The sequence below is a fragment of the Stegodyphus dumicola genome, chromosome 11 (assembly GCF_044657685.1).
Source record: "Stegodyphus dumicola isolate Sdum_Otavi_A_Nest chromosome 11, ASM4465768v1".
Classification (NCBI taxonomy): Eukaryota; Metazoa; Arthropoda; class Arachnida; order Araneae; family Eresidae; genus Stegodyphus; species Stegodyphus dumicola.
Window position 1 is genome coordinate 160,951,596 of NC_140778.1, and position 144,179 is coordinate 161,095,774.

The 144,179-nt window shown below is 33.5% G+C and overlaps 2 protein-coding genes across 2 annotated transcripts; both read right to left on the minus strand.

Annotated features, from left to right (window-relative positions):
- Window positions 1-7,255: 7,255 nt before the first annotated feature.
- On the minus strand, window positions 7,256-81,224 carry NKAIN (Sodium/potassium-transporting ATPase subunit beta-1-interacting protein). The gene is made up of 6 exons (XM_085826185.1): window positions 80,893-81,224; window positions 71,333-71,470; window positions 60,425-60,505; window positions 45,764-45,955; window positions 35,316-35,376; window positions 7,256-23,344 (listed from the first exon to the last, which is right to left on the minus strand). The coding sequence occupies exons 1-6, from the start codon at window positions 80,944-80,946 to the stop codon at window positions 22,989-22,991; spliced, it is 882 nt and encodes a 293-aa protein (XP_085682311.1). The 5' UTR covers window positions 80,947-81,224; the 3' UTR covers window positions 7,256-22,988.
- Window positions 81,225-101,119: 19,895 nt separating this feature from the next.
- On the minus strand, window positions 101,120-106,647 carry LOC118194620 (uncharacterized). The gene has a single exon (XM_035365799.2). It carries the CDS (start codon window positions 105,387-105,389, stop codon window positions 104,052-104,054), a length of 1,338 nt encoding a protein of 445 aa, XP_035221690.1. The 5' UTR covers window positions 105,390-106,647; the 3' UTR covers window positions 101,120-104,051.
- Window positions 106,648-144,179: the final 37,532 nt, after the last annotated feature.

Genomic DNA, 144,179 nt, shown 5'->3' on the forward strand with positions numbered 1-144,179 from the left:
TGGAAATGAGTTCTAGATGTAACGCTCGTGTAGCAGCGCACGTAAACAATACGATGTATGATTTCTGAATGTCGTTTCCAGACCTGATGTAAACTGGACCTGTGAAATCCACGCCTGTAACATAGAAAGGTGGAGTTTCAACAATTCGATCTTTAGGTAACTGAGCTGTCATTTGTTTCGCTGGTTTTACTGCGTATTTCCGACAAATTAAACAGTTCCCTAAGACTTTTTTTACCAACTGACGGCCTTTAGGAATCCAAAATTTCTGTCTTAGTTTGGCTAAAGTTGCTGCAACTCCCGCATGCAGAACGTTATTATGTTCCCTTTTTACAATTAATTCAGTAAATTTGGTATCTTTAGGAAGAAGAACTGGATGCTTCTCGTCAACTGTATATTCGGTTTCTTCTAATCTTCCCTTAATTCGGAGAATTTTATTTTCATCAAGAAACGGTGCCAAGCTGAATATATCAGAGCTTGGAGAAATTGACTTGTTAGATTGAAGAGCCTTAATTTCAGGTGTGAAGAAATCCATATGGGATTTACGAACACAAAAAATTTCAGTGTCCTGAATTTCAAAGGCACTTAATGTTCCACTATTAGCAGGCAGTTTTCTTGTCTTAGCAACGAAACGTCTAACCCATGCCATAATTCTGAGATATTTCAGCACATTACTGAATTTTGTTATATCCAATAGTTGAACATCTCTTTTCACAACAACGTCATAAACAGATATCTTACCACGGAGTTCTAGTTGCTTATCGTTTCCCACGTCAAACTTCGGTTGAACTGGCCAGTCTATACGTTTGTTTTGCAACCATTCTGGTCCAAACCACCAAAGTGAACAATTTCTTAAATTAGCAACAGTAGTTCCTCGTGATATGATGTCGGAGGGGTTATCTTTCCCACGGCAATAATGCCAATTATTGCTTTCAGTTAGTTTCTGAATTTCATAAACTCTGTTTTTGATGAAAGATTTAAATCTTTCGGGAGATCCCTGAATCCAAAAATACGTTATTTGAGAATCAGTCCAGTGGAAGGGGATTACTTCGTATTTTAAAGATTTTGCTATTTTATCACTCAATCTAGCGGATAAAAGCGCACCCAAAAGCTCCAATCTAGGAAGTGTAAGGGATTTCAGAGGTGCAACTCTACTCTTGGAAGCAACAAAAACTGTTTGAAAAGTTCCATTGTTCAAAACTATTCTCAGATATACCACGCATCCATAAGCTTTCAAACTAGCATCAGAAAAGCTATGGAGTTCTATTTGTTTCACATCTGCATCTAATATTCCTTCTAAATAGTAGCGGGGAATTCTGAGGTGGTTCAGTTCCTCAATTTCTTCGTACCAGGCTTTCCATTTATAACTAAGATCAGGTGGAAGTTCATCGTCCCAATCAATTTTGGCAGACCAGATTTCCTGAATCAGACACTTTATTCTTATAGTGAAAGGGCCATAAAATCCGACAGGATCAAAAATACGGCCTGCGGTCTGCAATAGAAAACGTTTTGAGTTGATTGACGAGGAAATGAAATTTGTCAAGTGCTGAGTGTCAAAATAAAAATTATCATTATCCGTATCCCAATTAATTCCTAACACTTTGATCGGGACAACTTCAGGAGATTCTTGCATCGAAAATTCTTTGCGATGCCAAATATCTTTGAGTTCTTTGGAATTAGTATGCCACTTATGTAGTGACATGCTAACTTCATTAAAAATGTTCACAATTTCTAAACTTGTTTTCAGGGCTTGTTCTAAATTTTGTTGACCACCAATAATGTCATCAACATACAGGCAGTTCTTTAAGAGTTCTACTGTTTCAGGATATATTTCTGAATATTTTTAAGGTGATGCTTAATAGTAGCAGCGAGAAGAAAGGGACTAGATTTTACTCCAAACAAAACTCTTGTAAATCTAAAGATTTTCAAACTCTCAGTGTTATCATTAGGATCATCTTTCCAAAAGAATCGTGTAACGTCCCTGTCTTCTTCATTTAACTCTATCTGTAAGAATGCTTGTGTAATGTCCGCTGTAAAGGCTATCGAATTTTGTCTAAATTTTATCAATAAATCAAAAATATCAGGATATAGGTTCGGACCAGTATATAAACAGTCATTTAGAGAGATTGTTTTTGGTTTATGGGCTGAAGCATCATAAACTATTCTTAGTTTGCTTGTTGCTCTATCATTTCTGATGACTGCTCTATGAGGTAAATAAAATAGGGTCTTATCATTTTGATTGTCTTCTTGAACTGGTTCAATAATATGTTTTAACTCGTAATCCTTTAAAACCTCTGTGTATTGAACAAACAAAGAGTTATCAATTTTAAATTTGTTACTCAATTTCTTAAATCTTTCAAGTGCTATATCCCTATTATCTTCCATTAAATGTTTTGAATTCGGTTTCCAAGGTAATTTTACTTGGTATCTGCAGTTCTTATACCTGATATCAGATTCGAAAGATTTCATAATTTCTAAATCAACAGTTTTGTCGTTTTGAGTATCACTTTCCAAACCCAAGTTTTCTAGCTTCCAAAACTGTTGTAACTGATCTGATATCAAGTTTTCATTTACAATTACTTTCATAGTTAATAATTCACTATGATCGTTATTTACTTTACCCTGCAAACACCACCCAAATAAAGATTCTGTGGCTACTACATTTCTTGAAATTCTTTTAATTTTACCAGTAATTATAGAATAGTAGAAATCTACCCCTATGAGAATATCAATTTTGTCACTTTTTCTACAACAATCTGCTAATTGTAGATTTTGTAAAATTTTATTTTTCTTAGCAAAGTTAAAATCTGGAGGAGAGATAACAGTATTGGATATATTTTCGGTTTCAAGAAGCTCAATATATATATTAAGATTAGGATCGTTTACATTTTCTAGTTTTGCTCTAACAACATTAAAGGTTTTTTCTAACGCAGTTTTATCACCAAAGGAATAAACAGAAAGTGATTCTTTTCTAACAATCGGAAGTTCCATTTTAGTGGACACATCTTTAGTTATGAAAGATCTCATTGAGCCATTATCAAAAAGAATTCTGACATTTTCAGATTTATCATTATTTCGGATCAATGCAGAAGCCGTTTGTAATAATATTTTATTAGATCTATTTTCATCGGAATTATATGACGAAACAGCGGAAATAACGCTCGAATCCGACGTTTTCTTTTCAGGTTTTTCATTATCTTTTTTCTGATGGAATGAATAACAAATGGCTTTTGAGTGTTTATTAAAGCAGAAGGCACAGTTTATTTTTTGCTTACAATTTTGGATCCGGTGATACCGACCTAAACATAAAAAACACCGCGATTCACTTTTTAAGATGTCCTTTTTCTTTTCTACAATTAAAACTTCGCAATCCGCAGATTTATGATTTGTGTTCCCGCAGAACAGACACTGCGATTCGGATGACGCCGCTAATAACTCAACTGTAGACAGCTTGCTCGTTATGGCTGGAGAATGTTTATGTTTGAAGGGCAAATGCTTTTCCAATCGCGAATATTTTTCTCTAGAATTATAATTAACAGAAGCCGCGCGTTCTCTACTGAATACTTCGTTCCTCAAAAAGGCTAACAAACCTTTTAAATCCCAATTTTCGTCTTTAATTTTTCGGCTATAATCAAGAACGAATTCATTAGGAAGTAATTTCAAAATTAAAGGCGTTAAGAGATTTCCGTAGGTATCAGAGTCTATTTTTAATGCTTCAAGATTTCTTATCTGTACTTCGGCGTGATCTAAAAGTTTTCTTAATCCGTTTATATCATTAGGATTTCTAACAGGTGAAGTACTTAAGAGTTGTCCTAAATGCGAATTAATTAAGATGTTCTTTTGACCAAATCTGGAACGTAACAGTTCAAGAGCAGCTTCGTAATTATTTTCGATGAGAGTGAAACCAGAAATAGCTTTGGCGGCTGAGCCACCAAGAAAGCTTTTTAAGTAAATTAATTTTTCTATTTTTGATAAATTCGGATTTTTATCAATCGCATTTTCGAACTGACCTATGAATTCTAACCAATCCGAAGAATCACCATAAAATTTAGAGATCGTTAATTTTGGAAGACGAGTGAATTTGTTACTTTCGTTTTGGGATTCTGTAACGGTTTCATTAGAAATGTCTCTATTTGCATTGTCCGAATTTTCCAACTTATTCAACTTTTTCTTTCCTCTAAACTGCCACACTTGTATTTTCTCTTCATATTCCAAAGCGGATGAGATTTCAAGTTCAAATTCGTCTTCTTCGACTTTTAATTCTCGTTCTATTTCAGCGTCTAAATTGCTCAAGGATTTTGATTTTTCGTTTAACTGGTCTAAAATTTCTTCTAATACATTTACATTTATACTACTATCATCTTTATTCAGTTCGGTTTCAATTTTCTTTAATATCTTGGACACTCCTGTCCTCAATACCTTTCGTTTCGATTTCAGTTTAGCAATAAGATCTTCCATATTATATAAAAATAGAAAATACAGGCTTACCTTGGCTGTCTTCGCATAAAACGATATCCAAAATTAAAAAACACAAACTTCTAAATTGGCCAAAGGTTCTCGGCACCGATGCGCCTTATTGCGAAAGGTGGTTCTAATTCTAAATGAAGTGAAATACTTCAACAATCTACAAAAATAATCATTTTATTTACAAAGCAACTTTGATTGCATCGAAGGTTCACTGCTAACTAACTACGTCGCAAACTAAAAACTAACATTCCTTTTCAGAAGCGAAGCGCCCTCTAACGGCGATACATAAATCATTTGGGGGATTTTCCCACAAGATGTATTTGGTCGTAGCTGTGTTCTTTGGACTAATCTTCTGGCTTCCGCGTATGAGATGTTCCTCGTAACCTTTGCAGTCTGCACTTCTTTTTCCAATTTCCATTTTGAGCACAGGCGTGAAAATGCTGGGTGTTCACCCTTGCAATTTATACAAAGAGGCGCAGCGGTACAATTTTCAAAATCGTGGCCAATCTGTGAGCATCGAGCGCATGTCTGGCTGCCACGACAAGACGTCTTAGAATGGCCGAAACACTGGCATTGGAAGCATCGCATAGGGTTTGGAATATAAGGTCTTACAGGACAATTTAAGTATCCGGCCTTAATATTCTTAGTCAGATCAGGCGTGTTGAAGGTCAGGATCACGTGTTTCATATCGATCAACTTGCCTTCCTTACGCATCTTGATCCGCCTAGCACCGCAGACATTTTGGTCGGATAGCTCGGAAGCGATCTCTTCTTCAGGAACATAAAGAAGGTCGAATTCCGAGATTACACCACGACAATAATTTAGTGACTTATGTGCTGTTACAGTGACATTCGCTTGCCCAAGTTTAGTTATTTGAAGTAAAGAAGCAGACTGGGTGGCTGAGTTTGTATCAATAAGCAAGTCTCCGGAGCGGAGACGCTTTATACTTCTCGGATCACCAATACAAGAATGAATATATTTATTTATTATGAAAGGAGACATCTTCTGCAGCTCGCCAGGGTTAGAGATAACTAGGAAACGGGGACTACTATTAGGATTATTTGCATTTGCCTCTGTCTGTAATTTTTTTGCAGTAGACTTTTCAAGACTAGGTTGAGTGACTGGTTTAATAGTAGACTTTTCAGAATTCGGTTGAGTGACTGGAGTAACTTCAAAATCTTTTATAAGGTAAATATGAGAATTTGGCATATTGAAGAGAAGAAAGATTCGGGTCCAACGGTCCCGCCCACCACGGAGCCCAACAAGGGAACACAGATTCCTGTGCTTGGGCTAGCCGGACCTATACGCAAACTGAAGCCCCACAGTTGGCTTTCCCGAAAGCAGGTACTCCCGAGAGCTTGACCCCAAGCCACTGACACAAGGACTAGTGACCAGCCGATTGCCTCCCGTTTAGCTGAAGCAGAGGCCAAAGCAGTGTGTTGGGGACAGTACCTCGCCCCTCAACTACCAGGACCCTCCTTTCCAGCGACACGGGTCTCCACGCACGGCAAACACGTGGGCAGTTTTCTCGCCACTCGAGAACTAGAGACAAGGGCTGTTCCAGTTTCTTGTGACGAGCCCCAAACTCCGTAGAGAGAAACCACGAGGGAGAAGGGAAGGGAAAAAGTTCCGGCTAAGAGGAGAAGAGACGGAAAAGAGGATAGATCACTGGGGCTCCAGGATCGTGACACCCGTCTCACCAAGATGATCCCCTGAAGGGCTAGGGTACCTCGGGATTGCCACACCCGTACTCACAAAAGTGAGCCCCCTGAGGGCTCATTCCTATGGAAAGAAGGGATACAGGGTAGTGAGAGCCATCGTCGCACAGTCTCAGTGTGCAGGAACAAAGCACCCTCAAGGCATATCGTATCCCGTTGGTTGGCCAAGTTCAGCAGTCGAGCTTACAGCCAAAAGTGTCAGTGTGGGATGACCAGCAACATCGAATACAGCAGCAAATGTGGCAGCCGTGTCAGATTTGATCATCGCGAACAGGAGCATAACATTCAGCAAGATGCAGGAAAAGACAGGGTTTGTACAAGGAACATTGCAGGCAACTGTGCATGGTGAGATGGAGATGACAAATGTGTGTGCAAAGTGGGTGAACCTCGGACTATGCCTTGCTTGACAAGATGATAGACACAGACAGGGGCCAACATGTTGAATCTTCTGCCGATTTGCATACAATTGTCCGTAGGTGGCGCACCCCCGACAGACTGGTTTACCAAAGCCCTTCGGGACCTTTCAGGTGGATGGCAGAAGTGTATTGATATGGGCGACGATTATTTCTACTGATGTACTATCAGTTTTTTGTTAATAAATTGTATTCTGCTCTGTGGCAGCATTTGTGTCATTCATTTCTGTACGACCTTAATAATTCAGTTAACCTTTTTTTCTCCCTTTCTTCTATGATACAAAAGTGTATTGATGATTGTAAACTACATGCTTTACACATTTTTAGAATAGAATTATAACATAAACTCAAAATGCAATGGAGCTATAAAAAGCAATTAACCTTGTAGTTTATGCAAGAAAAAAATTATTTTCAGACAGGCTATTTTAGCTGTGTGAAGAAAAGCGAAGTTATCTGTGTTTATAAAATATTTTAAAGCAGTATCATTCAGTAAGCACATTTTTTTAATACTTATTCAGTATCTATATTTGCTTCATATGTAAATGATTCGAATAATCACTATGACAGATACCAATTTAAGAGTTACTCATAAATAAAGCTAAATATCCCATACCTTTATATTTGTTAGAATTTTCCAATATCAAATAAATAACATCGAAATGAGAATAAAATACTTTATTTTCAAAATAAAGACAAAATATCTTATACTTTTGATAAGGCGCTATGAATACCACAACAAAAAAATAATGAAATGGACAGATCATTATATCACATTTCTATACAAAAATATATTCGAAAATAATCTTTGGCAAATGTGAAGTTTCTTAGTCGATGCATGAGTACAAAATTCTGCACTATGTACATTTTAAATACACTGATAATCATCAAAGTAGCTTAAAATATAGCCTAGCTTGAGTTAAACTGGTCTTCATATTTTTTAGTTGGCACTTGGGTTTCTACAGTCAGTTTAATATTTTAGTCAAACTAGTTATAATTTAAGGGTAGAAAAGAAAAAAATACATTGAACTATACTACACAATTAACTACTGCATTAATGAAAAGGTTAAAATCCATTTTAATATTTCCTGAAATTCTTTCTCATAACCCTAACGTTATTGATTTTAAATATATGTTTGAATATTAATTAAAAAACTGGGAATTGGCAAATTTAGGGTTCCCCCAATAAAATGCATTCATCAAAATAAAATTTTCTTTTTTTTCAAAATATCTTCATTACAAGAAAAAGTTTACAGGAGAAACTTCAATGAGATGACAAATGAGAAAGCTATCGTTAAATCTAAAAGAACTGTTAATTTTGTTGTTTGACTTCTGAATTACTAACTGTTAATACATTCAATATAACACACCATATACAGTCAAAAGTCTTTAATCCGGACTCGTCGGAACTTCGGCGATTCCGGATTATAGATCGTCAGTTTAAATCTGGTAAGATGGCATGCAGAAATTATACAATTAAAAATATTAAATCGTAATTTATGAAATAAAGAGAAATTGTGATTTAAAGGGTATCAAAATTTACAAAAAAAAGCTTAATATTTATTTGTTTACTTTATTAAACATTTCCTTCAATGCGCGCATGTGTAAAGCATACATTACGCATAGTCGAAATTAGAAAATTGCAACCAGAAAACTATTTTATGCGTATTAGTGACATTTATAATGACGAGAAATTTGATTTAAATTGTATCGGAGTACATCGAGATGAAACACTACATTTAGTAAGGAATTCTAAGCCGAATAAAATAGAAACATCTTCCCTGAAGATGAGTATAGTGCTGACAGATCAACTTCCAGGTCATTGCGTGCCATGACGTCCCCCCCCCCCGTGATATTGATAAACAGATTTCGGAATGGTTAGAGAAACAAATCACCTCTCTGTCACTTTCTTCATGCCTTTATCCATCTTTTTTTGCAGCTATTCCACTTTTTGTTTAATGGACATCGAAACATGCTTTTGCTTTGTAGATCCTTTGGCAGCTCCAGAATTGGAAATTCTATTTGACATAATCGAAAGTTCAAGCTTACTTTTATAAAATTGCTCTAACAGTCTGCAAAAAAAAAATAAGCCAGATCCAATTTGAAGATTAAGGAATAACACAATGTGCAACATTAACTGAAATAGATAATTAGATAATTTTAGCTTAGCTTATACCGTCAGTTATACATTAAACGCGCATGCGCAAACGTATTATGCGCAAGCGTAAGCGCATTAATGCATTTACGCATGCACAGAAAGTTTGTAGCTTTATGATCCGGATTAAAGACTTTTGACTGTAGTAACAAAAATAAAAACAGTAAATGTTCTCTTATACAATCCTCAGCTGAAAATACATCTTTGCTTACTGAGCTGCTAATATACTTTTTAAACCCATGTCAGTTTTTTTCTGTACCACAGAAGCATCCTACAGCTAAAAACAATTATATTTCTCAGCTGCAAACTTAATTTGTTTATAAATAACACCTTGAAGGCTTCATATCAAAAGATAACAAAGGTTATAATATATCGCAGTAAACTCTTGCTCAGTGCGGATTCGATTTTGCATATGTGTGTCATCTTAATTGTTCCCATTTAATTTGTCCAACACTAGAATTTTATTCATACACGATTCAATGTTCATTCATCAACACTGAATGCTGCCTGGTCAGAAGTTATCGAAAGTTTTAAAGAAATTCTATTGTCAGAAAAATTATGCCAAAGAAATAGTACACTGCAAAAGTTATTGGCAGCAAAGAATTCTCATATATAGAAGGAGACATTAAAGAATTAATTGAGATATGACAAATGAAGACCTCGATCATTTTATAACACCACTTGGGAGTTCAAGCAGCAATAATGAAGAAGAAAATAAAGTACCTTTAACTTACAAGATGTTAAATGAATTGTTAAAAAGCCACAAGAACTGTCTGATTTTGCAATGGAGATTGATCCAAATAAAGAATTGATTTTTTTTAATGTCTTTCTTTACAAAAGACATTGCGTCATGATAGTTCAAGCATTTGAAAAAGCACTAACTTTTTTAAAAAATATTTGTATCATGTATATTTTAAGAATAAAAAATCATTTTAATTAACATTTGGTTCATTTTCTTCCCCATTTAATTATATAACAATATTTGGGTTTGTTTAAATTATACATACTTTCTTAATCTGAACACAATTTTGCTGCATGTGTAATGCTTGATGAGGGTTTACTGTAATACATATTATGACCTTTGTCAGAATTAGCTGCGCCAGTACTACAGTGGTAATATATATGATTTAAAAATGATAACTTTTTTTGAATGTGTTAAATTAGCTACATTTCTGTTTCTAATAAAAATATGCAAAGCTTGTATTTTTCATTTCTTTCAAAACGATAAAACAGGAATTTACAAAGGTATATATGGCTAAACTTCACTACATTTAAACAATAACATCTAGAACTACACTACATTACAAATATAGATATTTGAGCAACTAAGCTATTTTCAATGAGTTTTCAAAACTCTTTGATCAAGATTTTACTTATGCAAAAAACAGCATTTTCTACAAAATCACATTTACATACACATACAATTTAAGCACACTAGAGCAGAATGTATACATCTCTAGTTTATACACATAACTATGAAATAACATTGATATGAATTGTGCAGACATAAGCATAAACAAATGAAAATGTGACATCTTTGTGCAGATATTAGCATTAATAACACAAACTAAAAGGTGCCTAATAAATGTGTATGAAAAGCATCAACTTAAATTCAAACATTTCTGTCATGAAATGAAAAATATCATAACTGAACAATACAGATGAATTATTGAGAGAAGATTGCATCATTATTCTACTCTAAAGCATATATATGCTTTAGAGTAGAATAATAATATATATATATATATATATATATATATAAAGAGAGAGAATATATAAATGAAAATTATCTGCTAGGAAATGTGAAGTGAAATTTAGTTAACAAAGTGTACTATGTAAATTAAAAACTGGAATTTGTAATTAATTAAACTGGAAGTGGTAATTAAAATGCTTCATTAAAGAATTTAAACAAGAGAATCATTGTTGATTTCATAGAAAGATTCCAACTTTACTAAAGGGAATTGGAATCTTTCCTAAAAACCACTAACAATTCATGAGGATTGCTTATTGTCATTTTGCAATTCTGAACAAAATTCCTATTCCAATTTTAAACTTTATAAAATCTGAATTTAAATCTTAAGGAACTTCAGAAATGTGATATATGTATGAGAATATAATATTTTATTTAAACTGCTATCATGCATCTTGGTGAGTAATGAATAGATAAAAAATTATGTACATTTGACCCTTGAACAGTGCAAGTTTGTATCATGTGACTCCACTTATACAAGAAACTTAATAAATAAATTCAGGTTTGAAAAAATATTCTGGCAATTAGTTTAGCAAAGTCTGAAAGGTTAGCAGCAAACTGGTGATACAACGCTACTGATCACATCTAATAGGAACTATTCTTCCTGCTTCAGTTTAAATGTCTTTTTCTAAAGCTGAGGCATGACAAGATAATTTTAGTGTCTTTAAAAAAAAATTGAAACATGATCTAATTTTTTTAAACAATCAGTACTTTAAGTTGGTTCTTTTCAACTTGCATCATTGGCATTTGTATTTTACAAAGAAAACATTCACACAGACCACACAGTTCCATACGATTTCTATTTTCTGGAGGGATGACTGCTTAAGAAAATATGGCTGTTAACAATATTCAATACCAATGTTTAATTTATGATCTCAGAAATAGTATCTATTTTTAGAGGTGGCCCACCAGCGGCCGAGCGGTAAAGTTGCTGAACACTGGTAGTTCAGCCTGAGGTTCAAGTCCAGCGAACGGGCTGGCTGCATGGGCTTTTTCGTGGTTTCCCCATGTGTAATGTGTATATGAGTCAGTTTCCCTTAGAAAGTCCTCCATGAAGGCATCCCTCCCCTTAGGCAGATAGCCCTAGTGTGATTTGCCATAATTAAATAAACCAAACCATTTTTAGAGGTAGTCTCTTATTACATTTATCATCAAAATACACTGTTACTACAGTTGTTCTCAGCAGAGTTCAGTTATTAACGTTGTAGATGTGAAATGAATCTAATTGTTCTGATTATGGAAATAATGTCCATCCATTGTGCTCAGTTTTATCTTATATTCAGATGACTGTTTAATTTTTTAGGTATTTTATAAATACAAATAATACAATACTTTACTGAATAATTTGTAGTCAATTATTTTCTATCAAAATATTAACCTCCAGAAGTTAAACTTTCTTCTTTGTGTTTACATTATAAAATATTTTCAAAAGGTGGTTTATTTAAAATTCTTCAAATTTCACTATTTTCCAAATCTGAAATGTAATTCGAAGAGAAATCCACAAATTCTTTCATAAATCGGTGTTTATGGGCTTTACAGGTTCTCTAAAGCATATTTTTTAATTATGGAATGTATTTCTGATCCTACAAAAATATATTCAAAACAGCATAGAAAAGCACTATCAACTATATTTTACTGATTATTGTCAACTATTATGGGAGACATACTTTGAAGCAAAACAATACATTGAGATGTGGAGCTGCCCAGCACTATTTGGGATATCTGGTCACTAAGTTCCATTCACAGTGACATTTGTACACATCAGGAAAGAGCCATTTTTTAGAAGCAGAATTCTGTTTTGTTTAGTTTATGCTTTAAAGGACCAGGAAATGTATATCCTTTTTAATTTTATGTCACTGCTTGGTTTCTTTCCAATTCTCATTTTTCTCCATCTAATACAATATAAGACAATACTGATGCTGGTACTGTCACACAGGTAATCATACTGCAAACAAAAAATGCAAATTTTTGATAAACACAAATTTAAAAAAAAAAAAATCTGAAATGTTTCAGATTTTAAATTACGTCCAAAGGGGCGTTTTTTAACATTTTGTGTATTACCTTTCTTTATTAAATATCATGTTCCTCGCACTTAAACCATAAGATCCAGTGCAACAGCAATATCACAAAATAGTTTTAAAACGAGCATATCTTTAGAATTTCCGATACAGAGACTCACGCGCTGGAGATAAAAATGTTTTTTCTGCACAACGTTGCCATTGCTCGCTTTGAAATCCTTGAGTTTGTTAATCAAAAATTCGTCAAAGTTTTAAAAAATAGGAAATCGATCATAAAACAAATTTCAAATTTCAAATTTGGTCTTCCACATGCTCATATTCGTTGGAGGATTACGTTATTCAAAATTCGATGACTCTATGTACCGTTGTTTTATCACAATACGAGAAATATACATACATTTATGCAGATTTTTCATTATTTAATTTCTTCAAATATAATGCAGGACTCTAACATTTTGTGGCAACAGTTTGAAAAGTGAACCGACATTTATGAGTCCGACGCAAAATGCCAAAAACGAAACTAATAGTCCTTCGGGATTCAAATCGCTTTGGACTAAAAAGTTACATCTTAATGTAATTTTTCCGCTAATAATCTTCTAACAAGCATGTTTTTACTAATTTTCTTTAACATAAAAGTTTAAATTTCATATATAAAATACACAAAATGTGTTCTATTCAGATATTATCAGCAGTGTTATTATTAAGGCACTTACCAACAGATTATTAGTAGTGAAGTTTTAGGATACTGAAAAGTTACCCGCATATTTTTAAACAACATCGAGAATTAGCATCCCTAATCCTTGCATTATTCAATAGTCAACTGTACACGACTAAGCATAAAGTAACAATATTCACTGCTATAAAAAGGATGTAAATATATTTTTAACTACTGTTTGTTTGTGCATCATATTGAATTTAACACATAATGTAGTTTACTATATTTAAATAGCTCAATTAAGATTATGAAACTGGCAGCTTTTTAAAGTTGCAGTAAATGGTGCTATTTCTGATCTCTATATGAATGCACATTTGGACTACATAAAAATAGCATTTAATTAACATTAGAAATACAGAAAAATTTTAAATGGAAAAAACATGTAGCATGACATTTTGGCAATATTAATTTGCTTTAAATGAATTGCAGAAAATAAGTAGTTACAGTTAAAATAAACTGAGTAGCTAAAAATATTTATCATAAAATACACAACCACAAATCTTATCTATTCTTACATTTTAAAATAAAATATATTTCAATACAATAAATTTAAGGACATTTGATAAGCATTAATGTAACATGACAAACTCATCAAAACAATTCTACTGTAGTACATTTAACAGTATTTAATATGTGCACAGAACAATACAAAACTACCCCAGGAGCTGTTTTGCAGATATTTCAATATCTTTGATTTTTATGCAAATTAATAAACATTACAACCTGTTCAAAATGCAGTTCTATAGATTAATGCTTTAGGCCGTCTACTAAAATTTTATATAGTATAGTTTTGATACAGTTAAAATCTGTAATACACTAACAACAATTAAAAAAAAAAAAAAAAGGGTTAGGGTTCATAGCCACAATTTAGTTAAAAAAATAAGCACCTGTCTAATTACATCATACACAACTGCATAACCTTAAAAATTAGACTCATATTATTAAAATATGAGAAATGCAGTATTTATTAAGAGAGAATAAGCATTACCTCAACCATGGAAGATAATTATTATTATTTTTTTTTTTAATTTTAAATAACAGTTCAATTTACAGAACTAGTTTACAATGAGAGGGGGAAAAAAAAAAAAAAACTATGCAGAACAAAACTATATTACAAGATTTAATGATGAAATTTCAGTTCAAAATAGAGAAAATAAAAAATAACAAGGCATATTTATTGTATTCGCTTCAAACCTAATAATAAATACAATTTATTTTTCCACTTATATTGATATTTAAATAATTTAAATCTAAATTCTGAACATTTTCTAAATTTTCATTGTATATCAGTTTTCCCTTAACAGATATAGCAAGCAAAGTAATTTAAGTAAAAAAGAGGGACATTTCTGAAATCAGAAGACAGAAATTTGCTTCATGCAGTCATTCTTTAACAGTAAAAGCTTAACTAACCCGCATACTTGGAAATTGGCGAATATTCGGACAGTCGAGCGTAACTTGAAAAAGAGGAGCGGAGGGGGTAGACTGTAGCCGCTCTTTAGATTTTCCCGCTAAATAAATGCTTTTGACATTTTGATATGTGCATCATATAAAAATAAACCAACGGAACTAAAAAATATTCTGCTTAGCAAGCACAGTAAAACTCTTTTAAATGTTCATAAACAAATCTTAGACTGAACATCAAAATTAATTATCTCTGCAAAATATCGCAAACGTTATTGCGCAATACGTGCACCGTAATTCTTCCCTATGTGATATTACGCAATCGGAATCAACAGCTGCCGGTATTGCGAGAATAAAGAACTAGATAACTGGGGTGTTTTTCATTCTAATTTTTAACAGACGGCGTTAAATTTCCAGAATAGAATCATTCTTCGCTTGGGTTGGTAGACCGCAGAACATTTAGTCCTATTCAATCCAGATTGGAAAGTGGAAAAAAAAAAAAAAAAAAAAAAAAAAAAGAAGAGGTCCGTTGCTTGTTTTGCAGCGAACTATAACAGTTTCAATATTCAAGATTTTGCGGAGAAAGGAGAGACCTTCCAACCTTCGTACTGTATAATGTATTGGCCAAAAAAGTGAAATTATTTTGACTATTCGATTACTTTCCCTTTATTTAAGCCATTCTGAATATTATTCCTTAGAAAGTTAATCTGTGTTAAAACACAACCATTTTTGGAAGTTTACTATACTTCAGCAGTTCCTGCAACTATGTTATTATAAACATTCATACATATGCTCATAATATAAGCATAACGATCATAATAAACATGAATATGAACTGACCAAGCAGAACGAGAATGCAAATTTTTAAGATCTTGATAAAAATTCAAACGTGTGTAGTATTTGGGTGGGAGGAAAAGAATGCCGAATGTACTGGAATTTTCTACTGCTTTCTCAATTCTTTGACCAATAGAACGACGGGCACCGGTCTGTACTCTTTGTGCACAACAAAGGTTATGTTAATGCAGAGAAAGGGGGAAAAGCTATTTCTGGCAGTATGATTCACCATCTGACATTCCATATTAGGAAGAAAAGTTGTTTATTTAGTTTCAGCTTTGGTACGGGGAAAAATAGTGTGTTCATAAAAAAAAAAGTACTAAAAGCAAAAAATAAGCACTAAAATAAGGGCTTCAAAGAAAAAGTAAGCACCTATAAGAGCCTTTATATTTTATTTTCAAATATAAGGACTTATAAGCACTTATAAGGACCGCTATGAACCCTGTGGGTATTTATCAAAATTATTTTTTCTTCAAAAGGTTTCCAAAACACTTTTTTTGGGAAGCAATCATGCATAATATGGCTTAAATAATATATCCTCCGACTAAATATATCTTCTGACATATATAAAAAACACTGAGCATTTAACAGGTCTTCTTTAGAAAGAAAGTGGGTTTCAGAACAATTCATTTCTGGATATATGTAATTTAATATAACTTCGGAAATTCACAACAAAATACCTGACTGATTCATACACAACTGATAAATTAAACAGAACACCAAAATGTACAAATACAAAGAATAAATAAATGCATTTGGCATAAAAATATTTAAAACATGAATAAATAAATATTTTAAATTAAAGTTATAAAACTATACATAAGTATTTACAAACTTCAGGACACAGTCCAATAACAAATGCTCAGTATAAAAAGAAAATTAACTTATACCTTTTAGTAAATGTAGTGTTTATGAAATTCCATTTGAAATGGTCATCATTGTTTGTGTGAAGTCAGGTGTGGGAACTGTAAATTTAGTGCCTTCTGCCCCTCAGAAGATCAATGTCAAACTGAAGACTTTTGTTTTGCCCATTATCTCTCTCAAAACATCGACAGCCAGAAGTATTAGAAATTTAGAATAACAGGACATAAGCAAAGCATTATTAATATGCCCTTTTTTTTAATGAAAATGTAATAAATAGAGTACTACTAGAATGAATTTTCTTTAAAAAAAAATCTTTTAAAGCATATTTCCAAATATTCAGATTTTATATACTTAACCATTTAGAGTATTAGAAGTATCTTATAAGCCTTATGTAAGATCTTCATTTTAGAGCAATGAAAGATATATAATTCTTTCTCCCATGGTGAACATATTTTCAATTTCATATATGTGCCCACATTTTTGCATAAAATTTAATAAGTAAAATTTCAAGACACTAATAACTATTTTAGGTCAAAGGTTAAAATATTTCATTATCACTAATTAAATCAAACTAATGCTTACAATTTGCCATACCAAAATTGCTGTGAGAAATCCGAAACCAGGAACAAGATTTGTTAAAATAATACGAAATCCTCATATTAAATAGCTGGTTTTCTTGAATTTAACCCTAATAATGCACTGAACTGAAGTACTTAGGTAGCAGTTGGATCTGTATTACAGCCAGTAATATGAAATTAATAAAAATTTGAATCCTTTTAAAATTAACATTACTTGAAATTAAAATGCAACTGACTAAAGCAAAAAGTTATGGATTATTGACATTTACACACATTTATTCATTATTATATTTCTCATCATTCTTTGCATTTATTACTTGGATTACTACAAATAATTGCTTAAAAATAGACATTAATGTAAAATAATTAGCATGCTTTTGAAAAATTTCTTGAGATTCCCCCAAAAATTACATTTAAAAAGAAAGTTTTAAGACATATCTTAAAATGTATTTAAAAATTTACAGAATATGTTGTATTAAATAATTTAAAAGCTGTTTAATAACTAATGCAAAAATAATATTCCAAGCTAGAAAAAGTTCATTAATTTAAGTATTGCCCTTAAGGACTTTTTATTTAAAAATTCTGATAAAATCAAATTTCATTTTGCAAAATTTCTAAAAACTTTATTGTAGTACAAATGCTTTGAGAATTTAGAAAATTCTCAATACTCACATTTTGCTGCATATCAAGATGACTGAAGTATACTTCTATATCTTTTTTTTCCGGGGGGGGGGGGGCAAAATATCAATTGACAAATGCGGGAAATTTAGTTTTACAAAATATAACTAAGCATATACAGGATATGCTACGAAAACATAACCTAACTCCAATGATAACATGACAAGATGCACATCCATCTTTCTGACTCAATATGTCCAAAAACAAAATGAAGCTGGAATGCTTAGTAATCTGACAGTCAGCACACAGAAAGGAGCTACAGCTTCTAACAAAAGCATGGTGTGCTATTTTTTTTTTTGTCCCACCCTATAGTTTTGCACATTAAGATGCAACAGATATATAAAATGCATTTTCTGAATTACACTGGGGTGGGAGACTTCTATTTACAAATCAGATAACATAAAAGTATAATATACAGTAGTGCATTATTATGAAATACATTTTCAAGCTAAGTATTCTTATATGAATAAAGAATAAAATTTACAGTTCCTAAAATGGTATTTAAAAACACTTTGCTATTTACATACCTTACTATCTTCCATTCTAGTCTGAATAAGTGGCTGTATTAATTCCTTAACTACAGTTTGAGAACATATAAACTAAAGTTCAGGAACTAATGTGTATACCAGCATTTTTATTAATTTGTTCACTATGCATTACGCTAGATATTTTACGACATATAACAACCATGTTAAGATATCATAAAATACTCTGAACACTCATTTTCCCCCTTACAACTGGTCCCCGAAACTTAAAATTTATAACCTGTAAAATTGAACCTTTGGCCTTGGTATATATAAAAAAAATCAACTGCTACACATTCTGTGAGATGAGTTGACATTTAAGTTTTTATGAGGAAGAGTCAAAAATATAATTTTAATATGGCAATAACTATCAAAACAGCATGTTCATTCAATATTTTATACCCTTCAGTTTAAGGTCATGTACTACAGCTACTAACTTTAAAATGCGAAAAACTGGGAGCTTCCGGATGCTTTCATGCTATGCAGTAATACTATTTCAAAGGAAGTTCAAATTGACTTAAATTCACTTTATAACACATGAGTCAGACTGTTCAATTATTTATAATATGATTATGGCAGAAAATATATGAACATTTAGGCAATGAACTAAATTTTATATTCATTACCTAATTCCATTTTGTAATTTTCTTACACTTATATATTGAGAAAATCCAAGAACGGAAGGGAAGCTTTAGTTTATTAAAGATCTTTTGAACATAATAGAAATAGGATGAAACAATTAATGTACATACTATCGTGTGGTTAAAACCTGGTATTATACCATATATTAGTGTAACACAAAATTAAATAAACATTTAATAAACAAACTAAACCAGGGGTTCCCAAGTGCGTGCCATGAAGAGTAAGGCGCTCTTTCAGCACCTAGCAACGCACTGCTAACATCTTTCAAGGTGGCATACAGGGTGGTGAAGTGCAAGAAACCTCATACCATTGCAGAAAAACTTATTTTTGGCTGTTCTTGATACGGTTAATATTATGGTAGGAGAATCAACGGGAAAACTAATTACAAAGATATATTTATCTAACAACACTATTAGTCTAAGCCGAGGATCTCAATGACCAATTAATAGAGAAAATGAAAGGCACGTTATACAACTTGTTAAGGCTACAGACAGTAATAAAGATGCATACCTTATTTGTTAGATAAGTTTTCTAGATGATAATACAAGTATAATTGTTGAAGACTTTTTCTGTCAAAGCATCAGAAGGTGCAAAGGCTCAAAACTTATTTCAAATTCTTGAAAAGTTTATAACACAAAATAATTTTGATTGGGAAAAGTGTTTTGGTGTATGTACAGATGACACTTAATCAATGTCTGGAGGGACTGCAAGCCCTTATTTGTAGTAAAGCACTGCATGCTATGTGGACCCGTTGCATCGAAGTCGATGAGCTGCAAATTGAATTTGGTATTGGAACATATCATAGATGTAGTAAACTACATAAAAACTAGGCCGCTAAAAGCAAAACTATTAAAAAAAAATTGCATGGACATGGAAGCTGAATACACAGGCCTGCTATATTACTGCAGTTCACAATGGCTTTCACGTGGGAATGTCTTATCCTGCGCATTCGAGTTACATTAAGAAATTCACACTTTTCTGCAAGAGGAAGGACATGCAAACTCCAGATACTTTGCCAAACCAGACGTTTTACTAAAACTGGCATATCTGTATGATATACTTGACAAACTGAACGTCTTGAATCTGTCTCTACAAGGCAATAATAGGCACATCTTGAAACTATTGAAGAAGATTGCGACGTTTAGAAGAAAACTGTAGGTTGTGGATAAGAAAAGTTAATGAGGATGATGGTCAAGATTGTTTCCCTGAATTGCACAAATGCATGTCCTCTAATGACTTGTCTCTCAAAAATTGATGTCTCTTTTCATAGAACACATTTCAAAGCTCACTGAATGGTTTGCAAAATACATTGTGGAAGAAAAGACCGAGAAATATTCATGGATCCAGAACCATTTCCATGTTTAAAATTCAACAGAATTCCCTACATAAAAAGAAGGGAGTCTCAATGAACTCTCTTGCTATAACAGCCTTAAAAAAAAAATTCTCTAGTTCTGATTTGATGGAGTTTTGGATAATCATCAGAAATGAATATCCAACTCTAAGTTCAAAAGCTTTAGGGATTCTCATTCTTTTTGCAACATCATATTTATGGGGAACCGGATTTTTCAGCTGTAGCTCTAATAAAGAGCAAATGTTGTTCAAAGATCAATGGGGAACAAGAAATGAGTGTGGCAGAGTCAAGTCTTATCCTTGCTTTGAAAAACTTTGTGGAGATCAACAAGCTCACCCGTCCCACTGATTTTTTTTTCTATTTTCTTTAATAATAATAATATAATATTCTTGTGTATCAGTTCAATATATACCTATATAAGCCTCAGATTATGGTTTCCATTTCTGTGTCGGATCACTAGTATCAATATACAGTCATATTTTATGAAGCGTTGTGATTTACTATGACGCTATGCAGTAAACAGGTTATAAAGCACAAATCTTGTACAACACTTTGTTGAACACGACTAGGATGCCGTGGCAAAATACTAAACCTGTAAGTGCACCACCAACTGAAAATTTTTGGGAACCCCTGCATTAAACCATTATTATTATTTACCACTACCTTTACTAACCATTAAACCATTACTTAATAAACGATTAGTAGCATTTTCATAAAAAGTTCTACAAATGTCTACAGTAGGTTAAGCCAATTCCTATCAAATAAAATTTAATACGAAAAATTATCCTGAAAATCCTATAGGAATGGGAGAATGGAATTTTTAAAATTTATGCTTCATTAATTCAATAAATTTCATTTATTGATGGAAAACTTTTTTATGAGTAAAGGCTTAAAAATTAAAAACTGGGAATTTGGTGATCTATTTATTAGGAGCCATCACAATAAATAAATAAATAAAAATTAAAAAAAAGGGGAGTCTCCATGTTAAATTAGATAAATTGGCAGTTACAAGATGCACACTGGGAAAAAAAAAAAAAAAAAGGTGGGAGACAGTTCTATATCTCCCATTCTACTGGGATGATTGATGAAATTCAAACTGCATTTTTCATGTCTCAAAAACGTAACTTAGGATATGTATTAGATTTATATATAGCATTTTCATAATATAGGTATTTTGACAAAAAATTGGTCTTTTTCTGAAATGACATGCCAATTTTTTTTTCCATATTTCGATTCTAAGACTTAAATTACGACAAACTGCAAAGTTTTGTGAAAATCGCAGTAGTTTTTAAAAAATTAGGTCTCAAAATTTAAGCTCCTCAGTGTTAATTGAGTTTGGTATATATTTATTAATCTCTTTTTTTATTAAATGTATTTGATTCTTCCTTTCACATTTCAAAATTTAGGTTCATTCCAAATAAAATTCGTCCAGCTTTTTTACGATTCATTTTTTAAATAAATTTTATCAACTTTTTGAAAAATATTCTGAATTATAATCTGTAAAATTTTTACCATCATCTTAAAGTAGAAGTATTTCTAAGCATACCTGCAAAAAATTACAGTTTTTTATTCAAAATTTTCTAGGATATATGTGAATTTATATATATAGGCACATTTCGAAATTTAGCATATTTGTTATTAAGTGAAAATAACACCAAATGTGGTTTATGCACTTTGTTAAAATTATTTGAAATAATGAACAATGACTTTTTTCTACTCGTTTACAATTTGAAGCATTGATTACAATGAAAATAAGTTACTATAAATTAAAAAGTTTGCCAACTAAATTATTCTTGGCGCAAACTGAAAAATATGTAGCAAGATAAATTTTTTAATTTCTTTACAAATTTTGCACCAAATTTTACAAAATTTAATATTTAGGCATAATTTGAGTCACAGAATCAAAATATGGAAAAAAGTGGCGTGTCATTTCAGTTAAAGTCTGATATTGTGTGAAAATGCCTATATTAGAACAATGCTACATATAAATCTCCATATAAGTCCCGCTTTCAAAACATGAAAAGCGCAATTTGAATTTCATCAATTGGCCCAGTAGAACAGGAGATATAGAACCGTTCCCCCTTTTGTGTGTGTGTGTGTGTGTGTGTGAGTGCAGCGTACATTCAGGATGCCTTCACAAGCATGCAGGGCACTATATAAATGTTTCTATCTTCCACCCTATAAATGTTTCTGTCTGTTTGAAGAGCAGACAACCTTCATAAAGGTATGAGCACTTTTATAATGGAACACCCTCATGAAGCAGTCCCATAGGTTCCATGGACTTTGTTTGGTTAAATGCACAATATACATAATCATAAAAGGTCAAAACACATTAACCAAAGTACTGTGAAATAGTAATTCATGATGCCCATGCTTTGCTTTAGCATTTAAATAAGTGAAGCTTTCAAACAGACAAATTGAAAACAGTTCAATAATGGCCGTATTAAGAAGGCAGTCAACATCAGCAACATCAACATCAGCAGTTCAGAATAGACAGAGATAAGAGAGATAATGCATTAGTGATTAAACTGTCAAGCAGAAGAAATTTTTTTCTACAGTCAATGTATTAGTGAAACACTGACACATTATGCATTAAAAATGGTAAAGAATATGCATTAAAAGAGAATTGTTTTTCAAATCTTTGCAAGTTCAATTGTTTTTCTAAATTATTAAAATTACATTTAACTCCTCCTCATGTATATCTATATTTTAATTTCATAATTAACATTATTTTTTAAATACATATTGTACAACACCTGAAAAAATACTTATATCACAGAAAGTTGACACTTTCAATCAAAAGTGACATCTAAAGGTAGGAAAACAAGTTCTATTAAAACTGAATTCCCTGAGCAATTTAGAATATATTTTTTTTAAAAGTATCTATCAAATTACAGTATCTGTTTCATTCATGTATATAGGACTAGGTCTTCCATTGAGAAAAAGTATTGAATTAGGTCTTGAACCAGCTTCTGAAGAAGGTGGTTCAGACATTGCATATGAAGGATTCACTTGTCCTGGATAGTATGCTGAGTTGCAATTGTTCTGATTTGAAGAATTGATTAATTTTGTCACAGGATTTTGATAATAACGTCGCCTTGAGCCTCTTTTTGACCGGGTAGATCGTTGTTTCACTTTTCTTGGTGTCATCGGACGTTGGCAGGCACCGGAATTGGGATCTACAGTGGAATTGTTTTGATACTCTATACTATAAGGAAGATTTCTTATTTGTTTCACTGAACCTGAAAGTTGAAATGCTTAATTAGATAAATAAAACTAAATTATGGCATATGAAACACTCTCCCTGCCTCCCAAAGAAATCTAGCTTAAAGACATGACGAAAATTTTTAATTACAAAATAGATTGTCAGCACAAACCAGGTGTAAAAGATTAATGAGTTAACAATTTAGTACAAAGCCAGAGATCTGGACTCATTGGGACAATTCTGAATTTGGGATAAACTTAGTAAGATGATCTGCAGAAGTTATAAAATTAAAAATATGAAACAGTGATTTCTGAAATAATAAAATATTTATGACCCCCCTTTTTAACAGAATAAAAATTTATCAACCCCAAAAAAGGAAGAAGTAGAAAAAGCTTAATATTTATTTGTTTTAGTAAATGTTTCTTTCAATGTAAGGTTTTGATATGCTTTGTTTTCTTGAGCTAATACTTTCTCTATAATTCTATAGACAGACATTATTTCTTCTTGTTCAATTAAGTTTCATTGTTCAAGACTATTAATTGGGACATTGAGAATTCCCACTAAATTGTTAATACAAAGTTTTTCACTCTCAAAAACCTCTCTGTCACTTTCTTCACTACTGGTAGAGATATTTTCTGGACGTAGAAACATACTACAGATTTCACTGCCGATTGGTTGATTGATGACTGAGACATTGTCTTGCAGTGAAAAACTGTTATAATCATCTTCATTTATTACCACTTCTCAAATCTTCTTTACAAATTCAATTAATTGAAAAATTTTGCTTTTTGTTTGCGATATCTGAAAACCTCCAAATTCATGGCTATCATAATAAAGTTTAGCTAGCATCCGCTATACACCACTGGAGATGTATCCTGAGATTGGCAACTAAAGACCTGTTGTTCTGCTACATTCTGTCTATCTCTTGTTAAAGAAGTTAAGCCTGAATTATATTCTTCAACGTAAACTTAAGATGAACAGAAAATGAAGAAATGCAGTTTTTAAACTCTATAACTGCAACCAAATGAAGAAATAAGAACTACTCATTTTTCTAACACTAACAGTTTGATAGTATTTATCAAGAATGTATACCACCACAATACAAGAGAATTAATTACTAATTCATGATTACTCATTCATGAGTAACTTTAATTTTGAAGTTCTTACTTTGATATATAAAAAAAAGAGAAATGTAGTAATCATATTATGATACTAAAAATGAATTCTAATAGCATTAAGTAGAAGAAAATTTTAAAGGAAACAAAATAAATTAAATATTCTCTGACCACTAGTATTTGAGATTTCCTGCCACCATCATTAAGTCCATAAGGTTGGTGTGCGAGTTTAGTTCTTGAAGAATTCCCAGTAACCTGAGAATATACATAAGGTTTCGTAATTAAAATTTTCTTGTCCCGTATTTAATTACATTGACCCTAAATAATTATGCAATTGTCTAAGAAGGTAGTACTGGGCATTTATGAAGTGACTACTTTGGTTATATTACAAACAACAGCCTCTTCGCTTGTATTTCAAGACTTAAAGCAATTCCTCCTACTGTTATGAACACGTATAGAAAGGTATGACTGCTTTTGTAATTAATCACCTTTTGTTCAATCATACTTATAGCTTTCAAATTATACTTTAGAAGTTTCAATCCTGATTATATATTAATCAGTATGTCTCTTAAAGAGAATATATTAATTACCTTTTTCCTCTTACAGTGCTTCTTATTTTATATATTTTTTCTAGTTTTATTATATAAAATTGGCTGCTGAAATAAGGTTGACTCCTTGTTTAATTTGTTTGTGACTGAAGGTGGCATAAGATCAACTGCAGCAACTCAGATATTTAAAAACATCGTTTATGAATTATACTTACAGTTATAGGTGCTTATAAAAAGTTATCAAATAAATACATTACATAAGCAAATTACATCAAATAAGATACACATTTAAAAAATAATAATAAAAATTATTAGGTAAACCTTTCTAAACTGCCATACGCAATGCACTTTAAGGGGGGGGATTAAATCATCTGCTTAGGGCTGGAAGGTTGCAACAGTCTTAGAATTTGGAATTAGCCAACAACAATAAAAAGCAGCTATTTGAAACGTTAAACTGCTAAGATTTGTGGATAATTAATGCAGTGGTTGAGTTACAAAATAGGTCTGCCTTTGAGAAGTTTTTTAGTGCTATCAATTTTACTAGGAATAAAACATATGAAACTGCAATCATTTAAAACTTTATTCATTTGAATATTAGTAGACTGCATGATTGTAAGAACACTGAAAAATCAGATAATCTCCAAGATGAAACAATATACTGAATGTGAATGAAAATTAGATAATTGACAGAATATACCGGATAACCAGTTTACTATGTTAAACTGCTTTATAGGAATAAAAATAGGCCTACACGGCTTTTAAAATACACACACACAAGAATTACTCATTTACGCAAATAAAAATGTTTTCATTTTGCATTTTAGGAAAATATTTTAATCATATTTAGATATTAACACTTTTACATCATTAATTTTCATATTCATACAGCTGCTTTCAGTTTTAAATGGAACTTACTGATCACTAATGTATGAGTAACACATAACATGATTTATGAGCATAATGATTTAACATGTTAATTACTAATTCATGAGTAACACAAAAAATACGACAAAGTATGAAGTAGTGATTATGAACAAACATGCAATTCAACACAAGCATGCATAGAAAGTATTAAAAATTAGTGCAAATATCAAAAGTTAACTAGCACAGATAAGTTTTAAATTTGAAATGCGAGTAGGATACTTATAGGTTACACAAGCTGATCCAAAAGATGTTACCAATTATGAATTTTTGTTGGTATGTTTCACAACAGAAATTTAAAAAAATCAACTGTATAATAATAAGAAAGTAAGTTTAGTACCATTAATATTTTTTGTTAAATTTTAAATCTATTTCTACGACTCCCAACTTTAAATTGCAATAAGATATAAAAACCTTGTCATGACATGGAGAGAGACAATGGATTACTTTTAGATAAATTACACAATAGCAACAATATGCATAAGTTCCCCCCCCCCCCCAGTTTTGACCAGTAGTATCCACAGAAGAGTATCCAAAGGTCAAGCAGATCCTCTTTCTCTACTAAAAAATCTCTTAATCTCTCTACTCTTTTGATTCAGAGATTTTAAAAGCCCCAATCCTAAAAATTTTACAGTGAAAAATATACATTCCTTCAAATTTAAAAATTTAAACTTGTTCTAGCATAAACAGACATTTTCAATATTAATCACAGCCCGATTTGTGATGGTCCATGGAAGGAAGAACAAATTCTTGTGCTTACTAACTTTAATTGCTCGATACTAGACCACTAGACAAAGGGCTGGATTAACCATTAAGCAATATAAACATGTACTCAATGCATCAAGGAAAGGAGGCACCACAAAAAAAAAAAAAAAAAAAAAAAAAAAAAAAAAAAAGGTTAATAGGTATTCTGGAAAAATGAGCACAAAAAAATTTCCTATTGTCAGTTCTACCATAGAATGCATGGTGCAGCTAAACAAAACAGAGAGAGAAGGAATGATGAAAAAACTGTTGTAAACATATGTTTGGGCAGCAAAATCTTTTAAGTGCTTTGGGATTCTAAAGGTTTTAATGCAGTCCTAACTAGACAACATTATGAAGGTTCTATAAAATAACACAGAATGCACATTATATTATCAAAAGTATCTATAAACCTCTTCTAATGTAATGGATTTAGACATATTATAAAGAATGTTCACATAAATATAGAAGTATGTAAGTAACTTCTAGAACTTCACTGCAAAGCTGATCTAGCTGTATAGAGAGCATACAAGAAAAATCTGCAACTTTATACTACAGCAAATGTGTTTATGAAATTTTACTCATCTTGCATGTTCCCTGTTCAACCATAAATGACATCATTATGGAAACAGATTATTATGCAAAACTTTGACCTAGTTATCAATACTTTACAATAGACAACAGCATCAGAGTACACACACAAAAAAAGTGTTAAACAAAAACAAAATCTTATATCATCAATAAATGCAAACTGCAATAAATTCTCTGGCTAAAACAAAAACACACAACACACACAGATTTATAGCCTTGGAGCTTATTTATAGCTATATATGTCATCATAGATTTATAGCTTCTATGTGAAATGTCAATGAAAATTATATCAAGTTCAATGAGCCACTAAGTAATTGCAAGATGTATTACAGATTGATGAGCCATAGTACAATACACAACAATTTAAGGAAGAGTGGCATTGAGCTGAATGCCATGCATGGTAATAAATTGCAACAGTATGGAGCTACTTCTTATATCTAGGACTGGGTTAGATTATTTGAATGAGGAGGCGCGCCCAAGAGATATTTGTCTAGCGGAAAGAATGTCTTCATGAAGAACTTTCTAAGAGAAGCTGGTTCATATTCATGTTACACATGGGAAAACTATAAATTTAACCATTCAGCCAGCCCATTCACCTGGAACTGAACTCAGGTTAAACTCTCGGCAATAAGAAGTCTTTACTACTTGACCATTGGTGAGGTAATTAGGAGCAGGCCTTATCATGAATGAACAAAACCATACACACACATGCAAGTTTATTGGTATTTTTAATTATTCCATGTAATCAACAATGGACCTACAATTTGGAAATGTTTCACTTTTTTTCAATACAACCAAGCACACCTATATATAAAGTGCAGACTATTTACTAAAGGTTTGATGTTGACAATACTGAAAAGTTTAATGAACTACTCAAAAGTCTGAAACTTAAATGTTATAAAACAGTTTTAGTATGAATTTGAAATGATAGCTGAGAGCTAATTCCCAGTGCTCTACACTGGTAAACAAACTGACCTATGTCTTAAAAAAAAAAAAAAAAAAAAAAAAAAAATAGCAGGCAATGCCAACATAAACATTTAAAAATATGGTGGACAACTTTCCTTATAGAGTGGTAGTTATAACCAAACAAAAAATTAAGCCCGCCACCAACACAACTTTCCAATCACTATTTGCAAATCCTGTACTAAATCTAATATGCAAATAGTAACTAAGAGTATTAAATAAATAATTAAGAGTCTGCTAAATAAATGGTATATAAAACATTTAACTCAAATTTAAGATAAATAAATTTATATTCATGAACTTGAATTTGCAAAAAAATTATCTTCCATGCTTAGTGACTTACCAATTTTAAATTATCAACTGAAGATTTCCTTGATTTTTTAAAAACTTTTGATTTTACTGTGATTTATCTACATATTTTCCTCTCAACTAGGAATGCTGATTCTTAAAAAAAGAGAGAGAGAGAAAGAGAGAGAGAGATGGCCAGAATATACAAAAAGAATAAATTTTCAGTGAGGAATGGGTATCTATTTATTATTATTATTTTTTTAAAGCTGACAGTAAAATTTAATTCTCACAGCAACATTTATTCAGTATTTTTCTATAAATTCAACTCAATTCAAAATTGGCAACAAATTTTGTGATCAGTCCAAAAAGTCAGCCTCATCAAAGTGGCAATTACCTAAATCGGTTGCAGACACAATTGGGAGGCCTTTGCAGGAGAGTGGTACGTAGACAATGAGTCAAAGCCACCAATAAAATCAACTGAAATAGAGAGATTTGTGCAATTAGCTGTGTGCTATGGAAGTTGTACACATGCAAAGTTCCTGCAAAGACCTATTTTCATGCCCTCATAGCTTACAGTAGTTCTTCACAAACCATGGAGTTTATTACATTTGATTTGAGAATATGACACACTTCAATGTTAAGTACTATAAAGTTACAGCTCAATAAGTGAGTTGTAACACAGATTGCAAGAAATTGGTAAAATCATTAGTTAAAACAATCTGTGGTCTGAAAACTGTTTATAGCAGCCAGAACTTTCTGTAAATTCTTGATTTCCTATTTTTGGTAATTAAATAAAACTATTTGAGAAATACTCAACTCAATTTGTCACTTACTTCAAGCAATATGAAAAACTATTTGATTGTAAACAGTTTACAAAATTTTATGTATCTATAGTAATTTAAGGTTTTATCATAACAAGATTCTCCAACCATTTTTCGAAAAGGAGACTTTTTTTAATGGGTAATGTCATCTACTGGTACATATGAAAAACATAAAATAATAAGCAATTTATATAATAGATGAATAGCTCATGATTAATTCAAACGCACACCATGATCGACAGGTTTGTCAGCTATATACTATAATATACATTTTGAATACTCGTGTTAAAATTATGTAACTGGTAAACTGTATTGATTGAAGTTTAACAACCAATTTTTCATAACTTAACCCTTTCTTAATTTTTATACATTTTATTTAAAGCAGAGTTCAGAACAAGTACTTTTTATTAAAGTTTCATTCCTTAAAATTCCTTCTGGTGTTTTTACCAATATTAAATGTACCTACTAGTAGCAACTGAGAACTCATGTGTTAAGTATATACGAATAAATCACTTACAGATTTACTGCAGAACACAATGCCTAATGTGATCTTGGTTAATGTTATCATTTATATAGTGTTATCGAATTGAAGAAGTCCTGCCTACGTGTATATGAAAATATGAATACATCGCTTACTGCAATCAATATTTTGGTTAATATAATCAAAATATTACAGAACAAATTTTTTAAACTGAAGTAAAGTCAGTTCAAAATTGACCATAAAAACTCTCAAGTAACAGAGACATACAGCTAAAAGAAGGGCTAAGTCTTCGAACCATTTAAAATTAAGCAAAACAGCAACCTTAGTTTGACATAAATTTTGAATAACATTGTCTATTTTATGGGTGATTAGAGACAAGTCCATCTTCTAAGAAACAACAACAACAATAATAATAATAATAATTTGGGGGGGGGGCAGATTTTTTTCCCTCTTGTAAAAACATTTTCTGAAAACATCTATTCCAAGCTAAGGTTGCTTTTCTGCCTGAATAATTCTGAATTTTACATCGGAAAGCTCTGTTTCAGGGAGGGATGCTTTCCAAGTATTAACCCTTCAGCAGTTGCGAGATTAATCAATTATTTCTTCCCCAAAACATACAATATCTGTCAGCCCTAAATTTATGATGTAAGTTGTGTTTGTTTGCATTCACTGCAGTGCATAACTGGAATGTAAACCGAGTTTAATAATGACCATCAAAAGGTTACAATTCGGGGTACAGCATTTGAAAAATAATTCTCAGCAATATTATGAATAGTTCATAAATAAACTTTTCCTAGTTAATATTTGTATTAGTTAAATTTCATTGCTATTTTGAAGGATATTTTTTTCTCAATGTTTAATGTTATACAAATATGCTGCAGACAAACATGATCACACTAAGTGGTGCCTACTGTAGCAAATGTTTACTTCTTCTATCACAAAAGTCACATATCCTTGCCTACATATACATGGAAATTAATGGAAAACTATTCCATAATACAGCTAACACATTACAAATTAATTTTTTAATACAAACTTAATGAATTTAAATTCATGTCTTATAGAAAAGAGATACATGAACAAAGAACAAGTGTTATGGAAAAAGCATTTCACTTATCAGGTGGCAGAATAACATTCTGAAATCAGACTATGAATTTTAACTTTAATGAATAAGAGATTTTAAGTTTTTAATATAATGTACTTTAAATCTTGTCAAAAGAACAAGCATTATTTTGTTATGGAAATAAACAATTTGTACAACTCAATTAGAATTGCTTTTTTGGAAGGGGACTATATAAATAATTATTTAAATTATTGTAGCATATACATGTATTTTTTCTATAACACATGTTATATTTATTTATTATTTAATTTGTTTAATCTTGAATTTGTGGTTACTTTCTGTTCAGTAAATGTATTATTTTGTATAACCTTTTATTCTGACTTCAATAACAATGGAATCGTACATATAAGCTCACACAGAACCAAAAAAGATAAGAGCAGAAACCTTCTTGCTGGGACACAGCACTGTTCGGTGCTCCCTCACAAACTCTCACACACATGACATTCTAAAAATTTCCAGAAAATGAATTTTCAAAGCCCCAAAAGAATTTCCCATTTCAGAAGTAGCCTAAAGTACTTATCCTTCCCCTTAAGCAATTCTATGAACAGAAGGCTGTGAGCAGCCACCAGAAACTTCACTTATTTTGTTACAGAGCTTCTTGTTCAGTAATTACTTTTTTAGAGTTGCTCTGTGAGTGATTATGCTGATCTGCAATATTCTTTTGGTTAACAAAATTTTTGCCTTATCTGTTTTGTTCCTTGGACTATTACAGCTGTTTATCTTGTTGTAACAGCTGTTATTTGTTTCAATAAAGTTTCAAGTTTATTGTCCATTTGACCTAACTATTTAGAAATATTTCTATTAACCCACAACAAGCAATAATATATACACCTGGTTGGGAAGAACTACTGCATTTGAAGTTATGAATGAATGTGGAAAAAGAAGTTTCACAGAGAACAGACATAAGTTACATACATAGTTTTAGAATCAGTAATTAGTAAATTTAGTTGAAAGGGATTGATAAAATGAGAACACTTAGCTTGAGAAAGCACATAAAAACCTTTCACCAATTAGCACAGCATACAAAACATACTTGATAATTAATGCACATCAGCTCTCAGACTATATGTAAAATATATTACAAATTGCACCAAAATATTGATAATGCATTTTAAATCTATATCCTAAAAATCATGTATGCATATAGACATGCATAGAGAGTGCATTTCAAAAGCCTAAATTCAATATCTCTTGAATGACTAGTCACAAAACCATGCATACAAATTTAAAAAAAATAAACTTTTAGATTACAATTTAGATCATGCAATATTTCTTAGTAAAAAATACCTAAAATTTACGGTTTTATAAATTCCAAAGGAAAAAGTGCTCTTCACAGACAAATAATTAAAAAAAAAAAAATCCCGCTCATCTGATTAAAATTACCAAAGATTTTATGATTTAAAAATTTACAGACCATACGCAAATAGTGCTGAGAGTTGGTCATGAATAGTTCAAATAGAATTTCAAAAAGATGTAATTCACATGAGAAAATTATTACAGTCAAAAGTCGTTAATTCGGACACCCATAATCCGGAATGATCTATAATCCGGACCTCAAAGCTACAAACTTTTTGTGCATGTGTCGCGTTCACGAGTGCGCATAAGACCTTTACGGCTGTGAATACGTGTGTGCGCATGTGTGTATAATGCATAACGGACGGTATAAGCTAAGCTAAAATTATCTAATTCAGTTAATGTTGCAGATTGCGTTGTTCCTTAATCTTCGAATTGGATCCGGCTTATTATTTTTTGCAGACTGTAAGAGCAATTTTATAAAAGTAAGCTTGAACTTTCGATTATGTCAAATAGAATTTCCGATATATATTTACTAATATGTAAAAGATCTACAAAGCGAAAGTATTTTTCGAAATCTGAAATCTGTTTATCAATTTCACACTGCAGCGCGCAATGAATTGGAAGTTGATCTGTCAGCACTATCCTTATCTTCAGGGCAGATATTTTTATTTTATTTAGCTTATAATTCCTTACTAAATGTAGTATTTCATCTCGATGTACTCCGTCTTTGATATGATTTAAATCAAGTTCCTCGTCATTATAATTTGCTTCTGATAGTGAAGAAAGTGACCCAGAGGTTATTGAAAATGAAAATATTTTGATTGACAAATTAGCCGGTATTCACAACACAGCAATTATAGGACTTCAACAGCGGAACTTTGTAACTAAACAAGAAATTATGTCTGTTTAATAGAATTAAAGAGAAAGTATTATCACATAAAAAACGAAGCAACTTAAACAACTTACATTGAAAGAAATGTTTAATAAAGTAAACAAATAAATATTAAGCTTTCTTTTTTGTAAATTTTGATATCCTTTAGATCATAATTGTTCTTTATTTCATAAATTATGGTTTCATATTTTTAATTTTGTAATTTCTGCATGCCATCTTACCAGATTTAAACTGGTGATCTATAATCCGGAAAAATCGATAATCCGGAATCGCCGAAGTCCCGATGAGTCTGGATTAACGACTTTTGACTGTAATAATTAAGCATGTGCTTTAAGTTTCTGTTTGATGAAATTTTAAAATTAAAAAAATATATTATCTAACAAAACACTTTTTAAATGACTCCCAAAACTCATGTTTCATACAATTCTTTTCATGTAGTAAAAGCAATTCAAGTTATATACGTAATTTCGGCACCTTTTTACCTCACAGCATATTACAGAACACAATTAATTCTTTTTTCCTAAAAATTTTTGAAAGAACGATTAACAATTTACTAACCAACTTCTGTATAAAAACCTAAATTTCACCCATTTTTAAAGCTCTTGTACCACCGTAACTGTTACAATCTGAATAAATACTTGAATAACGGGCACATAAACAGCCATTCAAGAGGTTTTTAGTCAGCAAGTTTTTTTGAAAATCTTATATACAGTCAAAAGTCGTTAATCTGGACTCGTCGGGACTTCGGCGATTCCGGATTATCGATTTTTCCGGATTATAGATCATCAGTTTAAATCTCGTAAGATGGCATGCAGAAATTCTAAAATTAAAAATATGAAACCGTAATTTATGAAATAAAGAACAATTATGATCTAAAGTGTATCAAAATTTGCAAAAAGAAAAGGCTTAATATTTATTTGTTTACTTTATTAAACATTTCTTTTAATGTAAGTTGTTTAAGTTTTGCTTCGTTTCATGTGATAATACTTTCTCTTTAATTCTATTAAACAGACATAATTTCTTGTTCAGTTACAAAGTTCTGCTATTTAAGTCCTATAATGGCTGTGTCAAGAACACCGACTAATTCGTCAATCGAAATTTTTTCGTTTTCAATAACCTCTGTCACTTTTCTTCGCTATCGGAAGCGAATTATAATGACAAGGAACTTGTTTTAAATCATATCAAAGACGGAGCATATTGAGATGAAATACTACATTTGGTAAAGAATTATAAGCCAAATAAAATAAAAACATCTGCGCTGAAGATAAGGATAGTGCTGACAAATCAACTTCCAATTCATTACACGCCCGACGCAGCGTTCCCCCCGCCGAGCAGCGTGAAATTGATAAAAAGATTTCGGATTTCAAAACATACTTTCGCTTTAGATCCTTTACATATTAACAAATATATATTGGAAATTCTATTTGATATAATCGAAAGTTCAAGCTTACTTTTATAAAATTGCTCTTACAGTCTGCAAAAAATAATAAGCCGGATCCAATTCGAAGATTAAGGAACAACGCAATCATCAACATTAACTGAAATAGATAATTAGATAATTTTAGCTTATACGTCTATTATACATAAAACGCGCACGCCAAAACGTATTCTGCACTTGCGCACACTCACATGCGCAGTCGTAAAAGGTCTTACGCGCATGCGTAAACGCCTATGCGCATGTGTCAACGCGGCGCACGCGCAGAAAGTTTTTAGTTTTGATGTCCGGATTATAGATCATTCCGAATTATGGGTGTCCGAATTAACGACTTTTGACTGTATAAGTATAAAATTTTACATGCAATATTTTCCCAGCTTTTTCCTTTTTCAAAATACAGAGTTTCATGCAATATGTAAAACATTTCAACTATCAATGAATTTTAAGTAACATCCAAATTACAATCATACCCCATACTGACTGCCACATTATAAAATTATTGTTATTAACAAAATTTATGTAGTTCTTTCTCTTCCCCTTCAAAAAAAAAAAAAAAAAAAAAAAAAAAAAAAAAAAAAAGTGGTTTAAAACTCAAGTAAGCAAATTATCTAATTTTCAATAAAAAGATAAATTTCAAACTAAAGTATGTTATGCATGCTGTTAAATATTTGACTTTATGAAACTGAACACGTACACAGAAGCAATTACAAAAACAGTTATTTTGAAGACAACATTTCAAATGAAAACAAAATACCTTGCATTTGTATCTTTACAGCTAAAACTGTATACTTACATGAATCTTCATCTCTCGTAAAAGTGTAGATTGTACCACATGCTGCAGCTAATCCAATAATCTATATAAATATTAATTATATTTGTAAATTAATTTTTAAACAAACATTTAATTTTAGCAATTACTTTTCAATTTTTAAATATCAACTTTTAATACTCCATTCATACACTGGTCTGTAAAAAAAATGCAATAATATTTTTATTAATGTTAATGACAGCTGATTAAAAAAACTTTCTTTAGAGCAAGATTATATTTGCTGATTTATTTTATTTGGCAAATATATTCAGTTTGGCAGATATATTCATATATAGTTTCAGACTTTGGCATCAAGGACTAATATTTTCACTTAAATAAAGGTTTTGTTCTGGTTCATACATAGAATATTCTCTCAGAATAATCAATTTTATTTTACATGTTATATAATTGTTAGAAATATATAACATGCTTTTTATTATTTGAGCAGTAAAATATCACCAACACATAATATGCATCTTGAAAATATTGGCATTTCATTTTAAGAGTTTGTTGAACAACAAATATATTGTTTCTTGCACGGCCATTAGTATAAGAGGGAGAAAAAAGCCTTTCATGTGCTTTTGTTAGGCTTTTGATAATCTTTCACATGCTTTTGCCATCATTATAGTTTTTGGCAATTCTGATAATTTGTATTGGTTTCTTCAGAAATCTATTACTTTTCATAAATTATGAAACAACTACGATTTTAAACTCTCCATGAAAAAATTCTGTAACCTACCACCTGTTAACCATGGTCAAAACCAAAGTAACTGATAGCATTACGTTACTAAACCACATGAAAAGCAATAGTACATAAAATAAATACAAAGAAATTTTATGTGCTTACTTTTATTACATTACCAAATTATTACACTAAATTATACAACATTACCAGAAAAATGCATAGACCTAGTCCCACAGAGGACCTATCATGTCCATCCAAGGTTATCAATTGCACTCCAAGCCCAATAAAAAAGCAGTTCATGTGTTCCTATTTGGCATCTGTGATTTGAAGCTGTCCTGTTTCACACTGGCCAATAGTCATTATTTTATTACTATAATCAGATATAAAATAACACTGATAAGCATCCCTATTTTTCATTCAACAAACACTGTTCCAATGTCTCACAACACAGGCAGAAATTTATCCTGACTTTTGACAGTTTGATACTGCAATTCAGCAAGATGATTCGGCAGCACCATGGGTATTGTTCCAGTCATATTCAGTACAATATTTTGTTTAAGGTGATCCCACAGAAATGTTCTCAGCTAAGTGTGACATCCTAGTCTTTGATTAATTTCTTTCTTTCTTGGGGGGGGGGCTGGCAGGGGTGTTACGAGAATGCTGTTGAGTCACCTTGATATACAGAAAGAAAGACAATAAGGGAACCAGGTAAATCGAGCCACGATTCATTCTCATAATTAAAGGCAAATACGGGGTAGATCACCTGCCGTGAGATTACTACAAATTTCCTACCACAATCAACAAATTTAATTAATTTGTAGGGTTTGTATTTATTTTAACTAACATTTATTTTAAGTTTAAACTATCTTTCCTGTCAAGCCTTACTTTCCCCTGGAACTGCCAGAGTATGTAAATTTTTAGTAGAACGTGCAAGGATTCAAATTATCAGTGGAAGTATTCTGAGTTAAATAGAAAGGAAACAAATTCGAGGTGTGCTGTTCTTACTTCACGAGCGCGGAGGTAGTTAGCCAGAAATTGAAGAAACACGCGTTTCGGCCTGTGTGCTTGTCTCGGCCAATTGTTAATCGTTCAACGTGATATTCAAAGTTTGCTGAATTAGCAGCGGTATTGTAAAACGTGGTGAGATTAGTTACGTTTAGAGAGCCTCATAGTTAGTCTCTTGTTATTATTTCTTTTCAGGTTCTTATTTTTTATTTTAACCGCCGGGTCAGTGTAGTTTGAGAGCGTCAAGAGCACGCATTTGTAATTTCTAAAGTTGAATAAAAAGGGACTTAAACCCTTCGCAGGACTATAATTTCCAGTTTCAGCTGTCACCACTTGGTTGCGTGCAGGTTGGAGGTGCGCAACTGTACATTGGCGCCCGAACACTTGTCGAACTGAAATGGCCGAAAATCGGATGGAAGCCGCGGGACAACAACAAGAAATGGCAAGCCAATTGGAAGGATTTGGATACCTGGTCCAGACGTTGAACGCGTCAATCAAGCCAAACGTCAATTTCGACAGAAAAAATTCGGTGGCGATATTTCTAGAAAAACTTGACAATCACTTTCAGCTCTACCCTGTGCCTGAAAGACAAAAAGTTGCCATCGCCACATCTGCACTAAGAGGACAAGCTGCGCTATGGTGGAAGAATATAGGCAAATTTTTATTAGGGGAATTTGGAGGCCAGACATATACATTTGAAAATTTCAAAAAATCGTTAGTAAAGGCCTTCCCCATAGTGAAAGATCGAGCAAGGCTAGAAGCCGAACTATATAGTTTCTATCAACGGGATATAGAAGAGTTGACGGACTTTATTCTGCGAAAAACTAAGCTGACGGATATGCTGTATGGAAAGAAACCCGATGCGGAGATTATTGAAATAATCTTACCAAGATTGTTACCTGCTGTTCAAGACTACTTCAAAATTAGAAACCGAAGCACATTGCAGGAGCTCTTCGAATTGGCGGTGAAGTTTCAAAATCGCAGAATAGTGGAAAAAGCTAGAGGGGCATCGTATTCTCAAAGTACCCGAAGGCAATTTTCAAATGAGAAAACCAGAAATGCAAACTGCTCTTATGGGGAAAAGAGCTATCAAGCTAACTCAGCGAACCTCGAAGGTCAAGGCCCAAAAAGGAAATTTGAAAACAAACATCCACGTACCCAGAAGGCAGAAGTTGAAAGGAAAGCTTTAAACAAGTAGAGTTGCCTGTGAAAGCGAGGGTCCAGACCCCGGAAGTTTTAAAAAAATCCTCAAAAAGACATTTAAATACGGTCATCGTAAAGAACTCACATCTACCAATTATACAAGTCCTGGTTGGTGATGTACCAGTAGAAGCCCTCATCGATACAGGAGCAGAAGGTAATTTTATGAGTGAGACATTCTTCAAAAAGAATTTTTATAGGTTACGATTATTTAAAAACAAAAACACAGAAATTATAGCGGCACAAGGAAAAACCTATCACTGCATCGGGAAAGTATCATTAAACATACAGGTAAAAGAGGAAAGCCTCAAGGTATTAATTTTTGTGGTAAAACATCTGCAAAATCCTCTTATTTTAGGTATGGAGTTTTTAAGGGCCGCGAGGGCCAAATTGAATTTTCAGGACAGTTCTATTGTGCTGGAGATGGACCAGAGGGTGGTGGAACCTGTGGAACAACCGCAAGTTGACCTTAGCCATTTGAATGACCATGAAAGTCAAGCCATCCAGCAAGTGGTGAGTAATTTTTCTAACTTGTTTTCAGAAAAGCCTGGTAGCTCTCAAATAGTTACGCATCAGATACAGTTAACTGCCGAAAAACCTTGTAGGGCTAAACCGTATCGTTATGATAAACAAAAAGACCTAATCATCGAAGAACATATTCAGGAAATGTTAAAGAACAAAATAATAACGCCCATAAATAGTGAGTACGCGAGTCCAGTCGTACTATGTAGGAAAAAGAACGCGTTTCCTCCTTTGGATAAAAGGGTTTGGAGGTTTGCTATCGATTACAGAAAACTGAATAGTATTACTAAATTCCCAGTTAACCCTTTGCCGGTTATAGAGGAAATTATTAGAAACATTAAATCTACTAGATACATGACTACTTTGGACTTAACATCTGGCTACTATCAAATAGCTATGAAACCCGAAGACATACATAAAACCACGTTTATAACAAAATTGGGCACTTATGCATTTTTACGCATGCCCTTTGGGTTGTGTGGCGCCCCGTCAACATTCCAGAGAGCTATGGACATTGTTCTAAAGCCTGTCCTAGGAAAATCGACTTTAATCTATCTAGATGATATAATTATAACGAGTAGTACGTTGGAACAACATATTAAAGATCTAGAAGAAGTGTTTAAATTATTAAAAGAGGCCGGTCTTACAATTAACGCCTCAAAATGCAAGTTCACAACTAAAGAACTTAAATATCTGGGTTATAAAATTTCGCAAAAGGGTATAGAAACTCATTCAAAAATAAAAGCAATCAAGAATTTCCCACCGCCCAACACCGCCAAGAAACTTTCTTCTTTCCTTGGGTTATGTTCTTATTATCGGTCATTCATAAAAGATTTCTCTAATATTGTTGAACCACTGTTAGTAAGTAAAAGAAAGAAAAGTAAATTTACGTGGACAGCGGACGCAAATACCACATTTGAAAGATTAAAAGAAGCGCTCATCAATGCCCCTGTTTTGAAATTCCCGGAGGGAGACGAAAACCTGGAAATTGCAGCAGATGCGTCGGACTATGCGGTGGGCGCGGTTCTTATGCAAAATAGCCATCCTCTGGCATTTTTTAGTAAAACGTTGAATCACACACAAAGGAATTATACAGCTACAGAGAGAGAAACATTAGCCGTATTAATGGCTGTACACAAATTTCGAGTTTATTTCGGCAAAGCGCCAGTAACAGTCTTTTCGGATCATGCGGCTGTTGGTAGATTTTACTCGGGGAAAAATTTAACGCCAAGGTTAATAAGATGGGCTTTAAAACTCCAAGAATATAATCTAATAATAAAATATAAACCGGGTAAGGAAAACAATGTAGCTGACGCACTTTCTCGTATAAAACTGGACGATGAAGGTAATGAACTCAAATGCGCTATGTTGACTTCAAAAATTTTAGATTCTAGAGATACAATTATTGCTGAATTGAAAGCTGATTCAGAATTTGGAAATATCTATGCATATTTGAAAGACCCCGAAAGCTTTGAGCACACAGATATCAATGCGATAAGAAGTAGAGCAGAAAACTATGAAATAATAGATAATTTATTATTTTATACGAAAACAACAAACGAAAATTTCGAGTACAAACCAGTCATCCCAGCCTCGCTTCGATTAAGCATTTTGAAGGAATTACACGAAGCGAAAACAGCGGGTCATTTAGGGGTCAGAAGGACTTTAAAAAGGGTACGCGAGGCGGTATATTTCCCGCAATTATACAAAATAGTAACTGAGTATGTCAGGTCCTGCAATCAATGTCAGTTAATAAATGATATTAATTACAGCCCGGCCGGGTACATAAATAGCATTCGCGCTACATTTCCGAATGAAATTTTAGGCATAGATCTTCTTGGTCTTTTCCCCCAGAGCGAGTTAAATAAAAATTGTTTTCTTTTAGTAATTGTAGATCATTTTTCAAAATGGACAGAAATTGTTCCACTTAAACGTGCGTCAGCCAAAACAGTCGCAGATGCATTCTTACACAGATACATTTTAAAATAAGGTGCACCGATAAAAGTCATTAGCGATAACGGAAAACAATTCATTAGTCAAATATTTGAAAACATATGCACTGGACTTGGCATACGTCATATCAAAATGGTTCCATATAGACCACAGGCAAACATAGCAGAAAGAGTGAATATAAACATTGTAAAAATAATTCGCAGTTACGTTAGCACTGTGATGGCTGGGATGGCTACATAAATGAGTTAGCTTATGCTTTAAGAACGGCAAATCACGATACCACGGGAAAAACTACAACAGAATTATTTTTAGGCCGAAAGTTAATTACGCCTTTAGATAAATTATTCTTTGTGCAACAAAGAGAGCAAGAGTTTAAACAGAAAGGTGTGCAAAAACTTATTGATCAGGCGCTTAAAAGCTCGGATACGGCAAGAAATAAGCAAAAAATATATTATGATAAAAAACGCCCTGAAGCAGATTTTAAAGTTAGGGATAAAGTATTGAAGCGGAAATTTTCTTTATCAAGTGCCCCAGACAATTTTACGGCAAAGTTAGCTCTAAAATTTGAAGGCCCCTATGTAATTCAGGAAATCAAAGGAGTCGTATTGTACCTTAAGAACGAGAGAGGGGAAATCTGTAAAGCAAGTCCCGACCAGGTGAAAAAATACTATAATCAAAATTTTTTGATGATTTTGAAATCCTTAAAAGTTTCTTGCAGGACTCAAGCGTAAAAGAAGTAGAAGGTCCCGAAATAACGTCACCCGTTCCACCACCCAAGAAGCAGAGAACTGAAAAGAGACCTAGCCCTTCTACAACCCAGGTGACGGTACTGAAAAGAAAAAACGAAAATTTTCAGACTCCAGCATTTAAGAAAAACAAGAATGCAAAGCCACCGTGTAAAGAAACCTTGGTAAAGAGGAAAACACCACCTACAACGTATCACAGTAGAAATTATACATCAAGGAGAATGCTCCCAGGTGCTCCAGTCAGGTGCAAACAAGGCCGCCGTTCCGGAAACTAAAAAGACAGCAGAAGGAAGGAAAAGACCAGCAACAATAGAAGAAATTCAAGAAGGACTCCAGACCGGAGGACATCAAGACCAGCCGTCCAAGGGAAAAACGAAAAAGACAGCAACCCGACGATTACTACGCCAAGAGGCCAGCATGCAGAGGACGCAAAAGAAAAACTAATGTGGACAACACTCGGAGGTCAGTAAGGAGAAGATTGACGTCCATGAAACCTATCACGTGGTAACAGTTCTACCAGAAAAGAATGACGGAGTTTCAATCATCGAAAACTCAAAGATAAGTTAAAATCTTTTATAAAATTTTTCTTTTGTTCCAAAACGTTATGCGGAAATACGAAGTTCTATGTTTTGACGAAAGTCAATATGTCTCGGTTGAGACTTAGTTTTGTTTTACTTTATTTAGCTAAGGCAAAAGTATTATTTTCTTTAAGTATAAAATCTAAGAAAAAGCAGTTTCTGTTGGTCGAAAGACTAATTCTGTTATGTTAAAGCCAAAATTTGGCTGACTTCGTATTCTTGTATTAATAAAAACTTTAGTTTCAATGCCGACAGCTTGGCGAAGAATGAGTAAAGTAAAAATTTATTTTCTCTTATTCATTTTATGGTAAATTGTAAAAATCATATGTCTTAGAATTTTGTAAATATACGTAAATACTTAAATGTTATGTAGAAGTAGAATTTAGTCTAGAAGCATAAAATTTTAGATGCTAAAAGTAAATGCTCAAAAGCAATGAATTCAAAATTTAAGCATTAAACTGTAGATAAAATCATGCTTTAGAGCGAAAGCCTGCATGTCTAAAGATGAATGAGGGGGAAGTTAGAATGAATGTGTTTTGTAGGGTTCTCCACCTACACTTGAATTTTAAGAATGTTAAAGTAGCTCATCGAGTTGTAGAATGTCGAGTAAGGTGTGTCTATTTGGTCGTTGAATTCTAACAAATCATGGTGGTTAGGGGAAGTGTTGTAATACTAAAACACAAATATTCCCGTTTGACACCACACATGGTGGAGAGCCAGGGTAAAGCTAAATTAATGTTTGAATACTTGAATGAATGTGAAGTAAGCAGTAACTAAGGAAAATAAATCGTTTAAAAACAAAAATGTATTCAGTGTCAAGAAAGTGTAAATTATAATGTATTGAGAAAGATACTGATACTTATTCCTTCCAGATGCTGGAAGGAAAAGAACAAGATTGATTGCTGAAGTCCAGGAAAAGTTGCTGTAAGAAGAGAGATTTAAATAAGTATCTACAGAAATTTAGTATACCTTTTGTTACATAAGATTTTTTTGTTTAAACGAGGCTCTTAAAAGTTAGTTCAGAATTGTAGAAACTTTACAACAGGTCGTTTGTAGGACCTGCTTCCAAGTTTTCCAAATTCTGGCAGCGGCAAATGTAGGGTTTATATTTATTTTAACTAACATTTATTTTAAGTTTAAACTATCTTTCCTGTCAAGCCTTACTTTCCCCTGGAACTGCCAATGATGCCAGAGTATGTAAATTTTTAGTAGAACGTGCAAGGATTCAAATTATCAGCGGAAGTATTCTGAGTTAAATAGAAAGGAAACGAGTTCGAGGTGTGCTGTTATTACTTCACGAGCGCGGAGGTAGTTAGCCAGAAATTGAAGAACCACGTGTTTTGGCTTGTGTGCTTGTCTCGGCCAATTGTTAATTGTTCAACGTGATATTCAAAGTTTGCTGAATTGTAAAACGCGGTGAGATTAGTTACGTTTAGAGAGCCTCATAGTTAGTCTCTTGTTATTATTTCTTTTCAGGTTCTTATTTTTTATTTTAACCGCCGGGTCGGCGTAGTTTGTGAGCATCAAGAGCACGCATTTGTAATTTCTAAAGTTGAATAAAAAGGGACTTAAACCCTTCGCAGGACTCTGTCTAATTTCCAGTTTCAGCTGTCACCACTTGGTTGCGTGCAGGTTGGAGGCGTGCAACTGTACAAATTCTTGGAATATTTTTCATCAACGCACCATCAGCAGCTTTATCTGAATTATAGCATAATGAAACTGGCATCATAAGCATTGTTCTTGGTATATGAATATATTCCTCTTGCTCATTCATGACTTTAAATTCACTAATAATATCTTTATTTATACTTAAAATTTCCAATTTTCCTGAATAAGAAGTAATAATGTGATTGTTTAATGAAATCAAACTCTCTCAATATTTATTATATGCTTTAATCATATATTTACTATATAAATAACTAATTTTTATTCTCTCTTAAATGTACCATTTTTCTAGTTTTGCTTGTCGAAGAAAGCTTCACTTTATAGGGAAGAAATATATCAAGTCAACCTAGCAAAACACTAACAAGTCAAATGAAGTTAATTAAGGATGAATATTAACTTATGCTCGTTTCTTTGTTAATATTCAATGTATTTTAAAAACAGTACTTACTGCATTTTACAGCCTCAAAATTAAGTTTTGGTCTAATATTTGACTTCATAAATTAAAACATGCACTGACATGGAAAGAATATTAGGCATTGTAAACAAATATAAGCACTGACATATTTTGGAGTGTTTAAGTGTTAAAATTTTATTATGTAATAAAATAGAAGTTCGCACATATCTGATCAACCTTCCACTTATTTCTTTATCACAGAAGAAAAATATAACACTAAAAAAAGGGGGGGACTCTATTACTAGGAAATGTTCACTGAATGGGAGTGTATTGGTCTACTATAGGCATAGCCAAGCTGCAGCTATTTGACCCTTAAATGAGACTTTCATTATAATAAGAAATATATTTATTTTTGAAATACCACATAATGAAATACTTTTTCAACAATCAATAATCAGATTTTCATAATATAATGTTCTTATAACTGCATAAGAATTTCATAATATAATGTTCTTATAATCAATGCAATAAACAAAGACAAACAATAATTTCTAAGATTTACTTCATAGAAGTATTATTTTCAGAGCTCACAGGGTAGCAGAAAAATGTATATTTCAGTAGCGTGCTATATTAACGGTACATGATTAAATATTCAATCAACAAACTTCATTATACATGTGTTTGGTAGTAACTTGGAAAGGAGAAATCAAAACACGTATTATGATCTAGCTCACAAACACATTGTTTTTTATTTTATTACAGTTTTCAAAAATATGCTATTTTTATTCTCATCTTAATGGTGTGTAGCAGCGTTTTTTTTGTGCAAAAACTGTGCTATGTTAACACAAAATAGTTTTTGTATTTTGATGTCAGTTTCTTCGAAACTATCCTGTTTTTATGTCTTCCAGACGCAAATGCATATGTTAAGCACAAAGGAAGATGACTGTTTTATATTCCAAATTATTGCCTCATTTTTCACTCAAATGGAAAACTCATAACAATAAATGAATACCACTGTTACTTCTTTTAGTTTATTCTTAACAAAACCATAACCAGAATTTTTTTTCCTATCACGAAGAAAAACAGAATATCATAGCAAAGTTAATTTACATATTAGAGGGATATATTTTTCTGAATGCAAAGCAGGAGCAATAAGAATTATTTATGCATGCTTAGGAATAATCAAATTAAATAAAAATATGAAACTATTAATTTATTTGAAACTCTTCTTTCCATTTGGAAACCAATCAACTACATTAAAAACAAAAGTGAGATCTAGTTGCAGTTAATAGACAATCTAGCTGTGGCTCCTGAAATTTTGAAATTATATCTGGCAGCTCAGACTGACATAAAATTTGGCCACCCCTAAGCTACTACTACCTACCTTTTTTTAAAAAAAGGGGGGTTAATAAAAATCTCGATGAATAGAAAAACTTTTTTGGTTATATAATATGTAAAAACCAAAGAAACTTGTAAAATAACAAAGAATTGTTCAGAAAACTTTCAGAATATTTAGTTTTAAACTACAACTGAAGAAACCAATATTTTTTTAAAATTTAAATACTTCTGTCTTCATTTTTAAGTTTGCTCAAATGCTTTTTTTTTCCCGGGGGCAGGGATATCATAATCTAAGGAACTTTTGCTATAAGATAAAATTAAATAAAAATTTTAAATGCTATACTTACTGCAAGAAAACATTGTACAGATGCTTGTATAGCTTCAATATAAAAATATTCTATGACGCATCCTTCAACAGTAGTTGGAGTAGGAAACATTAAAGGATCATCATGAGAAGAATTGTATATTGGTATGCAGCCTGCTCCATTCACTAACCACCAACTACGGCTGCCAGTACCCATGTTAAGAATGTGAGTATCCTTTAGGAAGAAAAACATAATGCAAATAAAATATGTAATTTTAACCAAAGTATAAAACAAAAAACCTTTTTTATATAGAGGCAGATTACTCTTATTAAAAATTTTCTACAGCAAAAATAGTTCACATCTCTATTACATAACAAAAAACACTGGAACATAGTTAAAATACTAAATTAAATAATCAGCATCTGCTTTTTCAACTGTAACCCAAAGAGGTAAAAAAATAAAATATTCCTATTACATAACCTAAAATTTGAATCCTATACATATGAAAGAAGATGACTTGGAGTAAACTGCAATGGATTGATAACGGTTCTCTGCGTTACAACTTGGAGATTTAGTGCATAGATAGACAGATGACACTTAAAGGAGAGACTTGTAGACATGGCCAAATTGAATATAATTTTTATTGCTGGATACAAACTAATTATTGAAAACATACTTTTCATCATACATGATCATAGGTACAAAACGTACCCCGCAATTTTATACAGAGTATCACATTTTAGATAACAGTGTAGTTAGCAGCACGTCAAAACAAAGGGAGTGAAGTAGTGTCAAGATTGCAAAAAAGCTGAAGTGAAAGTGTGCAATTATCCAATATGGAAGCTCACCAAGAGAAAGTTTGAGTTTAGGTTAGAGATGTTTCAGTTCTCAAAATTTTGAAATCAGGTTCTGAATTAGCTACGACATCAGCGTTACTTAAGCCATGCGAGATGGATTGATCTAGAAATGATGCAGACCAGAAAAATTATTATGATTTTCATAATTTCTCTGTTTCCATACAATATTTTTAATCCTGCACATATGCCTATATATTTATAATAAAAAAGAGCTAAAGCAATAAAAAATAGCAGCAGGATTCTATGGAAATCATAAATGCCAGTTCAAATTAAAAGAATAAAACTTTATCTTTATGGCAATCTTCTCCCGTCAGCGATTTGTGGGAGTTTATAGAAAAAGGTATGAAATTAATCTAAACAAGTTATGAAATCAATTTTAATTTTGCCTTTGAGATGACTTTGCTACGGCATCAGATATGTTACTAAATTGGACGTTTTAATTTTGATGGTAACATTAGCACTATTTCAGATTAAAAAAATTAACTTACCATATAAACCTGCATATAAGTCGAATATTTTAAGAAATAAAATCATACCCCCATACAAGTTGAAAATTTTAAGAAATAAAATCAAATTTTGAAGTAGAGGTTGACTTATACACTGAACCTAAAGAAAGGATCCACAGAGGAGGTGGCCGCTGATTGATGACAAGTCGGTGAACTTGATTAGTAAATATATCATTCACACAGAAAAAACAAAAAATTGTTTATTTATTCTTCCTTTTTTATTTAGTAGTTCTTCCCCCCCCATTTCATTTCATCATCTGGCATCACAAACCAATTCAATCTGTACAATATCTGCGAGATGCTCTTTAGTTAATATAACCCTATAGAAATAGTAACTGTAACCATACTAAATACAGGGGTGTTTGTGAGACCCCAAAAAATCCCCTGAAACTTTTACGGACTTACTACCGACATTTTGGAGTTTCGAGAAGGGGGGAGGAGAGAAATGAAAAATTACAATTATGAAGTATTGAATGACCTTATTATAAAAGTTCAATGAATTACTTTTATTGCAAAATTAATAACAATAAATTTTCCAACATATAAACTACTACATTTTACGTAAATATTTTAAATTACCTGAATTAATCCTTTAAAAAAAATTATCTAATTTCTGCTGCTTTTTTTTATTTTCTGATGTTTGTGGGCTTGTCTTTCTTTTGTGGTGAACTTCATAATTGCAGGAAGGTTGACTTTTATTTTCTTCATTTACAGTTGAAGAAATTTCCTCGAGAACTGTACATGCAGAGGTAGAAGCAGTTTGCTTTTCTGCTAATGTAGAAGATTTTTCAGAGACTTTTATAGGTGACTCATCTAAAATACATGTTTTTAAGTCCTCTTGATATGTTTTCCAACTTCTATTCATATTCAGTAAAAGATCTTTGTGAATTGGATCAGTCATTGGATTTTTTGAGCCATATTTTTCACATGAGGTTTCTTTAGAAGCCATTAAATCATATTTAATAGTCTGCACTGCATCTAGGGAATCAATCTTAAGAGAGGTTCTATAGTCAGTGACAAGTGTATCCATTAAGTTGAATGCACTTTCCACTAATGGGCCATGGAAGCAGCAAAGGCAGGCTTTGACCAATTTAGCCAATGTAGGATACTTATAATCATTTGTGAAATCATCTTTTAAATTAAAAACTTTAGACTAATATTTATCAATTGTACACTTGACTTGATTTCCACTTTCATCAGATATGTAGAGCATTTCTTTGGTGATATCAATATCACTCTGGTATAACTTATTTCAGCTTCTACTTTTGACTTTCATTATCACTAAAAATATGGGACATAAAAGATGATAATTTTTCAAAAGCTAATATTGTACTGGTTTTACCTCTTAGCTCTGGATCTAATGCTGTAAAACTAATTAGATATGGATTTTTAAGGGGTAATTTCTGTTTCATATGCTGTGCTGTATTAGTATAAGCTTTCATCAGAGAAATTTGGAATTCTTTTGCTATTGGATGATTTTTTGATAATTTCTTCAGGAGAGTGGAAGCTTCTGCACCAGTAAATATTACTTTGCTAGGTAGATGGAATTCTGGATTTGTGACATCAACCTTTAATAAATCATTATAAGATGTGCACTCTATATTTTCTGGCTTCATAAAAAAAGAGAAAAATTTTGCCATCGATTTATAAATACTGGAATGTATTAAATGAAGCATTGGTTTTTTTTTTTTTTTTTTTTTTTTTGTTTCAAATAATTTAATATATGTGTTGAACTCTGGTAATACTGCTGAATATAATGCCATATGCAATAAAGTTTTGTTTTGCATAACAAATAACCCATTTAGTATTCTTTTTTTCCGAGAAGCAAAAATACACCCTTTCAACATTTTTTTTTTTTTTTTTCTTTTCTTTTCTTTTTTTTTTTTTTTTTGAGCTGCAGAAATATTTCTTTTATTGTATACAGTTTCAACATAAGAAAAATAATCCCCTTTATCAGTTTTATCCAAGTAGTGAAAATAAAATGCAATAAGAGCATCCCACAGATCTTTGATTCTTTCTAAAACACATAAAATGTACACCCACCTATGGTCTGGTCTCTTCAAGGGCTTAAGTTTTTTAATGGCAAGGGATTAACATATTTTGAAAAAATGTTCTCTTTTACTGCAGCTTTTCATATCAAAATAGATGTCATCAAACAAATCTTCTAAGTATCTATCAAAACATGAAGCAAATTTTTTTGCACAGTTATTAGCTGTGTGACATGTGTCACCATCAATATCTAATAAGTGGGGTGCTTTGTTTGATCGTAGTCTGGTTTCAACACCCTTTTTTTTTCCACACATGGTGTTACATGAGTCCATTAATACACTAATTAAGTTTGCCCATGGAATATTATTATCTTCAATAGTATTAACAACTGCTTTAAAAACTGCTTCTGAATTGCAAGATTCCATCATCTTTAGAGATGCAAAATGATGAACTACAACTTCACTTTGATTGTTGTCATAAAACTGCACCAATATTGCCAGTATACTTTCTTGAGCATTGCTAGTATTTTCATCCAAATTTAGAGAAAATGGAGTCTCCTTTAAAGTTTTAATGATATTTTCCTTAATAGTTTTTGCGAGCCCATATTTCATCTTATAAAATGCAGTAGTCCTGGACATTTCCAACGAGTTTAGTGCCGTCTGATCGCGGCTCAACTGTTTGTAGAGTTCAATTAAATTGGGAGCTACATTGAAAGAAAGATAATTCTCGGCGATAAACGAAGTTATTAATACCTCTTCGCGTGCTTTTCTTGTCACTATATCCAATGGCCGAGCATCAGTCTCCAGTAAGTCATCAGTATTTTTTTAATTAGCATAATTACTTAAAGTCATTGAATGTCTAATGCACTTTGAATATTTTATGTGCGTCACAGTTTTAGAATGATTTGTGAAAGCCTTGAATCCTTCCCCACCATACTTCAGCAGCGAGTTACAAAAAACACAATATGCTTGTCCAGCAACATTTATTTTCTTGCACCACGTGCCCATGTTATCCCCATTACCATCTCTCCGTTCAATCCAATTCCACCTAAATGCATTCCGGACACCTTCTTCTAAATGTATAATATCATTATTTATATCGAGAAATTTCATAATGAAATTCTCTTGCGTACATAAATTAAAAAATACTTCAATAAACGAAACGAAAAATTTACACGTGCATCAATAAATGAAACGAAAATTTTACACAGCGGAGAAAAAAAAAGTTGAGAAGCGATCAATGACAAATAGCTAATATGGCAAAAAATCCCCCTTCTCTACTTATTTGATGCCACGCCAGAAGAGATAAGACCTTTGAACCCAGAGTCACGTGATCGCGCATCTGGTCGAACGAAGTCTCTCCCTTTTTTTTCTGCCGCGCCTACTTGCCGAAAAGAATCCAGAAGAGAATGTCCGAGAACTGGGGGAATGAGTCATAACTCGCAATAAGGAAAGAACAAAAAAGAAGTTTTTTCCCCCTTTTCACGCATTATCACTGCCTTTGGAGAAAGAAAGGAAAAGTTTTCACCACACACACTGACCTTGCGTTTTCTGCTTTCAAAGCATACAAAATTACCCAGATCAAAATAAATAATTCATTATTATTCCTACTGCCTTTTGAACGACGATCCCGGAATTTCCGGCTATCGAAGTTCAAAATCCCCGGAGCACAAACACCCTTGTAAATAAGTCATTGATTACAACTTTTTTATCTTGATTGAACATGTGCTTTTTTACTTTTCCTGCTTTTTGTAATGTCTGATTTATCGGAATCTATAAAATAACATCTCTCTCCAGAGCCACACACTCCCTGCAATGAGTTGTGTAAAACAAAAGAGTGTTTTACACTGAGAAATGATGATTGAAGAATTCAAATAAAATTCTTTGAAAATTTTGTATATATTTTAAAATTTTATCATGAAAACTTTGTATATATTTTATATTGGTTTGATACAGGGAAAAAAAAATCACTAAATCATGAGTGAAATTTTATTGAGAACAACAACATGCAGTTTTATTAGCAGCAGGTGCGCCACTCATGTTGCAAATTTCCTAAATTTTTTCTCAAAAGTAAGGAGGGGTTGACTTAAATATGAGTATATCTGTTAACTTTTAGTTCCAAAAGATAATTCTAAGGGTTCATATAAAATAGAAGTCTGTAAAGTACAGTATGACTGCATACATAATATTTTACACAATTACTATAGCTTTAAATTGTTAAACAGGATGTTTTCAGATAGAGAAGTGATAACTATAATATGAAATTAAATCAGTAAATATGTATAAAATCTAGCAGTGAGTTATGTTGCTCATAACTCTTGCCTCAGGTGAGTAATTACAAGGGATGTTAAAATAGCTAAGAAAAGTCAGAAATTTCTCTTACAAAAACTAAGAATGTTAACTTTCAACTTTGAAATATACATCAAACTGTGTTAAAAATATATCTGAAATGACATAATTCACATCATTTATAATAATTTAAAAGTTATAAGCTCATAAATACAGCTGTTTTTGTCTTGATTAGTTTTACATCCGTTTATCTTTTGCACATCTCTTCTTGGTAACGATGATGCCTCTCGAAATATGTTCGACACAGGATACTGTCAAAATAATAAGCAGCAAAACTGTTTAAATATAAATTAACTAATTATTTGTTTTCTTCCACAATCATGTTGGTTTGATACATGTTTTTTATTGGATAGTTTCTATTATTTTTAAACACTTCAGCTAAATTAACAGATTAACAAACTGTATCAAATAAGAACATAATAAAATAATACTCATAATACACCACATGGTATGCACCCAAAAGCTTCAAATCCCTTATATTCCACATTCCCTGAAATGAAGATATGTTAAGCAGAGCCAGGATAAGGGTGAATAATTACAAAGGGTGATAAATTAGCTAAGAAGTATAAAACTAAGCTAAATAAAATAGCTAAGAAGTATGTCAGAAATTTCTCTTACAAAAACTAAGATTAACTTTCAACTTTGAAATATACATCAAACTGTGTTAAAATTATATTTGAAATGACATAATTCACATCAATTATAATAATTTAAAAGTTCTGCATTCATAAATACAGCTGTTTTTCTCTTTGCTTATACAGCTCATAGTTTTACATCCATTAATCTTTTGCATCTCCCTTCTTGGTAACGATGATACCTCTCGGATTATGTTTGACTCAGTAGTGCCCATACAAAAAGCAGCAAAACTGTTTAAATATAAATTAGCTAATCAATTTTTTAGTTCCGCGATCACGTTGGTTTGATACATAATTTTTATAGCACAGTTTCCATTATTTTTAAACAATTCAGCTAAATTAAGAGACAGATTAATATCATCAATTTATTTTCAAGTGCACTCAGGTTTCAAAGTAATGTACATACTTCATATATCTTCCTTTATTTTGAACTAAAACTTATTTTTTCACCATATTAAGCTTTCCAAAGCATACAAACTGAGTATGGATGAACATACATTTTCCTACATTTTCTTGCAACAGACCTAACGCATAAAACCCCACTGGAATGGCATCAGAAGACTGAATAAAAATGTTACCAAACTAAAATAAAAATGTTATTGAACTATTAAATCATTTGCCCCATTTTTTTTGAGTAAATTTTGTCAATGAATGAGACATGTGGTTCAAGATCTTGTCTTCTTGTTTCCATATGTCATCATCGGAACTGCACAGTTAGTTTATTAGTTATTTCTGAAACAGTTACACATACTGCTGGAAAGGTTAAAGGCAATATGTGTAACTGTTTCAGAAATAAATTTTTACATGTTACAAGTCTTATTCTGTTATTCATGTTACAAGTCTTACAACTAAAGTCTTAATCTTTGTCAAGACTAATGCAGACATATAAGGTATGACATGCATTCTTTTTTTTTTTAGTTGTTTTATTACTTATAATGAATGAGACAATAAAATAAATTGCTTTAAAAAAGTTTTAGTATTTTGGAAGATTTTATGACAAACATTTCTGGTTAATTCTAATATAACTGATACTAACATAAAACAACATATTTTTAAAAACTTAATTTCCTTCTGTTGATTACAAGATAACTAATATAAAAAATATAATTAAGGAAGATATGTTTCTTACTAAAGAGATTTTCAGTAATACATTTCTGGAAAGACTGAAATGTGAAAAAAGAGAAACAAGTAAACATAATGCTTTGAAACCGACAGATAGATTTTCCGCTACGGATTTAGCTCTCCTAATTTTATTTAAATGTTCAATGATATTGCTTAAAAAGTCTCTGATTTTTACATCTTATAGCCACTCCAGGATCTTGCTTGCTTCTATAGGGATGGGAGTAACTTTTCACTTTTCTTTTTCACTGAACAGAGGCTGCATAGTCTTTTCTGCATTTCTTCCTGGTCTTTTGAGAGGTGGGAAATCTTCTGCTTTTTTAGAGAATTCTGCTATCTTTTTCTGAGTATCATTTCTCGAATTTTCTACGATATTCCTCACATCCTCTGTAACTACTGACATGTTTTTTTTTTTTTTTGGCTGAATAAACAGATTGGTTTTTCTTCTTTTGTCCTTGTGCATTGGTTACTTCTATGCGGCAGTCCACATTTGCAGCATCTTTCTGGAGTTGTGCACATGTGCTGGGAGTATTTCCATTCCTGACACCTGAAACACTGCATTGGTCATTTTCTCGAACTGAACTTCTCAATAACCACATTAACACTAAACGTGTTGTTTACGTTATGAATTGCATATCCACTTTTTGTTTTCTCTAAAAAATAACCAGATTAAAAAAAATTTTCAAAAATAACCAGATTAATAATTTTTTGAAGTTACCTTTTCTATTTCTGCTAAACTGCTTGACTTTCTTGATGGGGAATTTATGTCTTTCCAATTCCTTGAAAATAACTTCTTCCGAGATTTTTCCTAATAAATTCTTCAAAATAACTCTTAACGGTTTTTCATGACTCATTAAGAACGTGTGGTGCAAGATTCCTCGTTTCTGCAACATCTCTGTAGTGGCTTGATAGTTGTCAGAAGTTTTCGTATTCACGAATATTGGGTTTGCTTTCATTTGCACTTTGAATTCCTCTTTACAAATGTTTTGGAGTTCAGCTTCGATCTTTATCCCGTCTATACTTGCTTGTTGAAAAACAATAGGAGGGGGAATTTCCTTCAAGTTTGCATTCAGAACTTCATTCTTCTTCTCTGCTTCTAATTTTTCAAAACAGTTTTTCTGAGTGACATCCATCAGCTCTGCATTCTTAGAGTGTTTTGCTGCTTTCTTGGGTGTCGGCCATGGGCCCTCTTGCTTGGACTTTTTATTTTCTTTCTCTACTTGCTTCTCTGCATTTTCCTTTGCATACCTTGCTTTGCTTTCAGCGATGTATTTTTCCCATTCCAAATTTTTATATTCTGCCATCAGCTTTGTAACGTTTTCCATTCCGATTTCCTTTACAAGATCTAGTTGCTTCTGATTACTTAGAAGATGAACATTTTCCACACTGATCGTTTCCACCCTGCTCATAGATTTGGTCGAGGTTTTCTTTCTTTTCAGGTCATTTTCCGGCAACTTTACGAAATTGTCCATCCTTAACAGTTGAGATCTTGATGGTCTAAATGATTTATCCAGGTCCGTGCTGTCTTCGTCACTCATACTAGTTGGTGCCTAAAGGACATTTTTGCGTACCCGAAGGTACTTAAATCAGAAAGTTAAGAAAATTCAAAGCAAAATCCCTAGAATTTAGCTGTCCGCCTACGTGACTGGGACAACCTCCTAACCCAATGCGTCCGTGTGTGCATTTCCCCTCTTTTTTTAAATGACCGGTCACTTTGGATTGTGTGAATTAATCTCTTTGCCTCAGGGAAAAAAGTATGTAAGCATGGCTCTGGTGTTAACGGTTATAAAAATCTCTTTCCTCTATTTTATAAGACTCCAAGCTAACTTTATGATCCAATTACATACAAGTAAATTGCATATCTAAAATTGGTATGCACAATACAAAAAGAAGCATGCCAAATTCAGTGTTAAAATTTGATAAGCTTTAATCAAAAGTTTTATATTTTTAAGATAATAAATATGCTATAAGGTCTTTCTTTTAAAGGCACAAAAATATTTTGTGCTCGTCTGCCTAAAAATATATCACTTAAACAGATTTAAAAAAATATTTTTCTCTTATTAATTATGTAATTTTAGAACAGCTGTTTTGCTAAAATGTCAACTGTTGCTTCTACTGAAAAGGGAGTGTTTCAAAGAATTTTAAATGTTCCCAATATATCCAATAATTGTACCATTTTAACTTACAGCTGCATAACATGAATAATATGAAGAGATAAACAACACAAATGATATGAATGGATAAAGAAATATTTGAAAACACATAGTAATAACTTTAAAATAGAAAAACATTACGAAGATTTCATAACAATATTTTGAACGAAAAAATATATATACAGTACAAAGTCTTTAATCCGGACGTCCATAATCCGGAATGATCTATAATCCGGACCTCAAAGCTACAAACTTACTGCGCATGTTTAATACCTTTACGCATGCGCATATGCATTTACGCAAGTGCATAATATGTTTAAGCATGTGCGTTTAATGTATAATGGACGGTATAAGCTAGGCTAAAATTATCTATTTCAGTTAATGTTGCAGATTGCGTTGTTCCTTAAACTTCTAACTGGATCCGGCTTATTATTTTTAGCAGACTGTTAGAGCAATTTTATAAAAAGTAAGCTTGAAATTTCGATTATGTCAAAAAGAATTTCCGATTCTGGAGCTGCTAAAGGATCTAGAAAGCGAAAGCATGTTTCGATGTCCATCAAACAAAAAGTGGAATTGCTGCAAAAAATGGATAAAGGCATGAAGAAAGTGACAAAGAGGTTAGTGGAAAAAAAAAAAAAAATTCGATTGACCAATTAGTTGGTATTCTTGACACAGCAATTACACGACTTGAACAGCAGAACTTTGTAACTGAACAAGAAATTATATCTGTTTATAGAACTAAAGAGAAAGTATTAGCACATAAAACGAAGCAACTTAAACAACTTACATTGAAAGAAATGTTTAATAAAGTAAACAAATAAATATTAAGCTTTTTTTTTTGTAAATTTTGATACCATAATTGCATAATTGCTCTTTATTTCATAAATTACAGTTTCATATTTTTAATTTTATAATTTTTGCATGCCATCTTACCAAATTTAAATTAATGATCTATAATCCAGAATAAACACCAATCTGGAATCACCGAAGTCCCGACGAGTCCGGATTAAGACTTTGTACTGTATATCAAATATTAAATGCATTTAGTACAGCATAACCATAAAGGCTCTCAGATTAAAATTAAAGCAATGTATTTTGATATTAAATCATATAATATAATGGAAAGAAATATGTACTTATATTATCTACTTTTTTCCCTTTAGTAGGCATATAAAGACTTAGTGTTATTTAACAAAAGCTATAAATCATGAAAACCATATGGTACAACATTTGATACTCTTCCATTATCAGGATTTTACTCATAAATAAATGTATGTATGTATGGTATGCACGTATGGATGTATGTACATACGCACACATATGCATGTGCATATGTATAAACGTGCATACATATGTGTGTGTATAAACATATACGCACAAACATATATACTCGCGTGCAATACATACATAAATTTCTGAATGTAGTCCCGATAATAGAAGAGTACCCAAGATTTTGATGTCTTTTTAACAAGGTGTTACTGAAGGGGACAGATTGGGGGGGAGGAAGCAACAGAAATTACAGTCTGATTTTTAAGGTTCTAGCTTAATGCCTGAAACAGGGTTGCTACTCAAACAGGAAAATGAAATTCTGACTTTTCCAGGTGTGTTTTAGAAAATTCCAGTCTATCCGCATAATGCCCATTGGCTGTGCTAAGAGGTAAACTAATTATAGTAACACTTGAAAACACAAAAATTTGCCAATTACATATGCCTTATATATATATATATACATTACATATGACTTATATAATCCCTAAAGCATTACTATTATAACTTTAATAGGAGTTGTTTTATTGGCTAAAGTGCAGAATCACCCATTTATTTGTTTGGCGGGTTTTACAAGAGTAAGAAGAATTGGATTTTTGTTAATTTTCTTTGACCTTTTAAGTGAAAATAGGTTGATGTGTACATGGATAAAGTCAAAGGAGTGCACAAAGCCATTTTTGTGCAATTCTGGGATGTTTTTTTAACTGAAAATAGGTTGGTGTGTACATGGATACAGAGTATGTGCAATTCTTAAAAAAACGCCAAGCAGTGGGTGATTCTGCACTTTCTCTGTTGTTTTCTCCACTGAAGATTGAGATTAGAATCTGCTCAACCTGGATTAAAAAATGCCTTTTTTTTTGCAAGCATTTTGCAGCTAAAACAAAAGAAAAATCTATTTAATGACATTTTTAATTAAATTCGGGTATTTTATATTTATTTAATAGCATGCATAAGCAAAAAATATGTGCATTAAATTTCGTGATGGTATGTCATCATACTGCTAGAATTAATTTCAGGATTATGCAGAGAAAATATATATGTATTTGATACATTGTAAACATATCAATAGCAACTTGAAATCCAATTCTGGCAGTTCCTATATTACAAATCATGGATTTGGAATGATGGTATTGATGGATACGATTTTGAAGTAGGTTTAAATGAAAAAGAATGCATGTAAAAATTACATATGGCATTTAGTATTGTAGAATCACTAACCAGATGTCATAAGTGTAGATAAAATGATACCATTTAGTAGTACGTGCAAGGCCATTGGCTGTCTGTGTACTTTCCCAAAATTGCTACTCCCGATTTTCTTTTTAAAAAAAAAGCTCAATGATTAATAAAATTTTTATTTCGTACTCACTAAGTACTTACTTATCACAAGTTGTATAAAAAGTACTTGCATATGACAAGCACTTACAATGAATTTAATAAACTTAAGGCGTGGCATCACAAGAGTTCTAACACCCGATTTTCGCTGCCCATATACTTTTACGCGCTGCACCTCTGGTAGGAACGGCCTCGAGTATGCGCATTTACCAAATGATTGAAGGTTGCCCTTAATATTGAAGCCTCAGTAATACAATTCTTGAAAAACTGAACGTTAAAAAAACTGCTTTGCAGTTTGATGCCAGAAAGCTGGTATAATATTTAAATTGGAAGAGAAACACGGCAATGTAAAATTAAAAATTAGGTAAAACAAGAACCTTATTTTGATTAAAATCTCTATTGATTTTGACAAGCATTAGTTGCAGATTCCTCTTCTTCAGAAGGAGGAGTAAAAACTGCAAAATCGGAAGACAAGACCAATCTATTATGTTGAAAGAAATGAGCAGAACAAAACAAACAATTAACAGATGGCCATCTGTCAAGAAAAATAATAATGAAATGTAAAAAACCAAGATATTAGAATAATAAAAGAATTACAAAGCATATGATACGAATTAAAATCATTAGCCAAAGAATATAAGTTTTTATGAATATGAAAAGTGTTATGGAAGTCCAATTTACCAAATGAAGAAATTCTATGAACAATTTTTCACAGAATTAATGTCAAAATTGTAATTAAATTTCCAACCGTTGTTGGTGATCCAAAATTTGTTTCCGTTGTTGGTGATCCAAAATTTGTTTATTTCCCCATTTTAAATATACGATTTGTGTTCCTTGATGAAAAATGAAAAATTGTTATATCCTTTAGTTGAGCCAGTATATTTCAAACTACACTGACAGGATATGCTACAAATTCCATAAGAATTATAGGCAGAGATGAAATCTTTATGAAGCCATGAAGCCAACAATAAATTTTCTTGATAGGTGAGAATACGACCTGAAAATTGAACTTGTGGCAAATTTTTATGAATTTACAGCTGAGAGAAGGGTGAAATGGAATAATGTCAGAGTTATTTCCAACAGCAGAATGTCTTTGACAGCAAAATGATTTATTTAAAGCTTTATCAGTACCATCAATGGGAACTCTGTAATTAATAACAGTAGTCTAGTAGTAATGACAATTCAAAAATTATAATAGTTGATAAAACTCACTTTTTTATAATGAGCAGATATATATTAAAATATAAAGTATAATTACTTGATGAAAAAAGTAAGGAAAGCCCCCCCCCAGAAGTACAGAACTAATGAATGTTATTAAATTAATGGAACAGCAGATTGTAAAGATTTCTTGGTTCCAATATTGCCTTTCTGTAGTCCCAACAATACATTGCAAGATTGACCAAAAATCCCTCATTCTGTATAGCACTGAAAAATTTAAACTTTTTTAAGAGAAAGTAACATTAGAGATCCAGAACAAAGAAAGCACTATTCTATATTGGAGAAAAAGATTACCCTTGCGATAACAGAATATTTACAATTCTATTCTAAAAATGTATGAGGTAGAATGATTCCAATTTATAGAAAATTTAATTTTAAAAAAATGCCTCAATGTTGATGGGTATTCATTTGTCAGATCATATAGTTTCCCTTGTAATGGCCTCAAATGTAAATAATTAGTTTGAAAGTAACTCATAATAATTAAAATTGCAATAACAACCTTGTATTTAGCATACATAAATTAAAAAAATCGATTTCGAGGGCAGATAAAGGTCCCTCCTCATCAGGAGAACAAAATTACTAGAAAGAGGAAAAAAAGAAGAAAAATAAAGATTGGCAAAGGAGTCTCAGAAACAGCCAGGTTATCTGATCAAACATATAACACATAGACTAAAATGCAAACAAATCAGCGAAGTCAAAAAATAGGGAGCAAGGGGCAATAGCACCTTCACACACTAAGTCTGAACCCCAATGCTTTATCTTTCTTCTTTTTTCCTCTTTCTAGTAATTTTGTTCTCTTGATGAGGACCTTTACCTGCCCTCGAAATCGATTGAGTGTTTTAATTTATGTACGCTAAATACAAGGTTGTTATTGCGATTTTAATCGTCACATTGGCGTGTTTCTCTGCTATTCTAACTCACAATATTTTAATATTTTAATTCTCATTATATTTTAATAATCATAAATGCTTACTTTGCATATTATTGTATTAGGGGTTTTGGGAACAGTTTTTATCTTTAGAATCGAATTTCTTAAAAAATAGAAGATGAGTTTTTGACTACTGAGTTGGTATATAAAATTATATTTGGTGTTGATATTGTAATCTTTTTATTTTATAGTAAGATTTTTGTTTGCATCTTATTACGTTGTATTAACTGAAGATTCCTAACATGTGTAAGTATACTCTGTATCTCAATAATTACAGAATTGCTCTTTTAGCTGATCATACAGATATACATCAAACAGAATAAACACATAAATAATAGAAATATCTACTTACTCTTGTTAAAATGCCAGCTTCAAAATATATACAAATAACAAATATGTTCCATCCTAACCAAAGAGATGTCCATATTGCATACTATAACAGAGTTTTAAGAAGAAAATCAAGTAAGAGAACTATTTTCAAATGTTAATAATTTATCACACAAACTATAAAAATCAGAGAAAAATTTAAAGAATTAATAATTTAAGAGAAATTAATGAAGAATAATATACAGGCAAGAGGAATTTAGATACAATTATTTAAATTTATATAGAACATTTACTATTACACTTTTTACTTTGTCTACAATTCACCATTTTTATACAGTCAAAAGTCGTTAATCCGGACCTCAAAGCTACAAACTTTCTGCGCATACGTCAACGCAATGCGCGTAATACCTTTACGCATGCGCATAATACATTTATGCATGCGTGTTTAATGTATAAAGAACGGTATAAGCTAAGCTAAAATTATCTAATTATTTATTTCAGTTAATGTTGCAGATTGCATTGTTCCTTAATCTTCGAATTGGAACCGGCTTATTATTTTTTGCAGACTGTTAGAGCAATTTTATAAAAGTAAGTTGGAACTTTCGATTACGTCAAATAGAATTTCCGATGCTGGATCTACAAAGGGAAAGCATGCTTTGATCTCCATCAAACAAAAAGTGAAATTGCTGCAAAAAATGCATAAAGGCTCCTTTGTTTCTCTAACCATTCCGAAGTCTGTTTATAAATTTTGCGCTGCTCTGCGCGGGGTGGGGGTGGGGGGTTGGCAGTGGTGATAAAGGCAAAGCATATTTTGCTTTCCTTAAATAAAGCTAAGACTAATCTAAATAAAATTCATGCTTTATTCCGTAAATTAAAATAAATGAACTAACACTGTAGCCTTTACAATTAAAATCATTAAGTGAAAGAAAAACTAGCATAATGCTAACTGATAATCACACAAGAGAACAAGAACATTCGCCGATACTGGCGTACATATATATAATACTCGGCCAACCCGCCGATCTTGACGTCATTGGCCAATCAGTGGCAACCCCGTTAGCTTACCGCCGATTGACCTCCGATCAAAATTTGCATGTGGAAAACTAAAGCCAACAAACGGCCCTCTTTTCCCCATGCAAATACAAAAAGAAAACTTACACAGAAGTTCATAGTTCAATTCTTTTATACGAAAACACTTATTGTCTTTAAACACTGAAAACATCTAAACAAAACTTTCCTAAATTAACAGCAGTCGCTGCTTTTGTAAATAAGTCCGCAGTATTTAATTTACTGGTGATAAATTCAAGGTCAAACACTCCATCATTTACTAGTCTTCTAACAAAGTGATATTTTACATCCATGTGCTTAGTTCGGCGATTTTCTAGAAAAATCAATGGCAGACTTGTTATCACAAAATAGTTTACACTCTCTTAAATTAAACTTTAAAATTTCATCTTGTAAGACATTTTTCGTCCACATTAATTCCTTCGCTGCTTCAGATAAGGCGATATACTCCGCTTCCATGGTTGATAAACTTACACAATTTTGTTTAAGTTTTCCAGATTACCGGTACTTCATCTAAATATAATATAAGTCCTCCCATGGACACGCGGTCATCTCTATTACTTGCATAATCAGCATCTGAATAACAATACAAATTTAGATGTTTAATCTTCGATAAGTTTAACTTATATAATTTAGTACTATTAACCAAGCAATTTCAACAATGCCTCCCAATGCCTAATTCCAGGATTCTCCTGAAATTGTGATAAGATATTCACTGCATATGTAATATCAGGCCTTGTCCTGTTAGCTACAAAAACTAAACATCCTAACAGATTTCTAAAGGGTAATGTATGCATTTTCGCAATTTCTGCACTTGTAGATGGACAATCTATTTTTGTAAGAATAGTGCCTTTAGCTATGAGAAGTGAAGTTATTGGTATCTGGAAATGTTTAAATTTTTCAAAAATTTCTTCGATATATTTTTGCTGATGTATAAAAACCCCATTCTCATTCTCTAAGAATTCAATTCCAAGTAAAGTTTTAGTTTTGCCTAATACTTTAAGATAAAAAAACTTACTTAGCTGTGAAATTACTTTATCTATACTATATTGATCTTTACTAAAAATCACAATATCATCTACATATAACAAGAGAATTACATTTGAACTCTTATAAACACAATTACACCATTGTATTTTCTTAAAATGTAGATTTTCTAAAGTACTTTCAAATTCACAAAACCATTCACGGCCGCTTTGATGTAGACCGTAAATGGCCTTGTGCAATAAACACGCTTTATTTTCCTCTTCGATAAATCCCTCTGGTTGGGTCATATATATTTTCTCATTTAGGTTTGCATATAAATATGTGTTCTTTACATCTAACTGACAATTAATCCATCCATATAAACATACCAGGATAGTGAAAAATATTCTTATGACTGCAAAATTTACTACAGGACTAAACATCATCATAATCTTCACCTCTTTTCTGCCTGAATCCCTGTGCTACAAAACGTGCTTTGTATCTAACCACTTGATTCTTTTCATTTCTTTTTAGCATACAGACCCATTTGTTTTCTATCATAGTTTTATTTTCTGGCTTTTCGACTAATTCCCAAACTTTTCTTTTCTTCATTGTGTCGATTTCTTTTGTCATTGCCTTATACCATTCTTCGGCATTTACTGATTTTCGAGCTTCTTTAAAATTTTGTGGGATAACAATTTCTACGGAATTTGCCTCTTCGGACACAGAGCTAGTCTCCTGTTCTACAAAATTAACTTTCCCCGAGTATTCGTTTTTTCCACAAAAATCGAACTTATCTTTTTCAAATTTAATATTTCTTGCCTCACAATACTTTTCAATATCATTATACGATCTAAAACAGGTCTCTGTTCCCTCTACAAAATAATATATGTCTGTACGTGTTCCATCGGGCCTTTTAACTGCTTTTCTTTGCCAGTTTAAGTCTGATACTTCTTTCGGAGTAGATTTGTCATCTGAAAACTTTATTTCTTCTCTAGAAATTTCCTATTCTTCATCTGATTCTGCTAATAGCTCAGATTCCTCTAGTCTTTAAAATTTAGGTTTTGTTTTCTGTTCCAGGATTCCATTTGCTGCATACAGTTTTTCATCGAACTTCACATTACAGGTTTCTATTAATCTGCATTCTTCTGGCAGCCATATCCTATAACCTCTAGTTTCCTTCGCATATCCTACCATGATTCCTTCTTTGTGCCTCATTTGTAATTTATTTCTAATCTGTTTTGGCACACCAACATAGGCTTTACAACCAAATATTTTAAAATAAACAATACTGGGTTTTCTATTTAGGAACATTTCATAAGGGGTTCGGTTGCTTTTATGACATACCCTGTTCCACGTATGTACGAAACTGCCAAGAGCTTCTGCCCACCATTCCTTTCCCATTTTACCATCATTAAGCATAGCTTTAACTGTGTCTAATGCCATTCGGTTAAAACGTTCACACACACGATTCTCTTCTGGGGTGTACGCGTTTGTGCGTTCAACACTAATTCCATTTTCGGCTAGGTACACTTTGAATTGCCTGTTACAGAATTCCCCACCGTTATCAGTGCGTATACTTATTAATTTTCTATTCGTCAGTCTTTCCATTTGTCTATGATAATTCTTAAAGTTGTAGAACGATTCATTTTTATTTTTCATACAATACACTGCTACTAATCTACTATAGTCATCTACAATAGCAAGAAAATATTTACTCCCACCCTTAGATGGAACTGGTAGTGGGCTATAAACATCTAAATAAACCAACTGCAATGGATTATCCGATCTCTTCGGAACAGTTTTAAAAGTTATTCTACTAGATTTAGCAATAATACACGATTCACACCTCTCTATTGGTTTTTCAATTTCTGGTAACCTTTTCACGCTTTCTTACTAGTTTTCTTAATACAATCAAAATTTACGTGGCTAAATCTCCGATGCCATAGCATTGCATCGTCTACTTTATTTAACCTTCCAATTTCTGTACCGTAATCAGCTTCCCTTTATTTGTTGCATATCTAAATGGTTTTACGTGATAAAGTCCGTCATATCGTTTAGCGTAGCATAATCTATCCCAATTATTACAGTATATCCACATCTTCCCTTTTGAAATCACAAAATGAGCACCTGCCTTTTCTAACCTTGCTCCCGATAATAAATTTCTTCTTAGATTTGGATTATATAACACATTATCTAACTCAATCCAATTTATTCGATTGCCTACTTTTACTGCAAATTTGATGGTACCCTTTCCTAGTACTTTACTTTCACAATTTCCTACACCTAAAGACATACGTATATCGTTTATTTCTTCAAAATTTGTCATTAAATTTCTATTATTACAGAAATGAGTTGTAGCTGCAGTATCTACGACCCAATTAAATTTATCTGCGTTACCTCCTTTATCTGTAGTTGTTACATAATTTTCTACTAACATTAATTCTTTATCTTTAAACTGTCTATTTTTATCGTCTATTTTAAACTTCTGATTTTTACTTACATTTTCTTTACACTGAGCGATTAAGTGCCCAAATTTATAACATCTGAAACAAGGTCCTATTCTCATATTCCCCATTTTTTTCTTAGATTTAGTTTTATTTTCAACTTTATCTTTCTCTGCATTTGAATCAATAGTATTAAACACGCTTATCTTGTTGTCTTCTAAATCGGCATTTACCTGGCAAAGTCGGCTTTCTTCCCTTACCAACTCTTCAGCAATTCTTTCCAGCGTAAAATCTTCGTTCTTCCACCTATAGATCAACTGTACAATGCCGGAGTATTCCTGGGGTAATCTCCTTATTGCCTGGAATCCTTTAAAAAGATCTGCCAAGTTGTGACCAGCTTCAGCCAACTTCTTTGCAGTCATTCTTATCCTGGTGATGAATAATCCTATTTCTTCATTTGGCGTATATCTAATACTAAAGAATTCATCCAGTAACTGAATTATCCTTGCTCTTGTTTTTGCGTTCCAATTGCTTCTGTAGAACTTCCCATGCTTCCTTACCACTTGAACATTCTTGTATCAGCGGCCTGAACTCAAGTTTTAATTCCGTAATATAATGTAGCGAAGGCTCTGTTCTCTCTCAGTGTGAACTCCTGCTTTTCATGCCTTGTTGCACTTTTATCTAATTCTTCTTCTTTGTCCTCTATGAAGCTCCAACAATTTCTATCCAGTAACAGCATTTTCATGTCGACTTTCCATTGATCCCAGTTGTCATGGTTTAACAGCTCAAAACCTTCAGGTTTTGACATCTCTAATAAATCATCTAGTAATGACATCTTCAATTAAGTGTGAGCACAACGACTTGAACAAACTTCTAAGACAGGTCAGCTTCTTTTCGTGGATAACAGCCCTCTTCACCTACATTCCTTCAATGCTGAGTTGAACTGGATGACCGATTAGCTGTTGGCGCTGGGCCCATAACCCTGTTGGCAGTGGTGATAAAGGCAAAGCATATTTTGCTTCCCTTAAATAAAGCTAAAACTAACCTAAATAAAATTCATGCTTTATTCCGTAAATTAAAAGAGCTAACACTGTAGCCTTTACATTTCAAATCATTAAGTGAAAGAAAAAACAGCATAATGCTAACTGATAATCACACAAGTGAACAAGAACATTTGCCAATACCGGCGTACATATATATAATACTCGGCCAACCCGCCGATCTTGACGTCATCGGCCAATCAGCGGCAACCACGTTAGCTTACCGCCGATTGACCTCCGATCAAAATTTGCATGTGGAAAACTAAAGTCAACAGGGGGGACGTCGCGGCGCGCAACGAACCGGAAGTTGATCTGTCAGCACTATCCTTATCTTCAGGGCAGATGTTTTTATTTTTTTGGCTTATAATGTAGTATTTCATCTCGATCCTTTGATATGATTTAAATCAAATTCCTCGTCATTATAAATATCACAAATACAAATCAAATAGTTTTCTGGTTGCAATTTTCTAATTTCGACTATGCGTAATGTATGCTTTGCGCGCGTTGAAAGAAATGTTTAATAAAGTAAACAAATAAATATTAAGCTTTTTTTTTTTTGTAAATTTTGATACCCTATAGATTATAATTGCTCTTTATTTCATAAATTATGGTTTCATATTTTTAATTTTATAATTTCTGCATGCCATATTACCAGATTTAAACTGATGATCTATAATCCAGAAAAATCAATAATCCGGAATCGCTGAAGTCCTACAAATCCAGATTAAAGACTTTTGACTGTATTATCAATTATTTTGAAATTTATTTTTAACACAGAATTTACTCAAGATAACTTCTGGCAACCAATATAAAATTAATTACTTATGTATTATCGCAACCATCTTAGCAGAAGCCACCAAATTTTCAAAAATGTGACAAACTAAAGCAAACATGTGCATAACCATTTTTCAGGCACATCTGCTTATAACTATCCTTCAGTCAAGCAGTGTCACTACTTTTGTATGTATTCTTTATGTCGTATTCCAAGTTCCAACAGTTTTTATAGACAAATTGTGATATTTTTTACCCCAAACTCAATTTTAAAATATGCAATTGTGGAATTCCCAGCAAAAGAAAGAAAAAAAAAAAAAAAAAAAGTAAAATTTTCATAAGATTGTAAGTACAAGGTAAGCAAAACTTGCAGTTTTGGATAGTCAGAAAGGAAAAGTCATAAACAAATAATAATCACCGCTAATCCTCAAAGTAACACCATTGGTCTCCAGTGCTTTTTGCCAATGAGTGGATAGCTGTGTGATGCCATGGTGATAAAACTCAGGAGTCTTGGACGCAAAGAAGTTTGTGAGGGCCTTTTCAAGGTCTGGCCATTGTTTAAGGATTTCCGACGAAGATAGTTGTCCAGGGAATGGAAAAGGTGGTAGTCTGTTGGCACAAGGTCTGGGAAGTATGGTGGATGGGGTTGTGTCTCCCAGCCCAGTTGCTGGATGGTGTTCCTGATCCCCTGAGCCACATGCAGCCTCACATTTTCATGGAGGAGAAGTACACCCTTGCGACTGAGTAATACTGGCTCTTCATGCATCAGTGCCTGATGCACACGTTCCAACTACTAAGAGTACAGGCCTGCCATGATGGTTTAACCCACTGGCAGGAGCTCATAGTGCACCATTTGCCGACTAGTTTACCAAATACACAGCAGGGTGGAGAAAAAGTTTTACAGTGTGAGGCACAGGGTCCCGTGGTAACAACTAATGTCTGGGTGAGTGCTTGATTAAATATGGATGCATTGTGGTGCTGAGTAAGCAATGACAAACAGGCAGTGAAACACTGTTGCTTCTTTGTATCAGAGAGTGAGTGGGGTACCCATTTGCTTAGCTTGTATGCCTTTCCTATGTGGTGCAAATGGAGTCTGATCGTTTCATTAGATACGCGGAAGTGTGCAACAAGCTCACCACGTGTTTGGCTACTGTCACTCTCTATGGCAGCTCTCAGGGCCTCATCGTCCAGCAGTGCTGCGTGGTTCATCACTAAGAGACATATGCCCTGACCTGAACTTTTGGAACCATTGCCTAATAGTTCGTTCGTTAACGGCATCATATCCAAAAGCCTGCCAAATTCGGTGACTTGATTCTGCTATTGACAGGCCCATTTTAAAATCATAAATACTCACGTATTAACGCCGCCGCAGCATAAGTTGCACTAGTGCAATAATAAAGAGCAATCCTGTTGTTTGCATGCATTTATCTTTTGGATTCTGTTGAAAATATGACCTATCATAACCCTTTTTCTGCATCATCTCTCATCCTTGAAATAATTATAACTTTAAAATAAGGTTTAGTTCTTATTTTAAAGGGATATAGCAATTACTTCATTTTTCACTGCCACTGTTTGTATTAAGAATGGAATTTTCCAGCCTAATCAAGATGCAAAAACGAAACTTGATGTTATGTCATCTGGAAAGTTGAGTCGTGCCGACAGCTGATTGGCTGCCGTGAGATGACGTCATGTCTACTTCAAGTTTAAGTATCTCACATCGCTTTGGCTTAGTCCTTCTGCTTCCTGTTTCATTGCTCCTTGGTGTGCTGTTCCAGTGCTCATTGGAAGATCTTATTGCGATGCATGTCATCCAGCGATAAATACCATGGTTCCAGTCCATGATGACTTTTCCTGGATTCTGCAAAGTGGCTACAATGTGAGCTATTGCCGTGGGCGGCATCCTGTTTCTATGGTTCGGCGGCGATAGATCTCAAGTTGTGGTTCCTGATGGTCAACTGCTGTGGGTGGCATCCTGTTTCCAAAGTTAAGGGACGTCAAATTCCAAGCTGTGATTTCCGGTAAGCAACTGCGGTGGGCGGCAATCTGTTCTATGGTTCGGCAGCGATAAATTCCAAGCTGTGATCTCTCGTCAGCAACTACAGTGAGTGGCTTTTGCAAGTTCAAGTGCACTCAAGGTTTAGTTTAATTTTTCAGGTGCCTTCTTGGCCAAAAAGCATGGATCTATTTATAGTGAAGTGAAATTCATATTAACTGCATAGTTTTTTGTTCTGTGATATGTTTTTTTGTGTATTGAATGCCAGTATTCAAAGATCAGATAATATATTTGCTGTATCATTAATAGTGTAATATTCTTTAAAGGAAAAACCCTTGGGGTTAACGAATAGTCAACTAAATGTAATTTTTGATAATGTTACACTCTTTAAGTTTCTGGTGTTGATTAAATTTATTTATTGTATTTTTATTTATATATATATATTGTTAATAAATTGGTTAAGTTTAAAATTTTTGTCTTCTATGTCTGCACAATATATAATCTTAGGGAGCTTCTATTGCTATTTCTGCTAAATATTTTTATAACTTTAAACTTTGCTTTTGCATCAGATTCCTTTATGCCTTGTTGTTTGCTGATTTTTTATGCCATTTTTTAGTGCTACGAAAACGCGTCTTTGGGATTTGCTAAACACAGAAGAAGATGCAATTTTATTTTTTCAGGAGCGAAATATTAAAAAAAAAAAAAAAAAAAACTGAAAATGTACCAATTTGCATGATATGAAACTTTATTTTGGTAAACGTACGTTTTGGAAATGTAATTTAAGACAGTGTGATCAGCAAGTGAGACCTGGAAAGACAACTGGTTTGAAAGAAGTAGAATTCCATTTTGTTCAGCTTTGAGATTCATATACTGCTCATGCAAGGATTTGACGTCGATTAAATTTTGTGAAAAGCAACTTGATTTATCGGATAAAACTGTTATAAATGAAACAATTACATGCAAGACACATGAATTATGTGTCTTGGATATGGAGAATAAACCAAACAAGAAGGTAGGTGGACCAGACTGCATTGTGGAAATTGATAAAAGCTTGTTTACTAAGTGTAAAAATAATTGTGGTCAAGTACTACCTGAACAGTAGGTATTTGGTGGTATATGTAGAGAATGTCACTGTTCCTAATAGAACTGGCTCTACCCCTTCTTAATAAAATTATTGAAAACATTGCAGATGGTAGCACAATTTATTCTGACAGTTGGAAAGGTTATCAAACAAATAGAATTGAAAAAGGATTTCTACATGCTAAAGTTAAACATAAATATAATTTTATTGATCCTGATACAGGGTTCATACACAAACAGTTGAGAGAATGTGGGGCAGTGCTAAATGGAGGAACAAGAGACATAGGGAAACAGCAAGACATCATTTAGAATCTTATTTAGCAGAGTTCATATGGCAACAGCATCGGGTCAAAGAATATAGAAACTGTTTTGAATCTATGTTAAAGTCTAGATCGGCCGATTTCCCACCAAATTTACTTTGATTTTAAATAAAGTGTTTTGATTTTAATTACAGTGTTTTAATTTATGATTTGTCACAAAAATTTTAGGTGTAGATTGGCGGCACTTAAAAACTGTCAAATCTGCAGCTGCAGTGGCATTAATATGTAAGTACCAAATCATATAGCAAACAACTCCGAACGAGCACCTTTGACACATCCATTTCAATCACTCGCTGTGTGAGTTATGTTTGAAGACTCCTTTTCCTTTTCTCACTAATGACCAATGCAACGCGCTTTTATACTGTTGGTCGATGACCTCACTCCCATCCTAACTACTTCACCACCAGGTTTGGGACTATTTTTATGTTGGGGTTCACTCTTCCAACGTCATATCAGAAATAGCAAAAACGTTTTTGGTTACCTTGTATTTTTCCATGAGATTTCTGAACAAAAATAATGATTGATGAAATTCATTGGTAGAAAGCTAGAAGAGCACAATTTCAAGGATGTGGCATTCCTTGTTTCTTAAAGCAATAACAGATAGCTCTGTATTATAGAGAGAACAGGAAAAAAATATATACAGAAGGATTCTGTAAAAAACGTAAGCACTTTACTTTTTTAATGCATCATGTAATAAACCTTATTTAATAATTTAAATCTGTATTTTAAATGGCCAAAGTGCTTTTTTTTATATGTTGCTAACGTTTGCCAATTTACGATAAGTATCGAGAATTTGCCAATCTTATTAAAAAATGAAGAGAAAAATCACCCCCGTCAGCAATTTGTATCTTTTCATATGTAAAAAATTGCATCAAGGTAGTTGCATTAATATATAAGTACCTAAAATTATAATTATTAATTATAATTAAAATTATTATAAGAATACTTACCATTTTTTTTAAAAAAAACGTAAACTGATTTGAAAGAACCTGGATCACATTTGCAGTAATTATAAAATTTATTATAGGTGCTTATGTGGTTATTCATGATTACATTAGACAATATTTAAAGCAAGTTATTACCAATAATGCAAATACTAAATATCAGCTGAAATGCAGATGTCAAATTTTCCTTTTAAACTGTTAATATATATTTTATTATAATTATTTAGTAACTTTCATGTTAAGATACTGATAATAAATACTTGTATATAATGAAGCTTTCAGCAAATATGCAATTTCTTATACTTACACAAGATATGTATCTTATTTTATATTGATATGCTCCAAAAATCCCTAGAATGACAATGATTATCTGAATAAAATTGACTATAATAGGAGTCCACATGTACCCCAGAAAATCCAAGATCTGTCGTTGAACAGTCGCCGCCTATGAAGGAAAGTGCATCAATTAATAACAATAAACAAAATGAAAAGAAAATATTAAAATATATTTATGAAATAAAATTGTTAATTAAATTTTGAAACAGAACATAATAGCTTATGAAATAAATTTCATATCCTAGTAGTTAAGTAAATAATGGTTAATTTTGACACACTTATGAAAGCAATGATTAAATCAAGACCAGTATAGAATAAGGATATGATATACACTAACAACATTTGAGAAGATAAGAAATATAAAAAAATTTTTAAAGAAAATATAGTAAATTTTAAATCTGCACTACAAAATGGAGTTTTATAAATCTAAGAACATTATACATCATCTGGTGTATGTCTAAAAATGTTTTGAAGACATTGTTTAAACAATCTGATGTGTAGACCACACGACTTCCTTGTAGGGAATGTTAAATTATACACATTTTTTCCTGCTTTTAATTTAAACTTATTTCTTTGAATTTCATTAGAGATATAGTTCTCATTCAATTAATTCGGTTCTCACTTCGAGAAAAGGCAAAAATACATAAAATTTCAAAATATTTTTACTGGGAAAATTGAAGAATAAGAATACAGAAAAATATAAAAATGTCAAATACAGTTAAAACAATTTTTTAAAAAAAATCTACAATTAAAATTACAGTTTCTACGCAAAAACAAGCGATTGGGCCAGCAGGCAAGAAAGCAGATTTTTTGGTGCACAAAACTAAAAGTTTCCTTTTAGTCCCATTCGGCAAAAAGACACTGAATGTGCATAAAGACTTAATTCATTATTCTGCCAAGTTTCAAATATAAACAAATATAGCTGTTATGGTTTAAAAAAATAGGCTCAACCATACTTACAACTTTTAAACTGTTGATTTTACAACTATTGCATGCAGATTAACTAAAGGCATAAAAACCTTAACCGGATGATAAGAACAACACAATTCAATCATTTTTGAAGCAAAAAATATACAATTTAACAACATATAAAAATTTTGGGAAGCGTAGACTTTAAAGTACCCCTTGTATTATGGCGAAGTTGTTGTTTGATTTATTGCCAAGTTGTTTCACTTATGGTAGCCTGAGTAGTTGAATGTTATGGAAACCCTATTGTGACGTAATCGGGTGCATGATTTTGGAAAATTTTGAATCATGGGATGTTTTATAAGCGTTTTTGTGGTGTGTGTTAAAACCGTTTAGATGGATTTGAATGCGTTTGTAGGAAGAAAGGTTCAGATGGTCACTATGTGAAGCAATCGATCAGAAAGAGTACCTGGTTTGAAAAAAGTAATTTGATTATGATTGATATTTTGATTTTTACGTGGCTCTGGGTGTACGAAGCGAACTCGAAAATCATGGTAAGTAAATATTTGCTTTTGGTAGTGCTTAAATGTATAACATGTTTTTCCTTTTTTATGTTATTTTATTGTTTGGTTTAAAATGCATTTTATTGAGATTATGTATTTTTTGTTTGCCTATATTGTAGACTTTGGTGCTCCTTTGATTTTTTATGTGAAAATATATCGATCTGTTCATGGACAAAGTAAAGGGAGTGTGCAGTGCATGTTTTTGCAATTCAGGGATTTTTTTTTAAGTGCAAATAGGTCGACGTGTACATGGATAAAGTCAAAGGAGTGCGCAATGCCATTTTTGGGCAATTCGAGGTTTTTTTTTTCAAGTGAAAATAAGTCAATGTGTACATATGGATACCGAGTTTGTGCAATTGTTTGTCTTGTTATTTTAGCTTTGTGTAGCGGCGATTTTTACGCCAAAAATCGCCGCTTCAAAAGCCAAAATAAGGAGTCAAAGCACTGCACAAAATCGGTATCCATGTACCGCCAAATTTCGCCAAGGGGTACCCTAAACTGTACTTTTACCAAAAAAGTACTCACTGAGCAGAGTAACAATGTGGGTATACATAAACAGGCTAAAGTGCAGAATCGCCCAATTATTTGTTTGGCGCTTTTTACAAGAATAAGAAGAATTGGATTTTTTTCAATTTTCTTGGACCTTTTTAAGTGAAAATAGGTCGATGTGTACATGGATAAAGTCAAGGGAGTACACAATGCCATTTTTGTGCAATTCTGGGATTTTTTTTAAGTGAAAATAGGTCCATGTGTACATGGATACCGAATATGTGCAATTCTGAAAAACACGCCAAGCAGTGAGTGATTCTGCACTTTCACCCATATACATATATACACCCACTTTCCCCAAACGTTAAGCACGGAGAGGAAAATGCTAATTTCCGGAAGCCAATCACATTTAAAGAGGATGCAATTCGCTGCAGAGGTAGATAGAAGTATGCAAATATGTTAGGTAACAGCCAATCGTGCTTTCATGTCAAGAAATATGCAAAAAAAGCAGTCTTATAAGAAGCCAGCTTTATAAACGGTTACAGAAGTTGATTGTACAATTTGTTTTCAAGACATACGCATTTCTATGATTTCCAGAAGACAAATGGAAGATTCTGAGCACTGGCATGCTGTGGGGCACATTGAAGCAGGACAGTCGATCACAGATGTTGCTCTTTTCTTCGGCGTTCATCATTCTGTAATTTCCCGTTTATGGGAACAATGCCAAACCACACACACAGTTGTCCAAAGGTGGTGTGGTGTATTTAATTATGGCAAAGCACACTAGGGCTATCTGCCTAAGGAGAGAGATGCCTTCGTGGAGGACTTTCTAAGGGAAACTGGCTCATATACACGTTACACATGGGGAAAATCATGAAAACACCCATGCAGCCCAGCCCGTTCACGGGATTCGAACCTCGGACCGAACTACCAGTGTTCAGCGACTTTACCGCTCAGCTGCTGGTGGGCCAGTCTTCCGAAGGCCCATAGCCGGTCGCCCGAGGATTACAACAACCGCAGAAGATCAATATATTGCTATTGTAGACAAGCTGAATTGCAGAGTGACCTCCACATGTGTGACATCTATGGTTACAGTGCCCATTCGTAAGGCGATATCTACAACTACTGTACGCCGAAGATTACATATGAGTGGACTGAACACCCGGGTACATCGAGTTTGTGTTCCACTATCTGTCCAATCAAGAGGGACAACGTCAATTGGAATGGGAACATGTCAATTGGAATGTGTCTGACTGGGGCAATGTCAGGTTTACTGACGAGTCAAGATTTGTTCTGGAGCCAGATGACAAGGGTATAAGGATATGGCATGAACAACGAACACGAAATCACTCCCAAAACATCACCGAACATCACGTATTCCGAGGCGGAAGCATTATGGTGTGGGCAGGGATTTCATTAGGATACCGCACCGACCAGAACATATTTAAACGGAGTTCTTCAACGGCTGTCCGGTATCGAGATGAAGTCCTAGGACCCATTGCGAGATTGTACACTGCAGCAGTTGGCCCTACATTAACCTTAATGGACGATAACGCACGACACCATAGAGCTGACATCGTCGATGACTACCTGGAGAGTGAAGGGATTGCACGTATGGCGTAGCCAGCATATTCACCCGACCTTAATCCCACTGAAAATCTTCGGGATGCTCTCGACCATGCTGTTTCTTCACATTTCCCACCTCCAGCCACTCTTATTGAGCTGGAAACTGCTCTACAAGAAGAATGGCAATTGCTTAATTCTGCGGTGGTTGACCACTTAATTGAAAGCATGGTCACAAGTTGACTTGTGTATATGCAGTGTGTATATGCAATAACACATATTTCCTTTTTTACATTATTTCATTGTGTGATTTGAAATGCAGTTTATTGAGCTTTGATTGGCTACAAATTTTGTTCAGTTTTGGTGATGAGTAACGTTGTTTTAACATTATATGACATCAGCATTCTCATGATTTTTTTAAAGTGAAAATAGATTTATGGACAAGTCAAGGGAATACACAATGCCAAGTTTGTGCAATTCCCTGATGTTTTATATGTGAAAAATATATGGATGTGTAAATGGATACCGAGTTTGTGCAATTCTTTGACTTGTTATTTCGGTTTTATTTAGCAGCCATCTTGAAATTGTGCCTTGCTGGCCTGTCACCAAAAATCGTGAAGGGGTATCCTCAAACATATTTTTACATCCCCTTCCAGGGCATATGCACTGTGGAGTTTCTCGCCAAAAATGCTTGACGAAAAATTTGTCCCCAACCAAGAGCGTGTATAAAGGTAGTTCTGAAAGTTCTTTTTGATGGTAAGATGAAAATTTTTTGCTACTTTTCCGTTTCGCTGGCGCAAATCTCGCCAAGCAGACCTAATGGCGACAACATACAGTATTGACGTAAAAAATGTTAGTTCTTAAGAATTTTTTATTTTGAAGACATAAACATTGTAATATCGTTTAATTTTTGTAAAAAGCTAATAATTAAAGACAAATTTGTTATAAAGACATTAATTTAAGAATTTAGTATTCTTTTGTGGTTCAACATCCTGATTTGCTAGTTCATATAACGCGACCCCAAGTGATCTCATCTAATTCTCTCAGTAATTATCTATATTAATTTCAAATTAAATCTTAATTTGGAATACAAGTTTAAATGCAAGAATTATTTCAATTCGTATGAATTGCTTACTCAAAAATTATGTAAAACTGCAGTGCTTTACTACGCTAGTGCATTCTTATTCGAATTGACGAATTTAACCCTTGACTTTGCCTTTTCTATATTTTCGCCTCCATGTGAGCAGGTGATTGCATCCTAATTGACTTAATTACCGCGAATGGCCTTAGGGCATAAAACTGAATTAGGCTTTAGTGTAGAATTGGGTACCCCTTCGATTGGCGACATTTTTTTAAAAATTTTGGCGATGAAACCTCACTTCTGGTTACCACGATAGTTTTAACTTTGTTTTAGCTTCCCGATTTTATTTAAATGAAAATAGATTGATGTGTACATGGACATATTTAAGGCAGTGCGCAATGCCTAGTTTGTGCAATTCTAGGATGTTTTTTTAAGTAAAAACAGATCGATGTGTACATGGACACAGATCTTGTGCAATTCTTCTACTTCTTATTTTGATTTTCTGTAGCGGCCATCTTGAAATTGTGACTTCCTGGCACCGATCATGGCGTCAAAAAAGAATCGCCAATAAACAAGGGGCACCCAATTGTAAACTTTTACCCTGAACTATCTGGTAAAAATTCTATGTAATTGTATGCCAGTATTGGAAGAAAAAAAATCAAACTGATAAGAAATGGCTGTGACTTGTTTTGAAAATTAGGCGTAAAAGGTTACCAGTGAGGATTTTCCGTTTGGCATCAGTTGTACCATTATTGGCGACTTTATTGTCTGTGCCAGCAAAACGGAAAAGTACCAAAATTTTAAAGGCTTTATCAATAACCATGGGAAGATTTCCTGTCAACAGTACCTAATTTTAAATAACTGGATTTATGACAAAGATCCTGAAGACCAAATTTTGATAGCAAAATATACATAAAGGGAAGCCATTGGCTGATCTTTGGAATATGGTAACAGGTAGTTTGGCAACATTTTGGAGGCGAGAAAGGTTACTACCTAGGACTTTGGGAATAATGTGAGAAGTACTCAGTTCCGATTACTCATTATTTTGTGTGAGGGAAATGAGAGATCATGAGATATATCATGTGACATTAATGAACGAATCACTGTTCTTTAATCGGAAAAGGGGGTATATTTGTAAAAATATCTGCTGTACTTTATAGCAGTAGTTTCATTCTATGTTCTGTGAAACAGTGTTGTTTAATATTTGGATCCCATGGCCGTATATAAAGTAAACCCGAAATTTTTATTACTTTTATGTGTAATTGAAAAGAATTGCTTAATTGCGGATAAGTACGAATGTCCAATATGTGGGAATGAAATGAGATTGTGTGAAAGGAAGGATATTACAGATAGTTTGAATGGCAGTGCAAGAAACCTGGTGAAAATGGACATTTTGCGATCCGACATGCACTCAAGATTCTGTAGAAGATTAGGTAAGTTAGTATTTTTAATTATTTGAGGATATTATTTTTATGCATTGTTCTAAATGTAAGAAGTAAATAAATTAATATGGTATTATTGGAAAATTGTTATTAGCAATGATTTAGTTTAAAGTAATCAGGATTGTAAGCTAATTTTTATTAATTTAATATATGTGCTTATTTATATTTTAAGTAGTGTTTTTTAATTTAATTATATTTTAATTTAATGATCGTGATTTTGAGAGTTATATGTTTGAAGTATTTTGGAATACGTTTGAGTAGAAGTAAATGTACATGGAAAGAATTTAAGTATTTAACACTAAGTATTTGTAATCATTTTTAATGTTTTGTTATAAATTCGTTGATGACATTTATAATAGATAATTTAGAGGTAAAAGTTTTTGGATATTTTATTTATTTTATACGTGCAAATGTCCATCCTTGGAAAGGGTATATACTTTTTCGCAATCAGGTAATTTCATATATGTCCTTTTTACCGAATTTAAAGATTCACAAAATTTTCATGCATTTTGGAGAAATTTTTTTTATTTATGAGAAAAAAAGCAGTGTACATGGATATAGTGAAGTGTGTGCGCAATGCCATTTTTGTGCAATTCTGGGATGTTTTTCTAAGTAAAAATAAGTCGACGTGTACATGGTTTAATTATATTTTTAATAAATGATAGTTATTTTGTGAATTATATGTTTGTAGCAATTTGGTATACGTTTGAGTGGAAGTAAACGTGCATGGAAATAATTTAAATATTTGACACTAAGTATTTGTAACCATTCTTAATGTTTTGTTATGAATTCGTTGGTGACGTTTATAATAGATAATTGAGAGGTAAAAGTTTTTGGATATTTTATTTATGTTATACGTAGAAATGTTCATCCTTGGATAGGATATACAGTCAAAAGTTGCTAATTCGGACACCCATAATCCAGAATGATCTATAATCCGGACCTCAAAGCTAAAAACTTTCTGCACATGCGCCGTGTTCACACATGCACACAGGCGTTTACGCATGCGCGTAAGACCTTTTACCACTGCGCATATGCGTGTGCGCAAGCGCAGAATACGTTTTCGCATGCACGTTTTATGCATAACGGACGGCATTTATCTAATTATCTATTTTAATTAATGTTGATGATTGCGTTGTTCCTTAATCTTCAAATTGGATCCGGATTATTATTTTTTGCACACTGTAAGAGCAATTTTATAAAAGTAAACTTGAACTTTCGATTATGTCAAATAGAATTTCTGATTCTGGAGCTCCCAAAGGATCGTACAAAACGAAAGTATATTTCGATGTCCATCAAACAAAAAGTGGGATTGCTGCAAAAAATGGATAAAGACATGAAGAATGTGACAGAGAGGTTAGTGAAAACGAAAAAATTTCGATCAACAAGTTAGTCGGTATTCTCGGCACAAAATTAACGGGACTGGAACAGTGGAACTTTGTAACTGAACAAGAAATTGTGTCTGTTTATAGAATTAAAGAGAAAGTATTATCACATAAAACGAAGCAACTTAAAACAACTTACATTGAACGAAATGTTTAATAAAGTAAACAAATAAATATTAAGATTTTTTTTTCTTTTTGTAAATTTTGATACCCTTTAGATTATAATTGTTCTTTATTTCATAAATTAAGGTTTCATATTTTTAATTTTAGAATTTCTGCATGCCATCTTACAAGATTTAAAACTGATGATCGATAATCCGGAATCGCCGAATTCCCGACAAGTCTGGATTAACGACTTTTGACTATATACTTTTTCGCGATCAGGTAATTTCATATATGTGCTTTTTAACAAATTTAAAGATTCACAAAATTTTCCTGCATTTTCGTGGAAATTTTTGTAATTTATGAGAAAATAGCAGTGTAGATGGATAAAGTCATGAGTGTACGCAATGCCATTTTTGTGCAATTCTGGGATGTTTTTTTAAGTAAAAATAAGTCGACGTGTACATGGTTACTGTGTATGTGCGATTTTGAAAAACGCGGCAAGGAGTTTGCGATTCTGCATCTTTTCCCAATTTTGCTGTTAATATTTGTCATGATTAAGCAGTTTTGTTCCATAAAATTTCTAGCATAAGTGTAATTCAGCTAGCAGATTGTTGGAAAAAGTGTTGAGTAAATAAAAAGAAAAGAAACATGTCTTTACTTCGTGAAGACAAAATGGCGGCGAAAAAAAAATAGGGGGTTGCTGTAGCAGAGTTGGTCGCCAAATTTTCGCCAAAAAATCACCAACTTACCATAATCCAAAGATCAACCAAGCCATTTTTTGTTTAGCAGAGTAACGTGATTTAGCATGGGAAGGAAAGCAAACAGTGCTAAAATCAAATTCATTGCAAATATTTAGAATATCAAGAAAATGAACAGAATTATCACACTAAATTTCAAAAGTGAACTGGATGGCTAGACAATTAATTTCATAACACATAAAGTCTTAGTTAAATCTTCTTTACTGCTGGCAAAAAGCATGAATGTATTATCAACATTAAAAAGCCAAAGCTATAAAAATGCAGTTTTTCAAATAATTAGACACAAAATAGTGCATGTAAACGTCAGCAAGTACCAGAATTCGGAGACTACCCATAGCTAATCCTTCAATTTGGTAATAGTAATTATTTTGGAGAACAAAAAAAGTGCGACTCAAAGACACTTCAGTTAGAGAAATAAACTCTTCAATTTCAATGTGTGAAATAAAATTCTTGAAATCTGGTTTCAAGACATTTAAATGCTTCTCATACACACAGGACATTTAAATACCCTTTACACACACACACATACACAGAGATTTAAATTGAAGGAAACCATGACTGATTACTGGGAAATAACACCTTTAAGCTGCTTAACTTTTACTTTCCTACGTTAAAGAAAGTAATACTTTTGAGAAGCAGTCTTTAAGCATTTCACATAAAATTATGAAAGTAACTTTGTAATGCAGAGTTCTCTTCCCTCTGCATTGATTGCACAGTTCAAAATCTTTCCCCACATATTTACGCACAATGCTCTTGTAGTTATCCAACAAGCCATTAAATATCACTTTATAATAAGATCTGATGATCTTTTTTCAATTTTCTACACTTCACCAATTTTTTCCATGTTTATAATTTTTTTCTTTTATTTTTCGTTGCAGTTTTATACTATTCCTCAAAGTTGCATTTCCTCTTATACTTTTATAATTTATTCATTTTATTATAATTATTATTGTTCATTTTGAAGTAATAATAATAATTTAAGTACGCTTGAGTATAAAACTGAGAATGATTAAGAATTTCTAAAATAAAATTTCAGAGGTCCGTAGTAAATATCAATTATGAATGTAAATACGAGTACACATTTATTATGAATTATACCAAAAATGTTACGCTATTCTTTGACATGTTTTATGCGATTAGAAATTTTAGTAAATTTCGAAAGTCAAAAACAAATAATATTTATAAAATACATATTCCTTACGAATTTGAAGTTCATACATAAAAACTGAAAGTACTTACTAGTTGCACAGCGCATGTTGTTAAAAGAATGCAACGGACGGGACAACACGCCATAGTGTTAAACACACATAACAGAAAAACCACACATAAAAAAACTTGACATCCGGATTATTATCGGTAATTGCATTGTTGACATAGGGTCAGTCACTGAAAAACTAAATAAACAGTAAAACTATTCAGTCATCACTTAAGAAAGGCATGTTTTACCGAGCGAGTTTGCAGGTTTATGCAGAGAGAAATAATTAATATATATTCTTTTTTACGTATTATCGTATTATCTTAATGCAAATGAACAAAAATGCGGTTTCACTCCCTCTCTCACACTCTGTCTGGCAAGCATTTTATCAAATTCCTCGCTGATGCCATTTTTTGGCAGAGGAATAACTCAGAGAGAAGTTCGAATTCCTGAAATTCCAAAGATACTGAAACATAAATTTTTGCGAAACCCCCTTTTTTTTAAATAAAAAATTTTAAAAATATGCACATATAAAGTTAAAATGCAGCGTTTAATTTCCTATATTTTTGACATCCTGATTTCAGATCTTCCTATTATATTTAGGAAAGTCTGATCATACATCATAACCCTTTAAAAGGACCAACACCCCTCTTTTTTTTTTACATTTTGAATTACATTCCCTTTTGAATAAAAGCTGTAATTATGCTTGATTACATAATAGGTAACAAATTATTGTTCCTTATTTATAATCGTAACACAGAAATCTAAGCACATATGTTTGGCTTCCAAGATGGTTTTTAAGCTTCTTTCTTATTTTTTCTCAAGTAAAATATCTTTATTATTGAGCAATATTTAAAGAATATTGCATGAAAAAGCCGTTGTCGTTGCAAGTGAGATCAGTTCTAAATTTTACAAATATATTTTTCTTTAATTTGGGGAAAAGAAAGCAATTACAAAATACAATTTTGTAAAAACGCTAGTGTCCGAAAAAATTGAAATAATAATTAGAACAATATTTGAATTCTATAAAAAATGTTAGCTAATTCAAGAGAATTAAATAAGTTTAGCTACTTTAGATAGATGAGAATTTCTATGAAACTATTTTGAATATAACAACATGTGAAAGTGTAGCATAGGAGACACTGAGAAGTCCAAATAGCTTTCTCTAAGGAAGAAACCTGAGGCGAAGGAAATGCAAGACAACCTGACTCATAATATCGGAGGCAGATTTTTGGGGTCTTGCGTAAGCTACATTCATGAGGCACCGTTCATAATTTTTTTTTTAATAGATGTCTTAAGATGTCTACGCTCTTCAAATGAAAAGCTTCCAAATGTTCAGACTCTATGAAAGAGCTTATCATATCGCAGTCGTTTCGGATATTGATTAGTTCCATCTACAAGATTCACTTTCTCTGTCAACTCTTTTTTTTAATCAAAGCTATGCAATAGATATGTTATGGCAAAACAATTTTCCACAAATTTCCCAGCCAATAAGAATGTATTTTTCGGAATTACTTCTTCGATCAAGTAATTGATCTTGGTAACTTTCTAAGAATTTGGGCTTCCACGTTTAAATAACGACCGTTATTCTGAAATTTTGTCTTTTAGAGAGTACAGTCAGTCATTTCTATCTTGAAGTATGAAGTCTCATTTTCGACATGCTCCAGGAAATAAATATTTTCTTTAAAAATGAATCAAAAATAATTTTACGAGGAGTTTTTGAATTTTTGGCGTATTATACACAACATACACTCTCATGCCCTAAAACGAAAATCATTTTTCAAAGCACTTCTTCGTTCAGAATTAAATTTGCAATGGATATTTCATATTTGGTGTGCTGTGTTTTAAAAAAACCGCGTCTAAGGGTATTCAAAATTTTGTAAACGTTATACAGTCAAAAGTCGTTAATTCGGACACCCATAATCCGGAATGATCTATAAACAGGACCTCAAAGCTACAAACTTTCTGCGCAAGCGTCGCGTTGACGCATGCGCGTAAGACTTTTACGGCTGCGAATATGCATGGGCGCATGCGCATAATACGTTTACGTATGCGCGTTTAATGCATAATGAACGGTATAAGCTAAGCTAAAATTATCTAATTCAGTCAATGTTGCAGATTGCGTTGTTCCTTAATCTTCGAATTGGATCCGGCTTATTATTTTTTGCAGACTTTTAGAGCAATTTTATAAAAGTAAGCTTGAACTTTCGATTATGTCAAATAGAATTTCCGTTATATATTTACTAATATGTAAAGGATCTTCAAAGCAAAAGTATGTTTCGAAGTCCATTAAACAAAAAGTGGAATTGCTGCAAAAAAGGCATAAAGGCATAATCCTTTGTTTATCTAACCATTCCGAAATCTGTTTATAAATTTCACGCTGTTCTGCGGCGGGGGGAGGGGGGAACGCCGCGGCGCACAATGAATTGGAAGTTGATTTGTCAGCACTATCCTTATCTTCATGGCAGATGTTTTTATTTTATTCAGCTTACTAAATGTAGTATTTCATCTCGATGTATTCCGTCTTTGATATGATTTAAATCCTCCTCGTCATTATAATTCGCTTCCGATAGTGAAGGAAGTGACACAGAGGTTATTGAAAACGAAAAAATTTCGATTGACAAATTAGTCGGTATTCTCGACACAGCAATTATAGGACTTCAACAGCGGAACTTTGTAACTGAAGAAGAAATTACGTCTGATTATAGAATTAAAGAGAAAGTATTAACACATAAAACGAAGCAACTTAAACAACTTACATTGAAACAAATGTTTAATAAAGTAAACAAATAAATATTAAGCTTGTTTTTTGTAAATTTTGATACCCTTTAGATCATAATTGTTCTTTATTTCATACATTACGGTTTCATATTTTTAATTTTATAATTTCTGCATGCCATCTTACCAGATTTAAACTGATGATCTATAATCCGGAAAAATCGATAATCCGGAATCGCCAAAGCCCCGACGAGTCCGGATTAACGACTTTTGACTGTACTACAAATAACATATGGTCACGATTCCTGCATATTTTTAAGTCATAAAAAATTTTAGTGTAGAGATTTCCGATAGCAATCAAGGCTGTTCTCCGAACAATATCTAGCAAATGAAATGATAGCAAAAATGCAAAGCAGTTTGAATTACCCAATCAGTTAAAGGTACAGCATGAGAGCTACAGTTAAAGCTACAGTTAAATGTACAGCATGAGAGCTACAGCATGAGAGCATTACAGTTAAAGGTACGGCATGAGAGCTCTTTTGCGTTAAAGGTACGGTATTCGAATACGCAGTGGCTAATCGCACCCCGACGTTTCGAATAGCCTTCCTTAGATTAATTGTTAATTTAATAGTTTATTTTATTGCTTTTAACTTATTTCATGTCTAAATTTTCTACGCAAACATACTCTGTCTAATTTTTATTACCTTTCTCAGACGAAAAATTTCAAACAGGAATGAACAAAATCTTGATTGTGCAAAACACATATTTGAATCTAAATGTATTCTAAGAAGTACCAAAAAATGTAAACGAGGTTTTAGTCTCCACTTCCCCAAAATCAGTCATTTAAACTATTCCAACCGTTTGGGAGAACGAACGACTGGAATAGTTTATGCGAACATAAAAATCTGCTCTTTTTTATACAGGGTGATTATAATTAAAGTTTAAGTTTCAAACCGCTATAAAAAAAGAACCACTCATGAAAATGACGTCAAATTTGAAAGGAATGTTATTGAAGAAGGCGGAAAGCGTATGGCAGAAGAAAAAATTTAGTTTCAAAAGTTAGCAACAGATGGCGCTGCAAGCGAAAGAAGACGTAAATTAAAATGTTAGTTAAATTTCAGTGTTATAAAGCCACCAGGTACCAGGCTGTTCCTCATTTCGCGTCTCAGACGTTCGCCATGGGTGTTTCACTGCAGGACCGCGCTCTGCTGGTAAAGCTGTATTACAAGAATGATGATTGTCAAGAGTAGCTCTGCAAAAATTCAGGACACTGAACGGTATAAAAGAAGGCGTTGGTCCAATGAGTGTAGTAGGTCTAAAGAAAATGATGCAAAAATTCGAAACGACAAGTTCGTTTGATGTGCAATCTGGTAGAGGGAGAAAACGAGTGCATTCGACGGTCGTTGAAGAAGTGGCCACAGCATTACAGGAGGGGTCGGCCGGTGGTGTGCAACCGTGCAGTGCACGAGGAATTGTCCGAACATTGGACAGGCCTATGAGCACAGTGCTGAAAATTGTACGAAACATCCTGCAATGCTATCTGTACAAAAATGGCCATGTGCAGGAGTTGCTTCCGTCTGACCTGACAGCTAGGGAGACGTTTGCGTTAGAATTCCTGGCTCGCATGGAAGTCGATAATGAATGGCCGTGGAAAATTTTGTGGACAGATGAAGCCCATTTCCATCTGACAGGATACGTGAATACCCAGAATTGTCGAATATGGGCAACAGAAAATCCACTGGCAACGCACCCCGTACCACTTCATCCTGAAAAGTTAACGGTATGGTGTGGCTTTACGGCATCATTCATCCTACAACCATATTTTTTCGAGCAAACGAGTGCTTCCGGTCCTGTTCCCGCAACCGTCACTGGTCAGAGGTATGCGTCTCTTTTGTGCAACCACGTGATTCCAGTTCTGCAACAGCATGGATGTGTGGATGAAATCATTTTTATGCAAGATGGCGCTCCTCCGCACATTGCACATCCCGTGAAACAGCTGCTGAGGCGTCATTTCGGAAATGCTCGAATTATCAGCCGTCATTTCCCTACATCCTGGCCGTCCCGATCGCCTGATCTTACTCCGTGTGATTTCTGGCTGTGGGAGTATCTGAAGGATGTTGTGTTCCGTGCTCCAATTGCAAATTTAGCGGAATTAAAGGCACGCATTTCGCAACACATTCTGAACATCACCCCGGAGACACTGCGATCCGTTGTGAAACATGCTGTTTGTCACTTTCAACTTGTTGCATACAACGGTGGACACCATATTGAACATGTTTTGCGACAGTTCCGAACTTCTTTGATGAATGGTTCTTATGCGGTATGTCGCCGCAAAACTCTTGAAACCGATTTGTCCCTTTCGATGTGATATGTACAGTCATGCAAATAAAATTATTCAACAATTATAATTTGTCAATGCGTTTTAATGTGTAACTTCCACCTTAGCCATTGTTTTACGAATCATTTCTCGTTTCTCGTCGTGATTCTGCCGCTTACAGCGCCATCTGTTGCTAACTTTTGAAACTAAATTTTTTCTTCTGCCATACGCTTTCCGCCTTTTTCAATAACATTCCTTTCAAATTTCACATCATTTTCATCAGTGGTTCTTTTTTTATAGCGTTTTGAAACTTAAACTTTAATTATAATCACCCTGTATATACATAAATAAAAGAAATGCGTTCCTTCTTTTTATATATATAAGAAAAGGAACACATTTCCGTTTCTAATCTTTTGAAAGTCGTTAATGTTTCAAAAATTATAAACTACGTCAAAGTAGTAACCTGCCTTAAAAAAAAAAAAAAAAAAAAAGAGAGAGAGAGAGAGAGAGAGAGAGAGAGAGAGAGAGACTTACTACAACAGACTTGGCACTTCGCATACTTAGGATTCCTTCTTTTCGATTCGGCTCAAATGACTGATTCGACAATTTAAAGCCCACGCGTGGGGTTAATGTTGGTGCGAATCAAAGCTGCTTGAAGAGCTTACATACAGCTTTGGGTGCGAGTAGCTGAAGCGGCTAATCGCACCGTTGGTGCCAATAGCATCGGCCATTCGACAAACGCGTAAAATTCCTTGGATCAAATCCCAACGTCATCAATAATCTTCAAGAACAAACCAACATAGTGTGCTACTGCATTGAGGTGTTAATACACGGTGACATAAGCAATCACACGCAGAGCAGCAATAAGCGAGATACTCACGAGATCGCTAGAAGTACAATATTTTAATGATTTCCTAGAAAAATTATTTCTCTTTGCTATTATTTATTTTGTTCTGTGTCTTCTTTTGTTTGCAGAATATACAAGGAATTTCCTCTACGAGTTTTTTGTGAATGAATCACTGTCTCTATGAATCACTGTCAACGATTTTCGGAAAAGGATATTGTTATACATTCTAAATACATTGTTCTAATCCAGGACTGATAATCCTCCAGGTTTATCATCAAAAGGAGCTTGTCGTGTACCAGTGGCAATAACAAAGTAAAATATAAACATGGTTACCATAAATTACTATAGAATTCAAATATTTAATCAATTTGAGCCAGTTCTCCTTAGAATGTTCTCTATGAAAAGATCCTTTCCTTCAGGCAGGTATTCCTCATATATATTTACATCACCCAGCCTTCTCGTCCAGCTAACTAGTAATTTTTTTCAAAGTGTATCTCAAATGTCACCGATTAATTAAACTAAAACTGAAATGAACGTAGTATAAAACTCAGTTTTCAATCTCAGTGGAATGGTGACTGAACACCAGGGTACCTGGGCCGAAAGCCCTACCCCTTGTAGAACATAATTGAGACTTACGATTCGCATTAAAAGTAACCTGAAAATTTTTTAGAACATGGGTAAAGTAAAGGAATTAGAAGAATAAGCTGAAAAAAATAATTAGTTAATTTGCATTATTTAGAATAAGCAATGAATTAAATAACAGTGGGTTAGAAAAGTCCGTCGAGCTCTTGAGCTCTCAGTGGATCTCTCGTTCAAGTCAACATCTACTCTTCAGACTCAGCAAATTCCATCAGTCTTTAGGCAGCCTGGAAACCTGCTGCAAACTTCACTGCGGTGTTGTTAGCTGCTCTGATTATTTCAATACTTCCTATGATGGTACGTCGAAATTTCTTAATCTTCTTATCCTGCAACCATGAAACTGCTTCTGTTAATTCATCTGGTGGGGGCTGGATCTTTCCTTTGACGTTTTCGCTGTAGGAGATTCCCATAGCTCTTTTTTCCGGCATGGTAACCTTTCTGATGAGTTGTGGGAAATCAGCTGCCGTCGGAACTGGCTCCTTGGGTCTTGGTGAGATCTTTTTCTTCTTGAAGCGTTTTCTATAAGCCTCACACTCTCGATAAGGACTTATATGAGCTTGATTGCAAAAAAAATGCAAGTTGGCTTCTCGTCCGTTAGCGTGCTCAGCTTACTCCTGTGGGGCTGCCCACACTTGCAGCACCTTTCGGGATTGGAGCATAGGCACTGAGAGTGATCATACTTTTGGCATCGGTAACATTGCAAAGGTCGTTTCCTCGGCGCGAATTTTTTAATCCTGATATTCGGTCCAAACATGTTATTCACATTCAGTTGTCTTTTTTAGTTCGACGTAGAAGATTGGCAACCTCTCAAATTCATTTTTCCGACTTCTCCGGAATTGCTTTACTTTGGTTGCTCGGAACTTTCTTTGAAAATCATGCAGGGATAGCCTCTTCCGTGACTGAGTTGTGTAAATTCTTTATCACCCCCCTCTGCGGTTTCTCCCTTTGCAGCTGGAATGAATGGTGCGGTATACTTCGCTCTTGTAATATTTTAGTTATCTTCCTGTACTCTTCCACAGTCTTGACATTAACGCAGATAGACTTTACTTTCGTTTCCGCCTCAAACTCATTCGTGCAGTTTTCAACAAATAATTCATGCACTACCAGCCAATCAGTTGACTTCTGCTGTAACTCGATGGGTGGGGACGTTTCCTCAGTATCATTGGCTCCTCCTTCCTCTGGTTTTCCATCATCACTGAGAATCTCAAATATGTTCTCCTTCGCTATCTCCATCGGTTCTGCCGTCTGGTTAATTTCGGCTGTTTTCCTTGGGGTAACCCATTTGTTTCCTTCAATAATAGTCTCATAACTTTTCTTCTCAATTGTCATGCCTTCTTTTTTCCATAGCAACTTCTCCTGGCTTGTCTTTGACCACCTTGAACAGTGCTTTAACTCCATGAGCTTTTAATAACTCCAACATGATTCTGTGCTTTTCCCATTCCGTTTCCATTTTACCTTCCCCATGTTAGGGAGTTTTAGCAATTTTCTGTGAAGATCCAGGTTCCGAGTCCATCGTCGTTGTAGCCTTTTTCGCTTTGCTTTTCGTTTTCCTTGGTGACATCAGGAATTCTTCTTTCCTTAGCGGGAATGTCTTGTTAGATTGCAATGAGCTTACGGAATCTCTTTCACTGAATTTATCATCATCCGAATCGTGTTGTGCCCTGAAGAAGGGCATTTTTTACCCGAGGGTAACTGAAATTAGCAGTAAAATCACTGTCCGTCTACTTGACTGGGACAGTACAAAACACAAATAAGAAAGAACTGCAGCACGATCTACAAGTATCACGTTTCAGCTCTCAACGAACTCCAATCCCACAGAATCGAATCAAAACTCAGTTTTCTGCACTTAGACACCTTTTTATGGCTGGTATAATAGCATCTTATCGCGCTCCGCTTATTCCCCACTAAACGGACCAGTCTCAACTGAGAAGCCTTCACTTTAGGCAGGGGCTGGGTCGCCAGTGGAAGTTTCCCAAGCGGTGGAATCGTGCTATCGTCCCGTCCGCCATTCCCGAGACGCAGACTTTTTTTTTCCTCTGTAACCACTGGTATGCCCCGAGCGCGCGATCACAGATGAAAGCTGAAGGACCTTTCGAACTCGTATAAAATATACGAAGCTTCTTTTTACTCTCCTCTGAAATACGAAATTGCCCCCCTTTCTATATACCTTTCCTTCGCACCTATGCTTGATTTTTCGCCCATCGGTGCAGAAAGACTTAGCGGGTGCAACAAAAGACATCTGTCTACTTTGTCTGTCTGATGAAAGCTGAAGATCTGACTGGTTATACATGATGCTTCCCACCAGTACTACGCGGGCTTTCCCGCCGTAGAATTATATGGAATCTAGTCTAAATCGGACCGACCACTGCAATGCAACTGATACCTCCAGTTTGGGAATACAGCCACCAGCCCAGTGAAGAATTGGGATAAAGCCCTTTTCCCTAGGTCCTCGGGAATCGCCAGACTCGTAATTGTTAACGCCCCCGGTGCTAAAACTGCCAAGGAACAGATCCAAGACAGCACAATGAATGACTGCCATCAGGTTATAGGTGGTATATCAAACACTGAAAAAATTTTAATTGTTTGTCAAAGCTTTTACTTTTAATTGCAATACTTCTTCTGTAGGGTCGTGTATTTCCTGGCACATAACATGAAGGGTTATATACGTCAAACACAAGTTAAATATTTCGAAATTCAAATGTAAAAACAGAGCAGACTTATAAAATGAAATGAAGGAATAAAATGATGAATGCTGAGATAAAAAGATATGTAAGACTCCGATGAGTAAGATGTGACCAGAACATTAGACATATTACAGTACATAGTTCTAAAACACATGGGAACAATTTTGAACATTAAATGAGACTACATAATACAGACGCGTTTCCGCTCCGCCTAGAATTATGATTTATCCCCAAAACTAAGAAGTACCGCCGGTTCTTCTTAGTTTTGGAGATAACTCATAATTCTAGGCGGAGCGCACCGAAGCCCTAAATAAGAAGGCTCCGGCACTTCTTTAATGTCACTGAGCAACAATATACGCAGAAACCTGATGTCGAAAATTTTTTTTACGATAATCGATTCTAATTTCTGAATGCATACTTCTCTTTCCTTGGGAAACAAATTCTTGGATGGAGGTCCAGACTTTTAAGGAAACAGAAACCCCTACCCGTATGCCAAAGGTATATTCTCCTGAAAAATACAAGAAATTTATCACAGCGAGTAAATTTTTCCCTTTAACCCTAGTGTCTTCCCGCGGAAAAGATCATCTGCAGACTTTTTGGAGTGATTTAACCAAAGACGGGAGGATTAAAATTGTTACTTATTATTATTTTTTTTAGCTAAACCTCGAATTCGTTGAAAATTTGTTCCCCTGTCATATTCTGCTTGACAAAGAATGAATGTTGGATTCTTTACTTTTTGTTTTCACACCAACAGGTCATCCGTTAAAATTTTCTCCATATTGTCTTATACTGTTTATAGAAATCTCTATATTTTCATTAGTGATGCTTTAACCATTTTAACGGTTTTTATTGGTTATGCTGGAAAAGAATGGTATTTATTTCTATCATCCCTTGAACTAGCACATTATATTTAGAGCTTACATTAAACCGGAGACCGATTGAGCTATTTCTTATTTTTGTGAGAAATATGATTTCAGCCGAAACCCCAAATAAGTCAAGGTTCAATACTTTATTTTAATATTTAATTATTTACCATTTATTTAATAACTTATTATATTTTTATTTAGCTCTTTACATTTTATTAAATTTTAATATTAATTGTTTAATTATTCTAATCATTAATTATTTAATTTTGATAGTTAATTGTTTAACTATTAATTATTTTACTAGCCATTTTATTTATTTATTTTTTGCTCTTGTTTCCTGACAGTCCTCCATAGGGCTCCGGCACTCCTAATTTTAGAAATTAAGCCCTGTCAAGAAGTGAGCTAATTGATCTCTTTCCCGATTATTCGGTCGAGAGAGAGAAGTCAATACAGCCAAAATACTTTATTCGAACTATGTTGAGGCTAGGATATTCAATTAAAAAGTGACGAACTGTTAAAAATCTTATTACAAGTGGAACAAATATGTTTACTCACTGGTTTTAAAATGTAGCTGACAGACTCATGAGTGACAAGTTCTAAGTATGCTTTCTTCAACATAACTTATTTCATGTTATTACACTTAGTTATTTTTCGCTCTCAGGTGTGATTCATAAAAATGTATCGCTAAATTCACAAAAAACAAGCTATTGCCCTATGGTATTGCAACTCTTAAAGTACTGGTTAATGCTGTCAGTAGTAGCCCATCAAGAGTAATGTTTACGATCTACCAGTTAATAAAATTTGCTCACTTCAGTTTCTAATTTCTAATTTTCTTCAGTTTTCTTTTCTTTCAGTACTGTTCCAATCTTCCACTGTAGGTTTAAATGAGCTATTCGTAATACAATTCTGATATAAAATATATAATAATTTACTTACACAGTCTAAATTTTATTTCCCTGAGATAATTTCATTTTAAAATTTCCGTACACTTTTATACAGGGAAAATCACAAGTAGGGAATTTCAAGCTTTTAATTTATCAAAATACTCTTAAATATATTCAAAATAATAATTGTCTACATATTAATTTTGTGGAAAAACTTAGTAATGTTGAAGTAAAATAAAACTAAATGCAAATATTAACTGATTAAACAGTCTTTGAATCTTCATATGAAACCTATTTATGTCTACAGTAGATTAAGAAAAGTCCGATCAAATGAAATTTAATAAGAAAAAAATAAATAAAATGTAATAAAAAATACAATTCGAATGAAATAAAATTTAATAAAAAATGATTCTGAAAATGTTTGTATGGGTGGGGGTAAATTTGCACAATTTAAGTTTAATTTATTCCTGGGAATATGTATCTTTGGTAAAAGCTAAATGAGAGAGTTGGCAGTTATAATGTATAAATAGCACTTGAATGCACATGATTAGCTTCAAATAAAAGGATCATATACTTTCAGTGTAAGTAAACATTCGCCTTTTTGAATTATTAAATTCTATGTTTTCTGAAATGAATTTGGCATGCAAATAATATATTACGAATGTCCCATGCATATGGCTTCTTAGCAATTTCAGTATACCCATGTGTCTTTAAATTGCATCCTGCCTCTGGGGATTATATCAGGGGACTGGTCCTCCAGGTTGGGGGTTGGGCCAACTACCCACCCCGTAAAATATCTAACTGTTAAGAAATCCAAAGATAGAATTAGCCAGATTGTTTCTGCTTCTACTGAAAAACGACTTGGAAATGGCCTAAGGACTTTTCGTTTTGGAACCTAGAATGTCCGAACAGTGTACTACAGTAAGGGACTGCAATTTCTTATAGAAGAATTTGACAAATACAATATGGAACTACTTGCCATTCAGAAAATTCGATGGCTTGGGGAAGGTACCATTGAGAAAAGAAGCCACACGGTTTACTATAGCTGTGATGTGAAAAAACATGTTTTTGATACTGGTTTCTTATTGAATAAAAGTTTAAAACACTTAGTGATTGATTTTGTTCCTTAATCACCCCGACTTAGCAAAATTCGGCTAAGGGGAAAGTTTTTTTAATTATAGTATTATCAATGGTCATGCATTTAGAGAGAACAAGGAAGAGGAAGGGAAGGAAATTTTTTATGAGGAGCTTTCCATGTTATGCAGATCTTGTTCCAAGCATGACATTAAAATTGTTATGGGACATATGAATGCTAAATTGGGTAAAGAGGATGAATTTAGACCAACAATTGGAAAGTATGGCTTACATAATAGTACTAATGACAATGGACAACGACTAGTACGTTTTGCTGCTGAACACAACATGATAATTTCAAGCTCTGTGTTCAGCCACAAGAGAATACATAAGATGACTTGGCGCTTACCTGATGGAGAAACCTGGGATTGAATTGATCATGTACTCATCGATTCTAGGCATTCTTCGAATATCCAGGATGTTTAAACTAATTGAGGCGCCACCTGTGATTCCGACCATTTTTTGGTTATTGCTAAACTAATTGCTAAAATTTCAAACCTCCGAAAGATACAGGGAGAAAGGCAAAAAAAAGTTTGATTGTGAACAGCTGAAAAATGAGGCAATTAAACGAAATTTCCAGTCCTTACTCAGGGTAGAACTAAGATCTAAAAACATAGCCGAACTAGAAACCGTGGAAAATAAATGGAGTTTGCTTAAAGACTGGATCATACGCTCAGCTGACTACACACTGGGATACATGGAGAAACCCAAACCAATGGATTGGTTTGATAATGAATGCTTCCTTATAACACAGGCAAAAACAGCTACTTATAAAAATATGGTCCAAAAGCGACATTCCATTCAAGACTCTTTATTGAGGAATATAAGAGATCTAGAATACAGGAGAAGAGGATCCATCGGCTTAAGAAAACACTTTTTCACGGCGACCTATTTAAGGATGTTGAACATCTGAGAGGGTCCAATGAATGCCGTGCTTTCTATTGTAAAATTAATCTTGGACACAAAGATTTTAAGCCTAGAACCACTGCCTGTAGAGACAAAAACATCATCCTAAATGATAGGAAAGAGGTTCTTCACAGGTGGAACGAGCACTTTAGTAACTTGTTGAATGATCATATGCGGGATGGGTCTTCAACCTATCCTACTACCTCTGTAAACACCGATAGTATCCCCCCCACCATCTTTGGGTAGAAGACAGAGAAGGAATTAAAAAGCTCAAAAATAACAAGGCCCCAGGCCCCGAATCGATTACTTCAGAACTTATTAAAAGTGCTGCAGGTGAAAACCTTGAGGAAATACATTTCCTCATCGAATCAGTTTGGAACCAAGCAGTTTTACCTGAAAATTCGAAACTGAGCATCATCTGCCCTATACAGAAAAAAGACATTTTGGAATGTACCAACTGCAGGGGAATCAGTCTCCTTTGTGTTTTTTACAAACTATTTTCCAATATACTTTATAGTATTATACAGATACATTGTACTTTATAGTATACATTATTATATAATATACATTATACTTTATAGTATTTATACAGATAATATTGTAGGTGATTACCAATGTGGTTTCCGGAAAGGAAGATCTACAGAACAAATCTTTAATATTAGGCAAATTTTGGAAGAAACTAATGAATATGGCATTGCAACAGACCACCTTTTTGTTGATTTTAAGACTGCGTACGATTCGATAAACAGAAAATATTTAATTGAAATTATGAGAGAATTTGCAATACCTGAAAAACTTATAAATTTGGCCAACATTACTCTTACTGAGACAAAACTTACGGTTAAAATCCAGAATAATCTTTCTTAGCCTATTGTTGTTTCAAATGGGCTCAGGCAGGATGATGCACTGTCCTGCTTGCTGTTTAACCTTGCCCTCCAAAAATCATAAAAGACTCCAACATTAATACTCGTGGAACTATCTTTAACAATCAAAATCGTAAAAAACAACCTTATATTTAGCGTAGGTATAATGAAACACTCAATCGATTTCGAGGGCAGCTAAAGGTCCCTCCTCATCAGGAGAAAGAAATACATAGAAAGAAGAAAATAGGAGAAGGAGTCACAGAAACACGTAGTGCTTATCAGCACTGCACGTGGTTATAACTAGATTTTTAATCAGAGTTGCACTGGCCGCCTACTTTTACTGAGCCAGGCTGTCTGATCAAGCATAAAGAAATATTAGCGAAGTTAAAATAGGGAGCGAGGGGCAAATGCACATTACGCTCAAAATCTGAACTTCAAATAATGGAAAGCAACCACTGAACGGATTTTTATACCCTCTGGTAGTACCAAGCGCGAGGAGGTAACGCCATATATCGGCAAAAATAATTGAATTAAGATAGTAGAATTTTAAAGGCATTAGGAAGGACTGGATTGGACTTCAAATCATTAACTAAACTTTCTAAATCTTTGTGAATGTGAAAAGCCTCAAGAAAATCCAATTCGCCTATGGAAGAAGCCTTTTGGATGATTTTTGCACACCCAAAATCAAAATTATGGTTAAAAGTCCAGCTATGATACGCTATTGAAGACTTGTTAATTTCGCCTTTTTTGACATAAGATTCATGTTCCTTGATACGAAACTTCAACGCTCTTTTTGTTTGGCCAATATATCTTAAACCACACTGACATGATATACTATAAATTCCCCAAGAATTCAAGACAGAAACGCAATCTTTTAGAATCGAAGGGTGAATTTTATTAATAGGGGAGAAACCGACTTGAAAATTGAATTTCTGGAGAATCCGTGCAATTTTATAGCTAACAGAAGGATAAAATGGAAGCACGACAAGGTCATTAATATTATTTCTAACAGTGGAATGTCTTCTTTGATGGGAATCTGAAAATTTTTTGACGGCTTTATCAATAATCACGGGAAAAAATCCACGGTCAATCGCAACTGCTCTCAAATAATTAAGTTCATTGGTAAGCAAAGATTCAGAGGAACAAACTTTTAGCGCGCGGAAAACATAATAGTAAACAGAAGCCATTTTTTGCTTAACAGGGTGGCATGACTTGGCATGGGGTGGTAAACAAACTGCAAAGGGTTTACGGTACACAGTGGTGTTAAAATCGGTTTCATTGCGGATTATAAGAATATCGAGGAAGGGGAGGGAATTGTTGGATTCAATTTCAAGAGTGAATTGGATGGCTGGATCAATTGAATTCATAATAGATAGGATCTCGGATAAATCCTCTTTATAACCGTCAAAAAGTGCGAAAGTGTCGTCAACATACCGAATCCAAAGACGAAAAGATAATTTATCAAATAATTTCATCTCAAAATAGTGCATATAAATGTCAGCAAGTACCGGACTGAGAGGATTACCCATAGCCAATCCTTCAACTTGACGAAAATATGCATTTTGGAAAACAAAGTGGGTTTGACTTAGAGAAACTTTAGTAAGCGAAACCAACTCATTAATTTCAGTATGTGTGAAGTGAAATTCCCGAAGCCTAGTTTCAAGACAATTTAGTGCTCCTTTGACCGGAACATTAGTAAGCAATGATTTGACATCAAATGAAACCATAATGGAACGAAGTGGGGAAATATTTTTAAGTTTATCAATGACTTCAACAGAATTTTTTACAGTGTGAATATTGTTAGCAAGTAGAGGAGAAAATCTGGAAACTAAATATTTGGCCAAAGGATATGAAGCAGTACCTATGTTGGAAACAATTGGTCGAAAAGGAATACCGGTTTTGTGGACTTTTGGAAGAGCATAAAGTCTAGCGCAATTAGTAATAGGCGGAATAAGTGATTTCTTCAACTGAGTTGGCAGAATGTGGGAAGATTTAATAGCACTTTTTACTTTCATGAGGTCCGAAGTTGAAGGATCTTTAGGGATCGAGCAGTATGGGCCTTCATTTATCAATTTAGAGACTCCAGTAATATATGTGTGTTTGTCCATAACAACGATCTGTCCGCCCTTATCAGCTTTAGAGATAATGATATTAGTATCAGAATGAATTTCACGTAAGATCTCATTTTCCTTTTTGCTAAGATTAGAACCCAAAGATTTATTGTTAAAATTAACGTTATGAGTAATTAGGTGGCGGATTGTATCCTTCTGCGTTTTCGAAATTTTGGAGAATTTAAAGGCTTTCTCTATAGGGGCGATGATTTGAGGAATTGAAGGTTTAGATGTCTTTGAAAAGTTGAAATTATATTTTAATACTTTTAACTGATCCTCCGAAAGATTCCTATTAGGGATATTAACGATGGAGTTAACGTTTACAGTGGGAAGATCAGCTAGATAATTGGGACTATCCGACTGGTGTGTGAGTTTTTGGAATTTAGAAATGAGCACATTTTTATGCCGTTGACAAACGGTATCGGTTCTAGACCAGGATGTATGTTCGAATGAGGAAAAATTTTCAGTGGAATTAGCAATTTTTAAATGGAGGTAATATAATTCAAATTCAATTTTAGATAAACGTTTGCGTGTGTCCCTTATAATGTGACGAAGAAGTGCCAATTTGAATTTATGCAAAATTTTTGAAACGTGAACGGAAGCTTGAAGGCTACATTTCACATGTATAAATTTGGGAATGAAATTTTGATGTTTGCATTTAAGTAGAAACTGTAGATGATTCAAGAATTTCGTACGCTTAAGGCGTAACTTACAAAATCGGTTCCTGTCAGTGGACATATTGTGAAAAGGGCACAAGCAAGAAACAAGTGAACAAAAGAAATGTAATTCCGAAAGTCCAAACAAGTAATTACTTATAACATGAAAAAACACCAATAAATAATGAAGACAATTTTCATCAACAAATGACAAAAACATTCCCAAAAGGAGAGAAACATCCAATACTGAAAACCAATCGCCACGTGGAAAGAAGCAACGAAAGTCAAAATCGTGCACGTGGTAAACCGAAAAAATAGAATTACCTCGAAAATGCCGGTTGATAGCATAAACCAAATCAGAAAAAATGATGGCCACGTGGAAAGAAGTAAATAAAATGGTGCACGTGGTAAAACAATAAACAGTAAAATATTCTCGAAAATGCCGGTTGATAGCACAAACTAGACTAGAAGAGAAACACGCTAATGTGACAATCAAAATCGTAAAAAACAACCTTATATTTAGCGTAGGTATAATGAAACACTCAATCGATTTCGAGGGCAGCTAAAGGTCCCTCCTCATCAGGAGAAAGAAATACATAGAAAGAAGAAAATAGGAGGAGTCACAGAAACACGTAGTGCTAATCAGCACTGCACGTGGTTATAACTTCCATTATTTGAAGTTCAGATTTTGAGCGTAATGTGCATTTGCCCCTCGCTCCTTATTTTAACTTCGCTAATATTTCTTTATGCTTGATCAGACAGCCTGGCTCAGTAAAAGTAGGCGGCCAGTGCAACTCTGATTAAAAATCTAGTTATAACCACGTGCAGTGCTGATAAGCACTACGTGTTTCTGTGACTCCTTCTCCTATTTTCTTCTTTCTATGTATTTCTTTCTCCTGATGAGGAGGGACCTTTAGCTGCCCTCGAAATCGATTGAGTGTTTCATTATACCTACGCTAAATATAAGGTTGTTTTTTACGATTTTGATTGTCACATTAGCGTGTTTCTCTTCTAGTCTATCTTTAACAAGTCTGTTGAGATTTTTGCGCTTGCTGACGATATTGACATAGTCGCATACACTCCCAAGTCACTTAGAGAGGCTTTTACATCTTTAGAGGCTGCAGCCAGCAAAATGCATCTAGCAGTCAACCAAAATAAAACTAAATACATGCAATGTGGAAATAACAGCAGCCCCTATTTTGAAATTGGAAATTACAAATTTGAAATTGTAAGCAAATTTAAATATTTAGGATCAGAATTTAATACTCTAAATGATATATTGCCTGAGATCCGTAGTAGAGTCACAGATGCTAATCGATGTTTTTTCGGTATAAAAAAATACTTGAAGTCTAACTTCACTAGCAGAAAGACGAAGATTTTAACTTACAAAAGCTTAATCAGACCCATTCTTACATACTCTGCTGCGACCTGGGAAATGACAGAAAAAGCTAAAAGTATCATTTCTATCTTTGAAAGAAAAATTTTGTGAAGTATTTTTGGTGGCATAAAATATAACAATATCTGGAGAAGAAGAACTAACTCTATAAAACTTTTAAAGAAATAGATATAGTAAAATATATAAGGATTCAGATAATTAAATGGGCAGGACACCAGTGCAGAATGGATGAAAATCGAGTAACTAAAAAGATCTTCTCGGCCAGACCATTCGGCACACGAAAAAGTGGGAGACCTAAATTTAGGTGGCTCGACTGTTTGGAAAAAGACTTAAGAATTTTAAAAATAACCAACTGGATGTGTATGGCCAGGGATAGAAGAGCTTGGAATTCGATTCTGAGGAAAGCAAGGGCCCATCCTGGGCTGTCTGGCCATTGAAGAAGATATGTCTTTAAACTGCATTATTGTACAAATGATTCCTTACACATCACAAACACAAGATTTCTCAGTAGTGTGAATTAGCTTATACTTCTGCAAGTGAGATTTTTGTCAAATTGATCGTTCACGTACCGTGTTTACTCGCGTAATAGTCACACGCCCGTTTTGTGCGACTATTAGAAGTAGTTGAGAAAACAGAAAAAATTGTCAAAAGTGCACAATACTGCGTAGTAGATACCCCAGCATAATAGTCACACCTAGACTTTCACAATGAAAAACTGGCAAAAAAAAAAGTGTGACTATTACACAAGCAAACGTGATATATGTGTTTTCCCTTGGCATAAATAAGTCTATGTTTAATTAAATAATTTTTCATTAAAATAATTAGCAACAAATATCACATGTTTTCTCGTTAGTGTGAGTTTACTAACGAGAATCTGTCACTTCTATACAAAGATTCGCAGCATATTTCAAATTCACATAGTGTCCAACCAGTGTGATAAAGCAAATGTTTTTAAAAATCACTACTGATTGGAAAAGATCTGCAACAATTATCACATTGATGTATATTCTTAGCAGTGAGAAGCATTGCACATTTTCTTAGCAGAGTAAGCTTATGAATCTTTGGTACTTTTCTAAGCTAATAATTTCCTGCATATTTTACATTTATGTGGCTTCTCAGCAAAGTGAATAAGTGTATGATTCTTAAAAATACATAATTTGTTCACACTTGTGCTTTGGAGCAGAAATGTTTTGCTTCAGTTATCACATGCATATTCTTTTTACCAGTGCAATTAAGTCTATGTAAGTTGAAAAATTCGATTGAATTGTTCAACGTTTTTAAGGCACACCAAGGTCCTCTTTTTCTGACTGTCCTAGAGAAGAGGAATATTATTCCAGTTTTTTGTGCCCGCTTCGTACACAGGAGAGCTCCAACCTTTGGACTTAACTGTAAATGGTGAGTTTAAGTGTTTGCTCAAGAATGAGTTTATTGAGTGGTATTCTAATGAGCTTCAATTTCTAGAGGATAAAGAATCTGTGGACTTGCGAATATCACGACTAAAACCGATTCACGCTTCTTGGCTTGTGCGCGTATTTAAGGGTATTGAAGCCAAACATGAGATAATATTGAATGGCTTCAAAGAAGCTGGTATAAATAATATTCTAAGTGAATGAGCTGCCTTCTATTAATTTTATTGTTTTATATTCGAGAATTATAGTTGTACATTATTCAAAAAATAGTTATAAGAAAGAAAGTTGTCAAGAAAAAGCTTGCAACTGTGCAATAAATCATTAAATTTTGGGTAAGTGAAAAATTTCTGACTTTTTATTATTATTTGAGGCGGAAAAAAGTATTTCGCGAGGCTTAAATTTTCGCGATTACGATGGGCTTGCGAAAATAAGGGCCTTTACAGTAATTACTTTTGCATGAAAATGATTTGTTACAAATAATACTTTTATATTGTTTCTCAGCAGTGCAAATAAGCCTACACCTCTTTAAATCAAATTTGCTGTAATTTCATGTGCATGTGGTCTCTCAACAATATGAATTAGCATATGAAATTCAAAAACCACATAAATTCGAAAATCACTGATAAAGATTGACGGTTTTTCAGTGTGAATAAATTTACATCAGTTTAATATCAATTTACAATGTAAATGATATGTTACATATGTCAGATATGTGAGGTTCATTAGCATCAGTAAACACATACAACTTTGTTTTTAACCATACTTCAGAATTTCTGCATATATAACAAGTCAGCAGTTTCTGTTGATGATTTTTAAATGTTAAATATTTTAAAAATAAATATGAAAGCAAACTTGTAAAAGTACTTTATTAAAAGGCTTTCACAATAATCAGAACATCTGAAACTACAATAATCTCGACTGATGCCAGATTTAATAAACAACTAATATTTTTAAGCAAATAACATAAAGGTTGTCAAACACTGAAAATTAAAATAACTTCTTATATATAAATACCATCATTTTCTCTCCATAATAAATAAGACAAAAATAATATATAAATAAGACTAAATTATTCCTGAAACCGTTTTCTCTATATCATATGTTAGATAGATATCTGTTTCAGAATGACATACAGTGAATCATATATACATGATGCTTCACCAAACTAATAAGCATGATTGTTTCCCACAAACCTTTTGCTAAAATTATCATACAGTTTCATTGTCTCAACACTATATATTATAGTTTCAACACTATATATTGTAGGATATACATTAGGTGTTATTAGTATAATCTTCTATGCAAATGACTAATTGTATACATTACAAGTTTTCAACAGTATAAATACCTATATGTTGTTTCATAAGAATAAATTGAATTTAATTTAAAAAAATTAAATTTAAATACAAATTTAATTAAATATTCTTTGTGCCATTGCTGCAAGGAATGAAATTTAAACAAATTTAAATTTAATTTTTAACAAATACGTATAAAAGTAAAAAAGCAAATTTAAATCCTAAAAAAAGGAAAAAAGCCAAAATAATTTTTAAAAAAATGTGCAAACATATAAAAGATTTGATACTCGAACTAATCTACAATATCATTTAAATTCAGAAGCATAAGCAAATCAAGTGTTTTTTTTTTACAATTTTTACACACTTTTTCAACAGAACACACATTTTACATTACAAACAGTTTACATTTTACTCACAATACCACTTCACTTTATTTTCCTTCAAGCAAACTTACATCTCTTGATTGGCTCAGTTCTTAACTCATTAAAAAATTGATAATTACTACCTTTAGGATTTTTAATTTTTAATTTAATTTTTAATATTAATGTTTACCAAAAACAAATTTTACTATAACAAAGATAGCAGCTTGACACTCAACTTTACCTACATAAGCGCCATCTATATAATTTGAAGAACACACTTACTTCTCTTTTACAACACTTTTGCAGACCCCAACACTCATATAGTAGGTAAGTTAGAATTAAAACTTACTATTTACTTGCTTTAAGTATTTTTTAAAAATTTTTATGTAATATCTAAGTATTTTCTAAATATGAAATTATATTTTTAAATATATATTTGTTTTTTAAAAATTGTGAATTAGTTCTTTTTGTTTCTTATTGGTTTATATGGATTATGTCTAGTTCTTTTTGTTTCTTATTGGTTTATATGGATTATGTCTAGTTCTTTTTTAGTTTCTTTTTATTGATATGCATATTCGTGTAGGGGAGGTTTCTGTAGACAAGGGTTTCTAAAATACATTGGTTTCTAGATTATTTTTTTATAAAAAATTAATTTTTTTAAAAAAAAGTTTAATTCTTGACTTTACTTGCTTGTTTCTCAAAAGACTTCATTAGTATTTTCCTTTTTGAACTTTAATTCTTAAATGTTAATTTCTAAGGGAACCACTTTATTGGAATTACTTTTACCCTTGCCTGCATGAATGACGAAATACGAATTGAATGATTGGAGAGTTAGGTTTGGAGGCAACTTCCCCTTGATAAGTCTGTCTCCTGCCTACTCAACGGTCATTCACATATGCATTTAAAAAAAAAAAAAAAAAAAAAAAAAAAAAATGTTTAATTTAATTTTAATTTATTAAATTAGTAAATTTATTTTCCTGGATAGATTTTGCACTTGATTTGCTTATGCTTCTGAATTTAAATGATATTGTAGATTAGTTTGAGTATTAAATCTTTTATATGTTTGCACATTTTATTAAAAATTATTTTGGCTTTTTTCCTTTTTTTAGGATTTAAATTTGCTTTTTTACTTTTATACGTATTTATTAAAAATTAAATTTAAATTTGTTTAAATACCTATATGTTTGTATAAATAACAAGTACTCTCTGATTATCTGCCCTCCTTGAGAAGTCCTCAACTCATTCGTCACTAAGCTAAAATGCAGAAGGCAACAGCTGTTTAAAAAATGCTGGCACACTTAGAATTAAGAGAGCAATGAATCAATAAAATTAAAAAAGCATGAAAAATCCATAATAAGACACTAATCTTTTTCAAGAAATCCTCATGTAATTTTTTTGTACTGTCATTTTTCCCCATGTATATACCAATTTATTTTTGCTTAAAAACACATCTCAGAACTGTACATATTTGCCATCGCGCACACTATTTTCTTGCTGCATAACATAGAAACTCGTGTTTCTGCTTAAAAAATACATATACGTAGATACATAAAATAATTTGGCATCACTTATTAACTTGGCACTGAACATGCTGCTGTTCTTCCATTGTTCTTTGCTTAAAAAGCAGCACAGAATTGCACAAATTTGGCATTGCTTTTGAAGAAATGCAATGTTTTCTTTTTCATCTTCTAGCAAACTGCATATTTCTATTTTAATTTATTACATGGAAACAAACATACTGAATGCAAAAACAAATACCAACAAGAAAAACTAGCATTGAATTTAGAAGTTAGAAATCTGTGTGTACTGAAACACACATATCACAATTACCTCATACATACAGAAATGATTTAGATCTCATAATGGGTTGCCACATAATTATTTTGGCAACATAGTGCTTTGCCTTATGAATACTTTCCATGGAAATGCAGATAATTAGAAAGAACCAAATAACATTTTCATGCACATGATTAGCTTCAAATAAAAGATTCTAGTATATTTTCAGTGCAAGTTTGCCAATGACAGCAAACAGAAGACTTTCTCATTTCCACACATGAGATTTACTACACATTTCAGATAAATGTTTTTTCTCACAAGACTGACCATATCTGTCTACTTAAATAAGTTTTGCATCTAAATCGCATGCATATGGTTTCTCAGTGTGAGTTAGTCTATGTCTGTCTAAGTGAATTTTCTGTGAAAATGATTTACTACATATATCACACACATGTGTTTTCTTACCAATATGGAGAAGTCTATGTGTAGTTAAATTACTTTTGGAAGAAAATGTTTTGCCACATATATCACATATATGTTTTTTGTGACCAAAGTGAACACGTCTATGTCTACTTAAATAAGTCTGCCGTGCAAATGATTTATTACAAATATCACATGAATAATATGGTTCCTCACTAATGTGAGTTAGGATATGCCTCTCTAAGTGAAATTTCTGTGAATATGATATTCCACATATATCACATACATGTGTGTTACTGGCATGAACAAGCTTATGTGAAGTTAAATTACCTTTGGATAAAAATGATTTGCCACATATACTGCATACATGTGTTTTCTTACCAGTATGAACAAGTGCATGGGTAGTTAAGTTGCCTTTGGATGAAAACGATTTGCCACATGTGTCACATACATGTGCTTCTTTACCAGTATGAACAAGTTTATGCATATTTAAACTACTTTTAGATGAAAGAGATTTTTTACAAATATCACATGCATATGGTTTCTCCCCAGTATGAGTAAATCTGTGCAGATATAAGCTACTTTTCCGTACAAATGACTTGTTGCAAATTTCACATGCATGTGGCCTTTCACCAGTATGTGAAAGCAGATGATTTTTAAAATAACTTTTGGTTCGAAATGATTTGTTGCAAATGTCACATTGATATGGATTCTCACCTGTATGAATACGCCTATGACTGTTTAAGGTACTTCTTACTGTAAACGATTTCCTGCATATATCACATTCATATGGTTTTTCACCTGTGTGAATAAGTGTGTGCTTCTTCAAATGACTTACGAATGAAAATGATATGCCACAAATATCACATTTGTGTGGTTTCTCACCAGTGTGAATAAAAGTGTGTTGCTTTAAATGACATTTAGATGAAAATGATAAGCCACAAATATCACATTTGTGTGGTTTCTCACTTGTATGGATAAAAGTGTGTTGCTTTATATGACTTTTGGATGAAAATGAGATGCCACAAATATCACAGTCGAATGGTTTCTCACCAGTATGAATCAGCCTGTGTTTTTTTAAAAGACATTCCTCTGCAAACAATTCACTGCATATTTCACATGCATAAAATTTCTCACCAGTGTGAATAGGTGTGTTTACATGGAGTTCATCAGTATCAGGAAGTACATGTGACTGTTTTTTTTGCATGTTTTTCTCTCTCCAGAACTCTTCAAATATAACTGTGTAGTATATACACATATATTTTTACTTAAATCACATCTGGAAATGACTTATTTTATATATACTATAATAATACTTTTCCTCACCTCTGTCGATGCATATTTACATAAATTTAGCTATAGTAGAAATAAATTTTCTATGTAAATATACATTTTTTTTTTAATATGTTGCAGTTACCATGCATTCGTTGTTCGGAATTTTGTCAGCATGGAAATATGATCAATTCATTTCAAATTCACAGATGAATGCAAGAAAAGTACACATGATGCACATGAAGTTTTTTTTTATCATATCGCAGAAAAAAGGTTTCCAAATATGTTTTACTCCTGATGATTTGTAATTACGTATATTTTAATGAAAACACTGATGATACACTTCTCCTGTTAATGCCCATAAAGCTCTGTAACACGTTTACACACAAGGGAAAAACAATCCACTTTCAAAACTGTATATTTTGATTTGGAACAATGCATCAGTTTTTGTCTGTGCAGGAAAGGGAAAAATTTTACTAGCATCACTTCCTCTTCTACAGTATAGGCTTTCTTGCTCTTTTATGGACAGTCATGTATCTTACATAATTACTCACTGTTATGGTCAAAGTAATATGAGTTTTTATCATATTGTTAAAGATTGTGATAAAATTTGGGCAAAGATTTCATGAAAGCAGATTTTGCAGCAACACACGCATATATATGGATACTGTGGAATGGCGCACAAAAATACCACATTTCATGCTAATTATGCGGCTTTGAAACTCTAACTTTATATAAATGACAGATTAAATATGATAAATTTACATCATTATAATGCACATTTCTCCTTTTGGAATGTTCAAAACATTCATTGAACTCTTAAGGTCTGAAGTTATATTAGGTAATCATGTAAAAATCTTTCACACGTCAAACTACCAATGTTTTTAGGGTAAGAAGAATAATGAAACAGATGGCTTAAAAATGTTTATCTTATTTTCTCATTTAGGTAGCATCAGATAAGTTATACACTAGATCAGGAGATGCAACAATACAGTTTTTTTCAATTTATTTCTGATAGTTCTCATTTCGAATCGCGTATTGTGAATACAAATAATGAGTCACTTTGAAATTGCAGCGCAGGTAAACAAAGATGAATAACCTCCACGAATGTAAATTTTTCCCATCAAAACTGCAACGCAATAGCTGATTTTTCTTTGATTGCTTGTTTTAGAGCAACGTTTCATAAAAGAAAATACTTTCGACGAATTGTTTCCTACAACTAATTCCATACGAAATTCGCACAATTGTTTTCAAACATACATAAAAATTAAGTTGCCAGATGAAAGTCGCACATTTATACTAGATTTCGATATTCTTCGGAGAACAGCCTTAACGCCAAAAAGGGAGAAACAACTTATTGTGAAAGAGCAGGATGCGAAGGTTGTCAAAACCCAATTACTACCTTTTTTCGCTAGAAACAGCGACCTGTCCACAAAAAAACAAGATTTTGCTCTATAAATCAGTGATAAGACCAATTCTGACATATGCTAGTCCTGTATAGGGCGCAGCAGCAATTACTAACAGGAAACATAATCCAAATTTTTCTGAATATTATGCTACAGCAAATTTATAAAGCTCCTTGGTTTGTTACGAACGAGGACATTCATAATGCAGCCAAAATTTCCCTGTGAATCGCTTTATACAGCGACTTTCGGCTAATTTTTTCCAAAAGATTCCTTCGATCGGAAACCCCGTATTCCACTGCCTGACTGTTTATCATCCGGGAAATGCATCATCAAGAGAAAGACCCAGAGCTACTCTGGAGAACACATATAATGCGCTTCCTTTTTCCAAAAGGCGTTGCTACAGAGACAAGACGCCTCAAAAGTTTCACTACTCTCGTTCCCGCCTCCCCCCCGCGCCTGAGTGAATTCGCTGATCTTTCAGCTTCATTGAAAGTGGTTATTCGTGGATTGCCTGACGACTCGTCAATGAATGATAAATCCTGAATGAATGACCTGAATGATAAATAAATCACAGCAGCACTGTTTCTCGATGTAGCCAAGGCCTTTGATCGTGTCTGGCACGGCGGCCTACTCTACAAACTCATCAACCTGGGTATACCAGGGCACATCACTCACATCCTTCACTCTTACCTAAAAGGTCGTCAATTTGTCGTTCGTGTTAATAACACAATCTCCACCCCCAGGCTCATCAGAGCCGGGGTCCCCCAGGGTCCCTTCTCGGTCCCCTATTATTCAACCTTTACACGAACGACATCCCACAAACACCCAACACCACTCTTGCACTCTATGCAGATGATACTGCGATTCTCTCTCAAAGTGCATCTTTTAGCTCAGTCGTTACAATATTACAAATTCACATATATGCACTGGAATTATGGCTTGTCGCCTGGAAAATCCAAGTTAACGTCCAGAAATCTGATGCCATCCTCTTCACCAGACTAAGAAAGGACATCAACAGAAATATCAAGCTCCATATGTATGGAGAACCAATCCCTTGGACTAAGCAGACCCTTTAACTAGCGTCATTTTAGACGACCAACTCACTTAGGCCCCACACATTACACATATTCTTTCCAAGTTCCGAGCACGTAAAAGTACACTTACCCCCTTAATTGCTCGGAGCTCAGCGTTGTCTCTTGAATGTAAGTTACTGATCTATAAGGCTATTTTGCGTCCTGTGCTCACTTATGCCTGCCCTGTATGGGGATATGCCAGCCCCACAGCCATCAAAAGGATACAAACTATGCAAAATGTTGTACTTCGAGAATTGACAAAGAGCCGCTGGTTCATACGTAACGAAGCTATTCACCAAGAATCTGACATCTTAGAAATACAAACCTACTTTGCCAAACTGGCGAAAAGATTCTTTGATAACATCAATAAAGTCAATAACCCTACCATTCCCATACTGTATTATGACCCAGCGAGCAATGTCAATAAAAAAAGACCTCGAGCGGTGCTTCGGCACCTCCTCTAGGCCATGTGTTACAGTGTACCTAAACAAAAAAAAAAAAAAAAAAAAAAAAAAAAATGTATATATGTTTTCATATTCTTTTTTAATGCATTGTATTCCATGTATGTAATTGTATTACCTATCCCTGTAAAATGTACGTTCAAATAATGTTCTGTACATGTAAGTCAATCTATAACGCATTGTGGCAAACTTCTTCGGGAAGCAATTTCAAGCATTTCTTTACCTGCACACTCGATATCATTCTGCGCACATTACTTGCACTTCTCTCACTTCAAGCGTGCTGTCCTCAGGAGTAGCATTGATATCCTGGGTTCTTCAGATGTTCGGAAACTTCCCTGCAATTATGCCGGTCAACTAATTACGTCACATACTTCCAAGGACTGTTATGGAACTCTGTTTACATTCCTTTCCACGTGTTAGAAAATCGGACATTATGTTATTCACGGGGTAACGCTCCTGCGTAAGTACCCGAACTGCAAGACCCCCAGCCTTGCCTGAACCGACGACTCGTCTGTGGAGGAAATCAAGGCTGAGTTGGTTAAAGATGGATTCCCTGTGTTAAACGTAACGCAGTTTACCAAGAAAATTGATGGAAAAGAAATGAAGTTACCAGTTTTCTTTGCATCATTCAAGAGGAATGATGTGAGTAGAAATATCTACAGAAAGAAAACTCTGCTGGAACTTAGAGTCAAGTTTAGAAAATACAGATGCAATCTAAGCAACACGATTTGCTTCAGATGTCAACGATATGGACACGGTCAGATGTTTTGTAACAATTCGCCAAAATGTCTCAAGTGTGGACAGGGACACCTGACCTAAACATGCAAATGAGCCAAAGAACTGAAACCTACTTGCGCGAACTGTAAAAAGGATCACATTGCTACTTCGAAGTTATGCGAATTTAAAGCAAAAATTCGTGTTGTCTCTCACAGGATGAAAAGAATTTCAGCGCGGAAGTCGCAGTCTATGAATTTGTCTCCGTTGACTGACGGAAAGCATTACAGAAAGAAAATAGTATGCCATCAGACTCCCACTCAGATGCTAGTACTCCAGCCAAAGTGGATTTCGCGATGGATAAAAACCTTCAGAAGATTGCAGTCAAATTCCTAGACTTTGTTGAAAAATGTAAGAAAATTGATTCGCCGCAGGACAAAGTATTACTTGCCCTGGGAATGGATGAACAGATGATAAAGATGGACTTGTAATTTTTCTCCTATTTTTATTGCATGATGAATTTGATGTTAACTTTGCATAATTTCTAGTGTGCTCGGGCTTCAGGGGATAGCACCGCCCTCCGGACTCTGCGTTCCTGCTCTGGTTAGTAGACACGCCTACTTCTCATGACTTACACCTCCCTCTACGCCTGCCATGCTTAGGGCTTTTTGTTTTCACCACCTCAATACCTCAGCTTCAACTTCAGAATTTTTTAAAGTCATGTGCTTATATGCAACTCTTCATGAGCTGGAAACAGCGGGCTTCGCGCGCTATCCCAGCAATATTTGTCTGATTGATTGATCCCAGTCACTCAAAGGGAAAAGACCTCGCGCCGGGTCTTGTGCCTGCCACCGAATCCTGTCCGATAACGATCTCACTCCCTGTCTGGCTCTTATGCTTATCAGTCTACGATCTCTATGATGGATGCTCAGTGGACATCGCCACTTGCCATATAATTGCCGGTGCTTATCTGTCTTTGTATGTCATTGCTTGTCTGATATCTTCGTGTTTTGCGGCGCGATTTTAACTAACCCGATTCAGGTTGTATAGTCTATCTAGTTACCTTCAAGCTCACACTGTCAGGGGTGAGTCAGGGGCCTGATAGACTTCCGCCTGCCCATCTGTTTGCCGGAACGCCTTCATGCGGGTCCGGTTCCAGGGCGCAAGTTTCTCTTACTAACCAGGGCGCTGGATTTTATGGCTCTCATACGTTCGCCATGGAAACCAGTCTAACGATGGAACGGCTGATTGAATATTATCGTATTCAAATCAAGGAATTAGAGAAAAATAAAGAGCTTAATGGCTCTTTCTCAGAAATTGAGAAGAAATTGCATTCCTTTCTCCTAAGCTCATTAGAGATGATTAATGTTCTTAACGAACAAAACACCAAAGCAAATCAGGACAAAATTGTGAGGAAATTCAAAACTTAACTTGTAATAATGATATGTCTAACCACCCTTCCTTTTCAGACAATGACAGAGGCCGTAGCCCTATAAAGCTACGAGATGATTCTTCAACGAATAGTGACGAGGAACTAACTTTAGACAAAACTATCAGCTCTGATGATGACGTCCCTAAACGAAGAGGCGATCAAACTGTTAGGAAAAGATTAAATTAAGTCAAACCACGCAGGTTATTACGCCCATTGCTGACAAAATCAGCCAGGAAAATCGAGAAATTACTTCTCCTAACATCACAGATAAGAACACCACCAATTATGAAACTAACGTTCAAAACATCAGTGCTCAAGAAGATAATGACTATGGACACCTCTACTCCTAATGAAACTACTGATCCCCCTACAGAAAATAGCATAGGAAATAATACAAATCAGGAAACAAAACAAAATAAATTACCACCGATTATTCTAAAAGAGAATAAGTACACGTATGGAAAAATAAAGAAAATCTCTGATCAGCCCAAATTCCAATTTATCGACAATAGTATCCCAGATGGCATTAAAGATACAACCACTAACGCAGATACCTACAGATCAATGGTGAAGATACTTAAAGACCTGGGGTGGAACATCATTCGTATATTCTATCCCAGGATAAGAAATTAAAAGTGGTTACAAAAGGATTTCTCAGAAGTACCGAAATCGATGAAATTCAGGAGAATCTTGAACATCTTGAATATAAAGTTGAAGAAATTAAGCAAATGTCACGACGCAAAAACGGAGAAGTTTCCAAGCTCCCTCTTTTCCTCATTACACTACCTAAAAGTGAAGCTTCTCAAACCATTTATCAGGAACGATTTTTATGCAGACTGAAAGTAAAAGTGGAAGAATACAAAGGGAGGCAAGGCCCCCTACAGTGTTTCAAGTGTCAGGGATTCAATCACACACGATTTGGTTGCAATTATCAACCCAGATGTGTCCGGTGTGCCGGCACTCACGAATCGCGAGACTGTCCGGAAAAAAATAGTAAAGAAAAACCTCTCGCCTGTGCAAATTGCGGCCAGAATCACACTTCAAGTTTTAAGGGATGTGTAAAATTCCTAAAACCAACAGAAGATAATACTAAAATGTACCAGAGTAGAATCATCGACGGTAAAACTTATGCCCAATCATTTGCATCAGGAACCTTCAATGAAGCAAAAAGGTCTTTTCTGATTTAGCCGAGCTTGTCTCGATTATTAAAAATGCAAGATTCGTCCAGATCACCCAACAAATCAAACAACTAAACACCAACCAGGAAAAATCCACTGAAAACAATACTGGTAATGGGTCTTAATCACATCACTCAAGCTCCCATACATATGATGATTTGGAATGCGCAAGGCATTCTTAATAAACTTCAAGAACTCCCAAATTTTCTCAACAATTTTAGCATTGATATCGCTCTCATCACTGAGACGCACGCAAACCTCTGCAACCGGATAAACATACCTAAATACACAAGCTATTATTACGATAGACTTAGCCACAGAGGTGCAGGTACTGCAATTCTTGTTAATAACTGTTACCAGTCTTGCCTAATTAACGATAATAGAAGTGATAACCAAGAACATGTCACAGTTTCATTACTACTTCCGACCTATGGTATCACCTACTTTACTTCAATGTACAACCCTCCTCACAACCCTCTCAGTGAACATGGACCTTATAAGAAATAGACTAACCCAATTGCGTTTTCTCCCTTGTCTGGCGCGTTCCCGGCTGTCACTTTGATCATATCCGGAGAAGTAGGGACGACTTCCAGAAATTAGCAATGGTTGGCTATTGCAGCGCGTACAATTGTCACGAAAAAGCTGGTGGTAGTGCCTCATTTCACAAGTAAGAATTTTTAAATATTTTTATTTTTGACACTATTTCTAGTTCCGCTTAAGACTTTTTTCTATTTACTGCAAATTTTTTTAAAATTTTTCATTACACTCAGAAAAGTTTACGCTCCGAATTTTATGAGTTATTAATATTGTCATAAACGATCATCTTTTAATACCATAATAATTTTGAAAACAGAAAAAATAAATAAAACAATCCTTGGTTTCTATAAACATTTGAAATGAAAAATATTTGCTACTACTGCCTGAAAATGTTCATAAAATTAAAAAAAAATTACCAAATCTTGTTTAATTTTACCTTATTTGTTTCATAGCGTCATGTACTATCAATCTTACTTAATTGTACTTTGTTTATAGGCAAAAGTAAATTCATAAATTTTTTGTTTAGAGTTTTTACCGTTTTATCAAGGTAATGATGTTTAGACAAGAATTACGCTTATGTTCAAAATGCAGTAAAAAAAATAATCAAAATGCACTAAAAAGTGGTTTCATGAGATATATAAAATCTTATTAGCAAAAACTGTGATTTTTATTATCTCATCATTTATACAACGTGTCACATTTAATAATTAAAAAAAGTTATGTGATACAAATGTTTCAATGTTACGATAAACTAAATCGTCCCTACTCTCTCTTCCCGACATGTGTGTGACGCACGCCCCGCCCACTGGGTTATCTATTTCTTATAAAGTCCATGATCTTGAACGACATCCTCTCTTCAGATATACCTACCATTCTCGCAGGAGACTTAAATGCAAAACATACAGATTGGGCATGCAGCACCAACAGTAACGGTACGACTCTCCACAACTTCATCAATAATCATCCCTACTTCCTTTACACGCCTGACAGCTACACCTACCTTTCGGAAAATATTACAAAAGGAAACATTCTGAATATTTTAATTTCAAACTGCACCACTCCTATTTATCTTGAAGCAAAAATTGACCTCACCTCAGACCACATTCCTGTAAATGCTACCTTCGGCACAAATAAAATCTCAGATTCCAAATCCTTCAATAGCACAAATTGGACAAAATTTCATGCTTATCTGACGCAGAACCTTCCTGACATCAATAATTTGAAAACATAGACCTTATAAGAAACAGATTAACCCAAACGGGTTTTCTCCCTCGTCTGAGGCGTTGCCGGCTGTCACCTTGATCACATCCCGAGGAGTAGGGACGACTTGCAAAAATTTAACATTGGTTGCCTATTGCAGCGTATATAATTGTCAAGAAAAAGCTGGTCATTTCACAAATTAGAATTTCTACATATTTTTATTTTTGAAATTGAGATTGATTTTTAAAAATTTAGCATATTTATCAAGCATAATTAACGTTTCAATTCAGGGCTGGATATGTTTTTAGCTTTTCCTATGCTGTAAGGAAATTTGTAACTACTTCTTTTAGGAAGTAATATTTCAAATTTGAACTAATAGAAAATTTCAAACAAGCAATTTTCTCTTGTAATTTTTATGCTTTTTATTGGTGTAAATAAGTAAAAAATACTAAAATATTTAAAAACGAATTTTTGAAAGTTTGTTTAAAATTCTAAATTGTGCTGCTTTTTTAAAATTATAGATGAGTGTTATAGCACAATTTTTATAAAGGAATTTTATTTCAATTATATTTCATAATACATCATAGTGTAACACGTTTGACTCCTTAAAAATGTTTATACATTTAATTCTAATATTAAAATTGTATTTAACCATAATAATTAATTTTGCTTGTATTTTATAGTGATTATTTTTTTTAATTTATTTTTTAGTTCTGCATAAGATTTTTTTTATGTACTGATAATTTAATTTATTAGCCTAAAGGGGCGGTAGCCTAGAAAGGCTGTTAGTTTCGAAGCGGCATTTTGCGCTGTTTTACTATAAATGTCTGTGTCACCTTGCAAATTGTTGTTACCAAATATTATCGCCCTGTATTATATTTAAAGAAATTAAATAATGAAGAATCTGCATGAATACATGTATGTTTCTCGCACTGCGACAAAAACGACAGTATCTAGAGCCATCCAATTTTGAATAATGTAAACCTCCACCCGAACTTGGGCACCTGGATGGCCGAATTTCGAATTTGTTTTAATCTATTTCATATTTTGTAAAACTTTAACGAATTTTTGATTAACAAACTCAACGAGTTCAGAGCGAGCACTGTGCGGAAAATAACAGTTTTATCTCCAGTGCGGAAATTCTAAGGATATGCTGTTTTCAAATGTATGTGGTTTACGGGCGAAGAACATGATATTCAATAAATATAGGTAACACACAAAACTTAAAAAAAAAAAAAGGCTCCCCTTTGGGCGTAATGTAAAATCTTAGTTCTAGATTTGATTTTATTTTTTCCTTCATTACGCTCACATTTTATGCTCCGAATTTTATGAATTATTAAAATAACTAATCCACTTTAATGTTAATAATTTAATGATCATATAATCAAATAAATATGATCGTTTTGTAATGTTATTATAGTTTGGAAAATCACTGCCTGAAAATGTTCATTAAATTTTAAAAAAATTATCAGATCTTGAAGTAAAGATGTTTGTACAGAGTTACGTGTAAAAAAAAAAATGGGCGAAATGCAGTAAAAAGTGCTTTAATGAGATATATTAAATCCTATTTGGAAGAAACTGTGGCTTTTATAATCTCATCACTATACAACGTGCTTTTATATCACATTTAATAATTAAAAACAGTTATGTGATACAAACGCCATAGGTTTCAGTGTTAAAGTAAACCAGATAGTCCCTACTCTTTCTTGCCCACATGTCGGTGATGCGCTCCCCGCCCACTGGGTTAGTCTATCTCTTATAAGGTCCATGCCCACATGTCGGTGACGCGCGGCCCGCCCACTGGGTTAGTCTATCTCTTATAACGTCCATGTTTGAAAACTACTTATGAAATTGAAGCTGCAATCGACGTCCTTACTTCTAAAATTAAAAACGCCTTTAACCAAGCCACCAGAAGACTTGCTGCTGAACAAAATCCCGATATTCTACCCCCTTCCATCAGAAACCAAATGAACGAGCGTAATAGGCTCCGGTAAAGATGTCAACTTACATGGGATCCTAAAATCAAAGGTGAATTAAATAAAAGGAGTCAGACTATCAAAAAAAAAATATATACAAAATTTCAGGACGGAATGCTGGAACGAAAAAATCCAAAAATTTAACGAACCAAGAAACGACTTCTGGACTTTCGCTAAAAGGCTTAGAAATATCCCCTCTGCAACAAGCCTATTAAACAGAATAATAACTGATAAGGATCACTGCCATCACTGATAAGGATAAAGCTACACTCATGGCAGACCATCTCGAAAAACAATTATTTCCCAATGACACACCAAATGATCCTGAATTTTATGATATCAGATATTGTATACAAGACTACCTCAACGGACCCACTGCTAGATTAAACACTGAGTTCACAAACCCTCAGGAGATCACTGACATCATCAAACGTCTTAAAAACAGAGAAGCACCTTCGTATGATGAGATAAACATCATCACAATTAAACATCTCCCTCTTCACTAAATATACAAGCATAATCAACTCCTGTCTGGACAAGTCGTAATTCCCTACCTACTGGAAAACCGCAAAAATCATACTGATACCTAAACCAGGTAAGGATTTAACGACCCCTGAGGGATATCGCACAATTAGCTTACTGCCCGGACTTGGCAAAATTTATGAGAGAATCATACTCAATAGAATGAAGGACTATATCAACTGTCTAACTCCGGAGCAATGTGGCTTTAGGAAAACCCTTTCTACCACCAAGCAACTGATCAGACTCACAGAATTTATAGGTGCCGCACTTCACAATAATCAGAAAATTGCCTTACTCATGTTAGATGTGGCGAAGGCTTTTGACCGCATTTGGCATGAGGAGCTCATTTTCAAATTAATCTCTATAAATTTCTCTAGAGAAATGACTTATTTAATATACTCTTTCATCAAAAATAGAAACTTCTATGTCTCCTTCGGTAAAGAAAAATCAGATAAAAGAATAATAAGAGCCAGCGTTGCCCAGCGGTCCATTTTAGGACCAATCCTGTATCTTTTCTACATTTCTGATTTTCCAAACATCAACACCGGTGTCAATAATTTTCTCGGATGCTATGCTGATGATACAGCTATTGCTGTTAAATCACTTAATCCCAATACTGCTGTCAACAAAATTCAAGAAATCATTTCTCACATAGAGTACTGGTGCGTCAAGTGGAGAATCTTGATTGATGCAGAAAAATCTCAACTACTTATAATTAGCAGAAATAGAAAGTCATGTCAACCTATCATCTCAAACATGAAAATATTCCATATTGAAGTTCCTATAGTCAATAAGGCCAAATATCTCGGGGTCACTATCAACAGAAGACTTACTTGGATGGATCATATGCACATCAGTCGCAACAGAGCTTATGGCAACTTGAAATTGCTCATGCCTCTCAGGCAAATATTCAAATCTTGACCTTAAGAAAGCTTCACATATACAAAGCTATTTATTCGTCCAATACTCTGCTATGCTTCCCCTGCCTGGGCTACTGTTAAAAGACAAGGATATTAAAAAACTTCAAATCATCCAAAACAAATACCTGAGACTTATTACAAATGCACATTTTTATGTGTCTAACACTACTCTGCACAGGGACATCAAAATCGATTTTATAAAAGATCATGTCCACAAAAGCAACGAGAAATTCTTTCAAAAAGCCCTGAAATGCGATTACATGACTAACTTCCAGGTTTTCAACTACAGTATACTGCAAGAAGACACAGATCTTAGACCATGGGCGGCCCACCTCTGTGGTGCAAATTTTCCAACTTAATGTAAATATTGTATGATTACTTATGCCTTCATGTATTTATTCTCACCATGTTTTTATTTTTCATCTTATTCATTATGCATTTATTCCAGAAATTTATTTAACCCAGACCTTTCTCTTTTATTTATGTTTAGCATTTATAATTTGCACATATCGTATCTATGTATTTCTATACCACCTTACTATATCAGGAACTATTGTGCTAGAAATTAATTCGCTTTCAATCAGTCATCTCCATTGCCATTTCATCTGGATTTCCACTTCAGCGATGCATGGTTGCCCTCTCTTCCCCCCTTGACTTCAGTGCCTCCAATCTCACCGGCCAGCGACTACCAACTTCCAGGTGCTACCATGGCATAATTATCAGGAGCCGGTAAAGTCCCATTTATTCGGGACAGACCGGCAATAAAAACATGGACTGGACTGGACTGGACATCCCAGTCAGCCGAGTTCTCTCAGCCAAAACGCACGTCAAACTGCTCACTCCTCCGGCACATCTCTAGTTTAAAGAAAGTAACGTTTGCACATGAAAATGTAATAAAAGAAAATTATGTCTTGCATTAAAAGACTATTTTCCCAAGACTTGCCACTTAGGACGGTGCTTAGCGCACCATTAATTTATACCTTACAATCGCGAAAGGCCTTTGGCATTAAAGGAAAATAATGGTAAAAACTCGAAGTAGTTAATGCCATAATCGAAGCGACGATTCCTCCATTAGGCAGGCAGCTCTTGAGGGCTTTGTCTAATCACATAAACATGATCTTCTGGTAAACTAGCGGTAGAGTCCTTGCAAAATGGGGCGTGGCTTAAAAGCATCCGAACCCTGCAAATTTCGTTCAAAAAATTGTCCCAAAATAAGTACTATATTTGTGAAAAGTAAAAACTGAGAATACCAAGTAAATATAAACTTGGTATTTCCATTCTCAGTTTTTACTTTCCACAAATATAATACTTATTTTGGGACAATTTTTTAAACGAAATTTGCAGGGTTTGGACGCTCTTAAGCCACGCCCTATTTTGTAAGGACTCTACCACTAGTTTACCAGAAGATCATGTTTATGTGATGAAGACAAAGCCTTGAGAGCTGCCTGCCTAATGGTTTGGATGCCTTCGTGGAGGACTTTCTAAGGGATCCTGTTTCATATGCACTAGAAATATCATTACTGGTGGAAAACTGCTTATAAAATGGGGCGTGGCTTAAGGGTGTGCGAACCCTGGAATTTTGGAACTAATTCTGTACTGATTTAAGGAGGGAATGTAATCGAAATGTAAGTAAATGTTATAGGTTGATCACACAGCACCTGAATTTCTAAAAAATGTTCAAAAGAAATCATAAAATCATCAGTATCAATAAGCAGTACAAAAGTATTCAAATGTAACAACTAATTTGGGACAGAGGGAGTATAATTTTTCGTTTCGTAAAATCTATTTTATTAATAATGCAATGAATTTTTTTAATCACGTGATTAAAATCATGATTTGAATGGCTCAGTTTTAATCAACAGTTTAAAATCAGATATGCCCTATTTATATTAAACATATACAAGTTTTTATACACAGAAAAAACACTTATTATTACAAACTTTAAATCATTATATACAGGGATACATAATATAACTAAATTATGTTTGCTGCATGTTAAAGCAGAAGCTTACGAAGGAAGGAAAGGGCCGGTACAATGCTTTCGGTGTCAGGCATTTCATCATGCCCAGGCAGGATGTATGCATGACCCGAAATGCATAAAATGCGCTGGCGATCGTTATTCAAAAGCCAAGAGAAGATAAACCTAAGTGTATAAATTGCCAATTAGATCATACAAGCAACTACAGGAGTTGCCCGAATTTTCCCAAAATAAATACTCAAAATCCGCCTTTGAAGAATTTCAGTGATAGAGTAATTATCAATAAATCCTATGCCGCCGCTGTTGGCAGGCAAACAATGAATACTGTAGATGAAGCTAGAAGTATTTTTGAAGGGCTTAAAAACCTTGTTGAGGCTATTAAGGCTTCCGGCATTCTACAAGTAAATTTAGCTCCTAGCGCAAATGCTAGTAGTTTCAACGCGGTCAATAATGAACCCAATCATGGATAGGAAAGATAATAATTTTAGGCCAATCAAGATGTTAGTGTGGAACGCTAACAACATGAGAGGAAAGAAAGATGAGTTGGAGGACTTTATGTATGAGAACGACATTGATATTTGCCTGATCTCCGAGAGGCACATCACCCCAGGAGACAGAGTTAGCATAAAAAATTATAGAACCTACCGATGTGCTAGGTTACATCACAGAGGAGGTGGAGCACTCATCTACGTTCATTGTAAATATTCATCTTGTTTAATTTCGACTGAAAGAGACAAGGGCTATGAAATTGTGATTGCCTCTATTAGCTTGCCTAAGATTGGAGATACCTTATTTGCGGCAATCTACAACCCCCTACTAATAGCCTAACTGAGGAAATGTTACAAAATATTATTCCGAATTCCTCAAAAATGATTGTTGGTGGCGACCTTAATAGTAAGCATAAAGATTGGGGCTGCCGCAGCACCAATCACAATGGTAAAGTACTGAGAGAGTATATCAATAACCACCCAGTTGGTATATTTGCGCCTGACGTACCGACGTTCAGGCCCAGCAACAGGTACACTCCTGATATTCTACATATCATCTTGACTAATACAGGAATTAATATGGTGCTAGAGGTTCGAGACGACTTAAGCTCTGATCATACTCCTGTGATTGCTAAACTAGGGGTCACCAGTATTAATTATACGAATGTTAAGACCCATACCGACTGGAAAATGTACCACAATGTTGTGAAAGTGAGGCTCCCTAAATTAGGTGCTATGAAAAGCCCTTCTGATATTGACAAGGAGATTGATAAGTTTACTGCATGTCTTAATGACTCTTACTATGAGGCCACCAAGGTTACTCAAAGGTCTTGTAAAATCGCTAAGATTCCAAGGTACATCAAATCTCTCATAGCCGAAAGAAACAGGCTGCGAAGGAGGTATAATATCACCTGGGACCCAATTATTAAAACGGAGTTAAAAAGGATCAGTAAGCATATTAAGCTTGAAATGCTTAAATTAAAGTGTGAGGCTTGGAATGATAAAATGGAGGAGTTAAACTTAGACAGTAATACCTTCTGGCAGTTTACAAAAATGTTAAAGAGGACACACCAGTGTGATAGGCCAATTATTGCCAACGGCGTGACTGCTTATTCAGCTACTGACAAATGTCAGATTTCACATCTTGAAAAGCAGTTTTCTCTCAATCAGACACCTCGTAATATTCACTTTGAGATCCACGTCAGAATGAAAGTAGAAGATTGGCTAGGTGCTCCCACGGTTCTAAATGCCGATGGTTTAACTAATCCAAGAGAAGTTACGGATATTATCTCCAAATTGAACCCCAGGAAAGCCCCAGGTATTGATGGAGTTACAAATTTAATGATCAGGAACCTCCCGGGCGGTGGAATCACAAGACTTTCCAGCACTTTTAATATATGCATTACGTTATGCTACTTCCCGGACTGCTGGAAGTACGCAAAAGTTTTCCTACGACTGAAGCCTGCAAAAGACATCACTAAGGTGGAGAATCACAGGCCCATAAGCTTGCTCTCTAATATAGGCAAGATCTTTGAACGAATAATTTTAAGGAAATTCCAGCCTTATTTACAGGTACTTCCGGAAGATCAGTACGGATTTAGGAGTGAACTTTGCACATCTAAACAACTGATTAGGCTTGTGGAATTTATTGGCTCTGCTCTGCATCATAAGAGTTGTACTGCAGTGCTCATGCTGGACGTGGCCAAAGCATTTGACCGTGTCTGGCATGAGGGCTTAATATATAAATTGATAATGATGAAATTGCCTAGAGAACTGATCTTGCTCACCAGATCTTATATTGCAAATCGTTACTTTACTGTTAGCTGCAAGCAAAGTCATTCTGGATACAAAACTATCGCTGCAGGCGTCCCCCAGGGGTCCTGTCTTGGCCCAGTACTCTATATTTTCTATGCGGCTGATTTCCCGCGGGATAAACTCAACAGAAATACATTGCTGACCTGCTATGCGGATGACACCGCTGTAGCAGTCAATATCTATTCAGCCTAACAGGGCAATTTCTGTTATGCAGGATATAATTATAGACATTGAGGAGTGGTGCTCCAGGTGGAAGATTTCCATCAATGCAACTAAATCACAGCTACTTCTTGTTATAAGGTAGAAAATACTGGTCTCAGTTCAGCCACTTTACCTATTCGGCCAACGTGTCCCAATGGTAAACAAGGCCAAGTATTTAGGTGTTTACTTGAATCGAAGACTCACGTGGAGTACGCATGTCAATTACATTGCAAACAAGACCAGAGAAATTGCTCATCAATTACAAGTACTGCTAGGGTGCAGCTCGCAGTTAGATCTGAGAAGGAAAAGACAGATTTATATTTGCATTTTAAGACCAATTATGTGTTATGCGTCCCCTGTCTGGGCGACTGTTACGACCTCAGATATCAACAAATTGCAGGTGACTCAAAACACAATCTTACGCACCCATTACAGGAGCGCATTTTTACATCCGTAACAAACTGCTGCACGATCATTTACAAATTTATTGACAAATATCTGCAAAATCTTAACAGCAAGTTCTTTGACAAAGGTTTGAATTGCAGTAAAGGAAACTTTAATGCTGTACTGAACTATGTCTGCATTCCTGAAGACTACAATATCAGGCATTTCACGGCTCACAGAATGAGGGATCACAATTTTGTCACTTAGCCCACTCGATTTTAAATATGTAAATAGCACATTTTTATGCGTACATTACTTTACTTTCATTTGTTTATTACATGTTCAACACTGTATCCTATGCACATTTCATGTATTTTCATTTCTTTTGCATCTTCGTAGCTCCATACACGTGAATATTACTCTTGTCTCAGGGGTGAGAGTTAAGTTACTTTGATGATTGGACTTTGTCACTATGGCCGATGGGCCCTCTTTTCCTTACCCGCTCCGATTTCCCGGCTGGGAACTAGCTGATAGTTGACATTCTGATTGTCCTTACGGGATTAGATCAATATAGCTTATTAAAGCCCAACTGGGCTAATATAAGCATAAGCATTTAAGCATTTAAACATTATGTCTTAAGTAACTCAGTTTCCAGAAGAGCCGTTTAGTTGTCTCTGAAAGGGATCGTTGCATTGAAAATATTCGGAATGTCAGCATGGAAGAATAACTGGGAAAGACGCGTTCTCCTACTGCTCTCTCGGGTAAATTTATGCGAGAATTCTAACTTCCCTACTCTCCCATAAGGATCACACAATCGCCTCTCTCGTAAGCTGTTGTTTTGGAATGTGAACACTAGTTGCGCATATTATGCACTTCATACTTCAACTGCTAGCAGCCGGAGTTAGCTTGAGGTAATGTGATTGTAAATCGTTCCAATACACTGCTAAAAGTTTATTTCAATATTTTAGTTTAAATCTCTGCCGGTTATTACTTTTATTTATTTTATTGTTTCATTACATTATCCAAACTTCGTCTGTTTTACAAAGTAGCAAATTTATGATATGACATTATCCTGTGATGTACGCAAAGTACAGGTGTCGACTGCTTTTATAGATTGAATTCTGACTTTTCACTAGATCGCCGTTCAGTCGCATATCATTCAATTCTTCGGAAAATTTTATGCAGTGTGAGATATTTTAAAGGTCAAAATAAAATCTCTTTCATGCTACCTACTTTTTTTCTGTCATAAATGCATTTAATTTTCCTCATAGTGTCTCTAAAACATAATTAAGAGAGAAACAAATTATGTTTTGTTAGTTCCTTAGAGATCACATTACTGTAATTCTGCTTTTACTAATCATACGATTTACACTAATTTTAAAAATATTAATCTAATAATGATTTTTTAAATGTGATTATAACTGATTTTTTTATTGCACGGAGTTTCTAAAAAATTGAAACAAGCATGTAAAGGTAGTCAACAAGCGGATTCTCCTTAGGCTAATCAGGTTATCATTAAGTGCCTTTCCTCCCTCTTAGTGGGTGGTAGATACTTTAATAATTGGCGGTTAATGTTTTTGTTTTTATGAATTACGCTCTTCTTCTGGAGTGAAGTTTAATTTTGAAACAATGCTGATGCAATTTGCTTTTAAATTTCGGCTCTAAACTTCACGTATTGATAAAAATTCAGCAAATATCTTCTGAAATAATGTCAGAAACGACTGAGCAAAGAAGGAACTCTTTGATACTTTTGATATGCCTGTTTCAACAGAAATTATATCCCGCTATTACAGGCACCTCAAATAACCCCGGTTAGCGGAGATATAACATACAGTGCTTCGCAGGAATACCTTGATAAGTGACTGCAGGAAGATTTTGTAGATGTGGCCCAGGCCAGTGTAAATGAAGAAGTCATACTTTGAAACTTCAATATTGGCTGGCAGAAGTTAGGAGTATTTATGTGGATTCCGATAAATGTGGATAGCATAGGGCCTTAAATTGATGTCAATTTTTAGGAGCTCGTACTTAAAATTGTCAGAATAATTTACCTCCGCGTTGGTGATGGCTTTCTTGAAAAAATTATTATTTTATTTATTGATGAATAACGCCAGATTTTTTAGTTTAAGGTCTCTGTGTAGCTGTTCATTGCGAACGAACCAGGGGGCTCCTGTGATTTTTCGTAAGTACAGTCAAAAGTCATTAATTCAGACACCCATAATTCGGAATGATCTATTATCCGGACCTCAAGGCTACAAACTTTCTGCGCATGTGCCGCGTTGACGCATGCGCGTAACACCTTTACGGCTGCAAATATGCTTGTGCGCGTGCGCAAAATACGTTTACGAGTGCGAGTTTAATGTATAACGGACGGTATAAGCTAAGCTAAAATTATATAATTATCTATTTCAGTTAATGTTGCAGATTGCGTTGTTCCTTCATCTTCGAATTGGATCCGGCTTATTATTTTTTGCAGACTGTTAGAGCAATTTTATAAAAGTAAGCTTGAACTTTCGATTATGTCAAATAGAATTTCTGATATATATTTATTAATATGTAAAGGATCTACAAAGCGAAAGTATATTTCGAAGTTCATTAAACAAAAAGTGGAATTGCTGCAAAAAATGGATAAAGGCATATCTTTTGTTTATCTAAACTTTGTTTATCTTTAACGCCGCGGCGCGAAATGAATTGGAAGTTGATCTATCAGCACTATCCTTATCTTCAGGGCAGATGTTTTTATTTTATTTGGCTTATAATTCCTTACTAAATGTAGTATTTCATCTCGATGTACACTGTCTTTGATATGATTTAAATCAAATTCCTCGTCATTATAATTCGCTTCCGATAGGGAAGAAAGTGACACAGAGGTTATTGAAAAAGAAAAAATTTCGATTGACAAATTAGTCGGTATTCTCGACACAGCAATTATAGGACTTCAACAGCAGAACTTTGTAACTAAACAAGAAATTATGTCTGTTTAATAGAATTAAAGAGAAAGTATTATCACATAAAAAACGAAGCAACTTAAACAACTTACATTGAAATAAATGTTACATTGAAATACTTCTGCCGGTAATTCTTGTCAATGACGCGAAAAATACATGTAGCTTCCTTTCATTTCCATTTGACTTCCGAATAAAGAAGGTAACTTTGATAACCGGAAAACGATCATTAATAAGTTCAGAACGGATATTATTAATATACGAATCTTCTGGTAAACCTCAGATGACAATATTGAGGGGAGAGTCTTTTTTCAGACGAAAAATACAGAACTGGAATTCGTTTTTAAGAAAAACTGCAAGTGCAAGTTCCCTACTAGCAACATTGTCAAAAATGGGATGGTAATTATACCTTTAGTGAGAATTCCTGCATATCCTTCTGCTCCATGCTTAGTGAAAAGGTTTCTAATTTGCTTCCAGGATACCTGCGGCCGAGGACAGACGATCTGCAGAATGGGTCCGTGACGCTTAGCTGACGGGACACTTAACCGAAACCAGTTAGCCGACAGGACATTTAACCGACACGGACACTTAGCCTACAGGACATTTAGCTGACATGGACACTTAGCCGATACGGACAGTTAGCCGACAAGACATTTAGCCGACAAGGACATTTAGTCGACAGGATATTTAGCTGACATGGACAGTTAGCCGGCAGGACATTTAGCCGACACGGACAGTTAGTCGACAGGACATTTGGCCAACATGACATTTGACCGACACAGAGAGTTAGCCGTCAGGACATTTAGCTACGGAACACTTACCTGTCAAGACTTTCGTCACTATGCCGACAGTGACGTTTAATTGACATGTACCCAAAAATTATTTAAACTGTCTATTACAAAATTTCTCGACTACTACTCCATAAGTTCAATATTTAAGTCATTTTTTTCACCTATCAGTAAAATTCATTTTTCGATTCTTAAAGATCTCATATATGCTATTATTTATTGTGTTACTTCAGCATTGTTTGATATGTATCGTGCTGTTTAGTGTACATTGGCCAAATTGAAAAACCGCTGAAATTTCTCGAAAATGAATAAAACAAAACCTTAAAGAATATTTTATTTCTAAATTAAACATTATGCACTAGTTTAGGGCTATAAACCTTAACCTAAGTAAGTATTTTAAGCGAGAGGCGTGGTCAATAAAATGTTACAAAATTTTTATCTCAAGAATGGTGGCATGAACTGCAAATTATAGAGCTCACAAATAATTTATACCTTTGCTTGTCTTAAAAATTCACTTTTTTAATTGTTTTTAATAACAAAATAAAATATATTTGCTAAACTAACCCTTACCACCATATGTTTCTATAAAAAAGTAGAATTCAAGAATAACAATAATTTTTATTGCATTTTTCAGATTTTTCATGACAGGGAAAGGAAATTTCATTAGTGGGAGGAGCCAAACGATTTTTTAAGGGAAGGAATGTAGTACTATGTGATGAGCAAAATAGTAATGTAAAGTAAAGATATTAGAAATTTGAAAGCATTTGGAAGAGCGAGATTAGAAAATTAATATTATGAAGTAAACAAGAAAAATTATTAATGATGTGAAAGGATCCCATATTAAAATGTAATTAAGTGACCGCCCTTTTTAGCTAAAAAAAATTCTTTTTCCTTTCGAAATTTAATTCATATTCCTTACGAGAAATTTCAGCGCTTTTTCAATTTAGCCAATATACCTCAGACAGCAGGATAACATATCAAACAATGCTATTGAGATCTCCAAGAATCAAAAACTTAGGTCCTCGCTTATTCAATAGGTATACGACCCTGAAATCTTTACCTATCTATAACTGTCCTTAATAGGAATCCTAAAAGTGAAAAAAAAAATTCCAAGTATTGGAATAAACCTGTACACTTGAAGTGTTAAATGACATCCAATGTGGCAGTATGTAACAGTGGCATAACTTTCTCCTCGTAGGTACTACGGCTGAGTGTCCTCCTTCCTCCGTGTCTTGGAGCAACAGAATAGCGTGGGCATAATAGTTGAGGCATATAACAGTAGTGGGCGGTGCATAGTTGCACTGACCAAAAGTTGAAGTTTCATACACATAAGACAAATCAAAGTCCTGCCTCCGGGGGCGCAAAGTCCATATCGCTTTGCAATAATTAAGTAAATATAAATACGAGTAAACAATGAAAAGCAGAAAAAAACATTAAATTCACTATGTACATCGATCACCATAACGAGTTATGGTGTATCGTTCTTGGTCTTTTGCAGCGTTGAATGACTGTATAGTCATAATCTCCTATGCTACGTACAGCTACATTTTCGTGATTAGAATCAAAAAACTAAATTTTACTGATAAGTGAAAAACATAACTTAAATATTGAACTCATGGAGAAGTCGAGGAATTTTGTAATTGATTGTAAATTTAGATAATTATTGGGTACGTCACTATCGGCTTAGTGTCCTGCTGACTAAATGTCTTGACAGTTACTGTCCCGTAGCTATATCCTTACGGCAAATTCTGTGTATTGGCTAAGTGTCACGGACCTATTTGAAACTACAGTTAATCTTTAGCGCAACTAGTACCCGGCCAACTCACCTCATGGCGCCCAGAATTCCTCTCCCGTGGGAATCTCATCGCCAGCTATACCTTAACGTAGCGTCTCAATGTTCCAAGCTTATCGCGCCGCTCTGACATCTGTAGTAGCGCGACTTACGTGACTTTAATCTTGTCTATACGAGTGTATTCGGAACTCATGTATATATTTATTTATAGAAATATTCTTACGAAACTTCCGGTGAATATATTTAAATCCATCTCCATGTGCTGTCGAAAACCTCGAAATTGGTTCTCTCGAAACCCCGAAGTCTTACGTGGTTTCGCTTTAGTAGCATTTAGCTGATGAAAAATAAAACAAAATTTGGCTGAAACTTAAAGCTTGTCAGACAGGAATTTCCGATCCCGTTCTTATGAGGATTTTGTGAAATATGTTGCTAGATGCCGTTCTTGAAACGCTATATCTTCGATATACCTTCACTGTATTTTTAAGGGTCCCATACATACATTTATGCAGATTCTTCATTATTGAATTTAATTTAAATGTAATACGGGGCGATAATATTTGGTGGCAACAATTTGAAAAGTGAATCAACGTTTATAGCAAATCAAGGTAAAATACCAAAACTAAATTAATAGTTCTTCTTGGGAAATTGCACCTTTGGACTAAAAAGAAGGAAGACATCGTGTTTAGTAAAGCCCCGTTCACAAGAGCAGATTCTACCGGTTCTTCCAACGTGTCCCGTGTGAACGGGACGCATATAAGCAAAATGTACACTGCTAGAACAACGGCTTAAGTTTGGCCAATGACAAACCAGATATGGTTCACCATTAACTCCGCCCACATGAGTGTGTCACATTTCTGACGTTTGTTTACATTCTGTTATTCGGCGTTAGGAAGTGCGTTGATTGAATGAAAAACATTTTTACTTTGCAACGTAAATCTGTTCTAGTGACACTATTTTTTAAATTTTCCTTTAAAGCATTATTTCCTTACTGTTCCAGAAGGAATATAAATTTATGTCTCAAACATTACAAAATTTGTCACTATATGCGTGAGTGTGTATACACACGCATGCTCACATACATATATTTTCAATATATAATTAATCATATGTGAATTATATCTATCAATATGTGTGTGTTTTATGCATAGAAATATGAGTGTGTGTGTATTCAGTTTTCAGAATGTCAGATTTCTAGCAAATAATCTACAAAGCTTTTTTCTCTTAATTTTTCCCATCTTCACATTCAGTTTTTTAAATAATTAAGATTAATTTATTCATACTTAATATTTCTGCACAACTTGATTTATCACTTAAAAATGCATTTATTTAATTTTGGATAACGTGGGATGTCAATTCCAGTAGTATATGGTTTTTAATAGTAGAATAATTTCTCTAAAGAAGCTTTTGTTTGTTTTTATTTTTTAATTCCTTTATAAGAAAATTCCGTAATAATATTAGAAATAATTAATCTGTTACTCCTTACACATGTCTGAAATATGTTAACAGAAAATTTTCATTCAATAGCTTTATAAATTTATTTTAAGTAGTATTTTAATTTAATAAAGAACTAGTGTTGATAAGTGAATTTCCATTGCTTTCTTTATACATTTAGTTTAGAATTCAGTTTTCAGTGCATGTAATTATTCTCCTTCATGGCCCTTGAGCCCTCCAGCGGCCGAGCGGTAAAGTCGCTTAAAATTGGTTAGGCAGATAGCCCTCGAGGCTTTGCCGTAATTAAATAACCTAACCTAGCCTTCATGGCCCTCCCCACACAGCCCAACAGCGGCTGAGTGGTAAAGTGACTGGAACGCTGATAGTTCGCTCTGAGTTTGATTTCAGTTGGACAAGCTGGTTGCATGAGCACTTACCTGGTTTTCCACATGCGTAACGTGGAGAGTTTTTCCCTTAGAAAATCCTCCACAAAGACATACCTCCCACATACACCTTGTATGCTTTCCATAATCAAACAAACCAAACCAACCCTCTAAGCAAAACAGCTCCTCAAAAGAAATTCTTCATATCTGTCAAGCAAATGACATTCGTTAATGTAACAAACTGTAATCATACATACTAAATCAAACTCAGAAGTTGTTATTAATTATGCTTACAGAAACAAAGTACAGATTTTGTTGATTAATTTGCATTTTTAGAAATAGTTGAATAAATTTCTGACCTTTATTAAATACAGTGAACTCTCTCTAAGATGACCACTAGCAGTTCTACATGATTTTAATTTTGTGTAAAGCTTGTCATTTCAAAAAGAAGATGTTTGATTTGGTTTATGTGATTTATAGCAATTTATAGCTCGAGGGCTATCTGCCTAAGCAGAGGGATGCCTTCATGGAGGACTTTCTAAGGGAAACTGACTTGTATACACATTACGCATGGGAAAACCATGAAAACGTCCATGCAGCCAGCCTGTTCGAGGGATTCGAACCTCAGACCGAACTACCAGTGTTCAGCGAATTAACCGCTTGACGCTGGTGGGCTTTATCTAAATAGTCCATGTTAAGATTTAATCTAAGAAATGAATAATGTTGAAGCTGAAATTAAAATTACATAAATTTGAATATCATGTAATGTTAATCTCAAATTTCGTTTCCTGTGATGTGATTTTTTTTTTAATGTAAAGACCAGACTCTGGTATATTGATATATATATATAAACTTTAAATATAGTATGTATGAAGCCTTATATTTGAGTATAATACTGAAAAAGGTTCGACATATGAGAAAATAAATATATGTTTTCTTCACATGTTATGGAATATTCATCCTTAACTTAAGGGAACATGAAGTTACACAGTTTTAAATTTAAAGTTAACAGAAAAATGTATGGTAGTCACAAGTTTGACAAAAGATCCTTTGCTCAAGTGATAAAAGGCTTTGGAGGGAACATAGATTCTAATTAGAAATGTGTGCTAAATACGAGGCAATTGGCATCCACAAAAATCCAGTGTATTAATTTTAATACTGTTTTAGATTCTTACATATTATCCCTTTGACCGGCCAAGTAGCATGATCGGTTTGGTTTATTTAATTATGCAAAGCACTCGAGTGCTATCTGCTTAACAGGAGGGATGCTTTTATGGAAGACTTTCAAAGGGAAACTGGCTCTTAAACACATTACACTTGAGGAAAACCATGAAAGCGCCCATGCATTCGGCAAAATTGGAACCCTGGGCTAAATATCTAGTATCCAGCGACTTTACCACTCAGGTGCTGGTGGTCTGGCCCTCGATCCTATTAAACTAAAATTCATCTATATTTATAAACGGCTTATCAAAAAAATGCACACACTTTAATAATAAAAGAAAATTCGATTAATCTTCGGATTATGGTAACTTGTCAAAAATTTGGCGACCAACTCTCCTACAGCAACCTGCTAGTTTTTTTTTTTTTTTTTTTTTTTTTTACGCCATTATGGCATTGCGCACACTCTTGACTTTATCCATGTGCACTGCTAAAGTCCTAGCTAGCAACATTTATCGCCTTACCAAAATGTCGCCAAACTACCTGTTACCATATTCCAAAGATTAGCCGAAAATTCTTGTGCTTTAGTATTGAACTTAATTATAATTAAATCATACATATCAGAAGCTATGCTAGGTTTAATAAAAATATTTATGAATATGTACCTGTACAGTTACTTAGATTGCTCAGTCACAGCGGTAGCCATTAACAGCTAGAGTTATAGCACAATACTAAGCAGCTATTTGAACAATATTTAGTCGATGTGTCTGAGGCGACTGCTGCACATTCTGCCATAATTTTTTGATGAAGGACCTCTAGCCTAACCAATTTCTTATACTACACAACATCCCTCAGAGTCCTTCAAATCCATTTTGGTTCACTGTCATGTATTACATATATGTGAGAGTACACATGTTAAGGAAATATCATATTACATATTATAAAGGTAATTCAACTTAGAAACCAATATATAGATATCATCTATCAAAGTTTCTATGTATTTTTCTGACAGATCCTGTATGTGAAGTTGTACATTTCATTAGTTTCACCTATTAATTAACTTAGGGTTTTATTGTACAGGATATCTATGAAACTGAACTGATAAATTTTCATATCTGTTCATTTGTTTGCTTTTCATATATTTTTTTAATAGCTTTATTTTTTATGTTGCTTTACATGACGTCAATTTAAACATAAGAAAGCAGAGAACAAAAGAAATTCACACTGAAACTAAATTTAAAATTAGTCTGAAGATTACTGATATAAAATAGTGTCTAATTTATCAAAATTACAAAAGAGGGCAAATAAATAATTAGCATATTCAGATATTTATTATAAGCAAAACTTTTATATTCTTAACAGTAAAAATGCACATATTACAATGCAATTAATTTATTACTTGCAACCACCTCAGTAGAACTCGTCAAATTTTTAAAATGTGCCTAACTCTAGCAACCATGCTCATAACAATCCTTTAATAGAACAATGTCGCCATTTTTGTATAGTACATTCTTTATGTTGTATTTCAAGTTTCAACATTTTTTATGAACAAATTGTGATATTTTTTACCTTAATTTTAAAATATGCTCTTTGGAATTTATCAACAATGGAAAAAACTACAGTGGAAACTCTACAGCAATACAAAATTTCTAAAAGATAGAAAAAGGAAATGCATTTGGTAGATAGCTGATGCTGCTGAAGTTTGTGTGATGCCGAGTCTCTGAAATTATTAAATTTTTTTTTTCAAGAAAAACAAACCACTTACAGAAAGATTTGGAGATGAACGTGCTTTATTTCCTTATTTAATAATTAAAATTTATATTTCAAATTCTAAAGTATGTTTTCTTTTCATAATTTGATAATCTTAGCCAACTTATGATAGATATCAATAATTTGGGTATCTATTTAAGAAAAGTTGTGAAAACCATCAATTTGCACCCAATGAATAATTTTTACATATTCATGTGTTAAATCCAAGTTGAGCTAAGGTGGTTGTGTTAATCTGTAAGTATTACTAATTTTACAGGCAAAACACTGTATTCTTTTATATACTGTAATATTGAGTTTGTGCTGAAATTATGTAGTGGCAATAATTTTACTTAAGAGAGAAATTTTTCAATATTACAAGTTTACATTTTGGTTAATTTTTTAATGTGATAAAAAGCAGCATGTTAAAAGTTGTAGTTCTTAAATTTTGTAATAGTACTAAGTATTATATTTTAAATTACTCAATGACTAATCCAGAAATAAATAATTTAATTCTGTATACTCAAAGAAAATCATTTCTGACTGGCATAAAAATCAGAATTTTGAAACAGTAGTAGAAAAATCATTAAAAATACTTAGTTTTAAAACTCGAATGCAATAAAAACAGGTTAGCATGAAATGTCTGAGTAAAAGATAACTTGTTATCATTATGTATATGTTACCGTGAAAGACCGAAAAATGAGAATGTCGACTTTCAACGGAAAATGTCAACATTCACCAAATGCGTTGGTGAAATATCGGATATTGCACTACATTCTTGTACATTCGGATCCTCACCAGTGCATGTCGACAATCACAGATATGCTCTGGTGTAGGTCGAAAAGAGAGGAGTATATGTACACGCTGTCATTGCAAAAGGAAGTGTTCCACAAATAAATGCAGTTGTAAAAGCAAGGACCTCTTGTGCAATTCAAAGAGTAATAATAGTTTATGTTGTTGCAATAAATAAGATTGGAATCACATAATTTATTAAGTTTTTAACTTCTATTATTTTCCTTTCTCATTTTGAATGTACTGTGTGTTTTAAGTTCTTATTTTAAGTCTCAAGTGTGTTTTTTTGAGACTGAATTACAGAGAAGAAAATATAATATTCTTATATGTTCAACATTCACCACTGGCACATGGTGAATGTCGACATTTACCGGTGTAAGTCAGAAATAAAAGTATTTGGAAAATATTTCGGACATACACCAAGCGACTATGTGAATGTTGACATTCACCGGCGAATGTCGACATTCTCCAGATTTCGGTGTTTCACCATAACATATATACAGTCATTCTTATGTAAAATAAATGTTACACGCTTTCTTAGACCTCTGCTTTTCAAACTCTATCTATTAATCTGAGAATTTGATTATTTCAGTGTAGTAAATAAATAAGTTTTAATAAATGTATTATAGACATCAATATGTTTGTTTTTTGTAACATATACTTTGAACATTTTAATTAAATAATTTTTCATCAATAATGTGTGCATATATTTTACTTATGATGAAGAGAAATTAACATTTAAAAAAGGAATTATAGACTGAAAGTATTTTGTAAAAGAAGATATTGGAAAAGGAAATTATTGCAATTCATAGAACTTGTAAATGAATAAATGTAATAATTAGTATCATATTGTTCTTATTTATTAAGAATGGATATTAAATTATTGATAATAGAATGGACTTCTAAATGTGAAGCACTTATGCGAACAATAATACTAATTCATAACATTCTGATCTTGATTTTCAGTACTTAATGTAAAGCATTATTGACAGCTTAGTGGAACTTATATTAAATAGTTGCAGTGCAATCTTAAGTCCAATGTATTTATTACAAGATAATGAAATTATAGTCTGGATTTTAATTCAAAACTCTTTTCACATATCTTTAAAAGCCCAATTTTAACCGGTACTTTTCTGTTCTCGGGACAGGATTCAGACATGTAATGTATGTATCCACGAGTCGTTTGGGTTTCATTTTAGTTTAGTATGGCAAAGTACACTAGGTCTATCTGCCTGTGGGAAGGGATGCCTTTGTGGAGGACTTTCTAAAGGAAACTGGCTGGTATACACTTTACAAATGGGGAAAACCATGAAAATGCCCATGAAGCCAAAGAATTTGCCTGGATTCGAATTCAGTGTTCAAAGATTTTACCACTCTGCCACTGGTAGGCCTATGCACATGTGTATAAGTGTGTGTGCATACACACACGTAACATGAATACATCCATCCATCCATACAAAATCTGGTTCTGAAAATAGAATAGTACCTTTTAAGCATATATCTTACAGTTTTGATTAATTTTATGTACTGTCATCAATAATACATCTTATTAGATATATCAATGCATCTTATTATCATTAATTTCTTACTAACAATTCAATTTCAATTGCCATGAGTTGATGCATGATTCGGACATATACATAAGTTGTTTCAATATAAAGATCACAATATAAGTTACATAGCATATTTACAATAATTATTTATTACTCATACATATAATGTATAAAATCAGGCAGTAATTGTAAAAAAATACTTTTAATGAAATTGGAAATAAATGAAAATATAATAATCTGCACGTCATTACAATTTTTAAATGCACAAACTTCACAGTTAAAAATACATACTAATGTAAGAAAATCAATATTAAATGCTTTTTCTCAAAAGAAAAAAAAAAAAAAAAAATTGCCTGTTCAAGACATATTTTATCAAGTCCAACCATCAGTGGAAACCCAGGTAATCAGTCTTTAATACGACAAAATGTAAAATTTAAAATACAACTTTAAGTTATTTTTTTTAATCCATTCAGTTTTGGCTTATGTAAGTTTCACTGTATTTAACTAGATGTAAAGAACTATAAACACACATTCACACAATTCACTTGAAGGTATGTTTCCAGGAAATAAAAGTATACTTATTGGATTCAATTCAACATTACACCTTAGAACACGTAATGATACCTCATTGTTAGAGATTTCCGATAGTCTTGAAATAGCATAACTGGTAAAATATCTTTCTAAATTCAGTTCTTGTTAAATTATGTTCAGCATCATTTAGCATTTGCAGTTTTATAACTAAATTAGATTTCAGTAGGTCTATTAACTAAGCACTTACAGTTATTCACTATTATTTTCTTAACATTTCAACAAAACAATGAACTTCCTTTCTGAGAATGCATACTGAACAATGAAAATTCCAAATATTATATATGCTTTATCAGAACTATAATGTCAGTTAATAGTGGTTTTTTTAAATTGAATTTGATTAATTCAAGCAATTCACTTGAAGGTATGTTTCCTGGAAATAAAAGTATACTTATTCAATTCAGCGTTACACCGTAGAACAGGTAATGATACCTCATTGTTAGGCATTTTCAATAGTCTTGAAATATCATTACTGGTAACATATCTTACTCAATTCAGTTCAGCATCATTTAGCATTTGTAGTTTTATAGCTAAATTAGATTTCAGTAGGTCTATTACACTAAGCACTTACAGTTATTCAGTATTATTTTTTTTACATTTCAGAAAAACAATGAACTTCCTTTCTACGATTCCAAATATGATATATGCTTTACCAGAACCATAATTTGTCAGTTAATAGTGATTTAATCTTCATAGATAAGCATATCCAACAGTCTTGAAATAGCAGAACTGGTAACATATCTTAAATATATTCAGTTCTTATTAAATAACATGTTCATCATTTAACTTCAGTAGTTTCACAGCTAAATTACATTCCAATATGTTCATTAGAGTGGACACACTTTTTCATCTTTTATACTCTTTACGTTCTAATAATGAAATGAGGTTTATTTCTAAGAAAGCATATTGAATCCTGTAAAGCATATTGATTTCTTAATCAAAGCACAATTAATGTTGTAAATATTCAGATAGATATATATGAAATGTATTTTAAGGATTTCTTGACACACATTATGTCAATGCACTGCAATAGTTACTGGTGGCATTTTGATTCAAAATATTTACTGCATTAATTACTGACACAAAATAGCACTTGGATTCACTAACTTAATATTAACTTCACTTTGTTTAATTCCCGCAGGTACATTTTATATAGTAGATGATTTAAGTCATTATCACTTAAAAGTTTTTGATTATCAATATGCAGAATAATTTGTAAATCACACTTTACATATAGTATCTTCCAGCCATCAGTTACTTCTATCTGACTAGATCTAATTTTGTATTGAAACAGTAGAATAATCCTTAATATTCCGAAACAAACATTAAATCGTTATATACAGATATATACGCATATATATACACTTTTATTCCGAAAAACTAAATGTACATTCAAAAAACGCACTTCGTAACCTCCGAACAGTAGAATGTAAACAAACGTCAGAAATATGACGTCAGTCATGTGGGCGGAGTTAATGGGACCCTCATCTGGACTGTCATTGGCCAAATTCAAGCCGTTGTCCTAGCAGTGTACATTTTGCTTATATGCGAACGGGACAAGCATTAACTGCCTCGCCGAATTGGAGGTAGAACTTGGTTGAATGTTCCTTACCTCTCGGGAGCAGGGCAAATGGGGAGATTTCCCGTACTATACTGTGCGATTCACTTAATTTTAGTTACTGCTCGCTGGACTGACAGCGGAACAATCGCGCTGATAGATGTCTGGAAATGTGATAGCATCCCCTTAAAAATTAGATAGAACTCTATAAGATACGGAAATTATAGACAAATACAGACAGGGTTATCTGATGCTAGGTAATCCAGAAATATCGTTCAAATTAAAACTAAAGTTAAGACAAGTGCATATCGGCTTCAACGCGAAAAGGGACTTGTTACCTTTTGAATGATTTTTTTAAAAAAAATTTAAGCATTTTCATCTACTTGAATATTATTAAATGGTTTTGTGAGACAAAATAATTTTAAGCTGAAAAAAATTTTTTGTTAATATTTTTTTAATTTAAATTTTTGAAGAAAAATTTTACAATTAAAATGTCTTTCTTCTCCTACAATTTTCAATGCCTCCGCCCCCAGTTTTTTTATTGTATTTATTAGAGAGTTCTTAATAACTTCAAGGAATGATTTTGAAATTAATGAATTAGTTTCTGAGAGAAAAAAATACAATTTTATCTAAAATCTTTAAAAACAAATATGATCTCGGTCACATTTTCATTTCAAATAATTTTTTCCTTTCAGTATTTTGCAAAACCCATCCTTGTTCCTATAAAGTATATAATTTTATATAAGCAGTAAAAATAATAAAGAATTTAGTCCATACCTGTATATGTTTTAGGACTTTAAGTAAAAGGATTTATTGAAAAAAGTGCAAAAGGTTTCTCAGTTTGCATTTGTAGTTTAAAGAATACAAACTGTCTAAATAGACATTTAATCATTTCAAATCTTTAAAATTTTATTACTGAATTTCAATACACACATATGTATATAAATCAAACCTAGTGCTATTTATTCAATTGGTAAATATAAACTTAAATTACAAACCTTTTTTTAAAACCTTATGTGGCCAGAAAAATTGCAAAATCTCATAAAACGCAAGCAGAATTTTTCTTTACCTGTTTTTGTTTTGTAAAACACATTCAAAACAATTTTAATACATTAATTAATTATAATATTGTCGCGTGCGTACGGTAATGTAATAGATTGATAATAGTTCGTAAATGATTGTCATTGCACTCAAATCCAATGATAGCTTAATTAAATTTATTTTATCAACATAAACACTTCAAAGTTCTGGAATTTTCCACAGAAATACTCGTACAAGAGGTGTTTAGAATATCACTAAGTATAATCAGTAGTTATGCTTCAATCTAGTAAGAAAGTTAAACACAACGGAATGCAAAACCCATCTTAAGAGAAAGTTAACTCAGAAATATCTACAATCTCATGCTGAACTAACCACTGCTAACAATAACAACTTATATAGCATAAATAGTGTCATAAATATAGTGTGGTATAATGAGATTATTACTTTGAAACCGATGTTTCGAATTGATGCCCAAGAAAAGCCAATATTTCTCATTCTGCTTCATTGCATATCTTTCAAAAAGTAAAAAAAATCATCCAATTAATTTCCTTTATCATTTTTTTAAATGCAAAAAGTTTGTTTTATAAGTTGTGAAAATGTCGGAATTTTGTAACTGATATATTTTTAGATATGAAATTTTAAAATTAATGGGCATCAAAAAGTCTAAAAATATGAACGATTTTAAAAAATTCTCCCAAAATATTTTTTTAAAAAATTACGCTAAAAATTTCATTTAATTTTTTTTTCTTCCACAGTGTGTTATGGTGAAAACTATAATATTCTGAGATTCTCAGTTTATTTGTTAATATTTGCAAAAAGTCGTTTCAACTTTAAATTTGAAAAAAAATCATCCTCTAAAAATCAAAAGCGTGACAGCCCATCCACAAGCAGTGTATGTACAAAGTTTGAGTTCTAATATCTTATCGGGAAGCAGTTTAAAAATCCATTACCATCTTTTAACCATAGCGACAAGCACCAAGATTGAACTAAATAACAGCTTATAAAATATTAATAATAATTAAAAAGCATATATTTTTAAGGAACCATTACGAAAGTTCAGGCACCAGTTGCGAAAGTACAGATTACAAAATTAACAACATTAAACCACGTTAAAAATGTGTAAACAGTATTAGAAATCTGCCAATTCGGAGACGTGATTGTTCACAGAGGTTTTAGGTGTAAAGGGAAAGGAAGACTGTGGTCTTCTGAATGGGTCCTAAAGACAAAACTCTTTCATGTCTCCTTTTTCTCCCCTTGCTGTGCGAAGGAGTGTTGCATGTGAACGGGGCTTAATAGTAGTTTTGAGAGTAATATATCTTAATTGTGCAAATGTCCTTGAGAACTAGAGTGTATAGCTGCGTGTTACTGTTACAAATGCTTGAACAGATTCTAACAGTAGGACCCTTAAACCAGAAAGACAGTTTATTCTTAAATTTTTAGGCTATAAATAAGCAATCTCATAAAAGATCTTTCAGAACATCATTTATTTAGGTGCTAACAGTAAGCAAAGAAAAAATTGATGCACACTTGGGAAATTTAAGGCTATTTTGTGGTGCCTTTTATAAATATCTGTGGTAGTGATTACATCGATTCGAGGGAGCTGAAAGGTAATACATTTTTAGCACAAAATATATGGAGAAACACTTTTATTACTTGCTTCGTTGTTGAAGCTTCCTTCAGAGACAAAAACTGTGATTTGCTTATTGAGAGCAGCTTGCTCCTTATATAAATATTTACTGAAATAAATTATATCAATTTGAAGGAGTTGAAAGGTAGTAAATCTTTTGGACCAAATATACGGAAAAACATTTGTGTTACTTGCTTCGTTGTTGAAGCTTCTTTCGGAGGCAAGAAGCGTGATAGGTTTATTGAGAGAGCACTTTGCTCCTTACTTATATAAATGTTTGTGGTACTGATTACCGACAGCATTACTCGTTTCACTTTCATGGATCAATTCATTAATACTAGTGCATTAGGATACTCATGAGGAAGAAAGAAGGAAGGAAATACAAAATCTGAAAAAGAGCGTGCGAGGCATATATATAGACTAAAACATTGTGCATCTTGCAACCTCCTTTCCTAGCCCTCTCTCAGAGCTGTCGGGGGAGGGGGATGCACCTCGCTCTCGTCGGTCAGTCACAGAAAAAGTCGATGAAATTTTGCAACTGGTAGACCAAGACCGGCATGTAAGCTATCAGGAAATAGCAAATGCACTAAATATCAACCGCATGACAGTTTGGAATCATTAGGAAAGAGCAGCAAACCTGGTGTATTCTGGCAAAACCAACAATTCGGCCTATACTGTGCACAACTCGACCATTTGAATGAAGCAATACAGAAAGAGCAACCAGAATTGGCCAAAAGAAAGGGAGTTGTATTCCATCATGACAATGCGCTGCCACACATCTTTGATGACTTAGCATTTCTTTGGTCTCTGCAAAACTCTCTTGATGGTAAAAAAAGAAAAAAAAAATAGCCGGCTGAAGAGCCGCTGAAAATTACTCGCCCAAGATTTTCGACGATAAATCATAGAAGTTCTACACTCATGGAATTATGAAGCTACTCGAGAAAGGGCAGAGATCATACATAATAATCATCAATATGTACTTGTTTAAAATTGATTTTCAATAAAGGAAATATTTGTTCAAAAATGTACCAAAAAAGCACGGAGGCTTTTTATCACCCAATATATATATTTCTCAATTTATGGAAGTCATAAGAACCAACAGAGAACTTCTACAGCGTATTCAATACAAAGCTATTATAATCATGCTGGGTGCTCCTTGGTTTGTCAGGTATACAACACTTTATAGATGTTTAAAAATTTAACACTTTAAATGAGGAGATTCTCACTTCCGTGCACAATTTCTACACAAAATGCCAGAGCATAATTCTGCTATCATTCACAATATTGGCAGCTACAATTATTCGATTGACCTACGACCTAGAACAGTCAGATACTAGATCTATATATGTATATAGATTTGTTTTACTTACTATTTATTCAAAACTTAATAAAATGTCACAGAAAGACGGTTCTGGTTTGTTGGACATCCTGTTACCCCATTGCTAATATCTCCATCCAAGGCCAACTTATATTCAAGGCCTGCCAGAATGAACGAAATTCTGGTTGCGAGTTTTCAGTAGCTTTCGCGAAATTCATCACTATGTGGCGCTCGCATTCTGCTACACTTTGCTATACCAAGGCCAAGTTGGCCTTGGCTATACGTTCTCTATTTGTAATGTGGCTTGTTATTAACCAAAAGTATATTTTATTAAAACGTGCCGCTGTAACTAATCGTAACATAGGATGGTATATTGTTGCATGCTATATTGAAAAGTTTTTTCCCTTTAAAAAACTTTTTACGATTGTATTTCAATAATTATTGCCAGCATATAACTGTTGGACAGATAGCATTTCCGTCAGTTTCATGTAATACAGATTTAATACAAAATTTCTTAAACAAATCCATCATCACATAAAATTTAAAAGGATTAAAATTCTTTTGATAAGTTTCTTTTTCTCAGCTTTTGTATAGAAAAAAGCTTCTGAATATGAGTGTACATGTGTTCAGCTTCATGTCATTTTTTCATCATCCTGAAGTAAAAATATCATAATTTTTTTTTATCACACTGGAGTTAATATCTGTTTTCTGCATAAATGATATTTTAGCCTATCATATATATGTATATACATATATATTAGCATCTCGTATAAGATATATACGTGGATGCATTCTTAAATTTTAATTGCATTAAATTCATATATATCTATATACATATGAATTTAAATGCATTAAATATATATATATATATATTATTACATTTTAGCTCTCGTATTTGTTATCTTTGATCCAGAAACACTTGAATGCTGTCGGTACTAGCTTCAAAATTTTAAAGCCCATATCTCATTTTAATTAGTGTGATGTATCAATATGCTGTGCATTAATTTGTGTCTACCTGGTTGAGTGTTTTGTGGTTGCACTTGAAGTAATAGAGATTCATGTTGAATCCTTATATATATATGTAATTAATAGAGGTAATACTTTTTGTTTTGGGGAATATGGCTTTATTTTTTAAATTATGCTGTCAGTGATATTGAAATACTTAGTATTCAACACTAGCAGTCTCAAAATATTATATTCCCTCCTTACTGATGGATGAGTCCCAAACTAGTTGCTACATTTCAAGTAGGTGGAGTCAAAATAACTTTCGATGCAGTTTAGCAGATCAGCATCAGTAAAATTACACAATGTGCTATAAGGAATGTAACGCTGCATACTAGATTTTTATTCTCAGTTTTTACTTTCCGCAAATGTAGCATTTATTTTGGGACAATTTTATAGACGCAAATGTAGAGGGTTCGCATGCTGTTAAGCCACGCCCCATTTTGTAAGGACTATACCGCCCATATTTCAGAAAGATCGTGTTTATGTGATTAAGGTAAAGCCTCGAGAGCTGTCTGCCTAAGGTGAAGAATGGCTCCGTGGAAAAATTTCTGAGGCAAACTCGCTCCTGTAGACGAGGCAGATCATTGAATTTACATTTAATTAGCCTGAAGATTTCAAGCGATTACTGATGGATGAGTCCTTACACAATGGGGCGTGGCTTAAGGGCGTACGAAAGCTGGATTTTTGAAACTCATTTGGTACTGATTTAAGGAAGGAATGCTTGGTAAGTAAAGTTGTTGTTGATTGATAACGTAGCACCCTGAAAATTCTGGAAAATGGGCGAACAGAATCATAAAATCTTCAGTATCAATAATCAGTACTCAAATGTAGCAACAAATTTGGAACAGAGGGAGTAGGTAAAAGTTTACAATCGGTAGCTCCTTGCTTCTTAGCGATTCTTTTTTGACGCCAAGATCTGCGCCAGGAAGGCACAATTTCACGATGGCCGCTACACAAAACCAAAATAAGAAGTTAAAGAGTTGCACAAACTCTGTGTCCATGTACACATCGATCTGTTTTCACTTAAAAAAACATCCTAGAATTGCACAAACTAGGCATTGAGCACTGCTTTATTTTCATTTAAATAAAATCAGGAAGCTAAAATGAAGTTAAAACTATCATGGTAACCAGAAGTGAGGTTTCATCGCCAAAATTAAAAAACAATCGCTAATCGCTAATCGTAGGGGTCTATCGTCGCTAATCGTAGGGGCGCCCAATTGATTAATATCCGACACTTGATTAATGTCATACATGTTATTATTATTAGCTGTAGGTAATTGGTATTCATCACTAACAGGCTTAAAATTTTATTTAAGATTCATGGTAATTAATGTTATGTATGTTATTATTATATGCTGTAAGTGATATTGAAATAATTGGCATTATTTTGAATATCTGTAGTGCTGTGTTTACTCTTCAGAGCTTTAAATCTGCATTATTTAAAATTTTACTTTTTTAATATTTCCTAAAAAAATATTTTATATTAATTAAAAAAGAGAAAAAAATCTTCAATATATAAAACCAAATCTCTTTTAGAAATACTTTTTTCTCTTATGTATTAACAAATTTTAGATCATCATTTATTCATTTCTTAATTACATATTTAATAGTGGCTCCAAATTATTTTGTTGGACAGGACAACTGATATTAATACGATGAAAATTTTGCGCTGAAATAGTTTATGTTCTGAAGCTACCTGCTAACTTCGTACATGTAAATAATTTAAAAGTAAAACATGTGTTCTAACTTATCCTTAAATTAGAATAGGTAACTCAAATAAGTACAATTAAAAATATCGTATATCTAGATGCAAGCAGGAATTAAAATCAGAATCAAGTAGCTGAGGTTATATACGAAAAAAAAGGGTGTAACTTAAAATTTCATGCTTTCTTTCTAAATGAAAATATTTTATTAAAAAGAAATGTATAATTTCTGACTACCATAGATTAATCGTTTTTAAATTTTGCATATAACAAGACAATTATTTGTCTGCGTTACCCTTCTGCTCATTCTTAACTTCGCAAAGCGTAGCGGAATAGTAGCGCCCTCTTGCGGTCAGTAAAAATTTCACGGAGGCCACCGAAAACACAAAAGAATATTTTCACGCTGGCAGGCCTTGAGTATAAGTTGGCCTTGCTCCATCATACTACCTAGATTAACATTTATTATGATCTTTGAATCTTGAATGATTGTTTAAAAAACTCCCACATTTTCTTTCTTTCTAAGTACGCTTAAGGTAAGATTTACCCCCCTTTTTTAACCCCTTTTTGGCAATGAATCAAGCGCGCTGTTTCCAGGTCATGAAGAGTTGCATATAAGCACATGACTAAAAATTCTGAAGTTGAAGCTGAGGTATTGAGGTGGGGAAAAAGAAAGCCCAAAGCATGGCAGGCGTAGAGGGGTGTCAGTCATGGGAAGTAGGCGTGTCTACTAACCAGAACAGGAACGCAGAGTCCAGAGGGCGGTGCTATCCCCTGAAGCCCGAGCACACTAGAATGAGAATTCATCATGCAATAAAAATAGGAGAAAAATTACAAGTCCATTTTTATCATCAGCACTTGTAATTTTTCTCCTATTTTTATTGCATGATGAATTTGATGTTAACTTTGCTTAATTTCTAGTGTGCTCGGGCTTACTTTGACCGAAAGGACGGCAACCTGTGGCTACACGTGACACACATAGCGAACGCAATTATAGCGTTGGTTTTATTCATTATTCAGTATCGTGGCTTTCATAAGTGAAGGTTGTCTGTCTCCGACGCTTCTCTGG

Coding starts and splice junctions, on each gene's coding strand:
- LOC118194620 (XM_035365799.2), bottom strand. CDS start 105,389: ATGTGTATATACTACACAGTTATATTTGAAGAGTTCTGGAGAGAGAAA.
- NKAIN (XM_085826185.1), bottom strand. CDS start 80,946: ATGGCGTGTTGTCCCGTCCGTTGCATTCTTTTAACAACATGCGCTGTG. Junction 35,377..45,763: donor CTGTACAATGTTTTCTTGCA/GTAAGTATAGCA, acceptor ATATTTATATAG/ATTATTGGATTAGCTGCAGC. Junction 23,345..35,315: donor TACGAGAGATGAAGATTCAT/GTAAGTATACAG, acceptor TTCAACTTTCAG/GTTCAGTGAAACAAATAAGA.